The 116,332-nt window shown below is 47.5% G+C and overlaps 4 protein-coding genes across 9 annotated transcripts in view; 1 reads left to right on the top strand and 3 right to left on the bottom strand.

The window, feature by feature from the left end:
- Positions 1–17,941: 17,941 nt before the first annotated feature.
- Positions 17,942–36,695, bottom strand: ZC3HC1 (zinc finger C3HC-type containing 1). The gene is made up of 10 exons (XM_083572965.1): positions 36,508–36,695; positions 33,815–33,926; positions 32,930–33,080; positions 31,242–31,325; positions 30,986–31,113; positions 27,812–27,966; positions 25,778–26,021; positions 23,898–24,107; positions 20,871–21,065; positions 17,942–18,703 (listed from the first exon to the last, which is right to left on the bottom strand). The coding sequence occupies exons 1-10, from the start codon at positions 36,660–36,662 to the stop codon at positions 18,635–18,637; spliced, it is 1,503 nt and encodes a 500-aa protein (XP_083429091.1). The 5' UTR covers positions 36,663–36,695; the 3' UTR covers positions 17,942–18,634.
- Positions 36,696–39,671: 2,976 nt separating this feature from the next.
- KLHDC10 (kelch domain containing 10) lies at positions 39,672–56,729 on the top strand. Its single transcript, XM_083573040.1, has 9 exons — positions 39,672–39,888; positions 43,527–43,748; positions 44,947–45,101; positions 46,106–46,254; positions 47,266–47,350; positions 49,032–49,098; positions 51,050–51,097; positions 53,424–53,563; positions 55,203–56,729. Exons 1-9 carry the CDS (start codon positions 39,750–39,752, stop codon positions 55,410–55,412), a joined length of 1,215 nt encoding a protein of 404 aa, XP_083429166.1. The 5' UTR covers positions 39,672–39,749; the 3' UTR covers positions 55,413–56,729.
- A 3,847-nt stretch (positions 56,730–60,576) lies between these two features.
- LOC310742906 (uncharacterized protein) lies at positions 60,577–105,926 on the bottom strand. Its single transcript, XM_083572732.1, has 20 exons — positions 105,804–105,926; positions 98,268–98,429; positions 97,331–97,458; positions 94,882–94,990; positions 90,344–90,460; positions 87,879–87,940; positions 85,555–85,689; positions 82,696–82,881; positions 80,893–80,995; positions 79,541–79,682; positions 77,813–77,996; positions 74,844–74,943; positions 72,653–72,771; positions 70,813–70,850; positions 69,529–69,641; positions 66,701–66,849; positions 65,260–65,354; positions 64,263–64,341; positions 63,305–63,413; positions 60,577–61,152 (listed from the first exon to the last, which is right to left on the bottom strand). Exons 1-20 carry the CDS (start codon positions 105,856–105,858, stop codon positions 61,079–61,081), a joined length of 2,259 nt encoding a protein of 752 aa, XP_083428858.1. The 5' UTR covers positions 105,859–105,926; the 3' UTR covers positions 60,577–61,078.
- Positions 105,927–113,404: 7,478 nt separating this feature from the next.
- The window catches only part of TMEM209 (transmembrane protein 209), a 22,162-nt gene continuing 19,234 nt past the window's right edge, over positions 113,405–116,332 (bottom strand). For all 6 annotated transcript variants that reach the window (XM_083572909.1, XM_083572905.1, XM_083572908.1 and 3 more), the window contains one exon: positions 113,405–115,363. In XM_083572909.1, the coding sequence (XP_083429035.1) occupies positions 115,309–115,363 (55 nt within the window). In that variant the 3' untranslated portion in view covers positions 113,405–115,308. The remainder of the gene's footprint in view (positions 115,364–116,332) is intronic.

Genomic DNA, 116,332 nt, shown 5'->3' with positions numbered 1-116,332 from the left:
CACACACCCCTGGCCTCCTACAAACACATTTAAAAAGCATAAAATAAAATACTATATCAGTTTGGGAAGAACTGCTACTGACTCAGAGCAGAAAGCAAAGTCTTAAATGCATTGTTTTAAAGTCGTGATTTTAAGAGACCCTTTGGATGAATTGAGGCTGCAGCCTGGCCATTTGAGGTCCAGGCCAGCTGCCCAACCTAAATGCTGGCAAAAGTAAGCTACTGCTGTCATAACACTGATCAGCTGTTGGGCAGGAGCAGGGATGGAATCATAGAATTGTAGCGTGGGAAGGGAGCCCCAAGGGTCATCTAGTCCAACCCCCTGTGACACAGGAATCAGCAGCTGGAGCATCCATGACTGATGGCCATCCAACCTCGGCTCAGAAACCTCCAACAAAGGAGAGTCCACCTTCTGAGGGACCCAGCCCTGCTGTCAAACAGCTCTTACCATCAGGAAGGTGAGTCTGAATTTCCTTGTAATTTGAATCTATTGGTTCGAGTCCTCCCTTCCGGAACAGCAGAAAACAAGGCCACTCCACGTGGAAATGTGGCAGCCCTTCTGGTGGAAATAACTCTCAGAAACTTCCCTTTATCCCTAACATTTGACCAAGCTGAGAGGATAGATCAAGGCGTTAAGAACAGGGCCTTCTCGGTGGTTGCCCCATAGCCAGGGAACTGGAAGAAGTTTGGTGATGTTTCTCTTCATTAACCTTCTGAAGGCAATAAGGCTCTCCTTTTGAAACCCAGCTTCAGGCGCTAAGGATAACTTGCCGGCCTCTTTTTTGTGTTTAGGGAGGTATTCCTGGCTTGTTGAAACTGGAGGCACCCAGAGCCGAAGGCAGTGTACACACGCATTTCTGTTTTGCCACTCTTGCCTCTGATAAGCAGGTTTTGCAGGGTTTTTTAAGCACCAAAACCCCCTACAAAACCTGTTTTCCAGACATGCCACGGAGGTTAAATACATGCACCCCAATCTAGCTGTCTTGTCTGTCTTTCTGGGCCAAGCTAAGAGGTACCACCATGGGGCACCTGTGATCACATCTCCTGCTGTGTTTGTCTTACAGGAAATGCAGTGGTGGGAAGGCCCTGATTCGGAAGAGGCCCTGCCTGGTGCTTTGGGGAAGAGGAGCAATATCTTTCCCTTGTACGATTTCCTGTTTTATCTTATCCCCCCCAAGCTGCTATTAGCAGCATAGGATAGGGGAAAGACAGGTACAATACAGGTGTGTGTCTGTCTCCCCTCTTTCCCTGAATGGTTCACAGCTACAGTGCACTATTTAAGGTGGCAAAATGGGGGGCGAGGTCCTGATCCAAGCCTTTCTCTCACACGCTAACATACCACAACAGCTTTTGAGGGAAAAATAAAAACGAAGATGTCGAGACAGAGAGGTATCAATTTATGTTCTCGCCATTCATTGTAAAAACAAGATCTAACTCTGAAACATAAAGCAGCCGATACCATTACTTTTCCTCTTTTCCATTTTATTCACACCACAACCATGTGAGGGAGGTTAAGCTGATTGCCTCAAAATCACTCAGGAACATATATATTGGGAAGAAAGGTGGCTTTTGAAAGCTTTTATGGATGCTTGTTAGCTATTTATAAACTTGTTTAAAAAGAAAGATATATGTTTTAATCATCTTGCTTTGTGCTTCTATCGATTTCTTTTATTAGCAGAGTGCTTTTAAGGAAAGCAAATTTAAAGGAATGAAATAACAACTAAATAGATAATAGTCATGGGTCCGTAATGTTTGTCTGGCCAACTGAATGAATGGAGGAGATCTTCCAGTGGTCTATGTTTTCGGGGGGCCCAAACATGACACGTCCCTGGCCTTGCCACCTCTGTCACCTAGTCCAATAATAATAATTATAATTTATACTCCGCCCATCTGGCTGGGTTTCCTCAGCCACTCTGGGTGGCTCCCAACAGAAAATTAAAAACATGACAAAACATCAAGCATTAAAAACTTCCCTAAACACGGTTGCCTTCAGATGTCTTCTAAAAGTCGGATAGTTGTTTATTTCCTTGACATCTGATGGGAGGGCGTTCCACAGGGAGGGCACCACTACCGAGAAGGCCCTCATCCTAGAGATGAGTGTAGCTGTCAGTCATGGCTGCCACTCCTGAAGTGCCATCTCGGGTGATGCAAGTGAGTGGAGCCTGTTCTGCAGCTTGCCACTTCCAATTCCTTTCTAAACACTTCCTGCAACGTATTAAGTCGCGTGGCTCGTAGATGAGTCTCCCTCCTGCCCTCTTCTCTGCCTGCTCCTGTTGCACACGAAGATGGCACTTCACCACATCCATCAACAGCCGGGTGTTTGTGACACACTTGCATCGCGTCAGGCTGGCACCAGCTACTCAAATTCCATTGGCAGCTGGGCCTGCAGTGATGTGTCAAATGTGGGTCACATCCACACCATGCATTTAAAGGACTTTTACACTGCTTTATGAGTCATGATGCCTCCCCGCCCGAATAATCATGGAAACTGTAGTTTAAAGGGTGCCAGCCTCACACAACTGCAGCTCTCTGCACCCTTAATAAACTACAGTTCTCAAAGTTCTCAGTGACTGTTAAAAGCAGTATAACAGGGATCTAAATGTATGGTGTACTAAAACTGGGGTGTGGCTTTGGCCAGATGTACTAGGAGTTTGTTCTTCAGCTCAGAGTCCAGGACATCAGCAGTTTTTGCTGGAGTTTGGAATACAGCAAGGGGGAAAACAAAAAAAATTTTTCCTTCCAGTAGCACCTTAAAGACCAACTAAGTTAGTTCTTGGTATGAGCTTTCGTGTGCATGCACACTTCTTCAGATACATGCATGCACACGAAAGCTCATACCAAGAACTAACTTAGTTGGTCTTTAAGGTGCTACTGGAAGGAAAAAATTTTTTTGTTTTGACTATGGCAGACCAACACGGCTACCTATCTGTAGCAAGGGGGAAGTTGCTGTTCCCCTTGACCAGACAACAACAGATGGTCTGCTTGCAGAAATCATACTAGGTATAAGACTTTATTTCACCTTCCAGTTGCAAGGGATGATTTTGCATTTTCCAATTCTCTGCTGCTTCTGAAAAACGGCCTTATCACACATAGTTTTCAGTAGCTCACCAGGCTACCTCACCTCCTTCAGACCTGAAGAATCTCAGTCTAAGTCCCCAAGACACGAACTGTAAATAACTTTTTTGTGTGTTCTTGGGCTCCCCGCCTCTCTGACTTACATCCTGGGAATGTGCAGCCCGTTGTGGCCAAGGAGAATGCTTTCAATTAACTCTAGATATATGTTTTTGGCATGTCAAAACAAACAGCTCTTTTTTCCTTTTTAGAAAAAGCATTCGTGGCAGTGCTATGACCTCAAAAATATTTACTCGGAAGCACAACACAAACAGACAGCAGGTGAGCGCTGTCCTGTAGAACAGGTAAGCGCTGAGAGTCCCTGTGTGCAGAGGAAACAGGTGTACAGCCTCGGGTGACCTTTGAGAGTTGCATTCTGGGAAACGGCACTCCTGCTGCTTCTCGGCTTTGCTTTCAAAGAAGTTGAGCACATTGCCACCTGCCCAGTTTTAAACCCACCTGGTCGCCCTTCCTTCCTTAATGTTCTTGATTAACTCACAGTACTCCCAAAGGCTCTGGAGGCTTGCTGTAGTATAGTTCACCATGAGTCCCGTTTTGAGGACCAGCTGAACAAATGTCCATTTTACCAGCTTCATCTGGTTTGCCAACTACAACCGTTCCTGGACAGAGATAGCCTGACCACTGTATCCCATGCTTTGGTAACCTCAAGGCTGGATTACTGTAATGCACTCTATGTGGGGCTGCCCTTGGGGCTGCTTCAGAAGCTCCAGCTGGTGCAGAATGCTGCAGCCAAATTGCTGACGGGAGCTTCTAGTTGAGAACATGTGACACCATGGTTGAAGCCCCTGCATTGGCTGCCCATCTACCAGCAGGCCAGGTTCAAGGTTCTTGTATTAATTTACAAGGCTCTGAACAACATAGGTCTAGGGTACCTTAGCGATCCATCACCTCCTGGCAAATAGAAGGGGAAGAAATGGAGGCAGTGAGAGATTTTACTTTCTTGGGCTTCATGATCACTGCAGATGGTGACAGCAGTCATGAAATTAAAAGACGCCTGCTTCTTGGGAGAAGAGCAATGACAAACCTAGACAGCATCTTAAAAAGCAGAGACATCACCTTGCCAACAAAGGTCCATATAGTTAAAGCTATGGTTTTCCCAGTAGTGATGAATGGAAGTGAGAGCTGGACCATAAAGAAGGCTGATCGCCGAAGAATGGATGCTTTTGAATTCTGGTGCTGGAGGAGACTCTTGAGAGTCCCATGGACTGCAAGAAGATCAAACCTCTCCATTCTGAAGGAAATTAGCCCTGAGTGCTCACTGGAAGGACAGATCCTGAAGCTGAGGCTCCAAGACTTTGGCCACCTCATGAGAAGAGAAGACTCCCTGGAAAAGACTCTGATGTTGGGAAAGATGGAGGGCACAAGGAGAAGGGGACGACGGAGGACGAGATGGTGGGACAGTGTTCTCGAAGCCACCAGCATGAGTTTGACCAAACTGCGGGAGGCAGTGGAAGACAGAAGTGCCTGGCGTGCTCTGGTCCAGGGGGTCACGAAGAGTCAGACACGACTAAACGACTAAACAACAACAACCTTAGGGATCGCTTGAACCTTTATATCCCAGCTCAGTCATTGAGATCATCTGCAGCAGCGTCTCTGGCTGTTCCCCTGAGTTGGTGAGGCTCGTTTGACAACAAGCCTCGACAACTATGTGTCACCAGCTCAGTCCTGTGGAACTCTCTGCCACTGGAGGTGCAACAGACACCTTCTGTGCCAACTTTTAAACGCCTGCTGAAGACTTTTCTATTTCTCAAGGCCCATGTAGGCAATTAAAAGTGCACACCCTACAATGGGTTACTTATCTTCAGAGATGTAGCTAGGGGTGGGTTGGGGGATACTGGGCAGTGGGGCCTGCAGCATGCCCGAGCCACGCGTCTCTCCTGGAAGTGACACGGCGGCTCAGGCGCCTGCCCAAATCTGCAGCGCTCAAGGTATTGTTGGACTACATTGACCATCAACCCTGACCACTAGCCATGCTGGCTGCAGGTGATGGGAGTCTGAATTCCGCAACACGTCAAAGGCCGCACATTCCCCATCCCTGTGCTAAACTACGGTTTAGTGATACATCAAGGATCCTTTGGTTAGTTCATTCTTACATCCCCTCTCCTCCAACGTGGCCACAAGGAGAAGATCGGAAGCATTTCCTTACTGGTTTTGTCAGTTAACTTTGGTTTGCCGTTATGTCTGAACTGGGAGAGACTGTGGTTAATTTTCAGTGTGATTTGTCCAAACAGCTAACTTCAGACCATGGTTTACAACCCATTCTTCTTCAGGCAAGCCATTGTTGAAATGAACCCAGCACCTGTTGATAAACTTATAAGTTTGATTAGTTGAAAACCAGTGCAAATGCTTCCGGTTTTTATTTATTTATTAGTTTTATTAAATTTCTGAAATCTGGTGAGCACCAGGTTGGAGAAGTACTGCCTAGTGACCCCCCCCCCCCAGGATCTCATATGCAAGGACCTCCCAATCCGGGTGCCTATGATTTTATTTTATTTTTTAATTCCATGGGTGGCAGGATTCGAACTCGGAAACTCCAGCATGCAAACCTCCGAGCCCGGGCCACTTCTCACAAAACGTGGAAACTCCCTGCGTTAACTGGTGATATTTCAGTTGGATGTCTCCCCACAGACCTGCCTCTCTTGCTTTTCCACCCAGCTGAGAGACAGCTATCCATAGCTGTCAACCGTCCCTTATTTGGTGGGAAACTCCCTTATCCCGGCGCTGTGTCCCGCTGCTGTCCCTTATTGATGATGTCCCTTAAATTTCCTGGGTTTCAAAGGAAGCAGCTCCTCTCCCTCCCTCCCTGCCAGCCAAGGAGGAAGGAGGCTCCGACTGTGTTGCTTGGCTGCGTTGCTCACCCAATAAGGAGTCTAAGAACGACTGGGGGGTGGAGCTTGCATGCCTTGTGCCGATCAAATCGGCCGTGTTGCCTGGGGACTCGCCTTTGCTCAGCGCTTCCCAGCGGAGAGGTGACGGTGGTTTTCCTTGCTGCATCCCCTTTGCCGGGTTGCTGCGCTGTGGGAACCACCGCTTGAGGCTTCGTTTGGCTGCTGGCTGGGCTTTCTGCCTTTGGCTCGGAGGGGCTCAGAAGTCGAACATACCTGTGCTCTGAAAATCCCTTATTTTGGCTGCTGATCCCTTATTTTCGAGACTGCTGGTCCCTTATTTTCAAATCTGTAAGTTGACAGCTATGCAGCTATCTCTAGGCCCCTTTCGTAAATCAGCTTGCTTGTCCATCTGAATCCAGTAGCCAAATCTGAACGGAAGGGAGTCAGCCCTGAGATGGGCTGTAGGGCAAAGACTCCATTCCCCTGCCAGTCAGATGGAGGGGAGGGGAGGGGATGAGTAAGGGCATTCTGCCCTCCCCCCATATCCTATTTATCTCCTAAGATCTTAACATGGTTGTATAGGGAGGTGAGCCATGTGTATGGCCCAGATTTCCCTTTGTGCTGAGCGAGGCTGGAGGTGGAGGAGGTTGCCCAGGCTTTCCCTAACATGAGAGGGAACAAGCAGCCAGGGGTCTCTCTAGGCCACTCTAGGCTCCCTTAATGAGAAGGAGGGCTTCATTAAGCACTGTTTATACAGATGAGCCTCAGAGAGGATTTTGCTGCTGCTGCTGGTGTGTTTTTTCCACATTGACTTCCTTTTCATCTTGTGAGCTCACAGCCATCTTCCTTTCCTCTTCCGTCTCAAGGAGCTCCTTCTGTCTCTCCGTCTTTCTCTCTCACACACATGACCAGAAGAAGAGCCTGCAGGATCAGGCCCATCTTGCCCAGCATCCTGTTCTTCTCACAGTGGCCGACTGTGGGAGACCCAGAAGCAGGATTCGAGCGCAAGAGCTGCTCTCCCTTCCTGCCGTTTCCAGCAACTGGTACAGTGGTACCTTGGTTCTCAAACTTAATACGTTCCGGAAGTCCGTTCCAAAACCAAGGTGCGCTTTCCCATAGAAAGTAATGCAAAATGGATTAATCCCTTCCAGACTTTTAAAAACAACCCCTAAAACAGCAATTTAAGATGAATTTTACTCTCTAACAAGACCATTGATCCATAAAATAAAAGCAATAATCAATGTAAAGGTAAAGGGACCCCTGACCATTAGGTCCAGTCGCGGACGACTCTGGGGTTGTGGCACTCATCTCGTTTTATTGGCCGAGGGAGCCGGCGTACAGCTTCTGGGTCATGTGGCCAGCATGACTAAGCCGCTTCTGGCGAGCCAGAGCAGCGCACGGAAACGCCGTTTACCTTCCTGCCAGAGCGGTACCTATTTATCTACTTGTACTTTGACGTGCTTTTGAACTGCTAGGTTGGCAGGAGCAGGGACCGAGCAGCGGGAGCTCACCCCATCGCGGGGATTCGAACCGCCAACCTTCTGATCAGCAAGTCCTAGGCTCTGTGATTTAACCCACAGCGCCACCCGCATCCCTACTTCTGAGTAGATACGTCTAAAACTGCACTGTAAACCTCACCTCTGCCGCAAAATCACTAGCCAAGCCACTCTATCTCTCACACATGCGCCTTGCCACAAAGGATTAACGAAGGTGGGTGTGGTCAGCTGCACAAGTAAAGAATAGAATATATATTTGATTACGCGGGCCTGCAGTTCTGAAATCTAGGACGGTATACTTTTTTTAATGTACCGTCTGTGACACTGGTTTGCTGTCTTGAGTACTTGCTTTGAATAGCAGGCTGAAAATGGTGCAAGGAGATGCACAAACAAACTTCTGTGACTTCTGTGACACTGGTTTGCTGCCTTGAGTACTTGCTTTGAATAGCAGGCTAAAAATGCTGCAAGGAGATGCACAAACAAGCTTCTGTGACTTCAGTGGCGAGGCTGCCTTAAGAAGGCTGCTCACATTGCCCAGGGAACAGGGAGCTGCACTGGATTTCATGATGATAAAACAGCCACACATCCCAAAGCGTCCTGGGTTAGGGATGTTGCTCAGAGGCACGGTGGTGAGTCACATGAAAAAACAAAGCAAGGACACCCATTCCCTTGAAGAGGAGGGCGATGGAGAAGAGAGGCACATGCTCCACCGGAAAGGCCACCAAAACAACCTCTTTGTAGCCGCATCCTGCTGTTGTTGCGCTGGAGGGCGTTTTCCATGTCATCACAGGTTGCCACACTTCCTTGCGGCTGACTCAAGCAGATTCCAGGTCACGCAAGACATTTCTCTTCAATGCCGGTGAAAAACACCTGCTTCCATTCCTTAAGGACTCCTGGAAGCTGTCCAGGCACTGACTGTGTACACACCAGTCATTAAATCACATGACTTCCCCCAAAGAGGCCCGGGAACCATAGTTTGCGTGGGTGCTGGGAACCATAGCTCTGTAAGGGGTAAATTACAATTACTAGGATCCTTTCGGGGGGGAAGCCGTGTGCTTTGAATGCATTCTGGGCACGCAGCCTAATGTTGCAAAAAACACCACCACCCCACAACGATTAAGGTGCAGGGTTATGGCTAGAGACAGGAGGCACAGAGCAGTGTGGATTAGGAGTTCAGGTGCAACACAGAGGAAGGAGATCTCTGTCATAATTGACGGGTGCTTAACAATCCCCCGAGGGAGGGAGCGTACATACACCTGCTTGGCACACCGCTGTGATGAGTTTGCAAAGGAAGAGGCGAGAGTTTGGACAGGAGGAACCGGTGGCCTGAGCCGCCCAGGAAGCAGTGCGGGCGAGGCATATCCTGACCAGTGTTAGAAACTGAGATAGCAAAGCTAGGAGCCTAAAGGGCGCCTTAAACCTAGGTAATGGGCACAAGAATGGAATGTCCAGGCAGGCTTTTTTTATAACAAGAATACAAAGCTGAAAATGCTCTGCAGTTTCAGTCTGAAATCTTAGGCGCAGTACTGCACCCAGAGCTCAGAAACTGCTTGCGTTAATGAAATTATGTCACAAAATGCGCCTGGAACAACGGGAGTTTCAAACGCTGGTCCTGCCTACCTGGCTGGAGAAGAGAGGCAGAGATTGTGTCCATGAAAAATCCCTCCCTTAATTTATTTGTCGTATTTATAAGATTTATTTATTTTTTAATTCACATATACGCTCATGGAGTCTGAACTGGTGGCATCAGACCAGAAATGAGAGCTTGGGGTCATATTGCTGACCTAGTGTGTGACGCCATAAAAAAAGGCAAATTCTGTACTAGAGATCAGTAGGAATGGAACTGGAAATAAATGATTGAAGGCACAGAATGGCTCCTCTACGAAGAAAGGGTTGCAAAGTCTGGGACTATTTAGTTTAGAGAGTAAGTAAGAAGCATGGCAAGGAAAAAGTGGATAGGAAAAAAGGGACGCAGGTGGCGCTGTGGTCTAAACCACAGAGTTTAGGATTTGCCAATCAGAAGGTTGGCGGTTCGAATCCCTGCGACGGGGTGAGCTGTATGCCGGCTCCCTCGGCCACGACAGGACCTAATGGTCAGGGGTCCCTTTACCTTTACTCAGAACTAAGCTCCATTGAGTTCAATGAGGCTTCCTTTCAGGTAAAGGGCGGGGGGGGGGAGGAGGAAGCAAGGGCGGGAAACATCTAGCCAAGGGGTCATCAAACTTTTTCAGCAGGGGGCCGGTCCACTGTCCCTCAGACCTTGTGGGGGGCCGGACTATATCTTGAAAAAAGAAGAACGAATTCCTATGCCCCACAAATAACCCAGAGATGCATTTTAAATAAAAAGACACATTCTACTCATGTAAAAACACACTGATTCCCGGACTGTCCGGGGGCCAGATTTAGAAGGCAATTGGGCCGGATCCGGCCCCCGGGCCTTAGTTTGCCTACCCATGATCTAGCCCACTGTACCTCTGCCATTGGCCCCTGAGGCCGTTTCAGCCAAGTCATGCACACCTGCCTTACACCTATCATATATCATGTGTGGGGCAGGTAAAGGTGGTGTTTGGATGAAGTGACGGAGTCTGAAAAGCACTTCTTGAAGTCCTTCTCAAGAGCACTTTTTCTGTGAACCACCCTGAGACCTCCAGGCATAGGGTGGTATATAAACTCAGTTAATAATAATAATAATAATAGCTAACCATCAGCTGATTGTGCCACAGACAAGCACTAACAATTAACTATTAGTGTACTGCTTGGATCAGTCTGTCTATAAGATCTCCTTACGCCATAATATGCCCGCTCAACTGCTTTGGTCAGTGGAATTGGCACTGTCACAAGTGCCTCATTGTAACCATTCTGCATTTGTAAGATCTCAGTGTTTTAGCATGGCAGTACCTGTGGCGCTGTGGGTTAAACCACAGAGCCTAGGGCTTGCCGATCAGAAGTTGGCGGTTCGAATCCCTGCAATGGGGTGAGCTCCCGTTGCTCGGTCCCTGCTCCTGCCAACCTAGCAGTTCGAAAGCCCGTCAAAGTGAAAGTAAATAAATAGGTACCGCTCCGGCGGGAAGGTAAATGGCGTTTCCGTGTGCTGCTCTGGTTCGCCAGAAGTGGCTTAGTCATGCTGGCCACATGACCCGGAAGCTGTATGCCGGCTCCCTCGGCCAATAAAGCGAGATGAGCGCCGCAACCCCAGAGTCGGCCACGGCTGGACCTAATGGTCAGGGGTCCCTTTACCTAAATTTCGGAACTCCCAGCCTATTGACATCTTTTTGGTGTTCCTTCTGTTTGGGTAATCTGACCCATATGTTTAAAAAGCTGATGCAAGTTTCAACCTGGTTTTAGTTTATTGTTATCCTGGTAACATTATTGACGGCTGTTGAAACCAGAAGTCGGGCATTTAATGTTGCCGGTCTTAGAACCACAGAATTGTAAAGGACACCAATGGCCATCTAGTCCAACCCCCTGGCCCAGGGTGAGAACTTCAGTACATAACAAACATGGTGTGGCTCTTCCACTGCAAATGCTGAATGCAGAAGCACGCTTGGCCCCGGGTCCTGTGATGGTACTTGTCGTAACAGAGGAAAGGCCATATGATGTCTCCCTTGGGCAGAGGCGGGAAACGGGCCCAGAGCGAAGAGGCACACCAGGAGCTCAACACAAGCCAGGGAGCTCGCTTCATATTTGCACATTTCTATGAGTTTAATTGGGAAGTGTGACAATTAACATATTGTGAAGAGCGTTGAGTCTTCCTCCTGCCAGCTGTGTCTCCAAGCCAAGTGGGACGACTGTGAGGAAATACCAAATGCTGTCAGATAATGAGCGCAGATCCCATCCAACCCCCTTTCACCCCAGCAGGACTTGATGAAATCTTTCTCCCCGCCCCTTTCCCTCCAATTTGTGTTTCTGCCAACAATATCCCCAAATATCACAGCTGATTAGAAATATATTAAAGGATAAACTGATAATAATAATAATAATAATAATAATAATAATAATAATAAGTATTTATACCTCACCCATCTGGCTGGATTTCCCCAGCCACTCTGGGCAGCTTCCAACAAAATATTAAAAATACAATAAAAATAAGACTTTTGTAACAGTGTCTAAAGGAAAAGGGCATTAATGGCAGACATGTCTTCTTAGGGAGACAAAACTGATGAATTTAAAAAGAAAAGAAAAAGTCAGCCTTGATGTCAACATTACTGTCTGTGTAGAAAAAAACAGAACCTATTAAATAATTCCCAATTTGCCGCCCACCCCAAACTAGCTGCCTAAGGGTGGCTGCCTCAATTTGCCTAATGGGAGCCCACACCCCCGCTCTGTCACCCCTTTTAATCTCTCTGATACCCCCTTATCTCTCTCTCTCTGACAGTTGCCTTTTCTTTTTCTGCTACCCCACCGTTTCCCAGTTTCCCCTCTCCCGCTTCAGCTTCTGTCTCTAATTCCGGACTTCTGTCTGCCACAGACTCCCCTCGCTCACTAAGCCCTGTTACATCTTCCCAGTCTTCTCCTTCTCTGACCACTCATTGTTGTCCCACCACCACCACCACCACCCAGGCTCTGAGCCTTCTTCCCTTGGTGCTTTCCCCAGCTAGTTCCTCCCACCATTCCTCTGCGTCCAACCAGCCCATGATACCTACCTGGAGATGCGGAAGGTTGAACCATAGCTGTCAACCTTCCCTTTTTTTACGGGAAATTCCCTTATTCCAGCGCCATTTCCCACTGCTTCCCGCTGCTATCCCGGATTGTTAGATATTCTGTAGACTGTCCCCAGGACAGGTGAGGCTGCTGATCCCTTATTTTCAAATCTGAAAGTTGACAGCTATGGGTTGAACCCAGGCCCTTCTGCATGAAAAGCACGTGTCCTGTCACTGGCACTTTTGTTTTTGCTATTTATTTTACATTTTTGAGGCTTTTTCGGTTAATTTGTTTTTGTGACTGTGTGGAACCCAGTTCAGCTACTGATTGATTGATTGTGTGGCTGCAGAAATGGATAAAAGCCCACTATCCAAACAATGACTATCATCAGTGATGGTAAGGGGAAAAAATATTTTAATTTTTGTCATCTACAATACTGTCTTATTTATTTTATGGTACAGTACATTGATTATTGCTTTCATTTTATGGATCCATGGTCTCGTTAGATAGTAAAATTCATGTTAAATAGCTGTTTTAAAGGTTGTTTTTAAAAGTCTGGAATAGATTAATCTGTTTTGCATTACTTTCTATGGAAAAGAGCGTCTTGGTTTTGGAATGCTTTAGTTTTGGAAAGGACTTCTGGAACGGATTTAGTTTGGGAACCAAGGTACCACTTTACTGTTAAGGAACAATTCCATTTTGGCTTTAGTGTGCCGAACACAGCCACGGCAGAAATCTACAGATTTGTTCAGCTGGGGAGGGGGAGAAACTTGTTTTCCACAAGCCATAAAACTAAGGAAAAACTGGGGGTGCTTATTTATCTTTTATCTAATAAAAAGCTAGGGATGCGGGTGGCGCTGTGGGTTAAACCACAGAGCCTAGGACTTGACGATCAGAAGGTCGGCGGTTCGAATCCCTGCGACAGGGTGAGCTACCGTTGCTCTGTCCCTGCTCCTGCCAACCTAGCAGTTCGAAAGCACATCAAAGTGCAAGTAGATAAATAGGTACCTCTCCGGCAGGAAGGTAAGCGACGTTTCCGTGCGCTGCTCTGGTTCGCCAGAAGCGGCTTAGTCATGCTGGCCACATTACCCGGAAGCTGTACGCTGGCTCCCTCAGCCAATAAAGCGAGATGAGCGCTGCAACCCCAGAGTCGTACGCGACTGGACCTAATGGTCAGGGGTCCCTTTACCTAATAAACAGCTACCCCTTCAAATTGTTCTGAAACCAAATGGAGTGGCCAGTCACTTAAAAGCGTGGAATGAGGAGGTGGTGAAGGGGAAGAAGCACCGATGAGATAAAACAATTCAGCAGATTTAGGAGGCCTCAGGGACTACATAAAACAGGGGCCAGTAAATTTTTTCAGCAGGGGGCCAGTCCACTGTCCTTTAGACCTTGCGGGGGGCCGGACTATATTTTGAAGGGGGGGGAAATGAATGAATTGCTATGCCCCACAAATAACCCAGAGATGCATTTTCAATAAAAGGACACATTCTACTCATGTCAAAACATGCTGATTCCCGGACCGTCCGTGGGCCGGATTTAGAAGGCGATTTGGCCGGATCCGGCCCTCGGGCCTTAGTTTGCCTACCCATGACATAAAATGAGTCTGGGGTCCACATGCAGCTCCTCAGCCACAGGTTGCCCATCTGGGTACTAAATGCACAGAAATAAACATATCCACCCCTCAGCTACTGGATCCTTCCCTAGCCTGCATTTTTGTGTGTGCCAGCATTCAGCGCTGAGCGCCTGGTACTTCCCAGGGAATCAACAAATGACGGGGAGCGTTCCTCAGCAGATGTTGGAGAGGAATGATAAAACCTTGCAACGTCAGCAGCGGCGTCTTATGAAACCGGCTGAGGTCTGGAAAGCAAACAGCTGTTTTTCCTTGACAGCTGTGCAAAACCCCCACACCAAGCCCCTCCCAAACAACTATCTACCAAAATGCAGCCAGCCCAGCTATGGCATGGGACTGTTTCAGATAGCAGACCAGCAAAGTCCCCCACCCACCTTACGTCCAGATGGCTTTTCCGGCAAAGGCTCGCGCTATCTGCTCCCGGCCAACAGATCAGGCCAGCGCGCCCCAACCTGGTGCCCTCCAGAGGCAGATGGGAGTTGCGGCCCAAAACATCTGGAGGGCACCAGACTCTTTTAGATACAGATTTAAACTACAATAAAAAAGAGGATAGATTTCCATTCTGTCCTGCTTTTATATAGCTGATATACCCCTCCTAAAGGTAATGGTAAAGGGACCCCTGACCATTAGGTCCATCCAGTCGTGGCTGACTCTGGGGTTGCGGCGCTCATCTCGCTTTATTGGCCGAGGGAGCCAACGTACAGCTTCCGGGTCATGTGGCCAGCATGACTAAGCCGCTTCTGGTGAACCAGAGCAGTGCACAGAAACACCGTTTACCTTCCCGCCGGAGCGGTACCTATTTATCTACTTGTACTTTGACGTGCTTTCGAACTGCTAGGTTGGCAGGAGCAGGGACCGAGCGACGGGAGCTCACCCTGTCTCAATTCGAACCGCCGACCTTCTGATCAGCAAGCCCTAGGCTCCGTGGTTTAACCCACAGCGCCACCCGCGTCCTACAGGACATTAAAAGCTGCCTTACAACAAGTCTAACCAATAACAACAACAATAATAATATTATTTATACCCCGCCCATCTGGCTGGGTTTCCCCAGCCACTCTGGGCAGCTTCCAACTGCAATAATCTATTAAACATTAAAAGCTTCCCTAAACAGGGCTGCTTCAGATGTCTTCTAAAAGTCTGGTAGTTGTTGCTCTCTTTGACATCTGGTGGGAGGACGTTCCACAGGGAGGGCGCCACTACCGAGAAGGCCCTCTGCCTGGTTCCCTGTAGCTTTGCTTCTCGCAGCGAGGGAACTGCCAGAAGGCCCTCAGCGCTGGACCTCAGTGTCCAGGCAGAATGATGGGGGTGGAGACGCTCCTTCAGGTATACAGGACTGAGGCCATTTAGGGCTTTCAAGGTCAGCACCAACGCTTTGAATTGTGCTCGGAAACGTACTGGGAGCCAATGTGGGTCTTTCAAGACCGGTGTTATATGGTCTCAGCGGCCGCTCCCAGTCACCAGTCTAGCTGCCGCATTCTGGATTAGTTGTAGTTTGGAATGCTGTGTAAATTTCTGGTCAGCTCACCTTGAAAAGGCTATTGTTGGAAAGGATTGTAGAACTGGAAGGGATCCCCAAGGGTCATCTAGTCCAGCCCCCAAATGCAGGAATCCAGCCCGCAGCCATCCTTCAGTGGGCTTGAACCACCAGCCTTCTGGTTCATAGCCACATGCACTGATCGACTGCTCCACAGCCGTGGGGTTAAAGGGCAAGCAAAATGATCAAGGGGATAGAACAGCATTGGGTGACTTTTAGTTTAGAGTAAAGGAGAGCAAGAGGCAACATGATGGAAGTATGTAAAAAATAAGGCAGAGAAAAAGGATAGAGGAAAGTTTTCCTCCCTCTCTCTTAACATCAGAACTTGTGGACAGCCAGTGAAGCAGACTCTTTGGGACAGATCTTGGCACAGTGTATAGTTAATCTGCGGAACTCCCTCCCACAAGGTGGCAGCAATGGCCAGCAACTTGGATAGATTTAAAAGAGAAATAGAGTACCGTAATTGTTATCAATGGCTGTGCTCTGCCTACAGTATTGGAGGCAGCAATGCTTTTGAATCCCAGCTGCTGCAAACCACAGAAGGGTAGAGTTCCTCTTGAGGTCTGCTAGCCATAAGGGTTATGTTCTGCTTCCATGGTTGCAGGTGACAATGCTTCTGAATACTGTATTTGGTGCTTTTGGTTTTGCTATTTATTTTGCGCTTTGGTTTTTGAGGCTTTTTCGGTTAATTTGTTTTTGTGACTGTGTGGAACCCAGTTCAGCTACTGATTGTGTGACTGCGGAAATGGATAAAAGCCCCCATCCAAACAATGACTATCATCAGTGCAGGTAAGAGGAAAAAATAATTTTAATTTTTATCATCTTCAATACTGTATTGTTTATCATATAGTACAGTACATTATTGCTTTTATTTTATGGATCAATGGTCTCGTTAAAGAGGAAAATTCATCTTAAACTGCTCTTTTAGGGGTTGTTTTTAAAAGTCTGGAACGGATTAATATGTTTTGCATTACTTTCTATGGGAAAGCACGCCTTGGTTTTGGAACGCTTTGGTTTTGGAACAGACTTCTGGAACGGATCAAGTTTGAGAACCAAGGTACCACTGTACCGGTTGCTGGAAATGGCAGGAAGGGAGAGTTGCTCTTGCGCTCGAATCCTGCTTCTGGGTTTCCCCCCGTCGGCCGCTGTGAGAACAGGATGCTGGGAAAGATGGGCCATGGGCCGGATCCAGCAGGCTTCATCTAGCTCAAGGTCCATCTAGTTCAGTATTGTCTCCTTTTGACTTGCAGCAACTCTCTGGAATTTTAGGCAAGGCAGATGCCATTGGGGGTCGTTTCTGCATGTAAAGCAAATGGCTTTCCCACTGAAAGATGCCTTTACCCTTCTGCACTGTGTGTCAAGTAACGCCCCTCAAGCAACGGCTGCAATATAGTATTAGGCAAGTCGAGCACCAAATGCCCTCAATCTCCACGGTGAATTCTGTCTCCAAGATTCAGGTTTTTCAGAAAATCTGGAACTTTTTAAAGCAAGGAACGAGACAGCCGAGTGTCAAACTGGGAAGCACATGGAGATGAACGCAGTTGGACGGCGAGGGGCAGATCCTGCACTTTGTGTAAGGAGAAGGGAATTAAAAAATCAGCACCCTGGAAATTCAAAACAGGATTCTGCAATCCAATTACACACGCAAAACAAATTTGCATATTTGTTAGAGGCGTTGCTTATGTTTGCTATTACCAGGCTTCCTTGGAAGATTTTAAGCAGAGGTTCAGTGGCCACCTGTCATGGATTCTTTAGCTGTTATTCCTGCACTGCTGGGGGGATGGACTAGATGATCCTTGGCGATCCAACCCTCCAATTCTGTGATCGGCAAGACTAAATTCCCGACTTCCTGTTGAAGCCGGTCAGGCCTCTGTAACACAGGAGAGCAGCTAAGAACACTCCTCTGAATGATCTCAGTGATCAGGCTGGGATATAAGGGCTCAGGTATCTTGGATAGGGATGCGGGTGGCGCTGTGGGTTAAGCCTAGGGCTTGCCGATCAGAAGGTCGATGGTTCGAATCCCCGCGACAGGGTGAGCTCCTGTTGTTTGGTCCCTGCTCCTGCCAACCTAGCAGTTCGAAAGCATATCAAAGTGCAAGTAGATAAATAGGTACCGCTCTGGCGGGAAGGTAAACGGCGTTTCCATGCGCTGCTCTGGTTCGCCAGAAGCGGCTTAGTCCTGCTGGCCACATGACCCGGAAGCTGTATGCCGGCTCCCTCAGCCAATCAAGCGAGATGAGCGCTGCAGCCCCAGAGTCGGTCACGACTCGACCTAATGGTCAGGGGTCCCTTTACCTTTACCTATCCTGGATCCAAGTTGCTCAGGGCTTTGGGGATATCAGGTGTAGGCGACACAGTTGCCAATGCACGATCGGGAGCCTGGTGACTGTGTTGACAAGAGAAACCAGGCTTTGGCAGCAGAACCAAAGCCTTCTGGCTCAGCTGTTTGAGGGAGATAAAAATCTGGCCCATGGAGCCAAGCTGAGTTCCTCACCCTTACTAGACAGGAACGCATGATCTTCATAAATGCATCCCACTCAAAATCAATTCTTTGGCCGTCCAGATTGTACAATTTAGACTGATAAGGAACAAAAAGCTATTTGGTAGAGAATGCCTATGGGTCCTGGCAGTCTCACACGCAAATGGAAATCTGAGCGAAGTTATGATAATAAAAAAAAGACAGCAAAATGTTTTATTAATGTCAAGTTCTCCAGACCTCAGCCTGGGTACAAAACTCAACACGAGAGCCACATCGACGTTGCAAACTTAAATTGGTTTTAAAGTCATTTAAATAGCATGGCTCCCCCCCCCCAAAAAAAGATGGCAGGCAGTTGTAGTTTTTGTGCAGGGGCTGAGAATGGTTGGTCGGATAGCAGAACTACAGTTCCCAGGATCCCTTGCAGCAGGAGGGCAGTGAGCCTCAACTGCAAAACCAATTTAATTCTGAAGCTGAGACGTACCCAAATCTGCCACATGCAAAGTGGGCCATCTCACCCATCTTCTCTCAGTTCAATTCAAGCCAGGGGCACATCAGGGAAATTCAGCTCCACCTAAGATGGAGAATCGCCCAGGCAGTTGGGAACCAGTGCAAAGGATTCAGAAAACCATCATGTAAACCCTAAGAAGGCATAGAAAAAGATGGCTCCCCGTGGCTGCAATTGAGGCGTCTTCTTCCCATTGTTAACCGGTTGCTGCCCTTGAGGATTACTCCAGGTTACAAGTTTGGAGCGAAGGCAAGTTTTCCCGGGACAGCCTTGCCACCAGTGCAAATAATAAGTCTTTTTCCATTAATAACAAAGAGACAGAGAGAGAATTCCATCCATTATGCTTAGCAGGTTCCTTTCCACAATGCTGTCAAAGGCCGGAAGTTCTCAGGAGGAACAGGGAGCTTCCCATTGCCGGAAAATCCGGAAGACCTTGCGGGATTTCACAGAGAGGTTCTGTAGAAGGAAGGAGAGACAAACTTAAGCATTCGCACGAACGCAGGCAAAAACGTGTAGTGTTATCTCTGGAGGCAGCAGTGTGATGCTGCAGCAGAAATGGACAGTGCAATTTCAGGCTGCATTACTAGTAGTTTCCACAGGTGGGATTTCCCTGAACAAACCCTGTCAGAAGAAGAAGAGGAAGAGTTTGGATTTGATACCCCGCCTTTCACTCCCCTTCAGGAGTCTCAAAGCGGCTAACATTCTCCTTTCCCTTCCTCCCCCACAACAAACACTCTGTGAGGTGAGTGGGGCTGAGAGACTTCAGAGAAGTGGGACTAGCCCAAGGTCACCCAGCAGCTGCATGTGGAGGAGTGGAGACTCGAACCCGGTTCACCAGATTACGAGTCCACCGCTCTTAACCACTACACCACACTGGCTCTCTGTCAGCAAAAGCCCTGGAGCAATGAGGCTTTCCCCTACCCCCCAAATTAGATCTTGGGTGTGTGTGTCAGGAGAACCCCCAGAATGGTGAGCAGGGGGCGTTTGGGGGGGAATCGTTCCATCTCGCATGCAGAAACTACAGCTCCCGGCAGTCCCAACCACCACAGCTGGGAGTTGTAGTCTGAAAACCAGGTTGGCGGAGGCTCTTGTAGACAACTTTGAATGGGTTCAGAAGATGGTAATAAAGATTGGCTGGGGTGTGGAGAACAACTCAAAGGAGGGAAGGATGTAGGAAAGGACTACAGTGGTACCTCGGGTTACATCCGCTTCAGGTTACAGACTCCGCTAACCCAGCAATAGTGCTTCAGGTTAAGAACTTTGCTTCAGGATGAGAACAGAAATTGTGCTCCAGTGGTGCGGTGGCAGCAGGAGGCCCCATTAGCTAAAGTGGTGCTTCAGGTTAAGAACAGTTTCAGGTTAAGTACGGACCTCCGGAACGAATTAAGTACTTAACCAGAGGTACCACTGTACAATAATTCATCAAATTTTAAAAACTTCCCTAAACAGGGTTGCCTTCAGGTGTCTTATAGAAGTCAGATACAGTGGTACCTTGGGTTACAGACGCTTCAGGTTACAGACACTTCAGGTTACAGACTCCGCTAACCCAGAAATAGTACCTCGGGTTAAGAACTTTGCTTCAGGATGAGAACAGAAATTGCGCAGTGGTGGGACGGCAGCAGAAGGCCCCATTAGCTAAAGTGGTGCTTCAGGTTAAGAACAGTTTCCGGTTAAGAACGGACCTCCAGAACGAATTAAGTACTTAACCCGAGGTACCACTGTACATTTTACCGGAAGGCTGAGGTGTGTTGGGGACGGATGGACACATGAAACCCTCTTCAAATCCCTGCAGAAAGAACAGGGCAAAGACTTTGTTCTCTGCCGCCCCACAGGGCAAAGGACCAGATCTCACGGGCTGAAGTTCCAGGAGGACAGATTCTGGGTGAACACCGAGAGAAACTCCTCAATAGTCAGAGCAGTTCCACAATGGAACCAGTCGCCTGGGTTTCTCAACGAGGTAGATACTGACCCCTCCTGAGGTTGATGGGGCTCTCCAGGGGTGGAAAAGGTTATGAGGTGCAGTGCATAAATTTAATTTGGAACGATGGGCATCAGAAATCAAAGGCATGGGCATGAAGCTCATTGGGTGGCCTTGGGCAGTCCCTGCCTCTCGACCTAACCTACCTCACAGGGTTGTTGTGGGGATAAATGAGGAGGGGGAGAACCATTCATGCCGCCTTGAGCTCCTTGGAGGGAAAGGCGGGATGTAAATGCCGCAATTAATTTAATAATAAAATTAATGTACAGAGTGCACTACCCAAACACATGAGGAACCTCTGTATGTAAGAAGCTGTTTTTAGAGAACGGTATTCCTTTTCCTCCTTTTTTTGCATTTTATGATTTCTAGTAATGATGGATAAATGCTGATCATATACAGTGGTACCTCTGGTTGCGAACAGGATCCGTTCCGGAGCCCCATTCGTAACATGAGCAGAACGCAACCTGCATCTGCGCGTCCGCGGGTTGCGATTTGCTGCTTCTGCGCATGCCATCTAGGCTTGTGCCCATCCCTGCCTCTTGTGTTAGAGAGTTCCACAGGCTAACCACACGCTGTGGGAAAAAGGGCTTTCCTTGTTCTGTACAACGCCTAGCACGCCACGGGCACTGGGAGACGGGTTCTCACCTCTGACTCCAAATCCACAGGCCGGTCAGACTGCCTAGAAGCCAGGAGGGCCTTCAAGGTGACCTGCCAGCCGAGCTCTTCCTTTCCCTCCTGTTGGGTCCCTCCAGAGCTCACAGGATCCTTCATGACATTGACCCACGGGCACCAGTCGCGGTGCTGGGAAATGGGGTCAAAGAAGCTCCGGATAGATGAATCCTGAGAGAGAGAGAGGAGTCGGGAATTTATTATTCTTTATATATACATTTTAATTAATTTTTTAACATATCAGTTCCAACAGTCATACAACATATCTTCACATCTTATACAATATTTTTTACTTCCGTCAACACCTCTGATGATTTTCCGTTCTTTATCAATCTGCATTTCTCAATTTCCTATTACAGTGGTACCTCGGGTTACATGCGCTTCAGGTTACATACGCTTCAGCTTACAGACTCCGCTAACTCAGAAATATTGCTTCAGGTTAAGAACTTTGCTTCAGGATGAGAACAGAAATCGTGCTCCGGCAGCGCGGCAGCAGCAGGAGGCCCCATTAGCTAAAGTGGTGCTTCAGGTTAAGAACAGTTTCAGGTTAAGTACAGACCTCCGGAACGAATTAAGTACTTAACCCGAGGTACCACTGTACATTTAACTATCCTTAACTAATAATTTTCCCCCGTAGTCTTTCTTGCAATATTTCGAATAGTCCACCTTACAAAACTTCTTGCAGTCCTACTAGCGTAATCTATTCATCGCAATTACTTTTCAAATAGCTCATATATTTGCTCCAGCCTTCTAAGAATCTCTGATCCCACAGGTTTCGAATCCTTCCTATTAATTTATCGAGAGGAGTCGGGAATTTCAATGGGAGGAAGACAAAAGAAAGCAGGTGTTCAAAGCCATGGCGGAGAAGAAAAACCCACATACAACTTTCTGACCGCTTTAGTTTTCGATATCCCGGCAAGAAGCAAAGCCTCTCAAGGACCAATGCGCTCCAGCCACCTTCTCTGAGGAATTTTGCCCGTCCTACACACTACATAAACGTGGCGCAATGGTTAGTGCATCAGGGTCCAGATCCTTGCTCAGCTTTGAAACGTCCTGGGTGACCTTGGGGGCCAGCAGGAGGCCCCATTAGCTAAAGTGGTGCTTCAGGTTAAGAACAGTTTCAGGTTAAGAACAGACCTCCAGAACGAATTAAGTACTTAACCCGAGGTACACTGTACTGCGTTTAAAACCAAAATCGCATTTGGGTAGAAACTGTTTCTCAGGCGGCTAGTCCTAGTCTTTATAACCCTGGACCTTCTTCCAGAAGGCAGAAGCTGAAAGAGATCATTTCCGGGGTGCATACTATCCTGCGCTATCTCTGCAGCTTTCTTATGGCACCTGACAGCATAGATTTGATCCAAGGTGGGAAGAGTGCACCGAAACGCAACGAAGAAAATAAACGAACAAGCAGTAAAACTCATAAATGTACACCGTGTACCTGGTATAAGACATAGGAACTCAGGCAGCCTGCTGTATACCGAGTCAGACCAACTAATCCTTCTAGCCCAGTAGTGTGACCACTGAATGAATGACAGCAGCTCTCCAGGGTTTCAGAGAGGGAGTCTCTCCAAGCCTTACCTGAGAAGCCATCGGGGATTGAATCTGGACCTTCTGCATGCAAAGCAGGTGTTCTGCGTACGAGCTGCATGGGGCCTTCCTCCAAAGACGCAGGCTTTTGGTGCTTAAATAAATAACGCGGCATGGATTCTGGCCTGCTTTGGTGTCCACCTTTTAGTGGGGTATAGGGACGCGGGTGGCACTGTGGGTTAAACCACAGAGCCTAGGACTTGCTGATCAGAAGGTCGGTGGTTCAAATCCCCGCGACGCAGTGAGCTCCCGTTGCTCGGTCCCTGCTCCTGCCAACCTAGCAGTTCGAAAGCACGTCAAAGTGCAAGTAGATAAATAGGTACCGCTCCGGCAGGAAGGTAAACGGTGTTTCCGTGCGCTGCTCTGGTTCGCCAGAAGCAGCTTAGTCATGCTGGCCACACGACCCGGAAGCTGTACGCCGGCTCCCTCGGCCAGCAAAGCGAGATGAGCGCTACAACCCCAGAGTCGGCCACGATTGGACCTAATGGTCAGGGGTCCCTTTACCTTTTTAGTGGGGCAAGATTCATCCCTTTGATTTTTGCTGACAGATGAACATTTTTTTTAAAATCCGTATGCGTTCTTGTGCATTACGGATTTTAAATGCTGGGTAAGTTGTTCTGCGTTTCAGTGTTTTGCAAGCAGCGTTGAAGCATTTTCAAAAAAGCGATGGACAAATCTTAATTAGCAACAATAAGAAGAAGAAATGGTGGACTTTCTGCCCTGGAACCCAGGTCCTAGAAGTCAGGTTAGCTGTGATTCCTGCATTGCAGGGGGGTTGGACAAGATGACCTTTGGAGGTCCCTTCAATTCTAAAATTCTAAGTCATGGGTAGGTAAACTAAGGCCCGGGGGCCGGATCCGGCCCAATCGCCCTCTAAATCTGTCCCACGGACGGTCCGGTAAGCAGCATGTTTTTACATGAGTAGAATGTGTCCTTTTATTTAAAATGCATCTCTGGGTTATTTGTGGGGCATAGGAATTCGTTCATCCCCCCCCCTCCAAAATATACAGTGGTATCTCAGGTTAAGAACTTAATTCGTTCTGGAGGTCCGTTCTTAACCTGAAACTGTTCTTAACCTGAAGCACCACGTTAGCTAATGGGGCCTCCTGCTGCTGCAGCACCGCCAGAGCACAATTTCTGTTCTCATCCTGAAGCAAAGTTCTTAACCTGAGGTACTATTTCTGGGTTAGCAGAGTCTGTAACCTGAAGCGTCTGTAACCTGAAGCGTCTGTAACCCGACGTACCACTGTAGTCCGGCCCCCCACAAGGTCTGAGGGACAGTGGAGCGGCTCCCTGCTGAAAAAGTTTGCTGACCCCTGTTCTAGTTTATGTTTTCTCCTTCCTGAAATCTCCTGTCTCTTGAAGGGTTGGCTTATTCTTCCTCCTCCTCCTCCATTCCCCCTGCCAAGCACTCACCGAGCTGCTGGTGGAGCACAGTCGTGCCCGCTTGGTCCTCTGGTGAGGGCTGCAGGAGACCTCTGCCCCCAGGCTGCCATCGCTTTGCCCCATGCTGCGGGTGACGGGACGGCTGCGGGTGGTGGGGCTCGCTGCTTCCGCCTCGGCTCGTTCGCTGGAGCTGTCCGAGCTGCGCATGCGGCTGATCACGGGGGACGGGCTCTTCTCGTGCTGCGCAAGGGAAGGAGGGATTAGCTGGGTGTGCCCTCCCCCTGCGTTAAAGCAAGGAGTGGGACTCAGAAGGGGTCCCAGAGGGGCAGGAACTATTCTCCCTCCATCCCACTCTTAAACAGAGGCAGAGAGTGACAGAGAGAGAGATGAAGACAGAGACAATGAAGACAGAGATGAAGACAGAGACAACGAAGACAGAGACAACAGACGAAGACCAAGTTAAAAAAAGACAAAGGGTCAGTAGATTTGCAGTAAGGGAAATGAAAAGATGAGAGCAGTAGAAATAAGACCATACTGGCAGAATATGCCCACCTTGCCTAATTTATACGGATCACAGATTTCCTTTCTGGATTACTTTAGCATGCAGCATTCTTTTGTTAAATGTAGCGGACTCTCCTTCATTTATTTAAACAGAAGCCAGATGGCCACCTGTTAGGAATTTTTCAGCTGTGCTTCCTGCGTGGCAGCGGGTTCAACTGGACAACACTTGTACAGTGGTACCTTGGTTTGTGTACGTCTTGGTTTGCATTCGTTTTGGATTACAAACACGTCAAACCCAGAAGTGCGTGTCCCAGTTTGCAAGCTTTTTTTGGATTACAACCCTTTTTTGGGGGGGTTACGAACAAAAATATTTTTTTTTGGAGGCCCCATTGGCGTAAGCGCGCCTTGGGTTACAATCTGTTTTGGTTTACAAACGGACCTCCGGAACGGATTATGGTTGTAAACCAAGGTACCACTGTAGTCCCTTCCAACTCTACAATAGGGTAAACACACCCTTATGATACGATAATCAATACGATATCTTTATTGTCATTATCCCATATAGAACAACGAAATTGAAAAAATCTACATCAGACTTTCGAAACCCAACAAGCCTGCTGTCCCAGCTATCCCAGCCTGGTTAGCCCCCTAAAAACTCTAATACACCATAATTAATACAATATACTCCCATAGAAACTACCTTACACTGCGTTTAAAACCAAAATCACATTTGAATAGAAACTGTTTCTCAGGCGGCTAGTCCTAGTCTTTATAACCCTGGACCTTCTTCTAGACGGCAGAAGCTGAAAGAGATCATTTCCGGGGTGCGCACTATCTTGTGCTATCTCTGCAGCTTTCTTATGGCATCTTAGGTAAAGGTAAAGGGACCCCTGACCATTAGGTCAAGTCGTGACCAACTCTGCGGTCGCGGCACTCATCTTGGTTTATTGGTCGAGGGAGCCGGCGTACAGCTTCCGGGTCATGTGGCCAGCAGGACTAAGCCACTTCTGGCGAACTACAGCAGCACACGGAAACGCCGTTTACCTTCCCGCCGGAGCGGTACCTATTTATCTACTTGCACTTTGATGTGCTTTCGAACTGCTAGGTTGGCAGGAGCAGGGACCGAGCAATGGGAGCTCACCCCGTCGCGGGGATTCGAACCGCCGACCTTCTGATTGGCAAGACCTAGGCTCTGTGGTTTAACCCACAGCGCCACCCGCGTCCCTTATTACACTCTAAAAGTCTCAGGAGGAGATCCAGAAAATCTAAACAGAGCCCAAGAATGCAAATAAAGATTTTTGCTGGTGGTACAAATGCAGGGCAGGGATTCAAAAGAGGAGTCCCTGCCCCGATGTGAAGGGAAGCCCCTTTCAGCTTAGACCTGTAACTTGGCCCCCCACAAGACTGACCTGCTCAGAGCCCAGAGGGAAGCTCGTGTCCCGGCTACGGGTCATCATCCGGCGTGGGGACGTGGGCACCGTGGGGACTCTGTCCGTGCGCCCGTCCGAAAAAGGGAGAGGAGTGCTGGTGAGTATGGAGGGAGGCTCCATCTCAGGGATGGTCGACTCGATCTGGTGGAAACCCCATAGGCCCACCTTCCTCATGCAGCGACAGCAGGTGATCAAGGGGAGATGGACGGATCCAGAGGAAGGGCTGAGGGAAGACGCAAAAATTAAAATCAGGGGATAAAGGAAATGCGATCCGTACCAATACATCAACCTAGCCCTATCTGCAAAGCCCTGGGGTTTCCAAGCTCCTCCAGGCTCACCTTTCCCAAGCTAGTGCCCTCCAGATGTTTGGGACCCCCAGCAACATCTGGAGAGCCACAGCTTTCCCGTCCCTGCGACAGATGGTGATGACAAGGGCAGCTGCGGGACAACTTGCCCAGTACAGAAGGAGCAGGGGAGACGGGACTGGAACGTGGGAATGTCTGAATGTGCCTGACATCTTTCAAAAAAAATTCAGAGAACGGAGACTATTCAAAGAATATATAAGGTTATATTATAATAATGATGCTATCCTAGCAGAACTGAATGATACTTGTATATAATAAACAAACGGAATAAATATGCTAGATGAATATACAGGAAAAGTTATAAAACAAACTGCGCGATAAAATTAAGACAAGAGAAAAAGTACGACGAGATCTATTGGAAGTTTCTTTCAGAAGACTTTACAGTGGTACCTTGGGTTACATACACTTCAGGTTACAGACTCCGCTAACCCAGAAACAGTACCTCCGGTTAAGAACTTTGCTTCAGGATGAGAACAGAAATTGTGCTCTGGCGGTGCAGCAGCAGCAGGAGGCCCCATTAGCTAAAGTGGTGCTTCAGGTTAAGAACAGTTTCAGGTTAAGAACAGACCTCCAGAGCAAATTAAGTACTTAACCCGAGGTACCACTGTATTAAAAAAGACAGGATGTTATAACCAATTCATTTCTTATTGTTAACTCTTTTTTGCTTTTTATTTTTATTTCTTTTATCTTCTCTCTATTATATTTTTGTGTTTAATTTTGGTGTAACTATTTGTAATATATATGCAAGATGATATTTTAAGTTAATAAAGATGAATTTAAAAAAACCAAAGACATCTTTCGATTGGGTATGTTTAGCCTGCAGAAGAGAAGACTCCGAGATGGTGTGATAGCCATCTTCATATATCTGAAGGGCTGTCCCGTGAAAGGTGGAGCAAGCTTGTTTTCCGCTGAATTCAAATTACAAGACAGTAGATTCCGACTAAACACCAGGGAGAACCTTCTGGTGGTAAGAGCTGTTTTGACAGTGGAATGTCACTTCATTGGAGGTTTTTAAACACAGGTTAGGCATTTCTTACTATTACTATTTACTATTATTTTTACTTTTTTATAGTATAGTAAAAGCTATAGTTTTCCCAGTAGTGATGTATGGAAGTGAAAGCTGAACCATAAAGAAGGCTGATCGCCAGAGAAGTGATGCTTTTGAATTATGGTGCTGGAGGAGACTCTTGAGAGTCCCATGGACTGCAAGAAGATCAAACCTCTCCATTTTTAAGGAATTCAGCCCTGAGTGCTCACTGGAGTGCTCACTGGAAGGACAGATCCTGAAGCTGAGGCTCCAAGACTTTGGCCACCTCATGAGAAGAGAAGACTCCCTGGAAAAGACCCTGATGTTGGGGAAGATGGAAGGCACAAGGAGAAGGGGACGACAGAGGACGAGATGGTTGGACAGTGTTCTCGAAGCTACCAGCATGAGTTTGACCAAAGTGCGGGAGGCAGTGGAAGACAGGAGTGCCTGGCGTGCTCTGGTCCAGGGGGTCACGAAGAGTCGGACACAACTAAACGACTAAACAACATCAACAACAGGCATTTCTTTAGCTGTGCTTCCTGCACTGCAGGCGGTCGGTTTAGCTGACTCTCTCGGTCCCCTTCCAATTCTACAATTCCATGATTCCAGTTGCCTACATACCTACTAGTCCATCCACAGAGAGCCAAGATGCAGGCAGGGACATGGATCTGAAGGTCTGAGGCACGTTTGACTGGCGTCTTCTCACTGTCTGTTTTGCAGTCAGCTTCCTCCTCGATCAGCTGCAGGACGTGGCTGATCTTCTCTTCTGTCAAGCCCTGGGAAGCCAAACGAACCATGTCAACACACTCCCTGCAGGCAGATGCCTGCCTTCTCCATTTGGTTACCTAGAAAACTTGGGATTCTGTACCTGAAAAGCTCCCATTCTTCCCTGAGGCGTTCCCAAAGTAAAGGAAGGATTGAACTCTGATTAATAAGAATACACACAGAGGCTTGAACCAGCAAAACTCTGGGAAGTGTGCGTATAATAATCTCTGCCTGTGTGTCCCTCCAGCCCCTGGCCAAGGTCGTTTTATTCACAAAAGAACTTTTTACATAGTGTTCATAAGAACCAATCAGATTTCTTCTGAACATTTCCACAAACCCCACGTGGGGAAAAGTTAAACTACCAAAACTAATTAAGCACACATATTTCTGGGGTAAACAAAGAACAGAACTACAAAGGAGAGCATTTGGCAACCCCGGAGGTGATAAACAAGTAATATACATGATAAGAAGGATGGCTAGGAGGACAGCGATCTATCACCTTCATGTGAGATCTGTTTCCTGGCCCTAAGATTAACATCCTGGGATTAACATATCAGAAAGGCTACTTCAAAGAAACTTGCCCACTATCTTTATGGCCCAGGATGCCTGCCTGGCTAAGCAACTGACAGTGTACGTGACTGGTGAAGAAAGAGAAATGGAACAGGGATGCAGAGGTGTAGATTGATCAAGAATCATATCAAAATAGTTTAAACCCAGTCAACGCAATGCTTTTATTGCTGACACAGATGGCTTACTCTATATTTGTTTTAATTCCTCATAGCAATCCCACCTGATCACTACACTTCCCAAAGTAAACTGGGGAGCAGAGATCTCTCCAGTTTCATGTAGGAGCTCCGGAAAGGAAGAAAGAGAAAATGCCAACAGACATTCATGGAAAAGAGGTTGGGTCAGAGAGACTTCACTCTCCCTTAGTCCCCAGTGGCAGCCTCTCTCCCCCCAGGTGGAAAATCCAAGGCTGGGAGAGCAAAGAGTTGGACCTGGTAGAAGGCAGCTTTCAATGTTCCATGAGATTTTGAGACCTTGGGTGGCACCCGACAAGCGCCCAAATGCAAAGTTTTCCATTCGGACATGGAACTCGCCTGCAACTTGCACTCTTCCCAAATCTGCTACAGAGGGTTAGACGACCCCCCAGATTTAGTAGGTGTGCAAGTTTCATTGCATAGGTGGAAATCCTTGCACAAATGGAATGTGTTCCTTTGCGCTACGTTGGATATAACCCCTTCAGCCTAGGGATGGGGAAGTAGCAGCCCTGCAGTTCCGCCTCTCTGCTTTCAAGTAAGTGAAGGGAAATATAAGCCATGAAGGTTTCATTGCAAGCAATTACAACAGGATCCAGAAAACAACAGCAACAAATCAATGTGGGGATCTCTGATAATCTAAGCTCACCCTCCATCTCTTTGGGAGGGACGAGGAATTGAGAACTTGGGTTCCCTCCATCAGGACTCGCTCCCAGAGCCCTGCTTGGCCCCAGCTGACTTGGCAATCACAGGAAGCCCCATTTGCCTTTGGCTCCCAGTACGTTTCCGAGCACAATTCAAACTGTTGGTGCTGACCTTGAAAGCCCTAAACGGCCTCGGTCCTGTATACCTGAAGGAGCGTCTCCACCCCCATCGTTCTGCCCAGACACTGAGGTTCAACTCCAAGGGCCTTCTGGCAGTTCTCTCCCTGCGAGAAGCCAAGCTACAGGGAACCAGGCAGAGGGCCTTCTCGGTGGTGGCGCCCGCCCTGTGGAACGCCCTCCCACCAGATGTCAAAGAGAAGAACAACAACCAGACTTCTAGAAGACATCTGAAGGCAGCCCTGTTCAGGGAAGCTTTTAATGTTTAATAGGTTTTTGTATTTTAATATTCTGTTGGAAGCCGCCCAAAGTGGCTGGGGAAACCCAGCCAGATGGGTGGGATATAAATATATTATTATTATTATTATTATTATTATTATTATTATTATTATTCCCAAACATGCTGCCTCCCAGATGTTGCAGACCACCAACTCCCAACAGCCCCGTACAGCATCACCAATGAACGTGTGCCAGCAGGACAGTGGCGGACCTTGGTGCCTCAAATTTCAGTGGCGCCCTGTGCGATGGCAAAATCTGGTGCCCCCTCACCAAACGAGTTACGCTCCCCTATAGACATCACCTTGCCAACAAAGGTCCATATAGTTCAAGCTATGGTTTTCCCAGTAGTGATGTATGGAAGTGAGAGCTGGACCATAAAGAAGGCTGATCACCGAAGAATGGATGCTTTTGAATTCTGGTGCTGGAGGAGACTCTTGAGAGTCCCATGGACTGCAAGAAGATCAAACCGATCCATTCTGAAGGAAATCAGCCCTGAGTGCTCACTGGAAGGACAGATCGTGAAGCTGAGACTCCAAGACTTTGGCCACCTCATGAGAAGAGAAGACTCCCTGGAAAAGACCCTGATGTTGGGAAAGATGGAGGGCACAAGGAGAAGGGGACAACAGAGGACGAGATGGTGGGACAGTGTTCTCGAAGCTACCAGCATGAGTTTGACCAAACTGCGGGAGGCAGTGGAAGAGGCGGACACGACTAAACAACAACAACAACAATATCTGCCTTTGATCAGGGCACATGGCGCTTCCTCAGAAGACAAGTTTTTTACATGTAGAAGGAAGAGGTGCTGGGGCTCAAGCCAAACCACAAGTCCTCTTTCTGCCTTGCCTCTAATCCAAACACCATGGCTTATTTAGTTACTTGGTGGAAAGGGAAAGGCACCTTCAGACGCTCAGTGAGATTTTAATATTGCTATTCATGCTTCCTGGACTGAGCTCAGACATTCAAGGCATGGTTGCGTCTTGGTTCCTTTCTAAAACCCCGTCTGAGGGTTGCAAGCTTGAATTTTGTTAGATCACCTCCAGCTGGTGAGTTACAGGTCAAGTATCCCTAATTTGAACATTCAGATTGATGCTTAAGTCCTTTACCCTATGGACTCTCCCCTCTGCTTGGCTCACTACCCCCGGCAGGGTCGCAGGCCGCTTGAGAACTCCTACCATGCTTTTGAGATCTTCTGATTTCAGAGTAGGCAGCTGAAGTTCTGACTGGCAGAGGCTCTGAAAGCGCTCCAGGAAGTCGCTGAAAAGGGCACGGGGCTCGTCAACCAGCAAGACAGAAAAGCGATCTAATCAAAAGGCGGAAGAAATAGCAGTCTTAAGAACAGTTGGCCAACAAACAGTGGGGCAGGCAGAGCAGTCAACAAAAATGCTTGACTCCTTTTCCCCACCATCAGCAAAACGTCTCACTGCTTACCTGGGCAGGGGCTGTCAGGCCAGAAGCAGAACTTCTCGTGAGCCGCTGACAAAGCCTTCCTCAGCTCCACGCACCTCTCTTTGTCTGGAAAGCAAACAGACCTCCTGAATGCCAGGTCTCCCCAGGAAAGGAGCCACCTTGAAAAATCCTTTAAAACTGGTTAAGTGACAAAGAAACCATGCCCATTCAATAGCTGTCCTGAGCCTGGCACCTCCCCAGCTGTTTCAGACGACAGCTCACATCAGGCAAATTCAGTGTTTTGTTCAAATGCTTTTTATACTGATAACCTGCTCTTACATGGGACTGTCTCTGAGGGGTTGACCAAGTCCATACTCACTCAGTGCCATCACTGCCACAACAGCAGGTGCTTCTAGACTAACCCCTTCCCTCCCCCTCCCCTTTTATGAAGATCACCCGCTCTGGGATCCCACAGCTAATTCTCCCCTGGTCTCCTCGCTGGCCCAAATAGGACTAACTTAGCCAGCTAGCCCTGGTGATCATCTAATGTTTATTGGATGGATTTCCCCCCTAAATTGATTTTTGAATTCTGAATTTATTGTTATTCACGTTTTATACTGTATTTTTGCTGTTTTTTGTTGCATCAATTCAGTGTTTTAAATTTGTTGTTAACCGCCCTGAGCCCTGTTTTCTGAACCGGGAAGGACGGGGTATAAATAAAAAATTATTATTATTATTAATCGCTAGGGACACACAGGAACTGGTGCAAGGTGGTGGCTAAGAGACTGAGCGGTGAACTGGGAGTCCCCCAATTCAAATCTTGGCCACATCATGAATTCACTAGGGACTCCAGCTATCACCTAGCTGAAGCCATTCCAACAGGGCAGAGCAGTATGAGAGGTGCAGGGGTTAAAAAAATGCTATAAATCACAGACTGGGAACCTTTGGCCTTCCAGATGTTGTTGCACTGTAGCTCCAATAATCTCTGATCATTGACCATGCTGATCATGCTGTTTAAGACTGATGGGAGTTCTTAAACATAAGAAGAGCACGCTGGATCAGGTTGATGGCCCATGTAATCCAGCATCATGTAATAATAATAATAATAATTTATGATTTATACCCCTCCCATCTGGCTGGGCTTCCCCAGTCACCCTGGGCGGCTTCCAAAAAAATATTAAAATACTGTAATACATCAAACATTAAAAGCTTCCCTAAACAGGGCTGCCTTCAGATGTCTTCTCAAAGTCTGGTAGTTGTTGTTCTCTTTGACATATGGTGGGAGGGTGTTCCACAGGGCGGGTGCCACTACCGAGAGGGCCCTCTGTCTGGTTCCCTGCAACCTCACTTCTCGCAGGGAGGGAACCGCCAGAAGGTCCTCGGTGCTGGACCTCAGTGTCCGGGTAGAACGATGGGGGTGGAGACGCTCCTTCAGATATACTGGATGTTCTAAGAGCAGCCAACGAGATGCTGGTAGGACTTTTTTCATCCGGTTTCCAGCAACTGGTATTAAGAAGCATTCCAGTCTCTCTTCATGGAAGCAATGTGTGCCCCTCCCCCAAATTCATTTCCTAATGATCTCTAGCATTGAATTTGCCTTTTCCCCCACAGCTGTCCACATTCCACACTTGCCCAAGAAAATCACAGAATTGTGCAAATTATTACATAGGGTTGCCTTTGGATTTTAACAGACTGTGCCCTGTCAGGATTTGAGGCTCTGCGGCACTTACACTTGCTGAAGTCGAAAGCCAGCTGTAGACTGGCACAGAGGTAGGCCTGGCAGCTGGCACACTTCAACATATCACACTCGATATTGGTCCATCCATACTTGGCGCAAATCAGAGGCGACAACTCGTGGGGTTTGCCTGCCCACTTGAGAGAGTGCTTGCATTAAGGAGCTCAACTTCTTATGCTTAGGATAAAGGTTTTCTCTTCCGGGGGCCTACCATGGAATTTAAAACTTTGTCCAACTTTCCCAGCTGTCTAAAGCACCTCCAGGTCCTTTTCCTTCTGTGATGGAACCCCTATTTGGGGACTTCCCTGGCTTTTCTGGCCCACTAAGGACCAGTCTGGATAGTTGGCCTTGGTGAAGATTTGACGTTTTCTCCCAGCAAAGAGTTTTTGATCTGGGCTTCCACTGAAATGAGGCTGCATTTTAAGTAGTATTTTAATCTTGTTTTTAAGTTGTATTTTAATCAATTGTTTTTATACCTGATGCCCTGAGCCCGGTCTTAGCCGGGGATAAATAAAATAAAATAAATAAAATTGTCTGCAAGTCAGAAGAACCAATCTACATAAGCTATTTTTTTCAGGTGGGACTGATCAAAGTTCCATCTAAGAGTATGAAATCCCAGCACTTCCCCGTTAGAAGTATGTTTTCCAGCCCCGGCTCTGCCTTTCTGTGCCCAATTCTCATCCTACTGCTGAACGGCCTTCTTATTTAGACCTTCACTCGCCTAACCTACAGAACATGCCCAATTTTGACTTGTTATGAATCCCCACTATTTGGCAGTTTCCAAATTACAAAATGGGGAAATTCCCAGTGGCTGATATTGCTCTTGACTGCTGGGGAGTTGCTCGATATAGTTGTCTCAGAAACAAGGGGAAAAGGATATGGTAAATGTTTCCACTCTGCTGAAGTAGGCTTCTTTACTGGTGGCCTCAAAAGGCAGCTCGTCGATCTGGGGAGATCCATTTGCTACTTCAGTGAAAGCAGATGAATCCTTTCTGAAATGTAGGGAAGAGGTAAGAAAGTAAGACAATTTTCTGTTCAGGGTGGCAGCAAGAACCGATTTCACTCCTGTCTTTCATCAGCACAAATATGTCTCCACCCAGACCAAAATAAAGCTTCTACAATTGAACAGTTGAAGACCAGCAATCTTGGCCCACTGAACCAATATACAGCGGTACCTTGGTTTACAACCATAATCCGTTCCGGAGGTCCGTTTGTAAACCAAAACAGATTGTAACCCAAGGCGCACTTTAGCCAATGGGGCCTCCAAAAAAATTTGTTCGTAATCTCCCCCCCCCCCCAAAAAGGGTTGTAATCCAAAAAAAATTGCAAACCGGGACACACACTTCTGGGTTTGACGTGTTTGTAATCCAAAATGTACGCAAACCAAGGTAGCACTGTACAGTGGTGCCTCGCAAGACGAAATTAATTCGTTCCGCAAGTTTTTTCTTCTTGCGAGTTTTTCGTCTTGCGAAGCACGGTTTCCCATAGGAATGCATTGAAAATCAATTAATGCGTTCCTATGGAGACCGCTTGCCAGGCTGACGGTGCGGAGAAGGGCTTTTCTCCCCACCGCAAGCCTTCAGGACAGGTCCGGGAACAGAGGGGAAGGCGTGCAGCGCTTCTCCTCTGTTCCCGGGGCTGGCGGTGGGAGGAGGGTTTTTCCTCCCCACCGCCAACATTCAGAACAGCATTCTGAATGTTGGCGGTGGGAAGGAAAACCCTCCTCCCACCGCAAGTCTTCAGGACAGCCATCCGAAGGCTGGCGCGGGGAGGAGGTCTCTCCGCCCCACCGCCAGCCTTCGGAGGAGGTCTGAGGACAGTGGGGAAGACGCGCTGCGCTTCCCCGCTGTCCTGGAGATTTCCCTATGGGCTTTCGTCTTGCGAAGGAAGCCCATAGGGAAATTCGTCTTGCGAAGCGCATTGAAAAACGGAAAACCCTTTCATCTAGCGGGTTTTTCGTCTTGCGAGGCGTTCGTCTTGCGGGGCACCACTGTACCTCAATGACAGTGCAAAGCACAGGATCAAATGTGTTAAAACCATTCAATCTTCACAGTCAGTACTCAGAATAGCTTTCAATTTCCATACAAACATACCAAATGGCACACGATTAACATGCTCATGCACTGGGTTCTTTTTTAAAAAATAAAAAATTATTCCCATTTATTTCCTCACACTTATGACAATAGTGTATATTAGCATGAGCCCAAGTCGGAAGCAGTTGGGAACTGAGGTAAGGTAGCACTGTAGCAGCTTGTAACACTGCTTTTTACAGACAGCTGCTGCTTTGGTGGCAACTGCTGGAACAAGCATCCACACCAGCACACCTGGCCTAGAAGGGAATGCTGCCCTCAGGCTGCAAAAGGTTCCCCACCCCTGATACAAACTAAAGCATTATCACCCACATGTTAAGTCCACAGCTGTCCTGGGAGCAGAAAACAGGGGACACCTGCCCTGCTTTGGGGGCATCCCCTAGGCTGGCAGCTGGAAACAGAATAATGCCCAGGATGTCCCTGTTTTCCCTTTGATCAAGCGGGGCAGTTCTTCCCAGTGAAGTCCAGCGCAGAGGGCCTTCTGGCGGTTCCCTCCCTGCGAGAAGCCAAGTTACAGGGAACCAGGCAGAGAGCCTTCTCAGTGGTGGCACCCGCCCTGTGGAACGCCCTCCCACCAGATGTCAAAGAGAAGAGCTACCAGACTTTTAGAAGACATCTGAAGCATAGCTGTCAACTTTCAGATTTGAAAATAAGGGATCAGCAGCCTCACCTGTCCTGGGGACAGTCTACGGGATATCTAACAGTCCAGGATAGCAGCGGGAAACGGCGCATGAATAAGGGAATTTCCCGCAAAAAAAAAAAGGGAAGGTTGACAGCTATGATCTGAAGGCAGCCTTGTTTAGGGAAGCTTTTAATGTTTAATAGGTTATTGTAGTTTAATACAGTGGTACCTCAGGTTAAGTACTTAATTCGTTCCGGAGGTCTGTTCTTAACCTGAAACTGTTCTTAACCTGAAGCACCACTTTAGCTAATGGGGCCTCCCGCTGCCGCCGCAGCACGATTTCTGTTCTCATCCTGAAGCAAAGTTCTTAACCTGAAGCACTATTTCTGGGTTAGCGGAGTCTGTAACCTGAAGCGTCTGTAACTCGAGGTACCACTGTATTCTGTTGGAAGCCGCCCAGAGTGGCTGGGGAAGCCCAGCCAGATGGGCAGGGTATAAATAATAAATTACTATAATATTATTATTCCCACAGTACGATTCATCTTTAACCCCGCCTGACAGAATTGTTGCAAGGATAAAAATGGGAAGGAAGAAGGAAAGAACCATGGAGGAAAGGGGGCAGGATTTATAAATGCACTGAACAAATCCAGGTTTCTATATCCTGTGTAATCCCAAACCCCTTCCTTCTCCTCAGTCCTGGGATCCTGCTTGCCCGTCTGGCCTGAAGCAGCACCGAGGGGAAGGCGAGGTTCTCCGGCACCAAAACCGCCTCGGACGCCGCGCAGGCCGTTTCTAGGTGCGGATGGGGCGGTCGGGCTTCGGCGTCGGCTGCTCCTCTCCCCTCCCCGCCTCCCCGCTCACCCTTCCGGGCTGCTCTCCTCCGGGGCGATCCCCTCATCGATCAGCTCCCGTATCTTCTGCGGCGTGATGGCCGGCGACTTCGTCTTGCCCCCCGAATCGCCATCCTCCTTCTCCGGGGCAGCAGCAGCAGCTGCCGTAGCGCTGGGCGCCGCCATCTTGGTCCCTCGGTATAAACCTTCCGCCGCGCCTCCTCACCAAAGCAACGTTGGTTCCGGGGAAATTCGGTTCCGCGCCCATCGCTACCCGCAAGGCTGATCTCTCTCTCTCTCTCTCTCTCTCTTTATGCTTTTCAGGTTTATACATTTCACTGATTTTACAGTCATTTTAACGTTTCAACAATTCGAACTTCCTTCCCCTTCTTTTCTGCGGTTCCCCAAATTTGTTTTTAATATCTTCTGCATATTCAAATGAACTTAGCTTGCTCATTTATTCGTCTACTTTAAATCTATACTCTTATAAAACTGCAGGTTATTACAATAATCCTGGTAATGTTTTTATCTGTTTACAATGACTCAATAAACCATTTCCATCCTTTTATAAAAAGTTTGTTATCTTGATTTCTCATTCTTCCAGTAAGTTTCGTCATTTCTGCATAATCCATAAGTTTTTGCATCCCTTCTTCCTTTGCTGGGACTTCTGCACAAGGCTGGTCTCGAAGGGAGTGGAACGGCCAAGCAAACGGCAGCAATCGCCTTCTCCCCTGGTTAGCAGCCACCCTCCGCCGAGAAAGCGCAGCAGGACAAAAAAATGGGGTTTAATAATAATAATAAAAATAAATGGGGACATAGGTGGAGCTGTGGGTTAAACCACGGAGCCTAGGACTTGCCGATCAGAAGGTCGGCGGTTTGAATCCCCGCGACGGGGTGAGCACCCGTTGCTCGGTCCCTGCTCCAGCCAACCTAGCAGTTCAAAAGCTTGTCAAAGTGCAAGTAGATAAATAGGTACCACTCCGGCGGGAAGGTAAACGGCATTTCCGTGCGCTGCTCTGGTCCGCCAGAAGCGGCTTAGTCATGCTGGCCACATGACCTGGAAGCTGTACGCCGGCTCCCTCGGCCAATAAAGCGAGATGAGCGCCGCAACTCCAGAGTCGTCCGAGACTGGACCTAATGGACAGGGGTCCCTTTACCTTTAGTAATAAAAATATTTTCTTTATATCCCTCCCTCCCCAGCCAAAGCCAGGCTCAGAGCGGCTAACAACAGTAAAATGATACAGCATTCTAAATGGGACACAGGGAATCTGCAGCCCTTCAGATGCTGATGGACTCCAACTCCCATCAGGCCCAGCGCAGCCCATCAGAGAATCGTAGAGTTGGAAGGGAACCCCAAAGGTCATCTAGTCCAACACCCTTCAATGCAGGAATCTCAGCTAAAGCATCCATGGCAGCTGGCCACCCAACCTCTGCTTAAAAACCTCCAAGGAAGGAGAGTCCGCCACCTCCAGAGGGAGACCGTTCCACAGTCGGACAGCTCTTACTGTCAGAAAAGGCACCTTTCTGTGCTGCAAGGCAGTGTGGTGTAGTGGTTAGAGTGTTAAGCTAAGCAGGGGACTCCCAGCTTCAAGTCGCTACTTGGCCATGAGTTTCATTGGCTGAGCTTGAGCGCAGACATTTGTCTGTCCAGCCAGCCTAGCCTACCTCACAGGGTTTTTGTGAGGCCAAAAAGGCGGTGGAGAGGAGACCCGCGTATTGCTGCCTTTATTTCCTCGAAGGAAATGCAAGATGCAAGTAGTTACTAACGCCAGAAGTACAGCAGTCTTTTCCCTCCCTAATTTTGTTTCCTCTTGTTTCATTTTTGTCGGTTAAATGTTCAGTTGGGGTTGGCAGTTACTTTGATTTGGGTATTACAATATTTTCCCCCCCAAATTTTTTTATTAGTTTTCACAACATTATAAACAAACACATAAGACAAACAAACATAAATCATAGCCTTATTGAAAATTACACTTATTAACATTGTTAAGTGACTTCCTCGATTCCCCTTGGTTGAATTTCATTGCATATCCTTTTAACGGTTTTCCAAATCACAGTTCTTATAAAATTTAACTTAAACATTAACATCCTTAGATCTTGACATTATGAAATTAAACATATTAATTCATCCCATAACATAAATAAAATCCTAAGCCAATTAAGTATCTGCAAGCTGTTTTCAGTTAAATAACGTAACATATTTAACTAAGTAATCATTAAATTTAATCCACTCTTCCTGATACTCCTCCTCCTTCTGGTTGCAGACTCTTCCAGTTAGGTCGGCTAGCTCCGAACAATCCATCATCTTGATGTGGGTATAACTATAAACTATTTATTGTTGCTCTTTTCACTGATTTATTGGTTTATATGTTGCTTGTATAGGATATCTTGGTTTTTTTAATGTTCGATGCTTTGTTGTGTTTTATATGTTGTAAGCCGCCCAGAGTGGCTAGGGAAACCCAGCCAGATGGGCGGGATATGAATTAATAAATATTATTATTATTATTATTATTATTATTATTATTATTATTATTATTATTATTATTATTATTATTTATTAATAATAACAACATTCATTTTGTATCTCATCTGCAGGCCTTAAAACTGTCACGGCCTCCTCAGAACTCCTGGGAGGGCGACCCCTCGCGGAACTACAACTCCCAAGGTTCCTTGCGAAGAACCACCGTCTCTTCCGCCTGTCGATCCGCTATTTCCTATTTCGATTGCTCTTGCCTCCCCCGTCTCTTCCCCGTTTTGTGCAGAAAGGCCTTAATCTTGCGAACGATTGCTCTGGCCTGGCTACCTCCGCCTCCCCCTCCTTTCCATGACGACGTCGCCCACACCTTTCGCCTCTCCTCCTCCAAGCCGACCCAACAACCGCGCCTCCGATTGGCCGGCGCTGTGCAAGTCCGGCGCCTATTGGCTGTGGTAGCGGGAAAACTCTTGTCCCCCCCCCCACCGCTCCTCGCGCAGGCAGGCACAAGTCCCTCCTCCAGCCCCTCACGTCGCGCTCCGATTGGCCTGCGCTGTGCAAGGCCGGCGCCTATTGGCTACGGCAGCGGGAAACTCTTGTTTCCCCCCCCCCGCTCCTCGCGTAGCACGCACAAGCCGCTCCTCCAACAACCGCGCCTCCGATTGGCCGGCGCTGTGCAAGGCCGGCGCCTATTGGCTGTGGCAGCGGGAAACTCTTGTTTGCCCCTCCTCCTCCAGCCCCTCACGTCGCGCTCCGTTTGGGCGACTGTGAGGGAGCCGAGAAGAGGAAGGAGGGCCAAGATGTCGGCGGGGAACGGAGAGGGCTGGGACGGCAACCGGCAGCGCGGCGCCGGCGGCGGGAACGGGCCCGCGGCTCAAGTCCCGCGCGGGGGGCTCCTCAACCGCTTCGTCAGGCTCCCGCCGGGCCCGGGCCGAGGCGGTGAGTGGGGGGGGGAGGGAGCGTCTGCGCCTGCGCCGCCGCCACAGCCAGAGCCCCGCTGCCCACCACGAATGGTGGTTGTTTAGTCGTTGAGTCGTGTCCGCCTGGACCACAGCACGCCAGGCCCTCCTGTCTTCCACTGCCTCCCGCAGTTTGGTCAAACTCATGCTGGTCGCTTCGAGAACACTGTCCCACCATCTCGTCCTCTGCCGTCCCCTTCTCCTTGCGCCCTCCATCTTTCCCAGCCTCAGGGTCTTTTCCAGGGAGTCTTCTCTTCTCATGAGGTGGCCAAAGTCTTGGAGCCTCAGCTTCAGGATCTGTCCTTCCAGTGAGCACTCAGGGCTGATTTCCTTCAGAGTGGATAGGTTTGATCTTCTTGCAGTCCATGGGACTCTCAAGAGTTTCCTCCATAATTCAAAAGCATCCATTCTTCGGCGATCAGCCTTCTTTATCGTCCAGCTCTCACTTCCATACATCACTACTGGGAAAACCATAGCTTGAACTATACGGACCTTTGTCGGCAAGGTGATGTCTCTGCTTTTTAAGATGCTGTCTAGGTTTGTCATCGCTTTTCTCCCAAGGAGCAGGCGTCTTTTAATTTCGTGGCTGCTGTCCCCATCTGCAGTGATCATGCAGCCCAAGAAAGTAAAATCTCTCACTGCCTCTATTTCTTCCCCTTCTATTTGCCAGGAGGTGATGGGACCAGTGGCCATGATCTTCGTTTTTTTGATGTTGAGGACTTCCAGACTCATAGCTTTAGCCACTATGCCACACAAGCTTTTGGCACCTTTCCTGTTGTTCGTGACTAATTCCACCCCATAAAACAGTGCCAAGTTCATTACATCAGAAACGTGCTGCTTGATCCCTTGTGTGCTTATTGGATATAAATCCCATGGTGCCCATTGGTATTTACCCCAAGAATGCATAGAGTTGCACTTTCGGTTACTAAAATGTTTATATACTTCCTGTTTCCTGCTTACATTAACTGTCAAAAGTGCAACTAAAACTTTTAAAAGAATCAGGTGCAGTATATAAGAGGGGAAATGTAAAGAAAGTTGGACATTGACCAGCTTGCTGATACCGCCAGTTTTTCAGGTGCTGTTGAAACACAGCCAGAATAGGAAGTCCCGTAATGTGTGTGTGCCACAGAGAATATTTTCCCCTCATGTGCCACCACCAACCAGTGTTCTGATGGTGGAATGCCCAGAGCAGTCAGTCAGTATCACCTGAGTGGACAGGTGAACTCACCTTGGAGGAGACAGTCTTTTAAGTATCAGAGTTCCATGCCGCACAGTGCTTTAAAAATGGTACTCGGCACTTTGGGTTGGGTCTGGAAAGAAATCAGAAAATCGGTGCAGGTGGTATTGCAGTGGAGCAACACACTTCAGGAACTTGTTGCTGGTCAGAACTCTTGACTCCTGCTTCCTGCATCAACTGAACATGCTTAGAGTCCTGCTATTCCAAATATCTTTCAAAGAGAGTCTGATGCAAGACTTGTTACTGTAATGCAAGTCCAGGTGTAACAAGGCCATACATAACCACAGCTGGATCTGCTCTCTCTAGGTTTGGTTGCAGTTGGCGTGTTAGTTTAAAATGTGCAAAAGCGCTCCTTCCTGGAAACAGTTATCACCTGTACTGGCTATCTAGGAGCACAGTCACACCATAAACAACCTTATTGGCTCCCAGTACGTTTCCGGCCACAATTCAAAGTGTTGGTGTTGAACTTTAAAGCCCTAAACGGCCTTGGTCCAGTATACCTGACGGAGCGTCTCTGCCCCCATCGTTCTACCCGGACACTGAGGTCCAGCTCCAAGGGCCTTCTGGCGATTCTCTCACTGTGAGAAGCCAAGTTATACAGGGAACCAGGCATAGGGCTTCCTTGGTAGTGGCACCCGCCCTGTGGAACGCCCTCCCACCAGATGTCAAAGAGAACAACAACTACCAGTCTTTTAGCAGACATCTGAAGGCAGCCCTGTTTAGGGAAGCTTTTAATGTTTGATGCATTACTGTATTTTAATATTTTGTTGGAAGCCGCCCAGAGTGGCTTGGGAAGCCCAGCCAGATGGGCAGGGTATAAATAAATTATTATTATTATTATTAAGACAGGGCTGTGCCTACATCCCTGCATCATTGGTCCTCTTGACCAGCAGCACATCTAACTCTTTGTTAATGTTCTTTGTTAGCGAGGCCACACTTTTTGTTGTTGTTAATGTGACAGGGCGCCTGAATGCATACTGGTTTATGTGCATGTAGCTAAACCACATCCGAACAAGGTACTTCAACCCCATTTCATGTTACTGCTGGGTGCATGTCTAGGGAGTGCACGGAGACCGTGAATCAGGCCAGCCAGTGTGATCTTGTCCCCCTGCCACAGGGTTCATCTGACTGGGCGAGGAGGCAGTCTGAAAGGGGCTCCAGTTCCATCAAGGTTAAGCTTTAGTTTGTTAACCCGTATGATGCAGTCGCTTATCAGGCTAAGGCATTAATTCAGCGCCTCTGCAGCCTTTCTGGAACTGGGATGAAAAGCGAGGAGAGGCGGTGTTATTTCTGTACCAATGGCACTGTACTTTATATGTGCAGATGACCTCTCCCAGCATTTTCATGTAGATGGTAAACAGCATAAGGGCCGAAATAGAACCCCAGATGGAAAAAAATGTTGAGCAGACGACCTCTACCACCAACTTCTAGGAGGGACTGAAACCACAGTGGAAAAAACCCTTCCCAGATAATGTTGAGAGTTCATAAGAGCCTCCTGGATCAAGCTAATAATCCATCCAGTCCTGTTCTCACAGTGGCCAACCAGATACATATGAGAAGCCCACAAGCCAATACAGTGGTACCTCGGGTTAAGGACTTAATTCATTCCGGAGGTCTGTTCTTAACCTGAAACTGTTCTTAACCTGAAGCACCACTTTAGCTAATGGGGCCTCCTGCTGCTGCCGCGCCGCCAAAGCACAATTTCTGTTCTCATCCTGAAGCAAAGTTCTTAACCCAAGGTACTATTTCTGGGTTAGCGGAGTCTGTAACCTGAAGTGTACGTAACCTGAAGCGTATGTAATCTGAGGTACCACTGTATGATTGAAAGCCAGAAATGTTTGGAAGATCAGCTGTAACCAGCCACAACACCACATCTCCTTGTGTAGCTTTTTACCCAAACTGTTTGCACACACCTTTCATGACTTACCTGCTCCCATGTCCGCCAATGAAAACGGGTTCACGGGAATTTATCCAAGATGGAACTGGAGCAACTTCCTTTCTTGGTGTTGAGACTTTATCCACTGTGATGCCTACCTCTCCCTCCTTTTACAGATAGGTAGCCGTGTTGGTCTGCCATAGCCAAAACAAAACAAAATTTTTTCTTTCCAGTAGCACCTTAAAGACCAACTAAGTTAGTTCTTGGTATGAGCTTTCGTGTGCATGCACACTTCGTCAGATACCTGACGTATCTGACGAAGTGTGCATGCACACGAAAGCTCATACCAAGAACTAACTTAGTTGGTCTTTAAGGTGCTACTGGAAAGAAAAAATTTTGTTTTGTTCTCCCTCCTTTGTCGTCTTTCTATGCTGCTTCACCCAGCCTTGCAAAATATATCCTGTCCTGCCTTAGTTTATGAAAACCTTTTGTCTCTCTGCTTTAGGCCACAGAGTCCCACCAGCCAGAAGTGGCCACCGTTGTGTGGCAGACAATGCCAACTTGTACGTGTTCGGCGGATACAATCCTGATTATGATGAGTCCGGAGGGCCAGAGAATGAAGACTACCCACTCTTCAGGGAGCTTTGGCGATACAACTTTGCTACTGGCACCTGGCATCAAATGGGCACAGAGGGTTACATGCCTCGAGAGTTAGCATCTATGTCACGTGAGTGGAGGAGAATGAATTATTGCGGTAGTAAAGCATAAATGTAACTCTTCGCCTTAATGGCATTCATGTTGTGAACTGCCCTGAGATCTATGTATGAAGGGTGGTATACAAATTTAATAATAATCATCTGTCCCATCTGTATAAGGGCAGTAATTGAGTAAGATTAGAGTGAGCTATTTTGAGATCCGTTTTGTAACTCCTGTACTTCAATAGGGTCTTATAAAAGTCCAGGCTTAGATGCCAAGAAGGACTTGGCTTCGTATTGTTGCTGCCCAGATCTGCACTGTGGATAAATTCATGCTACACAGCTGTGGCTAGCAAGAGTCTTAAGAAGTGTGGAACTACCACATCCATCACCCCAGCAGTGGCCATGGGGTTGGTTTTTGCGGGGCTTCCTCCCATCCCTTTTCTTTTGGAACTGCTACAGCTTGGGACGCTGGGGATGCTGAATGCTGGAGCTCTGTCCTTTCTCTTTACTTCTCCACCCCCCCCCCCGGAAAGTCTTCATGGTGGATGTACTTTGCATGATTCATCCACAGCTCTACAGGCAGGTTTTTTTCCATTAGTGCAGTCCACTTTCTGTTGTGAAATTCAGGTCTGCAGGGAAGTGTTATTCATACTGCTTGTGCGTGAACCCGTCTGCTGCTCACACTCTACCTGCGCAGGCCCCATTTACCCAGCACTAACGCGGGTGGCGCTGTGGGTTAAACCACTGAGCCTAGGACTTGCCGATCAGAAGGTCGGCGGTTCGAATCCCCGCGACAGGGTGAGCTCCCATTGCTCAGTCCCTGCTCCTGCCAACATAGCAGTTCGAAAGCACGTCAAAGTGCAAGTATATAAATAGGTACTGCTCCGGCGGGAAGGTAAACAGCGTTTCCGTGCGCTGCTCTGGTTTGCCAGAAGCGGCTTAGTCCTGCTGGCCACATGACCCGGAAGCTCCCTCGGCCAAGGAAGCGAGATGAGTGCCGCAACCCCAGAGTAGGCCACGACTGGACCTAATGGTCAGGGGTCCTTTACCCTTTACCTTTAACTTGTTAGTTCTGTGTCACTGGCAAGAGGGCTCTCTCCATCCATTCGCTAGACTTTTGGTTACTGGTGAACAGCTCAGCAGAGAAGACAACTGTTCCAAGGTGCAGTTGAGGGCTACCAAATCTGCATGTCAAAGGTTTTGTTCTGCTTTCTTGTTTTCTGCCAGTTGTGTTGCATGGGAATAACCTCTTGGTCTTTGGCGGCACCGGAATCCCCTTTGGCGAGAGCAATGGCAATGACGTCCATGTCTGCAACGTCAAGTACAAGCGCTGGGCCCTCTTCAACTGTCGAGGGAAGAAGCCCAACCGCATCTATGGACAGGTATTGGGGGGGGAGTGTCATCCACTGCTGCCCCTATTCTACTCTACAGGGAAGTTTTTAATGGTTGATGTTTTATTGTGTTTTTAATATTTTGTTGGGAGGCACCCAGAGTGGCTGGGGCAACCCTATTCAGATGGTCAGGATGTAAATATTATTATTATTATCATCATCATCATCATCATCATCATCATCATCATCATCAGACTCTTGAAGGACAGAGAGTGGTTCCATATTCCTGAGAAGCTTGTGCTCTTAATTCAGGTCTCACTTATCTCCTCGGGTCTAAAAATGGGGAGCAGTTCTCGAGTTCCTGAGCATGAAGTATATTGGAGCACCTTTGGGGGATTGCATGGTATGAGGTCAGAGAGATAAGAATTTAATTTGAGCCCGAGGTCTTGATGGCTTAGCCCTATAAAAGAGAAAAATAGAATATGCTGGGGTCATACCTCAGGTTACAGACGCTTCAGGTTGCATTTTTTCGGGTTATGGACCACCAAAACCCGGAAGTACCGGAATAGGTTACTTTCGGGTTTCAACGGTCGCACATGCACAGAAGCGCCGAATCACAATGTGCGCAGACGTGCCACTGCGGATGCTGCGGGTTGTGAACGTGCATCCCGCACGGATCATGTTCGCAACCCGAGCATCCACTGTACAGAGTGGTTTTCGATTTTAGGTACCACAACCATCTTCCATACATCCAAGGCTAGAAGCCGTTCCCTTACCCCACCCTGTCTCTGTACACATTGCAGTGTTTCAGTACCATATTTCAACCATAAGCTCAAATCAGTTCACGAAAATGAGATCGGACTTACAGGCAGATTTAATTGCCCTGGCAATACCAAGTGCTGTCACTCCTGGCTCTGCTCCCTTGAAAGTGGTGTGACAAAGGGGATCCAGGGAAGGGGGAGATGGATGCTCTCCAGAGGATACCTGCCTTTCGGCTGCCTTATTATGGTGCCCCTTCAGTTACCCTGCAGCTCTTCCCTCTTCTCCCTTACCAGGCAATGGCAATCATAAATGGCTCCTTGTACGTATTCGGAGGCACGACAGGATACATTTACAGCACAGACCTGCACAAGCTGGACCTGAACACCAGGGAGTGGACCCAGCTGAAGCCAAACAACATGCACTGTGACATGCCGGAGGAAAGGTGAGCTTGGCCTCTTGCTCAGTGGCGCCTGCTGCGTAAAACTGGCTGCAAGTCTTCCTCATTCAGAATGATAGTCTCTCGATAGACAAGTTCTTATTAAAATGTCAATTCCAGTTCAAAAATTTTGGCCGTCTCTTCAACCACCTCCCCCTGGCCTCCAGATATTGCTAGGGCGTGTGTGGTTTAGTTGGGATGCCTAAATTTGGAAACATTTGCTATGAAAATTCTAGCATGTCTGGCGGACTGCCTCGCCAGAGTGGTGCATGCTCTGGTTATCTCCCGCTTGGACTACTGCAATTCGCTCTACGTAGGGCTACCTTTGAAGGTAACCCGGAAACTGCAATTAATCCAGAATGCGGCAGCTAGACTGGTGATTGGGAGTGGCCGCCGATACCACATAACACCGGTCTTGAAAGACCTACATTGGCTCCCAGTACGTTTCGGAGCACAATTCAAAGTGTCAGTGCTGACCTTTAAAGCCCTAAATGGCCTCGGTCAAGTTTATCTGAAGGAGCGTCTCCACCCCCATCGTTCTACCCGGACACTGAGATCCAGCACCGAGGGCCTTCTGGCAGTTCCCTCACTGCGAGAAGCCAAGTTATACAGGGAACCAGGCAGAAGGCCTTCTTGGTGGTGGCACCTGCTCTGTGGAACGCCCTCCACCAGATGTCAAAGAGAACAACAACTACCAGAGTTTTAGCAGACATCTGAAGGCAGCCCTGTTTAGGGAAGCTTTTAATGTTTGATGTATTACTGTATTTTAATATTTGGTTGGAGGCCGCCCAGAGTGGCTGGGGAGGCCCGGCCAGAAGGGCGGGGTATAAATAATATTTTATTTTTATTCTTATTCTTTTTCATATATAGCATGGCATTCTTGGCTGACAGACTGAGAAAACTGAATGCACCACAGGGGCTAGAAACTTGTGCATGCATACACACACACACACACACACACCCATATAAATGAGCAGGCAGATGAAGCTACAAATAATTTTGACTTTGTCTTTCCAGATACAGACATGAAATTGCACATGACGGGCAGAGGATTTACATCTTAGGAGGGGGAACTTCTTGGACAGCCTATTCCTTGGACAAGGTAATAGGATCAACCGCCAAAATATTTTTTATTAGTTTGATTTCTCGCTAGTGAGATCAGAAAATAAGTCCATGACCAGAGCTGGTGAATTTTAATAGCAGAATGTTGGGGTCTTGAGTATTTGGCACATAATGCAGATTGGTGAGTGATCTAGTGAATGGAACTGGGTTCCAGTCACTGCTCTGATTGATTGTGTGGCAAGTCACCCTTTTTTCCATCTCAGAACATTGCTCTTGCAAGGGGGAAACGTCTACCAGGGTGCCATGAAGACAAAATTGCAAAGATTTGCAGACTAGGAATCCTAACATGTTTCACCTGGATTTCTAATAGGGCACAACCTGGGATGAATTTATCCTGTGCAAGCCCCTTTGACATACATAGCCACACTTTTGCACAGTTCCTGTTGATTTAATTGACATGGTAATAATAAAATTTTATTTATATCCTGACCTCCCCAGCTGAAGCCGGGCTCAGAGCAGCTAACAACAATAAAATTAACACAGTTTACATAAAATCACAATCAATTAATTGAAATACATTCTAAAAATCAATTCATTCTAAAATCAATTCAGAATCAAATTAATGGCAACCATTGGGCTAGAGTTCTATGAGGTTTACAGAAGGAGGGGGTCAGACTGTCTTGCAGGCCCTGCGGAAAGATTTCAAGGTGCTGGTCTTGACCTTTAAAGCCCTTTGTGGCTTAGGGCCCTTGTATCTACGGGACTGCCTCTCCTGGTATGCCCCGCAGAGAAGGTCAATGAATAACCATGGTTTAGAGGTCCCGGGCCCTAAGGAAATCAGACTATCCTCCACCAGGGCCAGGGCCTTTTCAGTAATGGCTCCGACCTGGTGGAATGCTCTGTCCCATGAGACTAGGGCCCTTCAGGATTTAACCTCCTTCCGCCGGGCCTGTAAGACAGAGCTATTCCACCTGGCCTTTAATTTGAATTCAGGCTGATCTTTTATTTCCCTTCCCTTCTCTTCCTCCCCCCCCCCCTTTTATGAAGATCACCTGCTCTGAGACCCCACAGCTAATTCTCCCCTGGCCTCCTCGCTGGCCCAAGTAGGACCAATTCAGCCACCTAGCCCTGGGGATTATCTAAAGCTTATTTCCCCTAAATTGATTTTTGAATTTTGAATTTTATTGTTATTCATGTCTTTATACTGTATTTTATGCTGCTTTTATAATTAAGTGTTTTAAATTTGTTGTTAGCCGCCCTGAGCCCGGTTTTTGAACCGGGAAGGGCGGGGTATAAATAAAAATTTATTATTATTATTATTACTGAAGTTACAAGAAAGCAGATTTTGACTTAAAACATCAGGAAGACCTTTCTGACAGTAAGAGCCATTTGACAGGTTGCCACAGCGCACAGAATTATAACGGCTCAAGTTTCCCTTTGGCAGCAGGCAGATGACATGGCAATTTTTCTGCAAACCCAACAATCCATACCCCCGGATACCATGAATCAAGTGTCAGCCTCTTGCCTAATTTCCAGCGCTTTAGCTATTTAACCTGGAAATCTTTTGTGGGGTGATGGAGTGGGTTTGTCGGGGGAACTTGCTGGTAGAGGCCTTGAGTTCAGCCATTGCCTTGTTCCATTTCTGTCATTAAAAATATATATATATTTTTATATATATATATTTGTATATATATATAATTGTATTATTTCTGTTGCTTCAGATCCACGCCTACAACCTTGAAACAAACACCTGGGAAGAAATTGCAACAAAGCCTCATAAGAAAAAAGGTAGGCTTTTGAGAAATAGCATATATTGGGCAGGGGTTGAAAAGACAAAACTATTTGTAGCCAGAAATAAAATGTTGGTGGGGGCCCCAGGGAGAGATTCAAAAGAAGTTTGCAAACAAGTCAGTCTTCTCAAAACCTTTGTACTTTCCCCTTTTGTTAAAAATCCAAACTAAACCCATAGATTGATCTGAAATATACACCAAAAATGTTGCATAATTCCAGGTCTCATGTATAGTAGCTGGTTCCAGTTTAATTTTTTTAATAACTAGATACAGTGGTATCTTGGGTTACAGGAGCTTCAGGTTACGGACACTTCAGGTTACAGGCGCTTCAGGTTACAGGTGCTTCAGGTTACAGACTCCGCTAAACTCCGCTAACCCAGAAATAGTACCTTGGGTTAAGAACTTTGCTTCAGGATGAGAACAGAAATCGCACGGCGGCGGCACGGCGGCAGCGGGAGGCCCCATTAGCTAAAATAGTATCTCAGGTTAAGAACAGTTTCAGGTTAAGAACGGACCTCCAGAACGAATTAAGGTCTTAACCCAAGGTACCACAGTATTTCTCTTTGGATTCTGGTGCCTTGTGGAAATCTGACATCTCAGAAACACTTTTTAAAATGTACAGTAAACTTTCAAGAAGGGTTATGTTCCAGAAATCATGCCTAAAACCAAAATCGCATATAGTCAAAACACCGTGGGTTCTGTGGTGGGTGGGATTGCCAATGACTTTCCCTCCAGATGCCTGTCCCCTAATTATCTATTTAGCCAAGCACTTAAATGCACACAAGTTATATGCACATACGTTGTGGGCTTACTGTATTCATGTAGAGCTCAGATTTAGTGATTCCACTTGACTTGGGCTCTAATCAACGCCCATAGTTAGGCTCTTGTAACCTTTCTTGTTATGAAGGCTCCTTGCGCCAGGTGGCCTTTCAACATACTTCAGTTCAGATTATTTTCCCCTGGTCATTTTTATTGTTTTGCTCTCACAACCCTCTCTTCAATGGGCGTTCCAGAGCGCTTGTAAAGTGAGCACAAACTCTTCTTAGACTTCAGATAGCCATGTTGGTCTGACTCAGTCAAAATAAAAAATAAAAAAATAGTCCAGTAGCACCTTAGAGACTAAGTTAGTTTGTTCTAGGTCTAAGCTTTCGTGTGCATGCACACTTCTTCAGATACACACTGAAGATACACACTGAAGAAGTGTGCATGCATACAAAAGCTTATACCTAAAACAAACTTAGTTGGTCTCTAAGGTGCTAGTGGACTATTTTTTTGTTCTTAGGCTTTTCATCTTTATCCACACACAAGCTAAAATATGCTTTAGGAGTAGGCAGTTTCCTCCCTCCCTGTTTTGACTTCACCTCTTCACATGGAAAGGATGGCTAAAGGTCAGTTGGTATTGAATGATCTTATGAGTGCTTTGGGACGCGGGTGGTGCTGTGGGTAAAACCTCAGTGCCTAGGACTTGCCGATCGCATGGTCGGCGGTTCGAATCCCCGCGGCGGGGTGAGCTCCCGTCTTTCGGTCCCAGCTCCTGCCCACCTAGCAGTTCGAAAGCACCCTTAAGTGCAAGTAGATAAATAGGTACCGCTTTATAGCGGGAAGGTAAACGGCGTTTCTGTGTGCTGCGCTGGTGCTGGCTCGCCGGAGCAGCTTCGTCACGCTGGCCACGTGACCCGGAAGTGTCTGCGGACAGTGCTGGCCCCCGGCCTCTTAAGCGAGATGGGCGAGCAACCCCAGAGTCGGACACAACTGGCCCGCACGGGCAGGGGTACCTTTACCTTTACCTTTATGAGTGCTTCACAGCCAGGCACAAGGAGAATTCTGTGCAATTCATGTTAAGCCCCTTTTCAGGCTGGCCGGCCCCTTCCCAGTAATGAGAAATCCGCTTTTACTGAACAGTCTTCTCTTCCATTACACTCACTCACCCTCAGGTTTTCGTTCCACAGATTTCCCGGCGGCCAGGAGATGTCACAGTTGTGTACAGATAAAAAATGGTAAGAATCACTGGCTCGCTTTGGCATGTTGAGCTGCAGAGGCTCCTGTTTGTGGCATGTGAAATCCCTACTGGGATGAAGGGTTTGAGCTTACTTCTGTATGCACACAACAGTCCATCTTTGAGGTGCTGCGGTGCCTCAGCATGTTCAGAAACATTCTAACAGCAGAGGGTGGAAGCGTCAGCCATATTGTTGGAAAGCCTGTCACAAGAGAAATGGAAGGCTGGTTTGACTTGAGGGGGAAAACATCAACTAGAGCCAGGGCTTTTTCGGCTGCGGCTCCAATCTGGTGGAACGCTCTGTCCCAAGAGACTAGGGCCCTGCGGGACTTGACATCTTTCCGCATGGCCTGCAAGACAGAGCTGTTCCACCAGGCTTTTGGTCAGGGCGCAGCCTGACTCCTTCCTTTGGCAATCTCCACAGAATTTTAGCTTAATGGTTGCCAACAATTTGATTTTAATTAATTTTTATAATGAAATGTTTTTAGAATCCTGTACTACTTTATTGTTGTTAGCCGCTCTGAGCCCGGCTTCGGCTGGGGAGGGCGGGATACAAATAAAATTTACTACTATTATTATTATCGTAACCTCGGGGCCACTTCCTCCAAATGGACTCTGGCTTGTCAAATGTCCATGTCACTTCCCACTTAAAAAAGAGTATCCCAGTGCCATTTACAACCAAAGTGAAAAATAATAATGGAAAAACAAAAACTTCTTTGTCTGGCAGTGTCAAGGGGGCATTCCTGGAAAGAGTGTTCCATAAATAGGGTGCTCCTGGAGTGGTGAGTGGGAAGGAAGGAAGGAAGGAAGGAGAATAATAAATTTTATTTATATCGCGCCCTCCCCAGCCGAAGCCGGGCTCAGAGCGGCTAACAACAGTAAAACGATAAAACATTCTAAAATCATTTCATTATAAAATTAATTCCAATCAAATTAATGGCAACCATTGGGCTAGAGTTCTGTGAAGATTGCCGAAGGAGGGAGTCAGGCTGTGCCCTGGCCAAAGGCCTGGTGGAACAACTCTGTCTTGCAGGCCCTGCGGAAAGATGTTAAGTCCCGCAGGGCCCTAGTCTCTTGTGACAGAGCGTTCCACCAGATTGGAGCTGCAGCCGAAAAAGCCCTGGCTCTGGTTGAGGCCAGCCTAACCTCCCTGTGGCCCGGGACCTTCAAGATGTTTTTGTCTGAAGACTGTAAGTTCCTCTGTGGGACATACCAGGAGATGTGGATGTGGGAAAATTCAGAATGCTTTTGGTTATTACTTAGTTATTTAACTATTACTTGAGCCCAAAGAGCTCAGGGAAGCATACATATTACAACCCCCCCCCCCAACAATTTGTCCTCTCAACAGCCCTCTAAGGTAGGCTATAATGGTTGAGTGGAGACTTGAACCCGGGCCTTCCTCGCTGCATACACTGGGTTATTTTTAAAATTTGTATCCTGCCCTTAATCTGAAGATCCCGGGGCGTTTCACAGCAGAAAAATACAAAATAAGAATTCAAGATACATAAAAAAATCACAGACAAAAACAAACCCCTCCCACAAACACATTTTAAAAGCCACAGGGTGTTTCTCAGCCAAACACTTGGTTGAAGAGAAACTTTCTCGCCTGGCACCTAAATATATATGTAATAAAGGTGCCAGATGAGACTGCCTACAGAGAGCATTCCACAAACGGGGAGCCAGCGCAGAAAAGGACCATTCTTGCATTGCTTCTCAGGGAGAGGGCACATCAAGAAGGGCCTCAGATGATTCCTAGGTTCCCAGGATTCCTAGGTTCCCAGGCAAGATTAAAAGTTACTGTACTTTTCCATGTAGGAGATGTTTTTTTCTTTAAAAATCATGCTGAAAAGTGGGGGGCGTCTTATACATTGGTAGTGCATAGGGTGGACGTTTGATTGGTTGCTGCCGTGGTTGTTGTGCGTGTTATTGGTTGCCGTGTCAATGGGTGGTGTTGATTGGCTGATGCTCCAGCAGTTGAGTGGGCAATTGGCAGGTTCTGCTGGTGATGGGACAGACAGGAGGCGGATTTTGCGACGCGTGCGGGCGAGCTCAGCAACTCTGTGCCATCTTCCCCCATTTTCTTTGAGTCCCCCAAAATAGGGGTAGTCTTATACACGGTGGTGTCTTATAGATGGAAAAGTACGGTATTTCCTTGAAAAGATGGAGGTGGGGGAGCACATTAATCTCAGAGGAAGTCTGGTGAGAGAAACCGTTGTGGAAACGGCAGTTTCTCTCTGCACCAGGTGAAGAACTGAGCAAACCCTCCTTGTGTGTTCCTTTATGGTGGGAAAACAATGCCTAATGCCCTGTGCCCTTTTTTGATTCAGATGTCTTCGTCTGCGGAGGATACAACGGAGAAGTGATCCTGGGAGACATCTGGAAACTGAGCTTGCAGACCTTCCAGTGGGTGAAACTCCCGGCCGTCATGCCAGAGCCAGTTTATTTCCACTGTGCTGCTGTGACTCCGGTAAGCGGCTGCCAGTGCCCAGCCTCTCTGCAAGGTCCTACGTGGCACAGAAATGGCCAGCAAGAAGCTGGGGGGGCAGTGAATTAACCAGCTGAGGGAGGTATTTGAAAATACTGGAGTTCTGTCAACCCAGACTGTCATTAGGTAAAGGTAAAGGGACCCCTGACCATTAGGTCCAGTCGTAGCCGACTCTGGGGTTGGGGCGCTCATCTTGCTTTATTGGCCAAGGGAGCCGGCGTACAGCTTCCGGGTCATGTGGCCAGCAGGACTAAGCCACTTCTGGCGAACCAGAGCAGCTCACGGAAATGCTGTTTACCTTCCCGCCAGAACGGTACCTATTTATCTACTTGCACTTTGATGTGCTTTTGAACTGCTAGGTTGGCAGGAGCTGGGACCGAGCAACGGGAGCTCACCCCGTTGCGGGGATTCGAACCTCTGACCTTCTGATTGGCAAGTCCTAGGCTCAGTGGTTTAACCCACAGCACCACCTTCAGATGCTGGAGATGAAATCCTGCTGCTGGAAACACAAACACTCAGGCACTGCAGGATTAGACCAGCGATGTGAGCCAATGGGCAGGAAGGTGGGCATTTGCTTGATGGGAAATGGCCAAATTGGATGTCCTGCGGGTAGGAGGTTCTCCACCCCTGTTCTGCCTCATGTCCTCAGTGCTACTCAGGCTGAGGAAGAGGGGCAGAGGGTGGGGGCAAAGGGCCTTTCTCTGCAGTTTGGCTCTCTGCAAGCACGTCAGGCCCATCGGCTGTTGCCCAGGACAAATAATAATAATAATAATAATAATATATTTTTATCTATATCCCTCCCTCCCCAGCCGAAGCGGCTAACAACAATAAAAGTAACACAGCATTCTAAAATCAATTCATTCTAAAATCAATTCAGAATCAAATTCATGGCAACCATTGAGCTAGAGTGCTATGAGGATTACCAAAGGAGGGGGTCAGGCTGCGCCTTGGCCAAAGGCCTGGTGGAACAGCTCTGTCTTGCAGGCCCTGCGGAAAGATGTCAAGTCCCTCAGGGCCCTAGTCTCTTGGGACAGAGCGTTCCACCAGAAAGCCCTGGCTCTAGTTGAGGCCAGCCTAACCTCTCTGTGGCCTGGGACCTTCTGGATGTTTTTGTCTGAAGATTGTAGTTCCTCTGTGGGGCATACCAGGAGAGGCGGTCCCGTAGGTACGAGGGTCCTAGGCCGTATAGGGCTTTAAAGGTTAAAACCAGCACCTTGAACCTGATCCTGTACTCCACCGGGAGCCAGTGCAGCTGGTATAGCAGCGGGTGAATGTGATCTCACAGCAAGGACTCCGTAAGGAGTCTCACTGCGGCATTCTGCACCCGCTGGAGTTTCTGGGTCCGTCTCAAGGGCAGCCCCACGTAGAGCGAGTTACAAAATGAGTTTTCCATGAGGATCTTGAGGTCATTAAGCACCGGGCAACCTGGCAGGCAGGCTTGTAGCACCCACTGCCCTCTGCTTCCTGTGGTTGCAAACAGAATGCCACCTTGATGTCAAGCTGATCACAGATATTTGGGGCCGGATGGCATTTCTCCTTCGCAGGCAATCCAGGTGCTTGCCGTTCCGCTTAAAAGAAAACCCAGCAGTGATCTTCCTTTCCCCCCCTCGTTTCCACGCAGGCCGGCTGCATGTACGTCCATGGAGGCGTGGTGGACATCCAAAGGAACAAACGGACTGGCTCTCTCTTTAAGATGTGGCTGGTAGTGCCCAGCCTCTTGGAACTGTCTTGGGAGAAGCTTCTGGGGTTTTTCCCCCACTTAGCAAACCTCACCAGATCGCAGCTTTTGCACCTTGGACTCACACAGGGACTCATCGAGCGCTTGAAATGAGAAAGCACCTGCTCTTCAAACACTACTTTTAAAAAAGCGACTCCCCTCGCCCCTCTTTTTTCTCCCCCCCTCTCTCTCTCCCCCTCTCCTATTCTCTCTCTCTCTATTTATGAGCACTGCGGAGGACTGCTGCTAGGAGATGGGACGACGCCCGACTCCAAAGCCTTACTCGGCAAATATACATCAGATGCCTTTTTTTTTTCCTTCTGTGAATTTTTATTTTAAAGTTTATGGAAGTCAAGCTTTTTTTGTTTTTAATTTATGGATACCTATAAATACATCATGAACGAAAGACGCTGTCGCTCAGCTGATTTGTACTGCTTTTGCTGCATGCTTTGTAGTCGCAGGAAGGCAAGGCGGACGGCGTGACACAGCCTCTCCTAGTTACTGTTCTGTAAGATGGCCGTAACTTGCAGCAGTTTCCAAAGGGGAAGGCTGGCTGCTCACTCGGAAACCCATCGTAGTAGCTCTTGCCACATCCCTTCCCTCTCTAAAAAAAGAAAAGGCCTAAATGCGAGCTGGCTTTCTCTGATCTGTCTTCTTACAGATGCTACAGTTTGGAAAGACTGGCGCCTTGTGTTGTGACTTTCTGAAACGCGTGTCATTTATTGCCTTTTCATATTGAACTGCCCAGTCCAAGACTGGTTTACTTCCATGTGGCTGGCTGGCTTCAGCACAGGAGTTTATCCTGAATGGTGGCAGGAAAGGGATATAGAGAGCTGCCCAAGTACCATTTCTGTTATGCTTGACAATGAAGGAGTTAACGGAGAAAGAGAACTGTGAATAAGCTGATGCTATTTTTTCTTTCTCCTGTCGCAAGTGTGTGTATGTGTGTTTGTGTGCATGAGAGAGAGTGTAAGTGAAGGAGGATTTGGAAATTCATGCTCTGTGCAATAGCTGTTATTATCCGCTAGTTTTTCTTACGTAGATAGGGGGCTTGCTTCTGCTGGCCTCCCCAGTTCTTGCTTCCACCCCCTGCAAGTTGGTTTGTTTTAAAACCCCATTCTATGGCCTGTCTTCTTCCTCCGAAACAAAAACCTTCGTATTAACTGCTCCTTCATTTGCAGGAAATGCCATGTTGTCACCGCTGCGTTTCTGTTCTTCTTCTTTAGCATAGGCAAAATGCCTGACATTTTGCTGTGGACAGTATTTGCCTTTTAAAAAAGAATGCTGGAAAAGGAAACCATGTCTGTGTCTTAACTGTTGTGTTCCAAATGGCTGCGGAAACGTCCTGTAGAATGTATACCAAAACAGCCGTCAAACCAAGCGTCATACCTAGCCTGAGAAACTGGCTTTTTAATTTTAATTTTTGTTGTTTTTTTTAAAAAAAACTGTACATGAAATATTATTGGTAGTCCTTGTCAAGTTGTCTTCTTTAAAATTCTGGTGGGAGTATCACAGCTTTCTTTGGAAGTAGATAGGAGCTCAATGCTGTACAGCAGGGGTCGGCAAGGTTAATTTGCCTGGGCTGGATCAGTCCCGCCGAGATTCCTCCATGAGCCGGATCGCGTGCGCGCATGAGCATGTGCAGCTGCGATTTCCGGCGGCTGCATTTGCGCAGATGCGATTTCCGGCAGCTGCGCAGACACAATTTCCGGCGCCGCAGAAGCGAGTCCCCGTGCCATGCTACACCAGTTTAGTGCAGCGCGCCAGGACTCGCCAAGCGGCCGTCTCGGTTCTGGAGTGGCTCGTGGGCCGCTTAAACGGCCTCCGTGGGCCGCAGGTTGGCGGTCCCTGCTGTACAGTATTCCCATGTAGCATCAAACCATGGATCTCATTCCCTGTTCCCCCTCCTCATGATCCAGGATTTCCAATTCGGATTTAGCAGCAAGCTTTCATTGTGTTTCAACATTTGAGTAGCCGGGACCATGGTTTGCCGTTCCCGCCAAACCATGGTTTTCTAGGTTAGCAAATGTAAGCCATTCTTGGCTGTTGGGACACCGAGGCAGACTGGCTCCCTGCTTGACCAGGATTGTCAAGTCCTGGATTGTGGAATGCAAGGGGTCTATGAGCTGGTGTCGAAGCTCCCCTTTCTTCGAGCACGTGGCACTAAGCCATGGTCCATACACTCATGTCCCTCTGCCTTCCGGTCTTCTGTGTGTCTCTTCTGTATCTGAAGTCATTCACCCCTCCTGTGGCTTGCATTGCCTCTTCTTGAAGCACACCTGAGGCCTGGTTCATAGAAGCAGCAGATTCATGCCCGTACCATGCGTTACTGAGTGGTGTGGGGCTCTGTTATCAATTTATTAAATTTATATTCTGTCCTCCCATCGTAAGATCTCAGGGTGCTTCAGAGAATAAAATACAGGGCAAAAGCAAGTAAATAATGAAAACGAAACAGCGTAACAGCTGGATAACGGTTCCATCATTCTTGATCATGCTGCCTAGGATTTATGAGAGATGGGTTCCAACGATGTCTGGATAGCCACTGGTTTTCCAAACCCTGCCTGACATGTTTGAATAGTCCTCTGTGATCAAGGCAAATAGCATGTACCTTTGCTTTGCTGTTTCTTACATGAAGGTTTGTGTTCTTTATGCTGGAGTAAAAGCAGAGACATCACCTTGCCGACAAAGCTCCGTATAGTAAAAGCTATGGTTTTCCCAGTAGTGATGTATGGAAGTGAGAGTTGGACCATAAAGAAGGCTGATCGCCAAAGAATTGATGCTTTTGAATTGTGGTGCTGGAGGAGACTCTTGAGAGTCCCATGGACGGCAAGAAGATCAAACCTATCCATGCTTAAGGAAATCAGCCCTGAGTGCTCACTGGAAGGACAGATCCTGAAGCTGAGGCTCCAATACTTTGGCCACCTCATGAGAAGAGAAGACTCCCTGGAAAAGACCCTGATGTTGGGGAAGATGGAGGGCACAAGGAGAAGGGGACGACAGAGGACGAGATGGTTGGACAGTGTTCTTGAAGCTACCAGCATGAGTTTGACCAAACTGCGGGAGGCAATGGAAGACAGGAGTGCCTGGCGTGCTCTGGTCCAGGGGTCACGAAGAGTCGGACACAACTAAACAACAACAACAACATTCAAGTGTGGAACCCCCTGTAGGGGCAGGAAGTTATCCTGTGACTCTACTGCCTCTATCAAATGGCTGTGTTCTGGCGTCATTTAGACATGCAGGATGCAAGCTCAGCTGAGAAGCAGCATGGCTTTCAATCTGTACTTCCTCAGGTGCAGAGAGAGAGAGAAACCCTAGCTAGAGAAAGTCTAACCCAGTGGCAGGGAAAAGGTTTTTTATTTTATTTTACTGTCTTACCTTCCTGGCAGGACCCACAGGTGAAATTCTGATGAATATACGCTCTTAAGTATATATGGCCCCCCCATTTTTCAAAAGCCAAGCCGTAGATGCCCTACTTTTGAGAACATTGACGCCTCTGTGGCAGTTTTCGTCTTGCGAACGGTGCCACTGTACCCTCCAACTTGTCCCAGCACAAAAATGGGGTGCACATCTTCAGCGCCGCACTCCGACACCAGTCATGTGACCTTTGTGGGAGCACAGCCCCCCGAAATGTGAAGTCTGGGACAGCTGATGGGTATGTGTCACAGACCTCCTGGGTGGGTTACGCAGACCCCCAGGTGGTCCACGAACCACCCATTGGGAGCCGCTAACTTACGTAAGCCAGTCATTCAGATCCAGAGAGGCGTGCCTGTCTCCATCATTACTAACATTTAGGAGGAGTTTGAACACATTCCTGTTTAGCCAGGCAATTGGGTCACTGAAAAATACATTTCCTGGCAACCCTGAGATCACTGAATGGGATAATGCTCTTTTAACAGCTTCTAGAATGCTTTAATCCATTTCAAAATGTTTTCGTTTTGTTTTCTGTTGTTATGTTGCATATCCGTTTGCTACATTGGGCTCCTTGGGGAGGAAAGAGGGATATAAATAAAACACCGTATTGGCCCGAATATAAGCCGCACCCACACATAACCTGCACCTTTAAAATTCAAGGGGGGGGGGGAGACAAGACCCGACCATAAGCCGCTCCCTTAAAATTCTACAGGCACACCCGTTCCATTTTTCCGTATGTTTGTTTTATCAGTGATGTCGTAAAAGCCAATTTTTTTAAGGTTGTGAATTTAAGCTGCACTTTTAACTTCACACGGTCGGAATTTGGGAGGGGGGAAGTGTGGCTTATATTCGGGCCAATATGGTAAAAAACAAACTCATACGCAGTTAGGGCTGCAAATGTCCGAAATCCTGCAAGCCAATGTCAAGTCACGGCGAACGAGATTGATGAACAAAGCGGCTGCCCAGTGGCTGCTTCTGCTGCTCCTGTATTAAGTTTGGGAAACTGCACTAGACTTTCCATGATCATTCACAAAACACGCCCCCCCCCACCCAAAAAAAACACCCCACACAACTTCTTTCCTCTCTCAGAGGTTGGGTGGACCAGCCAAGGGGGGGAAAGGTATCATAAGACCTTTTCGCTCCAAAAGACGCACCTGACCATAAGACGCACCTAGTTTTTAGAGGAGGAAAACAAAGAAAATATTCTGAACAAAACAGTGGATGTATGATTTTTGTGGTTTATGCTGTGGCCACAGACATGTGATCTGATGGTGAATTTGGGGTGACCCAATGCAAAAATCCTGAGGATCCATGAGCTTTTACCTCCCCCCTCCCAGGCAGCCTTCTTTATTGCGTCGCTTATCTCCCAATCACTTGCCGATCAGCTGCTTCCTTTCAACACCCCCTTCCCTCTTGTTTGCCTTAGTGTCTTTTCTTTAGCTGGAGCAAATTTTTGCTCCTCCTTTTCTTCTAATTTCTCTCCTCATTGCTTGTTTTAGTATTCCTGTCTCCTCTCCTTGCAAGTTCGCTGTCTTTACCTCCTCCCTCCCAGGCAGCCTCCTTTATCGCTAGAGTCCCTTATCCCCCTCCCGATTGCTTTCCGATCAGCTGCTTTGTTTCAACACCCCCTTCCCTCTTTCAAAAAAAGAAAGCACAATCTGCTTTTCGCCCCTGGGCAATTTGGCTCCAGGGACCACGCATTCGCTCCATAAGACACACAGACATTTCCCCTTACTTTTTAGGAGGAAAAAAGTGCGTCCTATGGAGCGAAAAATATGGTATTTCATGACCACACAGCCTCCCTATTGAGATAAGACGGCGACTCAGAGCTACTGAAAAGAAGTTCAAGGGCCAACTGGGAGACATATTCAGAAGAGGCATCTTTTATTGTGCTTGGAGTCAAGGCCAGAGGCAGCTTTGCTTGGCAGTACCCTGCCATCACCACCTCGACCACCGCCACCGGGACACGAGGTAGCTAGCCGTTTTGAGCAAACAGAACCCCAGAAAGTCACGAACACAGCGAGAGCCTTCGAGAAAACAGCAGACGTCGGAGCTGTCGGGAATCTCGGACAGTTTTCTGGAGCGTGGAAAGGAGCAAGGAGCTTGCTTGCTTGCTTGCTTGCTCCCATCCATCCAACTTCCAACAACATCCTTCTGCCGTTCCCGGCTCAGCCTCTTCAATTTAAAAACACCCAACGTGTCGGGGGACAAGCTTTAAGCCGACAGGAATCTGAGAGAGGCTTCCCACCCCCACCACCTTGGCAAGACGCAGCAGGAGACCTTCCTTGGTGGTGGCGGCGGTTTTTTAAGTCCCTGAGCGAAAGGCACATTCCGCGGCGGGAGGATGGGGTCCAGCGCGGTGCGAGGCATCAGCACCCGGCGGGAGAAGGAGCAAAGTAGTACACTGCGAGGAGGATGAAGTAAACCATCACCAGCACGGTGCCTGCGGGGGGAGAGAGCAGGTCAGCATGGAAAGATTGGGGGGTCCAAGTCATCGTTTGCATGAGACATCTTTTCTTGGCAATTTGAAGATTCACCGGTAGATAAACTTTGCTCACCTTGGGTTTTCTTTTACTTTTCCCCCCTTGCTGATACTTATCAAAAGTCCATACCCAAGGCAAAGTACTGTATTTTTCGCTCTATAGGACGCACCGGACCATAGGAGGGGGAGAACAGGAAAAAAAATTTTTTTTTCTTCTCCCCCTCTAAAACAAGGTGCGTTCAAGGTGTGTTCAAAAGCAGGTCAGGGAACAGTGCAAAGGCTGCGTGCAGCCTTGCCGCTGCCCCCCGAGCTTGTGGGGCTGGCAGTGGGGGGAAGCGCTGCTTTCTCCCACCGCCAGCCTCAAAGATCCCTGAAGCCGTTGGAGCGCAGCTGCACTCTAAAGGTTTGAGGCTTCGGGGACAGACTTTCAAGCCTCCGCAGGGCAGCGGGGTGCCTTCACCCCGCTGCCCTGCGGAGGCTTTGCGCAGCCACCCCGAAGCTAAAACAGGCTCCGAAGGCTTGCGGATAGCTTCCTGAAGCCTGGAGAGCGAGAGGGGTTGGTGCGCACCGACCCCTCTTGCTCTCCAGGCTTCAGCGAAAGCCTGCATTCGCCCCATAGGACGCACACACATTTCCCCTTCATTTTTGGAGGGGAAAACGTGTGTCCTATAGAGTGAAAAATACGGTATGAATTTTTTTATCACACACCAGAAAAAAGTACATATTTTTAAAATCCAATCCAAAAAGAGAGAAAATTAGAAAAAGATAAAAACGAGTTCTGATTCTCTGCCAGCTAAATCTCGTAACTTGTTCAAAGTACTCACTCATCCAGCTATTCTACAGCCGCCCCTCGGAAGTCAAACGGAATCCATTCGACTTCCAAAATATTTGGAGGCCAAAGCGCGGCTTCTGATTGGCTGAAGGGAGCTCCTGCAGCCAATCAGAAGCCCTGTTGGATGTTCGGCTTCCAAAATCAGTTCGCAAACCAGAACACTCACTTCCGGGTTTGTGGCATTCGGGAGCCAAAATGTTCGAGAACTAAGCTGTCCGAAAACCAAGGTATTATCTATAAGCCAATTATGTAGCCAAAGATGGTTTTAACTCCTTTTAATTCTGGATTGCACTTTCTTGTAACTTAGGATCTCCTGATAAAGGGCAGGCCATAAATTCAACAAGGCTTATTCTGCATCCAGTGTGCTCCCACTGCTAGATTATTTTTTAAAGCTGCACACACGATGCACGACCCACAATCTATACTGATCATGCCGTTTCTGAACAAATCCTGCTGTTGGATGATTCCACACCCCCCCAAAAAAACCCCAGCTTCAATCCAACTAGAAAACTTAAGCCATATTCACTTTGTACTGTGTGAACATTTGAGACGGCCGCTGCGCATGCGCAGATGAGCACACTTGCGCAGATGACAGGTTCATGGCCAGAGGAAACCCAAAAGGTCCTGTGCATTGGCGAAGGCATCCCTTGGGAGGTGACAAACTTCGCACTCAGATGGTGAAAAACTTGAAATGACTTCGCTGCATTTTAAGCTGCTGATGTGAACATACCCTTAAAGGTAAAGGGACCCCTGACCATTAGGTCGAGTCGTGGCTGACTCTGGGGTTGAGGCGCTCATCTTGCTTTAATGGCCGAGGGAGCCGGTGTACAGCTTCCGGGTCATATGGCCAACAGGACTAAGCCACTTCTGGCGAACCAGAGCAGCGCAAGGAAACGCCGTTTACCTTCCCGCCAGAGCGGTACCTATTTATCTACTTGCACTTTGACGTGCTTTCGAACTGCTAGGTTGGCAGGAGCTGGGACCGAGCAATGGGAGCTCACCCCATCGCGGGTATTCAAACTGCTGACCTTCTGATCGGCAAGCCCTAGGCTCTGTGGTTCAACCCACCGCGCCACCCGCGTCCCTTCTGAACATATCCTTAAGATTGCTACGATTCCCAGCACCTGGAGACGGGTGGCGTGGAGATTACGTTTTGAATGTCCTTTAAAGGTTACAGCAAGTACACAGCCCAAGTTAGCTCAGAGGCAGTGGTCTTCGGGGTCTGACTAGCCCCCCCCCAGCAGGCAGGACTGGAACTCGCAGCTCGAAAGCCACCTTTACCTTGGAAGTAGTCACACTTGCCATCCATAAAGATGTAATTCATCAAGACCACGCTGAACATGCTTGCATAGACATGAAGGTCACTGAAGACCAGGATGAAGTCCGTGGGCTGGAAAGAATAAGAATAAGAATAATAAGTTTTATTTATACCCCGTCCTCCCCAGCCAAGACCGGGCTCAGGGCAGCTAACACCAAATATAAAAACAATTGATTTGAAATACAGCTTAAAAAGCAAAATTAAAATACAACATTAAAACATTAAAATGCAGCCTCATTTCAGTGGAAACTCAATCAAAAACTTTTTGGGGATGAAAACATCAAGTCTTCACCAAGGCCAACTATCCAGACTGGTCCTACGTGGGCCAGAAAAAAGCCAGGGAAGTCCCCAAATAGGAGTTCCATCACAGAAGGAGAAAGCAAAAAGGAAAGAGGGGAAGGGGATCAAGTTGATTCCAAGCCAAAGGCCAGGCGGAACAGCTCTGTCTTACAGGCCCTGTGGAAAGAAATCGGATCCTGCAGGGCCCTGGTCTCATGAGACAGAGCGTTCCACCAGGCCGGAGCCAGTGCTTAGAAGGCCCTGGTTTGCTCATTTCTATATACAGGGTGCCTACATTCTGCATGGACTGGTTGCATGGCAACACATGCAAATGGCTTTAGATACCTATTAGGTCCATAAATTACCATATAGCATATATTCAACACAAAAAAACAGTGACAGTTTGTTGTTGACAAAGGACAGCTGGACATAGAAAGGGCCCCATTACCTTCAGTAGCTGAGGGCCTCATCATTTAATGTATTTTTAATGGGCGGGGTATAAATAATAAATTATTATTATTATTATTATTATTATTATTATTATTATTATTATTATTATTAACCTAAATCCGGCCCTGCTTGGGGGTCTCTTTCAACACCATGATATGATGATACAGGGTGGTTGGGGAGCCCATGACTTACATAGAAGACTGTGAAAAGCACCAAGATGGGTATTTGCAGCATGCAGACCTGGACCGCGATGCAGTTCCCAATCTCAATGCTGGAAGAGAGAAAGAGACAGGAGGGAGGGGAGGTGAATGCTGCCCTCAAAATTCCCCTCCCTGGATACATAAGGACCCCAACCGCCTTGCTGTTTCCCGCTACCCGGTTAGAAATCGCCTCCTGTAGCATAGAGTTCCAAAGGTCCCTCTCTGACAGGATGGCAAGGGCACCTGCCACAACGCAGGAGGGGTCATGTTTACATCGCAGAATCCGCACACGGTTCCAGGGTACCTCAGGGATCACCTGAACCCTTATACTATCCTAGCTTGGTCGATGAGATCATCTGCAGGTGTGTTGCTGGTCAACCCCAACCCCCCAAGTTGGCAAAAGCTCGTTCGACAACGGAAAACTGATGTCATCGGAACAGTCCTGTGGAACTCTATGCCACTGGAAATTCAGCTTTTAAATGCCTCCCGAAAGCTTTCCCACGCCACTGGGAGATGACTCAAGACAACTACATCCTTCCCAAAATGGCTAATTCAGGCATAGGCAACCTCGCCCTCCAGATGTTTTGGGACTACAACTCCCATCATCCCTAGCTAACAGGACCAGTGGTCAGGGATGATGGGACCTGTAGTCCCAAAAACATCTGGAGGGTCGAGTTTGCCTATGCCTGACATAGATGGTGCCATTGGCTTTAGCGCCCTCTACTGTCAGCCCCCGAGTTTTCTGCCCTATCAATGTAGTTTCAGCTGAAAATGGGTGTCTGTTTTTAACCTTTTAAATGTTCTTTGTTGCATGCTTTTATTGCTGCAAACTGTTTTGAGATTTATATATATTGGGCTGAAAAAAAGGTTTTCCTTCTTCACATCCGCTGAGACCTGCACCCCGGTCTAAAGAGGTGGGGCACAGGAGGAGGGCATATTTAAGGAATATTTCTTGGGGGAGCCTCCAGGCTAGGATTCCGCGGACCCACCTCAGGCTGAGGTTGTTCTGCAGAGCAAACTGGATCCCGTTGACGATCTCTGGGAGTTCTGGCACCATGGCAAGAATGGTCACGCCAATGAAGTGCTGAGGGAAGGAGAGACGGCCTGGTTATTTTTGTTCTTTAGCCGATTTATAATCTGCTTGCTCCGAGCAGTGCAGAGCTTCAATACAGTGGTACCTCAGGTCACATACGCTTCAGGTTACAGACTCCGCTAACCCAGAAATAGTGCTTCAGGTTAAGAACTTTGCTTCAGGATGAGAACAGAAATCGCGCGGCGGCAGCAGGCGGCCCCATTAGCTAAAGTGGTACCTTAGGTTAAGAACAGTTTCAGGTTAAGTACAGACCTCCGGAACAAATTAAGTACTTAACCTGAGGTACCACTGTATATATATATATATATATATATATATATATATATATATATATATCATGAGAAGACACTACCCCAATGGCATCTCACATAACTTTAAAAAGAAATTTAACAAAAATAATCCTAAAATAAAATAATCCGTGTCCAGGGCAGCTGTTTACCAGCTCCATCTGGTACGCAGGATGAGACCCTACCTGCCCACTGTCTGTCTTGCCATAGTGGTTAATGCTCTAGTTATCTCCTGCTTGGACTGCTGCCATGTGCTCTAGGTGGGGCTACCTTTGAAGGTGACCCGGAAACTACAACTAATCCAGAATGCGGCAGCTAGACTGGTGACTGGGAGTGGCCGCCGAGGCCACATAACACCGGTCTTGAAAGACCTACACTGGCTCCCAGTAAAATTTCTGAGCACAATTCAAAGTGTTGGTGCTGACCTTAAAAGCCCTAAACGGCCTCGGTCCAGTATACCTGAAGGAGCGTCTCCACCCCCATCGTTCTACCCCGGACACTGAGGTCCAGCTCCGAGGGCCTTCTGGCAGTTCCCTCACTGCGAGAAGCCAAGTTACAGGGAACCAGGCAGAGGGCCTTCTTGGTGGTGGCTCCCGCCCTGTGGAACGCCCTTCCACCAGATGTCAAAGAGAACAACAACTACCAGACTTTTAGAAGACATCAGAAGGCAGCCCTGTTTAGGGAAGCTTTTAATGTTTGATGTATTACGGTATTTTAATATTTTTTTGGAAGCCGCCCAGAGTGGCTGGGGAAGCCCAGGCTGATGGGCGGGGTATAAATAATTAATTATTATTATTAAAAACTAAAAATCACATTGAAAGGCTTGGGAGAACAGAGAGGCTTAAGAGATGCTCCTGCGATGACCAGGAGAGCCTCTCTGGACACAGCAAGCCATGGTTGGGGTGCCACCACCGAAAAGGCCCTGGTAGCAAACCAGCTTCTTAGATGGGGTGGGGGACATGGAGAAGGAGCTCAGGTCTACCCGCCAAGGATGGCATTGCCCCACTGCGGCCCCCACCTGCGCCAGCCCTGGCCCTGCCTCCTCCTCACCTGAGACACCGCCGAGTTGTTCAAGATGGGGCTGATGTGCTCCGTGGCCAGGTCTGCGCAGGCAGACATGCCCAGAGTGGCGACCAGCAAGATGAGCAAAGCTCTCCAGCGAGACCAGTGGACCACCGCGCTGTGATGGTGGCCGGGCGCTAGAGAACAGGAGAGACACGTACATCCGTATTACTAGTTTAGAATAGATTTATGAAAGATTTATTGATTAGAATATTTGTGCGAGATTGTATGGGAAAAATACGGAATAACAATCTTGCTTAAAATGTATATAGGAAGTGCAGTGTAAGCCATGGAAATCAATCAATGAATTATTATTATTATTTTCATATTGAGATAATTGTAGAATAAACTTCCAACTTTTCTTCTTCTTTTCTCTTTATTTTTTCTTTTCTCTTTCCTTTTGTTCCTTTTTTCATATATATGTGCTTATTTGAAATATATATGTATGTATGTATTTGCAATATTTTGCTTATATTTTGTAACAATTATGTTAAATATTTTTTTTAAAAAAATTGGAAAAAAATTACTTGCACCCCTCTGCCCATTCAACTGCGTTGCCCCAGCCAGTCTTGGCGGCTTCCAACAGAATATAAAAGAACTTAGCAAAACGTCCAGCAACATTACCATAGTTGTTATTTATTAAATTTCTCCCCCCCCCCCTTTTTATGCAGGTAACTATAATTATTTTATTTTTTTATTTATTTGTTTGTTTTTCAACATAAATCATAAGAACAAGATTCCAAGGCATCTCCTGGGCTTCCATCCTCCCCTTTGTGGGTCCTATTTCCTCCTGGTGATGATGATCCAAATCTTTTACATCTCCATTGCGTCCAGAATTCACCCTTAAACTACAAGGGGTGTTTATTTGCTATTTATTAAATTTCTATGCAGCCTTCATCCAAAGATTACAGGGCGGCCACACACACACACACACACACACACACAGAGTGGATGCTCAGGTTGCGGACGTAATCGGTGCGGGATGCACATTCGCAACCCGCAGCATTTGCAACCCGCAGTGGCACATCTACTGCTGGTTGCGATTCAGCACTTCTGCACATGCGCAACCGCAGAAACCTGGAAGTAACCCGTTCCGGTACTTCTGGGTTTTGGCGGTCTGTAACCCAAAAAAACGCAACCTGAAGCGTCTGTAACCCAAGGTATGACTGTATAGGTAAAAAGGTAAAGGACCCCTGGATAGTTAAGTCCAGTCAAAGGCGACAGGTGCTCATCTCGCTTTCAGGCCAAGGGAGCTGGCGTTTGTCCACAGAAAGTTTTCCGGGTCATGTGGCCAGCAGGAGTAAACCGCTACCAGCACACAGAGGACCATGATGAGTGCGAGAGCACACAGAAACGCCGTTCACCTTCCCGCCGGAGTGGTACCTATTTATCTACTTGCACTTTGACGTGCTTTTGAACTGCTAGGTTGGCAGGAGCAGGGACCGAGCAACAGGAGCTCACCCCATTGCGGGGATTAGAACCGCCGACCTTCTGATCGGCAAGCCCAAGAGGCTTAGTGGTTTAGGCCACAGCTCCACCCACGTCCCTATTAACCTTTACCTTTACCATACACACACACCATAGAAACAAATGAAAACAATACATCACCCAATTCACCTTCCTTCACTTCCTTAACTGGCCAAAGGCCTGGGAGAAGTAGGACTTGCCTGGCATCCGACCCACTTCTAAAAGGCCACCTAAGGAAAGCTTTTGCCACGGTTTTGTCTGATCTTTTCCAAGACGGGGGCCTTGCCTGCTTCCTGCTGCAGCAAGTGCTGCAGATTAACTCTGCACTGTGAAGAATTGTATACAGAGCTCTGGGACTTCGAGACTGTGGCGCACAACCCGCCTCAAGGCATTAAGAGAGGCCCACTTCCTACTGCAACGTGCTCTCTGTGGGGCTACCTTTGAAGGTGACCCAGAAACTACAACTAATCCAGAATGCGGCAGCTGGACTGGTGACTGCCCAGACTATATAACTGTGGTCCTGAAAGACCTACATTGGCTCTCAGTACGTTTCCGAGCAGGGACGCAGGTGGTGCTGTGGGTTAAACCACAGAGCCTAGGACTTGCTGATCAGAGGGTTGGCAGTTCGAATCCCCGCGACGGGGTGAGCTCCCGTTGCTCGGTCCCTGCTTCTGCCAACCTAGCAGTTTGAAAGCACATCAAAGTGCAAGTAGATAAATAGGTACCACTCCGGCGGGAAGGTAAACGGTGTTTCCGTGCGCTGCTCTGGTTCGCCAGAAGCGGATTAGTCCTGCTGGCCACATGACCCGGAAGCTGTATGCCAGCTCCCTCGGCCAATAAAGCGAGATGAGTGCCGCAACCCCAGAGTCGGTCACAACTGGACCTAACGGTCAGGGGTCCCTTTACCTTTACATTTCCGAGCACAATTCAAAGTGTTGGTGCTGACCTTAAAAGCCCTAAACGGCATCGGTCCAGTATACCTGAAGGAGCGTCTCCACCCCCATCGTTCTGCCCGGACGCTGAGGTCCAGCTCTGAGGGCCTTCTGGCTGTTCCCTCACTACAGGAAGTGAAGTTACAGGGACCCAGGCAGAGGGCCTTCTCGGTGGTGGCGCCCGCCCTGTGGAACACCCTCCCACCAGATGTCAAGGAAATAAACAACTATCTGACTTTTAGTAGACATTTTAAGGCAGCCCTGTTTAGGGAAGCTTTTAATATTTGATGAATTATTGTATTTGAATATTTTGCTGGAAGCCGCCTAGAGTGGCTGGGTAAACTCAGCCAGATGGGCAGGGTATAAATAAGAAATTATTCCCCACCTGACAAGAGAAAAGCTTAGGAAGGTACTTACTGTGGCAGTCGCTGACATGGATGTCGTAGATGTGCGAGTGAGTCTTCAAGGTGAAGAGCAGACCGATGATGTACGCCGCAGGGAGCAACAGGGACACCGTATACACCAGGGGCCTGTCACACACAAAGGGTTAAAATATGTGTGTGGGGGATTTCTACCCTACACCTGGCCCACCTGCCAGGGCAGCCCCAGGACCAAACCTTAAGAGTCAGAGATGAGCGTAGAGAAGCTGATCTATGCATGCAGTGCACTTAAAGAAAATGTGATGAAAATGATGTATAGATGGTATTTTACACCATCAGAACTTGCTGAAATGTGTAACACAAGTTCTAACGAGTGTTTGAAATGTAAAGAAAAGGAAGGTATCTTTTATGTGGTGGACCTGTAAAATGGTAAAGGCTTTCTGGGAAATGATATATAATGAGTTAAAGACAACGTTTAAAAATAATTTTGTTAAAAAACCAGAAGCCCTCTTACTGGGTATACTGGGCGAAGAGATACGAGGTATGATTAACGGGAAAGAACCAAATGCAAATGAATGCAGGACAAATGCTCATCACTCAGCCTCCTCACAAACAAATCAGAGCAAAAGCTCATTAAAGTCCAAATACCATTTAACCTCCCCGTAAGCTTTGTGCAAGTGAATCAGGATAAACGCTGGTATCTGAAGAAGTGTGTATGCACACGAAAGCTTATACCAAGAACAAACTTACTTGGTCTCTAAGGTGCTACTGGACTTTTTTTTATTTTTATAAATATTTCGATTGCGTCAGACCAACATGGCTACCTACCTGAATCTAGAACCATGAAAGGCACCACATTGAGCTTCATGAAATGGAAGTCCATCAACTTATCTGAAGAAGTGTGCATGCACATGAAAGCTTATACCAAGAACAAACTTAGTTGATTTCTAAGGTGCTACTGGACAATTTTTTAATTTTATTATATAGCTCAATAAACAGGTTTCTTTGAGAAGCTTCTTTGAGTCGCAGGAGTCGCTTCCTCAAGCCTCATGCAGAGTTTTTATTATTATTATTATTTTCAGAAGCTACCAGGGAACTGGTGATCCGATCAGATGATGAACGACTCATGCATGGGGCTGCGTTAGAAAAATCGATCTGCCACAGTCAAGGATGAGGAAGACAGAGAGCATGTTATGCGCCTCTGGCACATGACGGAATGGAATTTTGTGGCTCACAACAGCTCCAGCCAGCGAGGCTTTCCATGACCAGAAGCAGTTAAACAGGACAGGCAAATTAAAAGGATGAACGATAAAGTACTTACTCAACATGACTGTAGTAAAGGGTCCCATTGTTCTCCATCTACCAAGAGATAATAGAATTATCAGACCCTGCAGTGCCAGAAGTGAACCATTTGCAAATATTGTTATTTGTGGGGCTGCCTTTGAAGACGGTTCGGAAACTTCAGCCGGTGCAGAATTTGGCAGCCAGTTTGCTCACCGAGGCAAGACTGTCTTTGGCACATAAAACCAATCCTGGCTCAATAGGTTGTCGATTAATTTCTGGGCCCAATTCAAAGAGCTGGGTTTGACCTATAAAGTTTTAAGACCGCAGAACCTCAAGGCCAGCCTCTCTCCATATGAACTGAAAATAATAATAATAATAATAATAATAATAATAATAATAATAATAAGTTTTATTTATACCCCCACACAAGAGCCGGGCTTAGGGTGGCTAACACCAGTAAAACTACAGTAAAAACATAATGGGGGGGGGAGGGAACCAATTTAAAATACAGGTTAAAATGCAATTTAAAATGCAGCCTCGTTTTAAAAGTCAAAACCATAAGGGGAGGGAAAACATAAGGGTCAGACTGAGTCCACACCAAAGGCCTGGTGGAACGGCTCTGTCTTGCAGGCCCTGCGGAAAGATGTCAAGTCCCGCAGGGCCCTGGTCTCTTGGGCCAGAGCGTTCCACCAAGTCGGGGCCAGTACTGAGCGGGAGCGTCTCCTCCCCCATCGTTCTGCCCGGACACTGAGGTCTGCCCGGACACTGAGGGAAGCTGCTTTGAGTTGCCATTGCAAAAAAAAAAGGGGGGGGCAACTAATAATTTTAATGAATAAATAATAATACTTTAATTAGGGGTATTTACATTATGACCCCTGCGCAATTTTTCCCTGCCCCCTTTTTGCTCTTATGTTATCTGTTTTGCGATTTAAGCTGTAATCTGCCCTAAGGTCTCTTGATGAAGGGCGATATAGAAATGTTAATTGATAATAAAAGCAACTGTTTTTATACTTGGTAAACAGCTCAGCGAGTTATTTGGACTACTGCAATGCGCTCTACGTGGGGCTACCTTTGAAGGTGACCCGGAAACTACAACTTTGAAGGTGACCCGGAAACTACAACTAATCCAGAATGTGGCAGCTAGACTGGTGATTGGGAGCGGCCGCCGAGACCACATAACACCGGTCCTGAAAGACCTACATTGGCTCCCAGTACGTTTCCGAGCACAATTCAAAGTGGTGGTGTTGACCTTGAAAGCCCTAAACGGCCTCAGTCCAGTAGACCTGAAGGAGGGTCTCCACCCCCATTGTTCAGCCCGGACACTGAGGTCCAGCTCCGAGGGCCTTCTGGCAGTTCCCTCCCTGCAAGAAGCCAAGTTACAGGGAACCAGGGAGAGGGCCTTCTCGGTGGTGGCACCCGCCCTGTGGAACGCCCTCCCATCAGATGTCAAAGAGATAAACAACTACCAGACATTTAGAAGACACCTGAAGGCAGCCCTGTTCAGGGAAGTTTTTAATGTGTGACATTTTGATGTATTTTTAATCTTTGTTGCAATCCGCCCTGAGTGGCTGGGGAAACCCAGCCAGATGGGCGGGGTACAAATAATAAATTATTATTATTATTATTATTATTATTATTATTATTATTATTATTATTAGCGGCATAGAAGTTTAATCATCAACAACTCGGAACCTTAAGAAGCCAAAATCCCATGTGGCGTCTGAAGAAACCAGCAACTCAGAATGCATCTGGGCTGGTTTTTGCCGCTGATATCCACTGCAGAGCAGCAAAGAGATTATGCCTGATTTATAGCCAATGCGGCTGGGACTGGTTGGTGAAGTCCCAGCCCCATGTGGGGCCCAGAAGCTGCTGCTCACCAAGTCGAAGTGGCAGCTCTGGCAGACATAGTGCCCTGGTGGCTCTTGGGTGACGTTCTGGCATTCCCCGCAGACCAGCCTCCCGTAGACTTTGGAGAAGAGGGTTGGAGCGAACACACCTGGGGGGAAAGGAGAGCGAGAGAAGATCAGCCCCATCGCCTCCCAGGATCCGTCCAGCCCACATCTTTCCCCCTGACCCGAGTTTCCCATTTTCATTACGGTGGTGCCTTGGTTTTCAAACTTAATCCGTTCCGGAAGTCCGTTCTGTAACCAAAGCGTTGCAAAACCAAGGCACGCTTTCCCACAGAAAGTAACGCAAAACGGATTAATCCGTTCCAGACTTTTAAAAAACAATCTCTAAAACAGCAATTTAACATGAATTTTGCTATCTAACGAGACCGTTGATCCATAAAAGGAAAGCAATAAACAATGTACGGCAGTCACACAATCAATCAGTCAGGAGCTGAACTGGGTTCCACAAAGTCACAAAAACAAAACAAAAAGGGCTGCGAAAACAAAAGCGCAAAATAAATAGCAAAAACAGACCTCAGCGTAACACTCAAAACGGAAGTGTGGCACTCAAATTGGAAGTGTAATACTCAAAACGGAGGATGTTTGGCTTCCGAAATAAGTTCGCAAACTGCAGCACTTACTTCCCGGTTTGCAGTGTTTGGGTTCCAAGGCGTTTGAGAACCAAGGTATCACTGTACTGTGTTATTTTAATGGGATCATTTTCTAGCACATTTTAATATGGACGTTCAGGCTTATTGTGGAGGGTTAAGGCAATTCTGGCTGCTTTTCCCTCCTGGAGGAAGAAGCTTGGGTTGGCCAAGTTAGACTTGCTAGCCTCAAAAAACCTGACAACAGATATTTTTGTATTCCCTGGTGTTACAAGACTGCTCAGGGGTTGGACTTATAAACATCCTGGACTTATAACGAGGCTGATTTATCTCTAATCTATATCTCAAAATTCTCCCATTGGTACTACAGTGGTACCTCGGGTTACATACACTTCAGGTTACATAGGCTTCAGGTTACAGACTCCGCTAACCCAGAAATAATACCTTGGGTTAAAAACTTTGCTTCAGGATGAGAACAGAAATCGTGCTCTGGCAGCGCAGTGGCAGCGGGAGGCCCCATTAGCTGAAGTGGTGCTTCAGGTTAAGAACAGTTTCAGGTTAAGAACGGACCTCCGGAACAAATTAAGTACGTAACCAGAGGTACCACTGGAGGTGAGGTAGAAGATCTCTGTTATATGCTCTGTTATATGCATACCTGTTATATGCTCTATTGTCAGCTCTGTCAAAACCCCCAAAAGAGATTTTTTTGGAACAGATGCTGGCAGAAGCCTGAAGTGAAAATATGCTGGCTGTTATCTGACTGTGACCTGCTTGTCACATACAAAATGGCCCCATTTGCTAAAGCCGCTAAATATATAAAAGGTATATAAAAGACAATGCCACAAACTTTACAGGTGATTCATTAATTTGACTTATTGTAAACGGGTGCGTATCTCTGGTTTTCTTTCATCAGGTTTTAATTGAACTTGCAGGATCTGTAAAAACTAATCTGTAGTGGCTTTTAGTCAAACGCAATAAATGACTGAAAGTTGGGTAAGGCTATCAATGGCTCCCTCCTACATAGCTGTCAACTGTCCCTTATTTGGCGGGACAATCCCTTATCCCAGCGCCGTGTCCCGCTGCTGTCCCTTATTGATGATGTCGCTTAAATTTCCCGGGTTTCAAAGGAAGCAGCTCCTCTCCCCCCCTGCTTGCCGGCCAGGCAGGAGGGAGGCTCCAACTGTGTTGCTTGGCTGCGTTGCTCACCCAATAAGGAGTCTAAGAACGACTGGGGGGTGGAGCTTGCATGCCTTGTGCCGATCAAATCGGCCGCGTTGCCTGGGGACTCGCCTTTGCTCAGCGCTTCCCAGCGGAGAGGTGACGGTGGTTTCCCTTGCTGCATCCCCTTTGCCGGGTTGCTGCGCTGTGGGAACCACCGCTTGAGGCTTCGTTTGGCTGCTGGCTGGGCTTTCTGCCTTTGGCTCGGAGGGGCTCAGAAGTTGAACATACCTGTGCCCAGAAAATCCCTTATTTTGGCTGCTGATCCCTTATTTTCAAGGCTGCTGGTCCCTTATTTTAAAATCTGTAAGTTGAAAGCTATGCCCTCCTACCTACCTACCTCCGCAACTTACCTCCCACAGAGAGGAAGAGGAGGGCGGAGCTGACCCCGGCTGACCTGCTGTTGAATCTCTGCTCTTGGTGCCGAATGCCGCCAATCACCATGCACAGCCCCTAGAAGGAGAAAGAGAGAGAAGGATAGTGGCTCCATCCCTGCGTCCGCCAGCCTGGCTTTGGAAGAGGCAGCGAGGAAGCAGGAAGACCTAGCTCTGCATTCTCCAAACTGCCTGTTATGTACTGAAGTTCTCACCCTGGGCCAGCAGGGGGATACTGTAGATAGTTATGCAAATAAGGGATTGAAAGTGACGTTCAGTGATTGGATAGTTTTAGAAAGTTGTTACAGTAACGTTGTACTGGAGCTCTATATAAGCAGGCTGGCTGAACCCTTCAGTTCAGTTCTGTTCTGGCCTGTGAATAAACAAGAGCTGTTTGAAGAATCGCTGTGTCGTCTGATATGTTCACCCACAACTTAACACTGCCCACCCCCGAGAGATGGTACATTACCCCTGAAAAAATGGCAAAAATGTACAGGACAAGCTCCAATAAGTGTTGGAAATGCAAAGAGAAGGAGGGTCTGTTTAGGAAGCTTTTAATGTTTGATGCATTACTGTATTTTAATATTTTGTTGGAAGCCGCCCAGAGTGGCTGGGGAGGCCCGGCCAGATAGGCGGGGTATAAATATTATTATTATTATTATTATTATTATTATTATTATTATTAGTGGCAGGATTGCAAAATAACTAAAAGTTATTGGGGAATGATTTACAATGAAATGAACAGAATGTTTAAGGCATCTTTTGTTAAAAGACCAGAAGCTTTTCTGTTAGGTTGGCCAAATTCTGTGCAACTGCCATAAAACTTAGTCATTATCATAGCTGTCAACTTTTCCCTTTTCTTGTGAGGAATCCTATTCGGAATAAGGGAATTTCCCTTTCAAAAAGGGAAACGTTGACAGCTATATGGTAGCACAGCTTGTTCCCTAAGGCCTTGAATGACAATTTCAGGTTGTATTTTAGTGATTTAAATTATAGATTTCTAACTGCTGCTATATCTGTATTGTCCCTGTTATACCCAACTGTAAATTCAAATGTATCCCTATCGTGTTTTATGACTTCCCTGATATTGTATGTGAGCTGGAACTCGTCTGTAACCGAAATAATAAAATTATTATTATTATTATTATTTCGGTTAGGTATTACAGGGCAAGACTTGCCAAAAGGATGTAAAAAACTATTTATGTATGCGACAACGGCGGCTAGGATGTTAGATGGAAGGATGACAAGATAGCAGCGAAAGAAGAATGGCAAGAAAAGCTGATGGAATATGCTGGAGTGGCGAAACTAACTGGAAAACTAAGAGACAAGGCCAATAGAGATTTTAAGAAGGACTGGGAACCGCTTATGTTATATCTAAAGAATTATTGTAAAGAAGTGGACTTACTATCACTTCTTTAAACACTTACAATTAAGAAAACGTGTAAAAAATTAAGATGTAATAATGGGAAAATAACAAAGGGTAAGATGCAATGCGGAGATATGGTATAAAATTGTTTGTTATTGTTATAATTGATCAGAATATAATTATATATATATATATATATATATATATATATATATATATATATATATATATATATTATTATTATTATTATTATTATTATTATTATTATTATTATTATTATTTTAAATGCCAGGCAGTGTCTGCGGGTCTCAAACCGCTAGAAGCGATTAGGGGATCTAAGCAATTGCTTTGGTCGATGGAACCGCTGGGCTGAGCTGGCTCATAAAAAATATTTTTTAAGTAAAACAAACAAACTGCCCACCCCCAGCAAAAAAAAATGCTGCTGGGAGTCCCAAATGCCACCATCCCCGGTCTGCGTTGCCAATGAACTTGGCCCCGTAGCCGTGCAGATCTCTGAGCAGAGGCGTCACACACTGAGAAGGCCTCATTACTGTCAGCAATCGTGTTGCAGCATTCTGCACTCCGTGCAGCCTGTGGATCAAGCGCAAGGGAAGCCCCGTGTAGAGCACATTGCAGTAATGCAGCAGAACGCGGCGCAACGGCAGAGCACCTCCCCTCTGATTTTTCACTGTGCAACTTTGCCCAAGTCTGTTGTTCTGCAGATCCATTATGGTCGGGGAATAATGTGTTGCGAGGTCGGGGACGGGACCACTGCGGAACCAGGCTGGGGACTCCATTCGACATGCAGAAAAGGAGAGCCTTATTCTAGCACAGCCTTCCCCAAGCTAATGCGGCGAGAGGAGGGGTCTAGTAAATTCACCAACTAATTAATTACAGTCATATCTTGGGATGAATACGCTTCAGGTTGAGCGTTTTCGGGTTGCGCTCCGCAGCGACCCGGAAGTAACGGAACGCATTACTTCTGGGTTTTGCTGCTTGCGCAGATGCTCAAAATGATGTCACACGCATGCCCGGAAGTAGCGAAACGCGACCCGCGCACGCGCAGTCATGTCTTAACGTTCCTTTCAGGATGCAAAAGGGGCTCCGGAACAGATCCCGTTCGCATCCAGAGGTACCACTGTAAATCAAAGGGGCATGCAAATGTTACGAAACCAATAAAGTAAAAAAAAAAAAAATCCCTTCCCGCGGCCGAAAGCTCCCCTGTTCCGCTTGCAGATTTCAGTTGCAGAATTCAGAATTTCAGGCCAGAAGGAACAATCCCGACATGTATGAGGGGATTGGCAAGCAGGGGACGGGACAGAGAAGCCACAAATTCCAAGAGGGAAGATGATAGATAAATAAATAAAGAATTGTTATTGTTATTGGTTGATTTATTTATACCCCGCTCATCTGGCTGGGTTTCCCCAGCTACTCTGGGTGGCTCCCAATAGAACATTCAAAACATGATAAATACATCAAACATTAAAACCTTCCCTAAACAGGGCTGCCTTCCTTTGTTTTCTGAAAGTCAGGTAGTTGTTTATTTCAAGTGTCTGGATGGGCACTTGAGGGCTGGACTCACCGGGATGAAAAGGACACAGCCCAGCAGGGTCCCCGTCAAGGCGGACTTGACGATTTCCTCGTAGCACTTGTTCTTCTCTCGGGCGCCTTTGATGAGGGCCGTGATGTAGAAAGTGAGCTCCGTGATGGAGCCGAACGTGGCGTTGACCACGGCCCCCACCGCAAAGTTGCTCTGGGCTGAGATGCTGTAGGAGAAACAGAGAAAGTCCACGAGGTGAAGTCGCCGGCGCTTAGCATCATCATCAGAGCCTTGGGGTCCCTCACAACTCAGCCATTCTACAAGGTGTGACCGGAAAGTTTGGTGAATGGTCCATAGCTGTCAACTGTCCCTTATTTGGCGGGAAAGTCTCTTATCCCAGCACCGTGCCCCGCTGCTGTCCCTTATCGATGATGTCCCTTAAATTTCCCGGGTTTCAAAGGAAGCAGCTCCTCTCCCTCCCTCCCTGCCGGCCAGGGAGGAGGGAGGCTCCAACTGGGTTGCTTGGCTGCGTTGCTCACCCAATAAGGAGTCTGAGAACGACTGGGGGGTGGAGCTTGCATGCCTTGTGCCGATCAAATCGGCCGCATCGCCTGGGGACTCGCCTTTGCTCAGCGCTTCCCAGCGGAGAGGTGATGGTGGTTTTCCTTGCTGCACCCCCTTTCCCGGGTTGCTGCGCTGTGGGAACCACCGCTTGAGGCTTTGTTTGGCTGCTGGCTGGGCTTTCTGCCTTTGGCTCAGAGGGGCTCAGAAGTCGAACATACCTGTGCCCAGAAAATCCCTTATTTTGGCTGCTGATCCCTTATTTTCAAGGCTGCTGATCCCTTATTTTCAAATCTGTAAGTTGACAGCTATGGAATGGTCACAGAAATCGGACAGCGAGAAATACAGTCATACCTCGGGTTACAGACGCTTCAGGTTGCATTTTTTCAGGTTAGGGACGCTCCGAAACCCGGAAGTACCGGAACGGGTTACTTCCAGGTTTCAGAGGTCGTGCATGCGCAGAAGCGCTATATTGCGCTTTGCGCATACGCAGAAGCGCCGAATCACAATCCGCGCATGCGCAGACACGCCACTGTGGGTTGTGAACATGTATCCTGCACGGATCATGTTCGCAACCCGAGCGTCCACTGTATTAAAACACACAATCGGCATCAGAAATGCACAAAATGCTCACAATTGTGTACAGAGATGAAGCTGAAAGACAGTGTGTGAGTGGTTGGAGCGGTTTTGTGAAGGGCGGCAAACCATCAAAGATGACCCTCAGTCTGGCAGACCGCCGGCGAGCTGAACGGCAGCAAATGTCAATACGAGATTGTGAGTTATTGATGAGGGATCGGCATTTGTCTGAATGATGGCGGAAGAATTGCATATTCCGTGTGAAATCGTTACTGAGGTTAGTGAGTTGTCCCACCCTCCATATTCTCCCACCGGATTTCTTTCTTTTTCCAAAACTGAAATCTGCACTGAAAGGGCACAGATTTCACAACATTTCACACGTCCAAGCTGCTGTGACGAGGGAATTGAAAGCTGTACGAAAAGAGGACTTCTCCAGGAGTTTCCAACAGTTCTACGAAAGTTGTCAACGGCGTGTTGTATCAGAGGGGGCCTACATTGAAGGCCTGTAAGGTTGTACGTTCGAATATTTCTCGCTGTCCGATTTCTGCGGACGTTCACCGAACTTTCGGGTCACACCTTGTATGATTCCATGATTCTACATCTCATGGTTAATTCTTTTTTAACGCCTCTTACCTGGCAATTGCCATGCCTATGTAGTACGAGAGGGGCATGATGGAGAGCAGCGCCAAGGTAAACTTCACCACAGAGCTGGTGTAATGGTTGTGCTTATCCGCGTAGCCCAGAACTAGAGTCACAATAACCAAAGGGAGCAGATCTGACGAGAGGCATTGAAAGGAAAAACACACGTGCGTATTTTCTTTTGAGCGGCATCAACTGTGCAGGAGGTTTCGCTGAGAAACAGCCGCCCAGAGTGGCTGGGGAAACCCAGCCAGATGGGTGAGGTACATATAATAAATTATTATTATTATTATTGTTATTATTATTATTATTATTATTACTACTATTCCTCCTGGGAAGATGAAGCCAAGGAGGTGCTAGGAATACAATGACCAGCTGAGGCCAAGCTGCAAGTGCAAGCATTGAATTAGACAGCAGAGCCAGAGTTCTGACACTCTCTCTATCAACGCTCCTGCTTTAACCAAAACAGGTTTCTAGTCCTTATGGAGGACATTAAAACTTCAAAACCTTGGGGCTGCACCTGGGGCCTGATCTGAGCCAAGGCTCCTCTGGAGGCCCGTTGCAAAGTCAAGAGTTCTCTTAAGCATATGCAGAGTGTGCAACCTCTTTGTTTAAAGATGGGCAAGGAGGTTTTTCAGAACGGTTGATACGCTACGATAATCTTTATTGTCATTGTCCCATACAGAACAACGAAATTGAAAAAATCTACATCAGGCATTCAAAAACCAACAAGCCTGCTATCCCAGCTATCCCAACCTGGTTAGCACCTAAAAACTCTGATACCCCATAATTAAATATAATATACTCCCATAGAGACTACCTTACACTCCGTTTAAAACCAAAATCGCATTTGGGTAGAAACTGTTTCTCAGGCGGCTAGTCCTGGTCTTTATAACCCTGGACCTTCTTCCAGAAGGCAGAAGCTGAAAGAGATCATTTCCAGAGTGCACATTATCCTGCGCTATCTCTGCCGCTTTCTTATGACACCTAGAAGCACAGATTTGATCCAAGGTGGGAAGAGTGCACCCAATTATTCTCTCCGCAGTCTTTACAACCTTGGACAAGTAGTTGTGTTCAGCTCTGTCCAGGTTTTGCTCCTCTGCTCTCGCTACATCTGCAGAAGCCACTCCGCACAGAAAACCCATCTGTTTTGCTTAAAAGATTCAGTCTGCTCAATTTTATTTTATTTTTTTTAAAATGCAATGCAATTGAGGTTTATAAGTCAAGGAGGGGCATCACTGCATTCAAGAGATCCTACTCTGCTAAGAGAGACCCAGATCCACAGCTCTCGCGCAAACCTCACTTCCAAGGAGGCAAAGCCCAAAGCAACAACACCGAAAGGATACTGACGGCAAATACATTGATCCCATCCACGGCGTATTTGTAGTAATAAGCGTTCACAGCCCGGTAGCAGCAAAGGAGCACTTCAGCGTCGAGGGGAACTTCTGTCTGCAGACGACAGAGCCAAGAAACCATCAGTTGACGCCAGTCAATGCACTGTCCCTTATTGATGGATGTCCCTTAAATGTCCCTTAAATGATGTCCCTTAAATTTCAAAGGAAGCAGCTCCTCTCCCTCCCTCCCTGCCAGCCAGGGAGGAGGGAGGCTCCAACTGAGTTGCTTGGCTGTGTTGCTCACCCAATAAGAAGTCTAAGAACAACTGGGGGGTGGAGCTTGCATGCCTTGTGTGTGGCTAGTTAATGCAAGCTGAGGGGGGTTTTGAATGCTGGACGCCATTTTGTTGCACGTGCTGCTGCAAACTTTGCAGTGCAAAGCCAGGCCCGGGGAGCCATCTTAAGTTGAGGCTGCATAGGCCTTGTGGTGCATGTGATTCAGATTCTATTCAGTTGAACCTCTGGTTACAAGGTTGGTTGGACAGTGTTCTCGAAGCTACCAGCATGAGTTTGACCAGACTGCAGGAGGACAGGAAGACTGGAGTGCCTGGAACAGGTGAGGCTGCAGGTCCCTTATTTTGGCTGCTGGTCCCTTATTTTCAAGGCTGCTGGTGCCTTATTTTCAGCTATGCAAGCAGCCCATGGGGGTCGTTTAACCGGTGCATGGACCCCCGCCACCCACTCGGTCAGTTGGCTCCCATGTGCTGCGCTAAACTGTTGTGGAACAGAGCGGGGACCGCCTTCCGCGACGCTGGCCGGCTTCCCATTGGTTGCAGAAAGCTCCTGCAGCCCATGAGAAGCTGCGCACGCCTCCTCCGCGCCGGAAATAGCCTTTATGCGTGCATGCGCGCACCGGCCCATTGCGGCGTCTGCGGGACCATGAACCGGCCCAAGCCACAAAAACGTTGCCGACGCCTGTGCTAAAGCTTCAGTTCCGGGGTAGGGACTGTGTGAATTGTGTGTGTTTGCCCTGGGATGTTATAACATAAAAAGGTAAAGGGACCCCTGACCATTAGGTCCAGTTGTGGCCGACGCTGGGGTTGCGGCGCTCATCTCGCTTTACTGGCCGAGGGAGCCGGCGTACAGCTTCCGGGTCATGTGGCCAGCATGAGTAAGCCGCTTCTAGCGAACCAGAGCAGCGCACAGAAACGCCGTTTACCTTCCTGCCAGAGCGGTACCTATTTATCTACTTGCACTTTGACGTGCTTTCGAACTGCTAGGTTGGCAGGAGCAGGGACCGAGCAACGGGAGCTCACCCCATGGCGGGGATTCGAACCGCCGACCTTCTGATCGGCAAGTCCTAGGCTCTGTGGTTTAACCCACAGCGCCACCCGCGTTGCAACATAAGCACACACACAAAAAAGCCAGCTGGATCAGGGCAATAGCCCATACAGTCCAGCATCCTGTTCTCACAGGGGCCGAACCGAAGGGAAATATGCAACAGGATCCGAGCATGAGAGCAACTCTCTTCTTCTGGGGTTTCCTACAAGTGGGATCAAGAAGCATTGCCCTCTCCTCATCTGTGATCCTCTTTTAAATCCATCCCAGCTGGTGGTCATGCCTGTCCCCTGTGGCAGGGAGTTCTGCAGGTTAACAACGAACCGTGTGACGAAATATCTTTGTTTATCTGCTTGGATAATTCTCCAAAGTTCTACCCTTGCTTGCTTGACTTTACGCTAAAAAGCCACAAGCCTTTCTCCACGGGGGCCCTGCCCTCTGCAACGTCCGCGGCCCCTGCCCTGCCAACACCTTTACCTTCCGCAGCCGCTGGATGTGGACCTGCTCTGGGGGCAGGAGGAGGACCTTGGTGACGGTGCGGCCGTTCATCTTGGCCACGGGGATGATGAAGACGAGGAGCCAGCAGACGAAGCAGATCAGCCCGTGGGCGAGAGAGAGGAGCGGGTAGCCCAAAAGGAGCCAGACGTAGGTGCTGGGACGCCGCTGGGGGAGAAATGGGGAATGGGATGGATCAGTCAGGGGGGAGAGCTTCCCCACGGCAGATTAAAAACACACAAGGGCCGAACCACAGAACTGTAGAGGTGAAAGGGGCCGCCAAGGGCCATCTAGTCCAGCCCTCCCGCATGACAGGAATCACAGCTAAAGACTCCTTGGCAGATGATGATGATGATGATGATAATAATAATAATAATAATAATAATAATAATAATAATAATAATAATTTATAAGCCGCCCATCTGGCTGGGTTTCCCCAGCCACTCTGGGCAGCTTCCAACAAAGTATTAAAATACAGTGGTCTGTTAAACATTAAAAACTTCCCTAAAGAGGGCTGCCTTCAGATGTCTTCTAAAAGTCTGGTAGTTGTTGTTCTCTTTGACATCTGATGGGAGGGTGTTCCATAGGGCAGGTGCCACCACCGAGAAGGCCCTCTGCCTGGTTCCCTGTAACTTGGCTTCTCGCAGGGAGGGAACCACCAGAAGGCCCTTGGCGCTGGACCTCAGTGTCTGGGCAGAATGATGGGGGTGGAGACGCTCCTTCAGGTATACAGGACCGAGGCCGTTTAGGGCGTTAAAGGTCAGCACCAACACTTTGAATTGTGCTCGGAAATGTACTGGGAGCCAATGTAGGTCTTTCAAGACTGGTTTTATATGGTCTCAGCAGCCGCTCCTATTCCCTAGTCCAGCTGCCGCGTTCTGGATTAGTTGTAGTTTCTGGGTCACCTTCAAAGGGAGCCCCACATAGAGCGCATTGCAGTAATTCAAGAGAGATATCTAGAGCATGCACCACTCTGGCGAGACAGTCTGCGGACAGATAGGGTCTCATCCTGCGTACCATATGGAGCTGGTAAACAGCTGCCGTGGACACAGAATTGACCTGCACCTCCATGGATAGCTGTGAGTCCAAAATGACTCCCAGGATGGGCGCCCAACCTCTGTTTTATTTTTTTAAATATAACTCTATTAAATTTTCCGTTTTAGAATTTACAATACTCACCTAAACATCCTGAAAATATCAATGACTTCCCTTCTTCTCTTTCCATGGTTCATTTTACATATCATAAATCCCTGCATATTTTAGGTAAATTAAACCGTTCAGTATTCCATTACTACATCCATCCAAACTTGTTTACACTGCTGAATTTATCTTAATGCTGCCAGCGTTTTCAAATGTACAGTTGACCCTTGGGTTACGTTACTCTCGAGTCATTTAAACTTTGGGTTGCCAAAGCGGCAAACCCAGAAGTATTTTTCCGGCTTTCGCCACTTGCACATGCGCAGAAACGCTCTATCGCGCCGCGCACATGCGCAAAAGCGGCGCCTCTGGATAAGGATTTTTCGGGGTATGCACGGACCCCCAGAATGAATTAAATTCATATCCAGAGGCTCCACTTTAAACAATTTCCCCCCATATACCGTATTTTTCACTCTATAGGACGCACCAGATGATAAGGCGCACCTAGTTTGGGGGGGAGGAAAACAAGAGAAAAAAATATTTTGAATCCCAGAAGCCAGAACAGCAAGAGGGATCTGGCTTCTGGGATACCATGTGGCTGTTCTGGCTTCTGGGATAACCGCGCCAAGCCTCTTCAGGGCAGCAGAATGAAGGCTCCCCCTACCCGAAGAGTCTGCGCAGGGCTAAGGCAAAAGCCAGGGCAGGCGTGTCGCTGAAGGGGCCCTGCGCAGAGAGGGAGAACTGTGCAGCGCCCCTTCAAGCGAAGCTGGAGAAGGAACAGAAGGAGACCCTTCTGTTCCTTCTCCGGCTTCCAGGCAGGTGTGTGGCTGAAACCTTTGGAACGCAGCAGGAACTCGTGCTGCACTCCAAAGGCTTCGGGTTCCTTTGGCTGAAGCCAGGAGAGTCTTGCTCTCCCAGCTTCAGCAAAAGGAACCCAAAGCCTTGGGAGCGCAGCGCGCAGTGGCGTAGCGTGGGGGGTGCAGGGGGGCGGCCGTACCGGGCGCAACACCTGGGGGTTAGGGTTAGGGGGCGCAAATCCACAGGTTACGGGGCACACATCCACGGGTTAGGGGGCGCAAATTACTTGCCTTGCCCCGGGTGCTGACAACCCACGCTACGCCACTGGCAGCGCGAGTTCCTGCTGTGCTCCAAAGGCTTCAGGCAGCATCCCTGAAGCCTGGAGAGCGAGAGGGGTTGGTGCGCACCGACCCCTCTCGCTCTCCAGGCTTCAGCAAAAGCAACACGAAGCCTCCAGAGTGTCGGGGGAGCTCTCCCTCTGCGCTTCGGAGGCTTCGCGTTGCTATCGCTGAAGCCAAGGAGCCTGCATTCGCTCCACAGGACGCACACACATTTCCCCTTCATTTTTGGAGGGGAAAAGTGTGTCCTATAGAGCGAAAAACACGGTATTCAACAAACATTTTCCAATCTTCTTTAAACGTACGTTCTTCTTGTTCTCTTATTCTATACGTTAAGTCTGCAAGCTGCGAATATTCCGTCAGCTTCAGTTGCCATTCTTCTTTAATTGGGACCTCGCTCGTTTTCTCCAACCTCTGTTTTAAAACCTCCAGTGGGGGGTGGGGAGTCTGCCCCCTCCCCTTTAAGGATTCTTGAGCTGTGATTCCTGCATTCCAGGGGGCTGAAATAGATGGCCTTTGGGGGTCCCTTCGAACTCTACAATTCTAGGAAGGCAGCACCACACCTTACCCAGTGCGCTGCACTGTCCTCGCAAGCCGACTCCTGGCGGGCGACGAGGGGAGTCGTCTCCTTCACCTCGTTCACTTCCGCGATGGCATCGTATTTGCTGAACTTCATGTTGCAGTTCCGGTGGTAAGTTTTCGTCTGCAAGATGCAGGAGTTGAGAAAGAAGTCAGGGGAGGGAAAGGGAGCTTCCCAAATCAAAGTCCAAGACATTATTTTTACTGCGGGAAACGGTTTGCAAAAAATGTATACATTAGGAAAAATATTATAATAATAAAATAACAACAACAAGAACAACAGATTATGAATCACCTTTCACATTACAGTGGTACCTCGGGTTAAGTACTTAATTCGTTCCAGAGGTCCGTACTTAACCTGAAACTGTTCTTAACCTGAAGCACCACTTTAGCTAATGGGGCCTCCTGCTGCCGCCGCAGCACAATTTCTGTTCTAATCCTGAAGCAAAGTTCTTAACCTGAAGCACAATTTCTGGGTTAGAGGAGTCTGTAACCTGAAGCGTATGTAACCTGAAGCATATGTAACCTGAGGTACCACTGTACAGTCATACCTCGGGTTACAGACACTTCAGGTTGTGTTTTTTCGGGTTACTGATGCGCCAAAACCTGGAAGTACCGGAACGGGTTACTTCCGGGTTTGGGCGGTCGCGCATGCGCAGAAGCACTAAATTGTGCTTTGTGCATGCGCAGAAGCGCCAGGTCGCAACCCACGTGTGCGCAGACGCACTGCTGTGGGTTGCGAACGTGCATCCCACATGGATCACGTTTGCAACCCAAGCGTCCACTGTAGACTTAATGAGATTTGCCAACACACAACAAAACTAAACACAGCCGTACCTCTGTTTTCGAACAACTTAGCTCTCAAACGTTTTGGCTCCCAAACGCCGCACACCCGGAAGTGAGTGTTCTGGTTTCCGAACGTTCTTTTGGAAGCCGAACGTCCGACGGGGCTTCTGATTGGCTGCAGGAGCTTCCTGTGGCCAATCGGAAGCCATGCTTTGGTTTCCGAACTCTTTGGAAGTCGGACGGACTTCCAGAACGGATTCCGTTCGACTCCCAAGGTACGGCTGTATAGGTTTTAAAACCGCATCCGAGGTGGTCTGTGCTGGAGGTGGTAGAGTCCTCACAAAGATGTGTTATCATTGTACATTTCTTCTAATAAACATACAGTAGATTCTGGCGTATTAGGTGACTGGGCGTATAAGACGACCCCCCAACTTTTGCTGTTCAATTTTAGAGTTTTAGAGTTTTAGAGTTTGAGAGCCGCTAGGGGCACATCGCACACCCCTCCGCTGCCTCTGCTGTCGCAGCAGCAGCCCAAGGCAAGGCGTTTGGCGGGTGGGCGAGCGAGCGAGCGCTCGGAAGGACTTTCTGCGTCCCCTTCTGTGGGGAGGGAGGAGGAGCAACGGCAGAAGGGGCGCCACTGCTCACCGGCCCCCTCTCCTCCTTCCCAACGTGTATACCTGGTGTATAAGACGCCCCCCGACTTTTGGGGTGATTTTCCAGGGATAAAAAGTCGTCTTGTATGCCGGAACATACGGTATTTTTGCAAGCAATTCTCTCCCCCCCCCAATGTATTTTCGTACTGCTATCTTCACATGGCTAAGCAATTTTTTAAACAGCAGTACAGAATTCGGAGAAGTGAACATTTCAAATGGCCTCGGTCCTGTATACCTGAAGGAGCGTCTCCACCCCCATCGTTCAGCCCGGACACTGAAGTCCAGCACCGAGGGCCTTCTGGCGGTTCCCTCATTGCGAGAAGTGAGGTTGCAGGGAACCAGACAGAGGGCCTTCTTGGTAGTGGCGCCTGCCCTGTGGAACGCCCTCCCTTCAGATGTGAAGGAAATAAGCAGCTATGTTCTCTTTAAAAGACATCTGAAGGCAGGCCTGTTTAGGGAAGTTTTTAATATTTAATGCTGTACTGTTTTTAACACTTGATTGGAAGCTGCCCAGAGTGGCTGGGGAAACTCAGCCAGATGGGCGGGGTATAAATATATTATTATTATTATTATTATTATTATTATTATTATTATTATTCAAAGGCCAGCTGCGTTTTGGCCTGCATATTATTTCCAGAAGTGACCGTAAGGGGAGGACCGAAATCACCCCCCACCCCAGAGGAGCAGGCAGGTTTCACCTCACAAACCACGACCCCCTTCTTCCCTCCCTCTGCCCTAAAGACACACAGCTTCCTCAGCCGCCATTAGTGGCAGGCATCTCTCAAAAACGCCCGAAGTCGCAGTTCTGCAAAAATCAACAGATGCAGGCTGCGTCCTGGACAGACGGCTGCCAGCTTCCGTTTGGGTCTCCTACCTTTTGAATGACTTTCCCAAACGGCCAGAGGAAATATCCTGCAAGTTTCCAACACAGCTTACCTGCGGAGGGGAGAAAGACAGGTGAGGTCCTGGAGCAAAGAAGGCAGGTGGGATAGGGCAAAGCGTTGAGCTGCCCCTTTCTGTAGGCTGGGGCAAGATCCATTAGGCAAATGGGGCACTGCGCCACTAACCTCAGTCCTCTGCCTTCAGCCAGCCCCCCCCCCCACTTTCCTTCTTAGAATCATAGAATCATAGAGTTGGAAGAGACCACAAGGGCCATCGAGTCCAACCCCCTGCCACCAAGCAGGAAACACCATCAGAGCACTCCTGACATATGGTTGTCAAGCCTCTGCTTAAAGACCTCCAAAGAAGGAGACTCCACCACACTCCTTGGCAGCAAATTCCACTGTCGAACAGCTCTTACTGTCAGGAAGTTCTTCCTAATGTTTAGGTGGAATCTTCTTTCTTGTAGTTTGGATCCATTGCTCCGTGTCCGCTTCTCTGGAGCAGCAGAAAACAACCTTTCTCCCTCCTCTATGTGACATCCTTTTATATATTTGAACATGGCTATCATATCACCCCTTAACCTCCTCTTCTCCAGGCTAAACATGCCCAGCTCCCTTAGCCGTTCCTCATAAGGCATCGTTTCCAGGCCTTTGACCATTTTGGTTGCCCTCCTCTGGACACGTTCCAGTTCTTAATTTAAACCAGCCCAGGGGGTGGTTCTTGTTGCCATCTTCCTCTTCTCCTTAAATCTCAGGGCTGCCCCTTGCAGAATGCATCAAGGAAGAGGACAGGGACAAAAATCAGAATTTGCTGGCTCCGCCTATTATTCTAAGTTTTTGGGGGGGCCCTGGAGCTCCAACTATCATGACCCGCCCCCCTTCTCACCAGCAACGTGGTCTGGGCAACTCTTTGACCTTCTTCACTGGGGTTGCCCCACAAGAGATTGGCACGTTTATTTTTCAAAAAATTAACAACTACAGCTCAGATTTTAATTAAAATGGTTGTACATTCATACCTCGGGTTACAGACGCTTTGGGTTGCGCGATTTTGGGTTGCGCACGGCACCAAACCCGGAAGTACCAGAAAGGGGTTACTTCCCGGTTTGGGCGCTTGCGCATGCGCATAAGCGCTAAATCATGCTTTGCACATGCGCAGAAGCGCTGAATAGCAACCCATGCGTGCGCTGCGGGTTGCGAACGTGCCTCCCGCATGGATCACGTTCGCAACCCAAGCATCCACTGTACTGAATTATCTCATGTGCCGAAGTCACTGGGTTGAATAAAAACGTCCTGTGATTTATAGTTTTTGAGAAAATGTGGGGAATGTTCTAGACATGCAGGATGCATCCTAGAATGATGAAATGAAACCGAGAAAAGACCACAGTCGATAGAATCTTTCAGCTGAAACACCTACTAAGCGAAGCACATTTTACAAAATATTCCGACAATCTCAAACTCCAGGATTGTCGGAATTCATACCACCAGAAATTAATCCGTTTGAGTCGTGTGATTCAAATTGGGTCGACCAGACAGTTCAGCTTCATTTATTTCACGGTAGATCTGTCCCTGACTGGGCGCTCTGCCTTCCATACTACGACTCCCAACAGCCACTAGCCACCACTGGCAAGTTCCCATCTGGGATATGCAAGACTCAGGCTTTTCCTTGCAGTAAGAAAATCAGCTACATTGCATTAGGTTAGCCTGACTATTCCCAGCCACTAAGGCGAAAATTAGGCTACTAGTTACATTAGCTCTGGCTTTCTAGGGCAGATTTCCTTTTTAAAAAAATTACCTATTTTATAAAATGTATGTACTTCTTGATAGATATTTTTTAAAATTAAAAAAACCCTCAAAGCGGTTTAGAAAGAGAATAAAAGAATACAGTCATGCCTCGTGTTGCGTTAGGTTCACGTTGCGTCTTTTTGGCTTGCGAACGCGGCAAACCCAGTGTATAATTCCGGATTTCGCCTTGCGCACAGGCACAGAAGCGTTCTGTGCGCTTCGCACATGCGCAGAAGCGCTCAATTGCACTCTGTGCTTGCACAGAAGCACCACTCTAGTTGCGGACTTTCCGGGGTGCGAACGGCACCCCGGAACAGATCGTGTCTGCAACGAGAGGTACCACTGTACAATTATTGGCCAAAACGTTAAAATATTCAAACCGGTTAAAACAGACATCAACATCCAACATATGTGCCTGCTTTGTATCAATTGGCAGGTAGTTCCAAAGTCCAAACGCTACCACACTAAACGATCGAGTTCTTACAAACATACCTGTCCTGAATCTTCCACTCATCCATTGCTTTTGCCTCTTCAGTCCCTCCCTCCTCCCCGAAACTGGATCTTGAACATGAGCGCAGCCGCAACTGCTTTTCGTATGCTCTGAGATTCCTGGGGTTGGACTAGATGACCCTGGGGTCCCAATTCTACAATTTTATGCTAAGGCCCCTGAACTCACCGTAGGGCACCCCCAGGATGGTGAGGAACATCAGGATGGAGACCAGGACGTAGAGCAAGGACAGCCACCATCCGAAACAGAGGAGGTAGAAAAGGTTTCCACATGTCAGCATAGAGCCTAGGTAGAAGATTCGCTTTTTAAAACACACAAAGTCTATCCCAGACTCGCATTTCCCACGTCCCCTTCCTTCAGACGCAGATGACTTTGGAGGGTAAGGTCTCAAGGACGCGCAGGAGAGAGGAGGGGACCTTAACCACAAAGTCTTTTTATCCAACTTAAATCTCTCTCGCTAGTTGTAAATGAGAAAAGTTAACCTTCCACTGTTAACTTTCCCCTTGTTTTAATTTTACAACCTTCTTGACTCCACTCTAATAACTCTTGATAAGTTAGCGGTTTCTCTTTGGCAACCTCCTCTTTTCTACGAAAAGCTTCTTGTGGCGAAATCCATTCGTGTGTCTTTGGACATAATCGAGGTTCGTATCTGTTCCAAATTCTTAATCAGATGGTTTTTGAAATCCACATCAGCTTTGACTTTACCGCCCCACAAATATCCACGCCATTCAAACCTTAAATCATGTGCTTCTAAGTTCTGGAGTCTCCTATTTCTCAGTGTCACCCCTCCTTCATCCACACCAAACCAGAAGCCACAAAATACAATTTCAGGTCAGGTAAACCTAACCCTCCCCTTTCCTTTGAATCCTGCAATGCTTTAATTTTGACTCTCAGTCATTCCCCCAGCCATGGAATTTTAGATAAATCTTTTTGTCATTGTTGAAACGGTGAATCATTAGTCGAAAAATGAATTATTTGAAATGAAAACATCATTCTAGGTAGAACATTCATCTTTATCACTGAGATTCTACCCAACAATGATAATTTTAGCATCTCCCATCTTGATGTCTCTTTTTTTTATTTCGGCCCGTGTCTTAACATAGCTATTTTGAAACAACATACAATTTGTAGTTGTCATAGTAATACCCAAGTATTTTAATTCTATTTGATTTGGAAACCCTGTTTTCTCCACCAAAACCTTCTGATCGTCTGCTGTCATATTCTTTGTTAATATTTTTGTTTTCTGGTCATTAACCTTAAAGCCTGCTAACATACCAAAATCATTTACTTCATAAGAATCTCCATTCAGTGCAGCAAATTTCCCAGAACTAATATCAGGTCATCAGCAAAGGCCCATAACTTTCTTTTTCAATCTTTATTCCCATAATTCTTGCATCTTCCAAGACTTCCAAGACCAGAATGAAAGGTAATGGGGTCAATGGACACTTTTGCTTTGTCCCCTTCTGTTATCTCACAGGGTTTTGTCAATTTCCCCATTAACAATCATCTGGTCTGTCTGTGATTTGTAAATCATTTTTACCCATTTTAATAAAGTTATCTCCAAAGTTCATTTCTTGCAGAGCTTTAAACAAAAATACCCAATTCACCTTGTCAAAGGCTTTTCCTGAATCCAAAAAAATCAACGCAACTCATTTCTTGTGGAAATTCAGATATTCCAAAGCATCTAACATATTTCTGATATTATCTCTTATCTATCTTTTAGGCAGGAATTCACAATGATCATGATGAATTGAATCCTGCAAAATCTTTTTTAACCTTTCTGACAAAATCGATGTAAATAACTTATAATCATTGTTCAGTAAGGAAATCGGTCGATGGTTTTTCACCAAAATCAAGTCCTGAGCCTCTATAGGTATAAGTGTAATAATTATAATAATATAATAATAATTTATTATTTATATCCCGCCCATCTGGCTGGGCTTCCCCAGCCACTCTGGGCGGCTTCCAAAAAAATATTAAAATACTGTAATATATCAAACATTAAAAGCTTCCCTAAACAGGGCTGCCTTCAGATGTCTGCTAAAACTCTGGTAGTTGTTGTTCTCTTTGACATCTGGTGGGAGGGAGTTCCACAGGACGGGCGCTGCTACCGAGAAGGTAGCCCCACGTAGAGCGCATTGCAGTAGTCCAAGCGGGAGATAACCAGAGCATACATCACTCTGGCGAGACAGTCTGCAGGCAGGGAAGGTCTCATCCTGCGTACCAGGTGGAGGTGGGAGACAGCTGTCCTGGACACAGAGTTGACCTGCGCCTCTATGGACAGCTGTGAGTCCAAAATGACTCCCAGGCTGCGCACATGGTCCTTTAGGGGCACAGTTACCCCATTCAGGACCAGGGAGTCCTCCACACCTGCCTGCCTCCTGTCCCCCAAAAATAGTACTTCTGTCTTGTCAGGATTCAACCTCAATCTGTTAGCTGCCATCCATCCTCCAACCGCCTCCAGACACTCACACAGGACCTTCACCGCCTTCACTGGTTCTGATTTGAAAGAGAGGTAGAGCTGGGTATCATCCGCATACTGATGAACACCCAGCCCAAACCTGCTGCTGATCTCTCCCAGCGGCTGCATGTTGGCCTCTCTCTGACTATCTGGAATCTTACTGCTCTGTAAAATATTGTTCATTGTCCATTGAAAGGGTTGTAAAAGTACATCTTCAAAAGACTTAAGGTAAGAAGCCAACAGTCCTTTTAGCCCAGTACCTTTCATTTCTTAGCTTTTTGATGGCATCACATAATTACAGGGTCATTCATTATTTGTCTCTGAGAGTCTGAATCTTTGGTAAATCTCTGTAAGTATTCATCTGTGTGTGTGCTTTGTTTTGTTTTTTGAAAAAAGAGATTACTTGACCTATATACAACTTAGACTAATATTGGTGAAATACTTTTTCATATTTGTCTTATCTGTTATTACAGCAATTGTAATTCTGTGGGCAGAATAGGGTCTTCATTTTTTTTTTTTAAAAGATCTTTATTGAAGTTTTACAAAAACATAAATTTAAAAAAGGTCATATAAAAAGAAAGAAATACAAAATTTTTTTAGAAAAATACATGAAAAAGAAAAAAGAAGAATAAAAACAAATCCATTTTTTGTAACCCTAACTCATTATCTTATTTCCTTGGCCTCCTCACACCTCCCCTTTTTGTATTCCCATTTAAGTAATCAAATCAGCAAATCCTTACCCTCTTTCGTTTATCTTAACTCTGTATCTTAACATATTATAACTCTAAATTTTCATCCATTATCAATTGAATTTTGCATACTCTTGTTAACTTTGTTGCTAATGCCACTTATTTTCAATCCAACATCATTTTAACATTCATTAATTTTACAGTGTTTCTGGCAGAATAGGGTCTTCAAGGCAACTCTCAGCACGAACAGTTCCCAGGGTTTTTTGGGGGAAACCATGACTGTTTAAAGTTGTAGGATACTACTTTTAACTATATGATGTAGGTAGAGACCTTTTTGGGTTGCTGCAGGACAGTGGAATTTTCCAGTGCTGGCCCTCAAGTAATTAAAACTCTCCAGATAACATTTGCCCGGTGCCTAACTCATGTTTGAGGATTTCAACTAAGAACTAGGAAGAGCTTCCTAGCAGTTTGGTGGAAGAGGTTGCCTTGTAACGAGGTGGACTCTTCATCAGTCAAGGTTTTGAAGAAGGCTGGACGGCCAACCTATGAGGGTAGCTGTAGCCGTGGATTCTCTGCATAGGCAGAGAGGCAGAGTGGATGATCTTTGGACTCACAGCTGTCCATGGAGGCGCAGGTCAGTTCTGTGTCCAGGGCAGCTGTCTACCAGCTCCATCTGGTACGCAGGATGAGACCCTCCCTGCCCACAGACCGTCTCACCAGAGTGGTGCATGCTCTGGTTATCTCCCGCTTGGACTACTGCAATGCGCTCTATGTGGGGCTACCTTTGAAGGTGACCCGGAAACTACAACTAATCCAGAATGCGGCAGCTAGACTGGTGACTGGGGGTGGCCGCCGAGACCACATAACACCGGTCTTGAAAGACCTCCATTGGCTCCCAGTACGTTTCTGAGCACAATTCAAAGTGTTGGTGCTGACCTTGAAAGCCCTAAACGGCCTCGACCCAGTAGACCCGAAGGAGCGTCTCCACCCCCATCGTTCAGCCCAGACACTGAGTTCCAGCTCCAAGGGCCTTCTGGTGGTTCCCTCCCTACGAAAGGCGAGGCTGCAGGGAACCAGGCAGAGAGTCTTCTCAGTGGTGGCGCCCGCCCTCCCGTTAGATGTCAAGGAAATAAACAACTATCTGACTTTTAGTAGACATTTTAAGGCAGCCCTGTTTAGGGAAACTTTTAATATTTGATGAATTATTGTATTTTAATATTTTGCTGGAAGCCGCTCAGAGTGGCTGGGGAAACCCAGCCAGATGAGCGGTGTATAAATATTGTTGTTGTTGTTGTACCTTCACAATTCTACAATTCTACTAGTATTTGAGATCTTTCAATAGAGTTTTATATGCACTTTTCCCCACTTATTTTTAAATGGGGGCGTTTAATGGATAAAGTGGGGTAAAAGTTTCATCAAACGAGTCTGTCCTTCAGCAAGATACGGGAGGTTTGGCCTCTTAAAAAATACAAGCACATCCTGATGTTTATGTCCAGGTGATTGTTAGGCAAGAACAGCAGTAGGGAACTAACCGGGTATTTATTTCTATTTTTTACCTGCAGGGCTTTTAATTATGTTCAGGTCAGAGTACAGCTCCTTCACGATTTCCGAGCGATCTTCCCAGGGCCTGGCTGTCACGTGGCTCTTCCATTTCTTAAAGCCAAACTGCAGGAGAGAGAAAGAGGTCGTCTGTTACAGGGGCGTCTATTAAAGCTACTTAAAGCTCCGTTAGGGACGCGGGTGGTGCTGTGGGTTAAACCACAGAGCCTAGGACTTGCTGATCAGAAGGTCGGCGGTTCGAATCCCTGCGACGGGGTGAGCTCCCGTTGCTCGGTCCCTGCTCCTGCCAACCTAGCAGTTCGAAAGCACGTTAAAGTGCAAGTAGATAAATAGGTACCGCTCCGGCGGGAAGGTAAACGGCGTTTCCATGCGCTGCTCTGGTTTGCCAGAAACGGCTTAGTCATGCTGGCCACATGACCCGGAAGCTGTACACCGGCTCCCTCGGCCAATAAAGCGAGATGAGCGCCGCAATCCCAGAGTTGGTCACGACTGGACCTAATGGTCAGGGGTCCCTTTACCTTTACTTTTTAAAGCTACGTTGCATCACCAAGCCCTTTTTGGGAACCAAAGTTCTAGGACAGAGGTTCTAGGTTGTCAAACTACAATTTCTGGGACTCTTGAGCAGGGAAGCCATGGATGTTTGAAAGTGATGTTCCCATGAATGTCTGCAGGAAGGCAAAGGGAGATACTGCCCCCCGGTTGATGAATCGTGATCTCGAGAACCCCGGCTTAATTTTTTTCAACTAAAGAGTTAAGTTTCTAGCATTTGTAGAACCCAAGATATGAGGCAAGTGAGGGAAACTAACCTGCTCCCCCCACCCCCGCAAACTCATTTATTTATTTATAAAAAATATTTATGTACCACCGTATCACAGAAATATATCACCATTGTTTACAACAGCATAAAAGATTAAAAGCAAGTTAAAAGCAAAAGCAAACAGCAGTAAGATGACTGCGGTGTGTGCACTCTTAATTGCCTACGTAGGCCTTGAGAAACAGAAAAGGTTTCAGCGGGCGTTTAAAAGTTGGCACAGACGGCGCCTGCTGAATCTCCAGTGGCAGAGAGTTCCACAGGACCGAGCCAGTGACACTAAAGGCTCGGGTTGTGGTTGCTGTTGTCAAACGAGCCTCACCAATGTAGGGGAATAACCCAAGACACTCCTGCAGATAATATAAGGGTTCTGGCAGTCCCTGAATTAATACATGAACCTTGAATCCAGCTGGGTAGCAGATGGTCAGTCAATGCAGCTGTTTTAACAATCATGTCAGCTGTTCTCAACCAGAAGCTCCTGTCAGCAATTTGGACGCAGCATTCTGCACCAGCTGGAGCGTCTGAACCAGACCCAAGGGCAGCCCCACATAGAGTGCATTGCAGTAATCCAGCCTCAAAGTTACCAGGCGCCTGAGCTGAGAGTTCCCCACTGCTAACCTACAGACTCCAAAAACTCAATTATCTGGGTCTCTGGTCCCCCTCAGCTTTCGCCTTACTTAAACTGCACCCCATTATTCTCAATGTACTCAAACTGGACCCTGGACCACTCAGCGGACTTGGGCAGGGCCTCCAGGAAAGAGCAGAAAACCAAAAACCTACCCCACTGCGCAGAAAAGTTGAGATCATTTTAGTCCATGTTTGTCTAGCAGCTCCATGTGGTAAGCAGAGACCTCACCTGTCTCGCCAGAGTGGTGCGTGCTCTGGTTATCTCCCGCTTGGACCACTGCAATGCGCTCTACGTGGGGCTACCTTTGAAGGTGACCAGAAAACTACAACTAATCCAGAATGAGGCAGCTAGACTGGTGACTGGGAGTGGCAGCCGAGACCATATAACACCAGTCTTGAAAGACCTACATCGGCTCCCAGTACGTTTCCGTGCACAATTCAAAGTGTTGGTGCTGACCTTGAAAGCCCTAAACGGCCTCGGTCCAGTATATCTGAAGGAGCGTCTCCACCCCCATTGTTCAGCCCGGACACTGAGGTCCAGCTCCGAGGGCCTTCTGGCAGTTCCCTCATTGCGAGAAGCAAAGCTACAGGGACCCAGGCAGAGGGCCTTCTCAGTAGTGGCCCCCGCCCTGTGGAACGCCCTCCCACCAGATGTGAAGGAAATAAACAACTACCTGACATTTAGAAGACATCTGAAGGCAGCCCTGTATCAGGAGGTTTTTAATGTCTGATGTTTTACCATTTTTTATATGTGCTGTAAGCTGCCCAGGGGACGAGGGTGGCGCTGTGGGTTAAACCACAGAGCCTAGGATTTGCCGATCAGAAGGTCAGAAGGATTCTCAGAAAATATAACCTCTGCTGTGCTCTCTTCATCAGATCTTTACTGTTTTCTCCCCAGGTTAGGGCATCTCTCAACTCCATTGCCAGGAATCGAAATGGGCACACCGGGCTCCGTTCCTCTCTGCCCTTTGCCATCGCCCACCTTATTATCCCTGCCAGAAACACACCTTGTAATTGTTGGAGAGCTTGTGAGCCTCAACCTCATTCTCTGCGGTGAGGGTGGTCTTGACCAGGCAGCCATCGCATGTTGGGACTTCCTCGGAGTGGTGGGGGCAGCAGGAAGGGTTCGAAAACACTAGGGAGGTAGGAAGAAAGCGGGCAAAGGCATCAGGACACATCAGGGATATTGTTATGTACTGCATTGAATAGGGTTCAGAATGCAGCAGTCTGACCGGTCCTAGAACAATAGGATCCAGAATGCAGCAGTCTGGTTGGCCCTAGAACGAAAGGATCCAGAATGCAGCAGTCTGGTTGGCCCTAGAACGAAAGGATCCAGAATGCAGCAGTCTGGTTGGCCCTAGAACGAAAGGATCCAGAATGCAGCAGTCTGATTGATCCGCAGGAGCCACCCAATCCAACTCCAGATGGAAGTGAATCCGCAACCTGATTAGCCTACGGGAGAATCCCGGAGTTAGCCAATCATGTGGGGCTCATTGTGTAAATAATGTATATAAAGCAGACATTTCGGGAAACTTCCATTCCTTACTACTATGAGCTGAATAAAGAGCATGAAATCCACAACAGAGCCCAGGGCTTGCCGATCAGAAGGTTGGCGGTTCGAATCCCTGCGACGGGGTGAGCTCCCGTTGCTCGGTCCCTGCTCCTGCCAACCTAGCAGTTCGAAAGCACGTCAAAGTGCAAGTAGATAAATAGGTACCACTCCGGCGGGAAGGTAAACGGCGTTTCCGTGCGCTGCTCTGGTTCGCCAGAAGCGGCTTAGTCCTGCTGGCCACATGACCTGGAAGCTGTACGCCGGATCCCTCGACCAATAAAGCGAGATGAGCGCAGCAACCCCAGAGTCACCCATGACTGGACCTAATGGTCAGGGGTCCCTTTACCTTTACCTTTTACAATGGAAGCTCCCCCTTTCCCCCCATACCTTACCTGGCAATATCCTGGGGGTGAGGATGCCATGCATGAGTTGGTGGGACCCCGAATGGAGGTCCCCCATGTCCCCATGGGTGTTGTTGACGGCAGCACAGTGCCGGTCGCAGAGAGACCCCCTCCGATGTGGGTCAGCCTTGGGCTCCAGTTCTTTGGGGAAGTCTGGAAGGGGAGACAGAACAGCTGTCAGATAAATGCTGGAAGTTACCATATTTTTTCCATCTATAAGACGCCCCCATGTATAAGACACTCCCTATTTTGGGGGGACTCCGGTTTAAGAAAATGGGGGGGATATGACCATGTATAAGACGCCCCCACATTTTTGACATTATTTTTAAGGGGAGAAAACCTAGTCTTATACACGGAAAAATACGCTACGATACGATGATCTTTATTGTCATTGAGATTACGATGAAAAGAAAGGAAGTTAGTAATTTGAACTAGTTAATTATATTAGAAAACGAATATTGGAAAATTGCTAAAATGAGATTTAATGAAAATCTGTGAGTAAGGATTTGAGGAAGTCATTTAACAATGGAAATCAGCTTGGATTTTGATTGGAAGAAATTTTCTATGTTTGTTTGATTTTTATATGTTTTGTTTTTATGTTATGTTGTAGTTGTTAAAAATTTGGAAATTAATAAAAAAAAATATGGGAAAAAAGAGATAATCTTTATTGTCATTGTCCCATACAGAACAAGGAAACTGAAAAAAATAGATACATAAGACCTTCAAAACCAACAAGCCTGCTATCCCAGCTATCCCAACCTGGTTAGCCCCCTAAAAACTCTGATAACCCGTTTTTAAAATACAATATACTCCCATAAAGACTCCTTACATTGCATTTAAAATGAAAATTGCATTTGGATAGAAACTGTTTCTCAAGCGGTTAGTCCTAGTCTTTATAACCCTGTACTGGTAACTCAGCCAGCCTTGAAAGTGACCCACAACTCTTGGGGGGGGGGGAATTAAAAATCTGCTAATATGGTGAGCCCCTAGGAATTTGACACCACTCTGCTATGTACAGAACATTTCTCAGGCTGTTTCCAAAGGGATCAGAATAGCTCCACAGATGTTTCTCTGCACTGATGTGTACACAAGAACAGGGAACTTTGGGAAATCGCAGTTTCCCAGGTTGCAACGAAGGACTGGCCCTGTCCTTAAAAAAGATACCTTTCGGACATTAGATATGCAGTGGTACCTTGGTTCTCAAACTTAATCCATTCCGGAAGTCGGTTCCAAAACCAAAGCGTTCCAAAACCAAGGCACACTTGCCCATAGAAAGCAATGCAAAACGGATTAATCCGTTCCAGACTTTTAAAAACAACCCCTAAAACAGCAATTTAACAGGAATTTTGCGATCTAACGAGACCACTGATCCATAAAATGAAAGCAATAAACAATGGACTGCAGTCGCACAATCAATCAGTAGCTGAACTGGGTTCCACACTGTCACAAAATCCAACCCAAAATAGCTGCAAAAACAAAAACCTTGAAAACAAAAACGCCTTTTAGGGCTTTCAAGGTCAGCACCAACACTTTGAATTGTGCTTGGAAACGTACTGGGAGCCAATGGAGGTCTTTCAAGTCCGGTGTTATGTGGTCTCGGTGGCCACTCCCAGTCACCAGTCTAGCTGCCGCATTCTGGATTAATTGTAGTTTCTGGGTCACCTTCAAAGGTAGCCCCACATAGAGCGCATTGCAGTAGTCCAAGCGGGAGATAACCAGAGCATGCACCACTCTGGCCAGACAGTCTGCGGGCAGGGAGGGTATCATCCTGCGTACCAGGTGGAGCTGGTAGACAGCTGCCCTGGACACAGAACTGACCTGCGCCTCCATGGACAGCCGTGAGTCTAAAATGACTCCCAGGCTGCGCACCTGGTCCTTCAGGGGCACAGTTACCCTATTCAGGACCAGGGAGTTGTAAGGGTTGTAGCAAGCAAAATGCTTGTGGCGCCGCGAAATCACAGCCCCACAGAAAGCCGACAGACTTGGCACCTGACACCAAGGGACCGGCGCAAGCATCAGATGATGGCGAGGAGAATTATGTGCAGCCCGTGGGGTGTGGGGCTCACATGATGCGCACCAAGGCAATCAATTAGACACCACTGAGAGATTAAGGGCAGCTTAACCGTCTCGGAGCCTTAAGACGTCTTGGGATGAACATCAACAAAGGAGGGAGGGAGGAGAGAGGGAATCAACCCCCCCCCCACAGGGAAACCAAGAGACGTGATGCGTTAGCTCAGGGGTCAGCAAACTTTTTCAGCAGGGGGCCGGTCCATTATCCCTCAGACCTTGTGGGGGGCTGGACTATAATATTTTTTGGAGGGGGGGGAATGAACCAATTCCTATGCCCCACAAATAACCCAGAGATGCATTTGAAATAAAAGGACACATTCTACTCATGTAAAAACACGCCGATTCCCAGACTATCTGCAGGCCAGATTTAGAAGGCCTTAGTTTGCCTACCTAAACAGCATCTTAAAAAGCAGACACATCACCTTGCCGACAAAGGTCCGTATAGTTCAAGCTATGGTTTTCCCAGTAGTGATGTATGGAAGTGAGAGCTGGACCATCAAGAAGGCTGATTGCCAAAGAATGGATGCTTTTGAATTCTGGTGCTGGAGGAGACTCTTGAGAGTCCCATGGACTGCAAGAAGATCAAACCTCTCCATTCTGAAGGAAATCAGCCCTGAGTGCTCACTGGAAGGACAGATCCTGAAGCTGAGGCTCCAAGACTTTGGCCACTTCATGAGAAGAGAAGACTCCCTGGAAAAGACCCTGATGTTGGGAAAGATGGAGGGCAGAAGGAGAAGGGGACGACGGAGGACGAGATGGGTGCACAGTGTTCTCGAAGCTACCAGCATGAGTTTGACCAAACTGCGGGAGGCAGTGGAAGACAGGAGTGCCTGGTCAGCTCTGGTCCATGGGGTCACGAAGAGTCGGACACGACTAAACGACTAAACAACAACAAGTTTGCCTACCCATGCATTAGCTCCCTGCCCCGAAGCCTAGAGCAGCAACTATCCCAGCCTGAAGCCCTCCAGAAGTTGTTGCACTACAGCTCACACCATCCCTGGCCATCGGCTGCGTGAAACGAGGATGCTGGGAGCAACCTGGAAGGCCTTGTCCCTGGTCTGCAGCAGTGGTGGGGCTCGCTCCTGAGATAGAGTGTGTGCCCCACATGCGGATGGCCCCAGCTTCAATCCCCAGGTGGGTCTGGGAGAGAGACCCTCGTCTGGAACCCAGGACAGCTGCTGCCAGCCAGTGCAGAGAATAAAAAAACACATCTCAGGAACCGAAATGAAAACATCAGGTCATATTCAACTACCATAAGTTTCACTAGGAGTAAGGTAAAGGTAAAGGGACGCTACTCTGGTAGATGCAAAACAAGTTCTCGTTGGAGACGTCTGTGAACAACAAGTTCAGATTTTGCCTTGATTAACAGAGTTATTTGGCTGATGACAAGTGGTAAAAGGTAAAGGGACCCCTGACCATTAGGTCCAGTCGTGGCTGACTCTGGGGTTGCGGCGCTCAGCTCCCTTTGCTGGCCGAGGGAGCCGGCGTACAGCTTCCGGGTCATGTGGCCAGCATGACTAAGCCGCTTCTGGCGAACCAGAGCAGCGCACGGAAACGCCGTTTACCTTCCCGCCGGAGCGGTACCTATTTATCTACTTGCACTGGTGTGCTTTCGAACTGCTAGGTTGGCAGGAGCAGGGACCAAGCAACGGGAGCTCACGCCGTTGCAGGGATTCGAACTGCCAACATTCTGATCGGCAAGCCCTAGGCTCTGTGGTTTAACCCACAGCGCCACCCGTGTCCCTTTTTCACTAGGAATAGGTGCGCTGAAATGAATGAACAGGCCCCCATCCGAACCATACATTGAAAGCGTCATCCCATCACTGCTATGGCTTCCCCCAAGGAATCCTGGGAGCTGTAGTTTGTTAAAAAGCTGCCGAGCGTTACCACAAGACCCCTACTCCCTTCGCAGAACTACAATTCCCAGAGCGCCCTGGGAAGAGGGATTGGTTGTTAAAGCACTCTGGAAATCTCAGCTCTGATAAGAGGGAGAAAATGGGTTCTCCTAATCACTCTTAGAAAACTACCGTTCCCAGAATGCTTGCGGGGAGAGCCATGGCTGTTTAAAGTGGTAAGATGCTGCTTTCAATGCACGACATAGATCAGGCATAGGCAAACTCGGCCCTCCAGATGTTTTGGGACTACAACTCCCATCATCCCTAGCTAACAGGACCAGTGTTCAGGGATGATGGGAGTTGTAGTCCCAAAACATCTGGAGAGCCGAGTTTGCCTATGCCTGACATAGATAGTGCCATTGGCTTTAGCGCCCCCTACTGTCAGCCTCCGAGTTTTCTGCCCAATGAGTTGTAGTTTCAGCTGAAAATGGGTGGGAACTTGCTTCCCCTGCAAGGTGAGGGTTTGAAGCAGAGACGTGCAGAGCCCCACGCAATCGCAATGCAAACACGATCTTATCCACCAAGGCCGTGAAAGAGGCCCTGTTGGTGACCCAGAATTTTCTTTTTAAGGAGGTGCAGGAGGAGACAAGACAATGGAAGAACTTAGGGTCAAAGGCTATCAAGATAAAACCTGATTTTATCTGGCAACTCCGGAAGATGGGGCAAAAACGAGTGCTTTCGGCTCCAAGAGCTTGGGCGCTGTTGTGAAGCAACGAATGCAACTTCTCCCTTAATTCCCTGTGGTGCCTGGCTTTTAAAAGCGGGATACAGAATCACAGAATGGCAGACGGGGCCACGAGGGTCATCTAGCCCAACCCCCACGATGCAGGAATCTTTCGCCCAATGTGGGATTCAAACCCACGACCCGCAAGTTAAGAGTCTCGTGCTCTATCGACCGAGCTAAGCCTCATGGATGCTCTGCTTTAAATAAGAACAGAAGAAGAATCCTACAAGCTGGATCAGGCCTGTCTAGGCCAGCATCCTGTTCTCACAGCGGCCAACCAGATGCCTCGATGGGCAGGATCTGACCGCAACAGCTCGCTTTCCCCACTAGGAATTCCCAGCAAATCCCAGTATTTTTCAGAGCCGTACCGCCTGTGGCCAGTAGCCACAGAGATAGTGTTATCCTCCATCCATTTATCTTGCCCTCTTTGAAATGCCAAGGTCCGCTAATCCCCAAGGATTCAGGGCGATTGGCTGGATCAATGGGCAGCAGGGTGATCTCATCTTTCCAGCATTTCAAATCTGAAATCTTAATTATCCTTCAATCCTCCGGACCACTATGAGCAGGTGAGGGACTTTGTACAAAATGCCTTAAGACAGGGGTCAGCAAACTTTTTCAGCAGGGGGCCGGTCCACTGTCCCTCAGACCTTGTGGGGAGCCGGACTATATTTTGGGAAAAAAAAATATGAATGAATTCCTATGCCCCACAAATAACCCAGAGATGCATTCTAAAGAAAAGGACACATTCTACTCATGTAAAAACACACTGATTCCCAGACTGTCCGCGGGCCGGATTTAGGAGACAATTAGGCCGCATCCGGCCCCCGGGCCTTAGTTTGCCTCCCCATCCCTTAAGACAGGCTTCCTCAACCTCGGCCTTCCAGATGTTTTGGGCTACAACTCCCATGCTCCCTAGCTAGCAGGACCAGTAGTCAGGGATGATGGAAATTGTAGTCTCAAAACATCTGGAGGGCCGAGGTTGAGGAAGCCTGATTTAAGAGGACACTCGCTCTCCGGCGAGACCCAGAGATGAACATCGTTTGACACTCGCATGCCCCATTTTAAGATGGGATAAAAGCAGGGCCGGATTTCGGTTTGATGAGGCCCTCAGCTCCGAAAGGCAGTGTGAAGCCTTGCTTCCCAGCTGAGGGATCCCTGCCCCCTCCTGCTTGCACAAAAGTAGGAATGGGATCGGGGCTGCTCCGATGGGAAGAGAGGCATCGCGCTGCCTGAGCCTCGCCGCCGCCGCTCTCGGCCCTCCTTCTACGCCTTCCATGCCTGACCCACAGCGCATCGCTTCCCCACCACCACCACCGAAGAACCCACAACTCAGGGGCTACCCAGGCTCATGGAGAAAGGAGATAGAAGCCTCGGAGGAAGGGGAAATGTGGTGGTTGAGGTCAAGGCGATGGCCACCCCTCTGCCACAGCCATCGCTGCAGCATCAACATCCCGAACTAACTATCTATCTATCTATCTATCTATCTATCTATCTATCTATCTAAGTGTCCCCAGATTCATAGAAAAAAATCTGGTAACCTTACAAGGGTCATCCAGTCCAACCTCTGGGCTAAAGCATCCCTGACAGGTTGCCATCCAAACTCTACGTTAAAACCGCCAAGGAAGGAGAGTCCACAATCTCCAGAGGGAGTCCGTTCTAGCTTCACGATGCAAATTTATTTTAAAAGCTGCATTTAGAATTATTACACTACTCTCTTCCAAACTCAAAAATGGAAAGCGTAATGCTGGTGGTCAACAAAAGCGGTTCAAAGACTGTCTCAAGGCAAATCTAAAAAAATGTAGTATAAACACTGACAACTGGGAAACACTGGCCTGCGAGCGCTCCAGTTGGAGAACAGCCTTTGCCAACAGTTTTGAAGACACTCGAACTCAGGACGCAAGGGAGAAATGTGCTAAGAGGAAGGCACGATTGGCAAATCCACACAGTGATCAACTCGCTCCCGGAAACCTATGTTCCCCAATGTGGAAGGATGTGTGGGTCCAGAATTGGCCTCCACAGTCACTTACGGACTCATTGTTAAAACCGTGTTTATGGAAGACAATCTTACTCGGCTACGAGGGATCGTCAAAGAAGAATATACAGTGGTACCTCGAGTTAAGTACTTAACTCGTTCCGGAGGTCCGTACTTAACCTGAAACTGTTCTTAACCTGAAGCACCACTTTAGCTAATGGAGCCTCCTGCTGCTGCTGCGCCGCCGGAGCATGATTTCTGTTCTCATCCTGAAGCAAAGTTCTTAACCTGAAACACTATTTCTGGGTTAGCGGAGTCTGTAACCTGAAGCGTATGTAACCTGAAGCATATGTAACCCGAGGTACCACTGTACGATATACGATATCTTTATTGTCAAGACTTTAAAAATATTTTTATGCCACCTTTAAAGCTAAACACCTTCTCAAGGTGCTTTGCGAAACCTAAACCAGCAATATAGATGTACACACGTGCACAATATTAATCTCAGGGTTGTGGGTTTGAGCCCGACTTTGGGCAAAAGATTCCTGCGTCACAGGGGGTTGGACTAGATGACCCTCGGGATCCCTTCCAATTCTATATTATCCGCAGCTCTGCGACTCGAGGGTCATCGCTCCAGCAGTGTGCAACCCCTTGCTTTTCATGCCAAAAGTCGCCAGTTCGATCCCCGGGTGGGGCTGGCAAAAAGACCTCTCCAAAAAAGCCCATGAAAATCTGGAGAGCTATGCGTAATAAAGGATAACTATTTAAAAAATCTGGAGAGCTGTTTCTCCTCCTCCTCTAGGGGAGATGCTCCTGCCCGGCCCCTACTTCGCCCCCTTCCCCACGGAAGATAAGCGACCCCTCACCGCAGTTGTCGTGCGTGTGCCTCCGCCTGCGCGCGTGATCCGCGTCCGCCGACATCGCCGCGCAAACCGGCTCCAGGTTCGCCACCGCCTCCAGCGTTGCGCTCCGGCGCGCAACTGACCGCGGGCGCCTCTCCAAGCTCCGCTTCCCCGGGCGAGTCCAGCACGTGCCGGGGGTGGGTCTGGGTGCAGCCCCAAGGAGGAGGTGGGGCTGGGGGTCGGGAGGGGCAGCAAGGCAGGCAGGCAGGCAGGCGGCGCGGTGGGGCAGCGAGCGCCGCCTCTCCTTTCTCTCGCTGCGCAAAGCGTGCGCTTTCCTCGGCGCGCGCTTGGCTTTTTAAAGGCGCCAGTCCTCAGGGCGGCTTTTACGCGCGGGAGCGAGCGCCGCCGCCGCGACCTGGCCGAAGGGGCCGCGAAGCTTCCCTGGGAGGAGGGAGGCGCTGCAAAGGAGCGGAGCGCGGTGGGTTGCGCGCGCAAAGGGACCCGTGTACGAGGAACGTGTGAATGGGGCCAAACGCAGCAGGCGTGCCTATGTGGGCGCTTTTAGGGCGCAGTTGTTTTGGAGTGAGGGTTACTCTGAAAGGTCCCCAAAACTAACATTTTTATACCGAACACTATTTTTCAGGGAAGTTTTTAATGTGTGACATTTTAATGTATTTTAAATCTTTGTTGGAAGCCGCCCAGACTGGCTGGGGAAACCCAGCCAGATGGGTGGAGTACAAATAATAAATTATTATTATTAGTAGTAGTAGTATTGTTATTATTATTATTTTGCAATGTTTTGTTAAAGTTGTCTGTTGTTGCTTCAGTTCTCTTTGCACCACTTATTTTTAATATATTAAGCGGTATAGAAATTAAGTAATCTATAATCAGGTTAGCGAAAGGCCAGAATTAACTCTGTCCTAGTGAGGAGGGGAATGCATTCTGCACATGGCCATAAACACTTGTTTTTCACCCGTGAGGAACCTCAGGCAGGGAACCCGCAGGTGGCCCTCTAGGCCTCCCTTGGTGGCCCTTGGGACCTTCCCCTAGGCCACACCCTCTCTCTCAGGCCACACCCCTCGCTGGCTGTGCTCCGCCCCCTTCTCAAGTGCTTTAGCCCGGCTAGAAAGAAACCTCAAGCTGTGATATAGCTTCTCTTGCTTGCCTGAATAAAGGATGGAGAGGCGTGTGGGTGCAGGAACACTCGTCTCTTGACCTGACAGGGTCGTTGTGGGGGCTAGATGAGGAGTGGGGAGAACCATTTACCCCACCTTGAGCTGCTGGGAGAAAAAAAGGGGGATCATAGAATTTGAGAGTTGGAAGGGACCCGGCGGGTCATCTAGTCCAACCCCCTGGAATGCAGGAACGTGCACCTGTCCCGTATGAGGTTCGAACCTGCAACCTTGGCGTTCTGCAACCTTGGCGTTCTGCAACCTTGGCGTTATCGGCACCATGGTCTCATCAACTGAGCTATCCATGATAGAACTACAATAAAATAAAAACTCATTTCGATTTTTGTGTGGCTAGATTGCAACTCATGGTACAAAGGTATAAAGCTGCATTGTTCCCCTGCTCACTTTTTCTGCAGAGATATACGTGTATGCAGATTTTATTCTGTTTTTTTTATCTTGTAAACTGCCCTGAGATCTTCAGTTGATTGGCACTATATAAATGTAATAGATAATAATAGTAACATATCCCCATTCCTTCTCTCTAGTCCTGGTCTGATATCCTAAGATCATTTCTGTTGCTGGCAGTTATTTATGAATTTCTTGGGCAATATGGCTGGTCTAAGGGACGCGGGTGGCGCTGTGGGTTAAACCACTGAGCCTAGGGCTTGCCAATCAGAAGGTCGGAGGTTCGAATCCCCACGACGGGGTGAGCTCCCGTCGCTCAGTCCCTGCTCCTGCCAACCTAGCAGTTCAAAAGCACGTCAAAGTGCAAGTAGATAAATAGGTACCACTCCAGCGGGAAGGTAAACAGCGTTTCCGTGCACTGCTCTGGTTCACCAGAAGTGGCTTAGTCATGCTGGCCACATGACCCGGAAGCTGTACGCCGGGTCCCTCGGCCAATAAATCGAGCGCCGCAACCCCAGAGTCGGCCACGACTGGACCTAATGGTCAGCGGTCCCTTTACCTTTTTAAGGAATGGCAGCATTCTGCGTGGCATTAAATAGCAACAATGGCACAAGCAAGCTTTCCTTCCTGTAGGCTATGGGGTGTGTGCAGACTTCAGGCTTACAGGATCTACTTTTGGGCTTTTCTCTTACCAGCTCCCCAATATTCCCCAACTATAGCCAGGTGCAAAAAAGGGGCCCAGGTAGATCTACAAGCAGATCCCAGAGATCTATAAGCAGATCCCAAACTGCTCCTTCTACAGCAGATATGATCTTTGGCAGCAATCCCATTTAACTTGATGGGACTTATTTTTGAGCAGACACCCTTGGAATCGTGCTGCTTCCAAGCCTGTTTCAATTCCAAGGGTGCTCTGACATTTAGATTTTCATTCTTATTCTCCAACCCCCGCTGTGATATATAATAGGGGTTCCGCTCCATTTCATAAGATGAATTTTGTTTTGTTTTGTTTTTTGTTCACCAGAAATGATCTTGTCGGTGCTGTGGTTATTTTATTGTTTACTTTTGCAAAGAGGTATCTCCCAATTCAAGCTGCAACAGTTAACTCTCAAGAACTAGGTCTAGGCTAGGTTTCTACCAAAGAGATAATTCTGAACTGATTAGCCAGTAGTGCAAATCCAAGTGACGGTGAACGATTTATTGAATCTGATTAGGTCTGGCAAGAGATGCTGTACTGGATAAGGGAACCAGCTATTTATGTTCTCGCTTTATACCTTCGACTTGGTGGGGGTTTATAGTTCTGGGTAGCAATGATGTCAGGGTAGCAAGCATTCTGCTGCTAACACAAAAGTCACAATTCTTCCACAAAGGGAGACTCCAGCATGCAGTCAAGTGTATCAGCAAATTTGATGCGATATCCATTTAGGACTCCCTCTCTCCAGACTGCGATTTTCTCTCCTGCTATAGGCGCAGTTAGGACTGCAAAGCTAGGAAGGTTGCATTGGTTCTTGTTTAGTCGTTTAGTGGGGGGGGGGGGAGCGTCTGCGCCTGCGCCGCCGCCACAGCCAGAGCCCTGCTGCCCACCACGAATGGTTGTTGTTGTTTAGTCGTTGAGTCGTGTCCGCCTCTTCGTGACCCCCTGGACCAGAGCACGCCAGGCCCTCCTGTCTTCTACTGCCTCCCGCAGTTTGGTCAAACTCATGTTGGTCTCTTCGAGAACACTGTCCCACCATCTCATCCTCTGTCGTCCCCTTCTCCTTGTGCCCTCCATCTTGCCCAACATCAGGGTCTTTTCCAGGGAGTCTTCTCTTCTCAGGAGGTGGCCAAAGTAATGGAGCCTCAGCTTCAGGGTCTGTCCTTCCAGTGAGCACTCAGGGCTGATTTCCTTCAGAATGGAGAGGGTTGATCTTCTTGCAGTCCATGGGACTCTCAAGAGTCTCCTCCAGCACCACAATTCAAAAGCATCCATTCTTCGGAGATCAGACTTCTTCATGGTCCAGCTCTCATTTTCATACATCACTACTGGGAAAACCATAGCTTTTACTATACGGACCTTTGTTGGCAAGGTGATGTCTCTGCTTTTTAAGATGCCATCTAGGTTTGTCATTGCTTTTCTCCCAAGAAGCAGGTGTCTTTTAATTTCGTGGCTGCTGTCACCATCTGCAGTGATCATGGAGCCCAAGGTTGCATTTATCACCCAGTTATTCTCAATGGTCACAACTGACCTGTCATTGTCACAGGCTGCTCCTCACCCATTTCATACCACTGTTCACCATGTGGTTTTAAAAAAATATGTATGCATATCTGCGCTTCAGGGATAACATTTCATGCAGCTGATGAAATGTAGACTAATCAACTAAAGCTTATCTCCTTTTAAATCCGCTAAGTCTCTACAAGGCTCTCTTTTATACTTCCTACAGAGACACCCGGAGCCCCTGCAAGCGTTGCAAGAAAATTTTCCGCTGTGAACATGCTTCTCTTTGCTAATGCTAAACTTCAAAATGGGGAGTGAAGTTTCAGCTGGGTTTTTAGTAGGGTATTGTGTGTTGTTTTATACTGAAACTATGACGACCCCTTTGGCTGAAGCTAGAACTGTGGGCAAAATCCATGTTATCAAGTCACCCCACACCTCCATAGGGCTGGGGCACATTTCGTCTTTTGGGAACACATAAAACGAGAGTTCAAAAACCACAGCAGAGTAGTGTTTTTTTTTATTAGGGCCAGCTGAGGTGCCAGAAAATAGCAAGCAAGCTTTCAAGTTCCCCACAAACTGGAGAGACCCATGTCCTCTGGTTCCATCAGCAATTCAGGTGTTTCCCATAAAACAAGTGTTTCCCATAACCCACAAATTGAACCCTGATATGTGTTGGACATTCATACACAGGGGAAGAGTAATAAGCAATGAAAGTTGGTCAAAACCATATGAGTAAATAAAAGTTTATGTTGTCAATATCGTCACTTTGTGGGCATCTCTGCTGTGTTGGCATAAGCCACAGGTCTTCTGCTAGTTCAGGTTTTGAGCTCACATTAATTTAGGGAAATGAAGTATCACCACACTTTTACAGGTGTGAATCTCTTACTGAGCTAGATTCCTACTGGATGGAATCTCACACCTGGGCAATAAAAATGGATCTGGCTCACAGCAGTGGACACCAAAAATCTTGTACAGACACGATCAGTGAACCAAAGACCGCCTCACTCTGTGCAAACTCATGATGTACTGAGACCAACAATAAATCTACCAGTATGTGGGCCCTGCTATACAGACACTTTCGGCCTCAGTGTGTTTTCTGCTTCTGTAGTTTTCCAATTTCTGTATTTGTCCAAACTCATACACTTATCTCCCATTTTGGTTGTTGCTGCTACATGTAGGTCTCGCTAACATGTTCTAAATCTTAAGTTGATGTGAAAAATCATCAAAAGAGAATACGTTCCAAGAGTTCACCAGTGACATAATTCCTTCTTCTGTATAGCCAGCAAGACTGTATCTGCCAGGGGCTGAGCTTTCAAGGGCTGACAACCCTGTACAAATCTGTACCAGGATACCAAAACAGTGAGACAAAAGACTCTGGCAGCCAGACTGAATGGTCATTTTTCTCTGCAGTTCCCAAAGAGAAAGCCTGGATGGTTTTCAAAAGTTTTGCGGGCAGGTAGCAGCCTTTAAAAAGGCAGCACGTAATGTATTGAAGCAGGAAAAGGCAGAGGGAATATTTGTTTTAAGCCGGAGAGGAGGAGCACATTTTTCTCTTAAGGGTCAGTCAGCCCACTCTGGGGTTCATTTTTACCAAGATCGAGGCTGGCAAATTACGCCGAGAAAGGCTGCACTTTACGTAGGGTTTCTATCCTGCAATTATTATTATTATTTTTTAAGAAGTCTCTAATAAACCCTTGAAATATCTTCATAAGTGTATATGAAGAGCATTCAAATTTAGCTTTCAGCCTCTCAGAACATCTGTCATATTGTAAAACTACTGGCCCAAAGGAACTGGGCAGCCACTAGGAGGGACGAAGAACCACAGAGGTCCTTGCCAAAACCAGCTGCCTAGGGACTACTCAGTTGGTGGGCATATCATGTGGGCTACTGGCTGCCTTTACGGTCTAGACAAGCTGTGCTTGAGGAGGCTGAAGTTAACAGTCGTCTTCTCAGAATACAGTGGTAACTTGGTTCTCAAACTTAATCCGTTCCGGCAGTCAGTTCCAAAACCAACATGCACTTTCCCATAGAAAGTAATGCAAAATGGATTAATCAGTTCCAGACTTTTAAAAACAACCCCTAAAACAGGAATTTAACATGAATTTTACTATCTAACGTGACCACTGATCCATAAAATGAAAGCGATAAACAATGTACTGCAGTCACAGAATCAATCAGTAGCTGAACTGGGTTCCCCAGTCACAAAAACAAAACAAAAAGAGCCACAAAAACGCAAAATAAATAGCAAAAACAGACTCAAAATGGAAGCGTGGCACTCAAATCGGAAGTGTAACACTCAAAACGGAGCACGTTCGGCTTCCGAAAAAAGTTCACAAACCGGAACACTTACTTCCAGGTTTGAAGTGTTTGGGTTCCAAGTTGCTTGAGTACCAAGGCGTTTGAAAACCAAGGTACCACTGTATAGTAAAACAGAGCGGGTAGTTGTCCAGTCAACCCTGCAGCTAGCGACTTTGTATAGGGCTCAGAAGGAACTCTGGAATTTATTCCCACAAGAGGCAGTGACGACCACCAGCTAAATGAGCTTTGATCCCACAGGGCTCTTGTGTTTTTAATGGCTGTGCAATAGATATAAACTGCTTAGTAACATGGAATTATGCAGAAAGACAGAATGATGGGAGACTGATAGCTAGCTAGCTAGCTGAAGGCTGTAAAGGGATTCCCTTGATACCTTACAGGTGAAACTTGGGAAATTAGAATATCGTGGAAAAGTTTATTTATTTCAGTAATTCAACTTAAAAGGTGAAACTAATATATGAGATAGACTGATGACATGTAAAGTGAGATATGTCAAGCCTTTATTTGTTATAATTGTGATGATCATCCCCAAACCTCTTTTCTGATGAGAGCAGCTTTTGCATCTCATTTGGAAACCAAGGACCCAGAGTCTGGAGGAAGAATGGGGAGGCACACAATGCCAGATGCTTGAAGTCCAGTGTGAAGTTTCCACTGTCTGTGTTGATTTGGGGAGCCATGTCATCAGCTGGTGTTGGCCACTGTGCTTCATTAAGTACAGGGTCAACACAGCCTTCTACCAGGAGATTTTGGAGCACTTCATGCTTCCTTCCACAGATGAGCTTTATGGCGATGCTGACTTCATTTTCCAGCAGGACTTTGGCACCTGCCCACACTGCCAAAAGTACCAAAACCTGGTTCAATGCCCATGGGATTACTGTGCTTGATTGGCCAGCAAACTCGCCTGACCTGAACCCCATAGAGAATCCATGGGGCATTGCCAAGAGAAAGATGAGATACCTGAGACTGAGCAATGCAGAAGAGCTGAAGGCTGCTACTGAAGCATCCTGGTCTTCCATAACACCCCAGCAGTGCCACAATCCATGCCACGCCGCATTGAGGCAGTAATTGATGCAAAAGGGGCCCAAACCAAGCACTGAGTACATATGCATGCTTCTGCTTCTCAGAGGTTTTGCTGATTTCATTTAATATTCTAATTTTCTGAGATTGTTAATTTGGGGTTTTCATCAGCTGTACGCCATGATCAACACAATTATAACATATCTCACTTTGCATGTCATGAGTCTATCTCATATATTAGTTTCACCTTTTAAGTTGAATTACTGAAATAAATGAACTTTTCCACGATATTCTAATTTTCTGAGTTTCACCTGTAAATAGAATGGCTGCCTAGGAAGCTAAAGGTATAAGGCAGGAATGGGATTCCTGGGAGGCAGCTGCCATCCGCTCTGGCCAGCACTGCCAATGGTCAGATGATGATGGGAATTGTAGTACAATATTATCCGAAAGACCACAGGTTTTGCAATGTGAGAGGACAGGCAAAAAAGAGGGAAGAGAAAGGACCCAGAAAAGAGTCACACAGAGACGAATCAAAACAGACGTTTTAATGGCAGCACCAAGACAGGTGTCAACAAAGGTTTCAGCTCCCTGAGGAAAACATGACTCAGATCAGAAAAACGTAACACACAAGCTGCTGTCACAGCAATAGGTCTTAAGACCAGTGGCTATGGAAGCAGAAGCAGCCACCCCCTGCCATCTCACCAGCCTGTTCCCTCCTGCAAAATCCAGTACAAACACACTTTGTCAAGGCAACAAAGGAAGCATTGCTTACAAAATATGCCGCTCTGGGTCACAACAAGATCTGTTGATATGTTGCGGGTTAGGGTTTCACAGAACTGAATTAAGAGATGCAGGGCTGTAGACCTCTAGCGGTAAATTAATTAAATTAGACCTACAAATTGTTGTGCGTGTTGTGGTTGCAAGGCAAATGAATTATATTTTATGCTGAGAGTTAGGGTTTGTTTTGGAACACCCTATTCTTTAAAAGAGGGTGCAGTTTTCTGAAATAGCTTTGTCTGTCAAACGCTTGGGCACCAAGATGTACATGCTAAGGTTGGGGAGCTTTTTGCAGGGGAAGCCTAATTTTAAAAAGGTGCGGCAATTGTTCCAGCCGCTACATCCTTTCCAAAACCACAGAGCAGCAAAATTGTTCCCTTGCAGACTGTAAAGGCCCTAGTGATATGACTGGAAGCAGAATTCGTCCATTAAAATACATATATATACCAAATTATCTAAAGACATGCGACGTCCAATCCATGCCAATCCTTTTCCCGCCCACCACACAGTCTTAACCTGGGAGGAAAAATAAACTACAGTGGTACCTCTAGTTGTGGACGGGATCCATTCCGGAGCTCCGGTTGGATCCTGAGGTTTTCGCAACCGGAGGTGCCTGTTCTGCGCATGCGCGCGGTAGAGCACTTCTGCGCATGCGGCGAAACCCGGAAAAATACTTTTGGGTTTGCTGCATGCGCATCCCGAAGGATACATAACCAGAGGTGCTCATAAGTAGAGGTGCCACTGTACTGGTTTATTTGGCAACAGGACTCATGGGGCAGTTTTGCTGGAATGGCAGGGTGATGTTCCACTCTTGCAGCTCTCTGCGTTGGGGAAGAAAGGCAGCAGCACTTCCATGCCATGAACTATTGGAAACCCCTACACTTTAGATGCAGTTCACTTCGCAGAATCCCATAGAAACATTAAATTTGAACCCACCCAACCCAAAATATTACATCTCCCAAGGGCCCTGAGAAAAGGCCGTGTCAAAATGAAGTTTGCCTGCTGTTCTGTGCTGCTGGTAGAGGAGCTGGAATACTGTCACTTCAAAAAAGAAAAAAGGCAACGTAGATCATACAAAGTCATTCGTGCTCTAGAGATGAAAGGCACATACCTTTGTAACCAAGACTCAAAAGAAACCTGATTTGATGTATTTCTGTGGTTTGGGGCCTTGTACTTAAGATACACGGATGTGACCTTTTTTTCTGATGTGGCAAAATGAAAGCAGCCTCCAAGAATACGCAGCCTCACTTGAATAGTTTGGATCCAATTCAGCAATGTATTATCGACTTGGTGTCATGCTTATATGAATCGCCAGAGGCAGATGGTTTGTGTGGCAAACAGCCCTCCTGTTATAGTCTAAAAGCAGCAGTCGCATTCAATAGAATGATATCCAAAAAGGTAATTCAGTCCGTCTAGAAACGGCATAACTTTCCCACTATGATCCTCAAGTCAAGTCATTCACAGAAACCATTTGGTTTTGATGCTGAAAGTTTTTCATTATGATTCCAAATATAGTTTTTAAAAAACCAAAGTCTTGCTTTATATATCCAAACCATGCTTTCAAGGCAGTAAGTTCAGCAAGCTGCTGAGTTCTCTTCCCAAAACAAGTCGGGGCGCTTATCCCCACGTGTCCTGCGACAGGGACTGGCAGCTAGTCTCCAAAAATCCACAAAACGTTCACACCAGATAAGCCAAGATTGACCCGCCTGCAAAAAATAGTTGATGCATTTCATATCAAGACATGCAAGTCATACCATTCATCATAAAATAAGAAATTTAAAATGTTAAAGTCTCATTTGAAGCTGGTGCACCAGGAGCGGGGTTAAGCTAAACCCCTCCATTCGATAACCACTCTATAGAAATATTGCTACTGATACACAGAAGCCAATTCTAATGTCCGTGCTTATTTGATTAACTGGGCTTCCTTCTCATACTCCCACTTACCGTATGTGGCCACAGCCTAAGTCCCTCATTAGCAAGGTTTGTTCGTCAAGCCTCCACCCCAATACATGCACATGCCAGCAATAATAATAATAAATGGGGGCCACTCCAGCTCATTTTCAGTCCTTCTTACTAAATATTTCCACCTGCCATCCCTCCACACTCTATTAGCTAGTATCTGTTCTCTTCCCATTAATTTGATTTTGAATTGATTTTAGAATGAATTGATTTTAGAATGTATTTCAATTAATTGACTGTGATTTTATGTAAACTGTGCTATTTTTACTGTTGTTAGCCATTCTGAGCCCAGCTTTAGCTGGGGAAGGCGGGATATAAATAAAATTTTATCATTATTATTATTATTATTATTATTATTCCACCGTTCTCCCCCTCCACCCTCAATGTGATGGGATAAGCTCTCTTCTGGGCAGGGAGCAGTTCACTTCTCCTTGTTTAGGGACACAGGAAGATGCCTTATGCTATTGCTGCCAGACTATTGGGTCCATATACAGTGGTACCTCGGGTTACATACGCTTCAGATTACAGACTCTGCTAACCCAGAAATAGTGCTTCAGGTTAAGAACTTTGCTTCAGGATGAGAACAGAAATCGCACGGCGGCAGCAGGAGGCCCCATTAGCTAAAGTGGTGCTTCAGGTTAAGAACAGTTTCAGGTTAAGAACGGACCTCCGGAACGAATTAAGTACTTAACCCGAGGTACCACTGTATCTTGGTA

Source organism: Podarcis filfolensis (assembly GCF_964270895.1).
Source record: "Podarcis filfolensis genome assembly, chromosome: 10".
NCBI lineage: Eukaryota > Metazoa > Chordata > Lepidosauria > Squamata > Lacertidae > Podarcis > Podarcis filfolensis.
The sequence above is the reverse complement of the archived record's forward strand: the minus strand, read 5'-3'. Positions and strand labels throughout refer to the sequence as shown.

Bases quoted from the DNA above. Each gene is read 5' to 3' on its own strand.
- ZC3HC1 (XM_083572965.1), bottom strand. From the start codon at position 36,662: ATGGCGGCGCCCAGCGCTACGGCAGCTGCTGCTGCTGCCCCGGAGAAG. The intron at 31,326-32,929 runs GTAAGTGCCGCA...TTTGCTTTCCAG, and splicing joins GGCTTTCGACTTCAGCAAGT to ACAAAGAGAGGTGCGTGGAG. The intron at 21,066-23,897 runs GTGAGTGCTTGG...TCTCTCTCTCAG, and splicing joins TGTGCTCCACCAGCAGCTCG to GATTCATCTATCCGGAGCTT.
- LOC310742906 (XM_083572732.1), bottom strand. From the start codon at position 105,858: ATGTCGGCGGACGCGGATCACGCGCGCAGGCGGAGGCACACGCACGAC. The intron at 94,991-97,330 runs GTGTGTTTCTGG...TCTCTCCTGCAG, and splicing joins AGCTCTCCAACAATTACAAG to TTTGGCTTTAAGAAATGGAA. The intron at 65,355-66,700 runs GTGAGGAGGAGG...TCCTTCCCTCAG, and splicing joins ACAACTCGGCGGTGTCTCAG to CACTTCATTGGCGTGACCAT.
- KLHDC10 (XM_083573040.1), top strand. From the start codon at position 39,750: ATGTCGGCGGGGAACGGAGAGGGCTGGGACGGCAACCGGCAGCGCGGC. The intron at 43,749-44,946 runs GTGAGTGGAGGA...GTTTTCTGCCAG, and splicing joins AGAGTTAGCATCTATGTCAC to TTGTGTTGCATGGGAATAAC. The intron at 47,351-49,031 runs GTAATAGGATCA...CTGTTGCTTCAG, and splicing joins CAGCCTATTCCTTGGACAAG to ATCCACGCCTACAACCTTGA.